This window comes from Leptosomus discolor, chromosome 14 (assembly GCF_034619465.1).
Source record: "Leptosomus discolor isolate bLepDis1 chromosome 14, bLepDis1.hap2, whole genome shotgun sequence".
In the NCBI taxonomy this organism is placed as follows: Eukaryota; Metazoa; Chordata; class Aves; order Leptosomiformes; family Leptosomidae; genus Leptosomus; species Leptosomus discolor.
In genome coordinates this window covers 8,180,251-8,317,607 of record NC_141404.1, presented here as the reverse complement: position 1 = coordinate 8,317,607, position 137,357 = coordinate 8,180,251, and the positions used below count along the sequence as shown (strand labels likewise).

The following is a 137,357-nucleotide window of genomic DNA, read 5'->3' as shown; positions in this document are numbered from 1 at the left end:
CTGTGGTAAATCTACCTCTCAGTGATGTTATGACAATTAGGAATTAGATTAATGGTTAATACCCAATTTTGCACCCTTTATAAGGCCAGGCCTATTTTAAGCTGCCTGCAAGGCTCCATGGTACACCTTGAAATACATGCTGACCAAGAGGTGCAGTATAGTAAAAGTTTGCTCTGAAGCTGTCTAGGGAAGGGAATACAGTGTGGAGTGTTTTAACCTTCGTACTCTACCGTGCTTTTAGCTAGTTTAATCCTTTAAACTGCTTGGGAGAAAGAAAATTGTTAAGTATTACTTCAAAATTAGTTCAGTTGAGAAACAAATCCTTGACCTCTTGGAATGCCTTATGCAGCTGTGGATGTGTAGGAAACACTGATAGGAACAGTTTACCTGGCTTTGTATTTTAGTGTCCTGAAATACAAATTACTAAAATACTAAGTACTCTGTATTTTAGTGGCTGTTTTGGCAGGGCTTCAGTATAACAATGGTCTAAGTGCTCTGTGTTCAGATCCAGTCACCACAGAATTTTCATAACGTGAAGTTTGGGAGGACTAGATATTTTCAGATGTGTAAAGTTTGGTTTTGTATACCTCTATATGCATTTTGATTTTTTTTTTTAAAAGTATGTTTTAAAATGACAGGAATATGTTAATTGCTTTTTTCCAGCATTATTTAGCCCTTAACCAGAATGATTTCCACACCGATCAAAAGGGAATGATTAAGTTATAATGTTATTTAAAGTTGCCAATGTATTGTTGAGATAACTTCTGATACGGCACTCAGGTTCAGAGGTAGTCAGAACTGTTCTTCGGTATGAAGTAGGGAACGGAATTGTTCATGGACTTTTCCCAAAACATGATTTAAGAGGCAAAGCCAAGTAGTTCTTAATACAGGCTTACAGTATATACTGTAAAGGGTTTAAGGAAGCAGTGCACTACTCCAGATATTTAAAAATATAACCTAATAGCCTTTGTGTACAAATTATTGCTTAGAAATTCCATAATTCCAACATTAAACTCCTTGATACAGCTAGATTTAAAGTATCTCATCTGTCTTCTACAATTCTCACCATAGTAAGAATGAAACTTATGGTCTGCAAAGAATGTGTGGGCTTATCTGCCTTGCGTGGTGAAAAATCTGCCAGACCTGGAGTTCAGCCTTAATTTTGAATCATCTGATTTAAAATACAGTCCGAGGTTAAATAAAATTTTATACTCCAGAATGTTACAATTTGGTTGTGCATTTTGTTTCTTATAATTCTGGAAAATCAGATGTTTATCTTGCACATCAGGGATTTCCTTTGCTTGATGGAAATCTAAGATTTTTATTCTTTAGCCAGACTTAAAGAAAATCTTGTGTAGGAAGTGAAAGTTTACTCCTTTGCCCAAAAGGATTCATTGCTAATGAATTGCTGCCAAAGGAGCATTTTTTCCAAAACGAGCTGGGATGTGTATGATATTAAGCAAGGTAATAATGTCCTTTTTTAGCTGTACAATGAAGAGAAAGAAATATTTAATTTGACTCACCCTACTTTTTTATTTTTACTGCATTTTAATTTCAGTAATCCAGTAGGCTGGATTGCAATAATACAAATGGTCTTTTTTGGAAAAATTTATAGTTAAAAAATCTGATCAACTATTAGCAATATTTAAATATCTGCCTAGCAGTCAGTGGCACAATGAAGACGAATCAGTAATTCCAACATGTTACATTACAATGAGGGGATCTGTTAAAAATCATTCATTAAACTATATGTAATTTCTTGCACTAGCTACTTAAGCACGGTTTCCATTTTAGCAGTACATGTATCTATTTTCAATGGTTTATTATGAGGACTGGTTATATTTTAATTACTTCTCTAGTAGAATACCTTGGTTATTTGAATAACGGAAGGCATTGTCTCAATTCGGCTACTAAAGTTATTTAAAAGATCAAATTTTCCCCACCTAAGGAAGTTTGTTTAAAAATGAGGATCTGTAGTGAGAAGCCAACAGAGCAAGAAGAGTGTCTGGTTTCAATGGGAACACCTGTACTCTCCCAAATCCCCAAGCTGCAGATATGTTGTGTGTATAACTGTGTTTATGGAAACTGCCATTGTCATGGAAATGAGCAGATTAAACACTCTTTCATATCCTTGTTGATGCACTAATGAAAGCCATTTAAGCCTCATTATTTTTATCAGTATTTTTAGCAGATTTTTATGTAGTACTCAATCTGTTTCATGAGGAGGCTGGTTAGTAGAACAACTTTTTTTTGATGATTAAGCACTATGCTAAAATATCAGCATTGTCAGGTGTTAGTGACATGGCTATTTTTGTTGGAGTTGGTGAAAGGTGGAATCCAAGTATATTAGCCTTACAAGAAATAGCCTTAAATAAGAGTGGAGCGTACAAAATTACTTCAGCTTTAAGTCATACAGAAATATCCTTGTATGTTAATGGGTTTGGTACAAGACTGGAAAAAATCTAGAGGAGAGTCAAACGTCATATAAACTTATTGAAAATAAGTATTTGTAATACCAGCAGCCTGTTTTTCAGAAACTTGAATATGACTTACAGTTAGTTTTGTTTATGAAATTGTTCGAACTTGCACAGATGTAGGTGTAACTTAAATGATAAATGGTACTGATGTGTGTGTATATATAATGTTTAATTCTATTTGTAAATGAGAAACTATGTAACAAAATCATAGGTATGAGGTTTTCCTATTGTAATTTAATACAGGTATGAGGTTTATGGCAATATATCATAGTTAATGAAATTTCAGGTCAAAATGTCTTTAAATTGTGTACATTTTTAAATTGTAATTTCTACTGTATATTGATTATCATGCATAGTGTGATTCAAGAAACTGCTTGTAATTTAAAAATATTTAATATTAAAAATAAAATACAGTTATATATTTATAATCTTTTTGTCTGTTTGTTCATTCTTAAACAGATGCCAGCAATGTATCAGGTCCAGAGTATAGTTCTACTGTAAGATATATTTGTTAGTGTCCAGAGCTTGACAGAGTACCAAAAGCTCCAAGCTACACTCCGAGCAGACGAGTCCACACCGAATAGTGTAGTCACCTTTTAATTTCTTCTAATATCACCCTTGTGCGAGCTTTAGGTAACGTGTATATGCAGTCAGTAGAGAAGCAATACTTGAAATATGAACAGTGTAATTCTGAAAACTGAACATTGCTTTTAATCCTAGACCTAAGCATCTGTAGGAAGAATGGAGATTTCAGAACAATGTTAAAGAAAAGTTAATGGTATGTTTTCTCAGTATTCATTGAATTTATTTCTAGAAGATGATTTTCTTGGGTTTTCTTTAATCTAAGTGCATGTGCTGAATGGACCTAAGATCTCCAGGTAGATGTAGTACTTGTGTGTATTGGTAGCTTCTCTCACATGACATGGAGACTGTTTCAGCCCGGGCACTCCAGGAGGCAGGAGGAGAGTGCTGATTTTTCCTCTTAACCTGTTAACCGTTGAGGTTGTGCTGACACATTGCCGCAATGTCGGCAGTCAGTGGAGGCTGTTGTGGAAGCCCCCATGTTGTCTCACGGCTGAGTCCTGGCAACTGTTGAGACCTGGCAATGAGAAACCACTATCAAGATGACTTAACTTCATTAGGTAAAATATAACTAGTGGGCTGAAATTTGCCCAAGACAGTGGTCATTACCAAGAACAGATGTTAAAGATCCCACGGCACTAAACTGGCCGTCTTACATAGATGCCGTTATCAAAGAATTGGAGCACTTGCAATCTCTATCATCAGCCGCCGCCTTGCAAGGGATGGAAGTGCTTTGTCCGTGGGCCTCGCTCACACAGTGGTATGATAACTTGCACAGCTCTCGGCAGAACAGGGTTGAGGCAGACTTTGTCCTCCTCCACCAGAGGACACCCCAACCGCTGAAGTACTCGGCTGACCTCTCCTGCAGTGACACGGATCTGCCCGGCCTGGCGTCCACCGGCCTGCAGGCAGCGCCCCCATATGCACACCCCCCCAGCGCTGGCTGAGCGCGCTGCCTCCCCGCTGTCCTTCGATTGTCACCGAGAGCCCTGTGCCCCTCCAGAGCCCGGGAGCCTTGTGCCGGCTGTTGTCCCCCTCCGCGGGGGTAGGGAGGGCAGCGGCAAACAGCTGGGGGGCGTGTGCTGCCCCACGACTCCTTCGCCTGACCCGCTGCGTCGCCGCCATCCGCGCCCGCGGCGTTGCGGGCTGCCCCTTCCCCGCGGAGCGGGGTTCTGAGCCGCCGCGGAGCCGCGTCCCGCCCGCCCCCCTGCTAAAGCCACGTGTCGCGGCGGGAGCGGGGCCGCCCTCTGCCCGGCGGCGCTCGGGGCCGTCCCGCCGCGCCGGCTGGGCTCCGCCTGCCCGGGGGCCTCCCGGCGGCTCTCCGCGGCGTGCGGCAGGGCTGGTTCCCACACGGGCTCCTCCCGACGGACTCCTGCCGCTCCTGGCGTCGCACGGGTGTCTGCCATGTCACCCCTCGGGCCCTAGGCACCTTCTCCGCAGCTGGTGGCAGCGGTAAGTCCCAGAGGAGGGATGCCAGCCCTGCCGGACGGGTGCAGAGGGTGCAAAACTTGTTGGTGTTTGGCTGCTCTCTTTGGTTTCTCTTGGCCAGTCCAGTCTGTTGCTTTTGATCCCCTCCATCTCCTGTTTCTCCTTGCACAGCCATGCCATCTCCCTGGGGGTCCCAGCAGCCCAGCGGTGGCTCCATGAGGTACTTTCTTAGGGTTGCAGCAGTCTGAAAGCAAACCTTGGTCACCCAAGCAGCCTTTTATCCTGTCATGCCATTTCTTTTCCCCCAGCCTGCAGTTTTAAAGACTACTTTGCTCCTATAGTTTGCTGAAGCTTCCTTTCTCTTGGATTCTCTTCCAGCTTTCTCTGCTGGCTGCCTCCACAAACCTCCTCTTCACCATGTCCCTCAGGCTGTTTTCCTTTCAAACAGCAGCTGCTCATTTCTCCGCTCTCCCCAACAGTGCTTTTTGTGCTGGAGGGGGGAAGTTGACTGGTCTCCTTTGTGCCCCCCTTTACTTTTCTGTCCTGCAGTTGTGCCTTTTCTGCCAAGTGCGTTAGACGTGAGTCCAGAACAAACCCAGTGCTTGGCTTTGGTGCTGTTTTCTCACTTAAGATACCCGTGTATCTCTAGCATTTCTTCTAGGCTCCCACAACACAGGCTGTTCCGTGCTGTTTTTCTCTGAGCATTCGTCACCTGGGTGCTACCCCAACCAAACTGTTTTTTTCTGAGTTTCTGTCCTTTCTGGCAAAGTTGTCAGGAAATGTCCAGGGTGCCCTTGCAGGCAGAGAACTGAGTCACTGTGAATGCTGAGCAGCTGAAGAAGTCTCTAAAGAAGTGTGAGAGAAAGTGATAGCACACCCAGGAACTGCTCACCACCTGCTCCAGCTAAGTTGATGTCCTATACTGGGGCAGTCAGGCACCTGTGGCTACTATTTTATGGGGGGGGTGGTGGTGGTTTTTTGTTTGTTTGTTTTATTGGCTCACCAACTCTCTAACTGCTCCTGCATAATAGCATTAGTATGAAAAAATATTTTAAGACCAAACCTTTCTATGATACATGAACTGGAAGAAAGGGGAAGGAAATATTTTGGAAATAGAGTCTCTGTAACATTGATCGTTGGTGTTAGTGCAGGGTTGCTGTGAGGCTGCTGTTTTCAGGTGCAGTGTTGGTACAGAATCTGGGCTGAGGGAGAGGAAAACTTTCAGTGTTGTCATGTGCCTTGCTAACATGCGAGGAAGGAACATTGCCGAGTCTTTTCGGGTAACCTGGAGAATATATACTGCTCTGCTGCTGTTGAACTGGGGTAGAAACTGCAATTAAGCCACACCAGTATTTGACTGTTGTTGGAAGAGGGAGGTGCATGTGTGTGGGTGTGTGTGCGTGCGTGGTGGGGACTAGCCCAGGATGCAGAAATGCCGTGGGTGAAAACGTTGCTGGCTAGGAGTTTCTGCGATTACTATAGGAGTTAGTGTGTCATGTTTCCCTCTAGTGGACTGCTCATAAATACAGTGGAAACCTGTTCCTCCAAAAACCAACTACTGGCAATTCAAGGAGAAATTACTTTCTGGGGGTTCGGTCTCATACACCACACATAAGCCCGCATACGTACACTGAGGCGGTGTATGGCTTTATCATGGTAACTAGAGCTGGGAGAAGACAGAAGCAGGTGAGATCAAAAACCAGAGGCAATGTGTTCTCAACCCTAATCGACCATTGTTCTCTGGCTGTTTTTTGAGCTGTGGTTCACTTTTCCTATGGGAAGACTGGATCAACATTGGAGAATTTTCTCTTAGGTGCAGTGAGAGAAATCTCTCCAGTTTGAGGCCTCCTTGTAAGAAAGTGGAGAGATGTTTGGTTTTCACTTGGCTTCCCATACGTGAGGACATCAGTAGGTGATTCACTGCAGCTCAGTGGTTCCGTTCACTTGGCCTCTGCTCCCTCTGTGGCCTCTTCCTTCCAGCTGAAGGAGGATCTGTTGCTCTCTAAAAGAGGACTTTCTCCTGTGTTCATCCGCACAGGTCATCTTGGCTAATAACATTCACAACTTCTAAACCAAACATCACTCAATTGAGAGCCAATGATGGTTTTCCAGTAGTGAACGAGTAAACAAACCTGCATCAGATCGTGCATTCTGCATGGACCTGTGCAACAGTTAAAGATATTGGTGTCATGTTTTTACAGCACATTGATGTTTAATACCAGTCCATCTGCCAAAACATGAAGACTAAAACCAAAGGAAAGAAGAAAAGGCATGTTGTGGACAACGAAGCATTTTCTGAGGAGTCGGCAATGAGAAGAAAAGAACTGGTGAAATGTTTGCGACACAAGGAGAGGAGGAATGGGGGAAACAAGGAGAGCAGCAAGATCACTACAGGCAGAGCCAAGCATCCTTGGAGCAGTAAGGACAGGCATTTGAGGAGACTGGAGAGCAACGAGCGGGAGAGGCAGAGAATGCACAAGCTCAACAATGCGTTCCAGGCTCTGCGGGAGGTGATCCCTCATGTGAGAGCTGAGAATAAACTTTCCAAAATAGAGACTCTCACACTGGCCAAAAATTACATTAAATCTTTGACCTCCATTATACTCAACGTGTCCAATGGACACTTTCCAGCAGCAGAAGGGATGGGGGGAGCCTGGGGCTCCAAACTGTATGAGCATTATCGACAGCAACATGGGGACGATGGTCATGAGGAACATCTACAAAAATACTCCACATAGGTTCATAGCTTCAGCCAAAGCACCTACAGGTAGCTACTACCGTTGTTCTTTTCCTTCTGACATGACAATACGTGTCAGTACATAGAGGTTTTAAGAGATTATTGTTGCCTCCAGCTATCCTCTATTCTTTCTTAAAAACAACAAGTAACACTCCTGGCTGTAGCTTATATGGCACACTAAAAAATTACCTTAAATTATAAGAATTTTTCAGAGCTTAATGGATATATTTGTGTGGTGTGTCAGGGTCTGGAAACCTATCCTGTAACACTGTAGTTGACTTGAAAGTAAAGATTTAGTAACTTCTGAAAATCACCCTTCCTGGAAGGGTTGTGAGTGGAGCATTTAAGTTCACTAGAGTTTGTTGAGATCTTGGCTGTAGTGCTGTTCACCAGCCTTTCAGTGACCCTGTTCTACGTACCCTGCTACAGAGGAAATGAAAATCAATGACAACACTTGACTGACTTGATGAGTGAAGTGGCACGTATGGGTAATTGGCAACCAGATCTGAGTTTTTGACTGTTCTGGATCTGCGCTCATAATTTTGAACCTTGCAAAGCATAAAAACTTTTAAAGTACTTGTTAATGTGAACATCTGCAAAGCTTGCTTAGATTGTAAGCTCTCTAGAGTAAGGACATTTTCTGGTCTGTCTTTCCAGAGCATCCAGCCTCATGGAGTTTTCCTTTAATGGGTCTTTGGGTGCCACTGTAATATAAATAATAAATAAGGGACAAATGACTTATTTTTGACAAAACTATGATAAATATGGTTTAGTATAATGGTAAGTTAGACAATGATCTATCCAATTACAAATTATTTGCTAATGAAACCTGTAATGTGATCAGGGTTCTTTCTGGGTTAGTGCTAGATTCTGGTATTGTAAAACAATAAATGAAGCAGGAACTCTTCACAAATGAATATGAGCTTTTTTTTTTTCCATTTCCTATCTTACTGTAAAAACTGTTATGTCACTGAGGAACTCTCATTTCCTCTCGTGTTCTCATACCTGAAGAACAAGCTGAGGTGCCCTCAGCTGGAACTGTGCTGCCTATGGAGCCCCTGTGTCACAGCTCTTCCTAGCCATGTCCCCAAAGTCCTGTGCTGGCAGGATGGCTGTTGCCCTGCGGTGTGGGTAGCACAGGTAGAATCTGGCATCTCCCACGCCGGTGGTATTGATAACAGTATGTGGCATGGTCCTTCTCCCTGCAAGGTAGAGCCATCCAAGGAGGGACGGTGGCTGAGGAAGGGTTTACTGCATCCGTCCCAGAAGGATTGTGCCGGACTGCGGTTTGTAACACGCTGTATGTTTTGCTCCAGCAGGGCTGATAGCGTGGTGGTTGCATTGGGACTGAAAGGTAAGGCTGGCAAGGGATGTGAATTGATTTTTCTCTACCACAGCAATGATGTAGAACACCACAATGTTTTGTATGTGTGGTTGCCTTACCCAAGAGAGAAATTAATTTGGATCCTGCCTCGACTTGGGATTTTCTTAGTTTCCAAACTGTTTTCACAGTAAAATAGTTGTGATTAGCCCTCTGAGTGCTGAAGTGTTAATGAAAGTATTACTGAGGCTCTTACAGATTTGATTTGCCGTAACACTGCTGTGTCTTGCTTCATTCAACAGCTGCTGTTTATTGGTAAAACCCTTGGGGGGGGGGGGGTGTTGTCCAATTGTAATGGGAGAAATCAGTAACACCCGGGCATTTCCTTTCAGTTGCTCTACTTCGTGTCGCTTCGGGTAAGAGTATGTCGGGTGTCACTTGGTGATTTCTCGCCGTACAGGTCAGTGCAAACAGGACCTGACGGGCTGTTGGTGACAAGGCCCTGACCTGCACACGGAATGGGGGGAGGTGCATCGCGGCGGGCCACGCTGTGCCTCCGGCGGTACCTGGCCGTAACCCCCTGAGGCTGGCTGGCGGCAGTCACGGACACGAAGGCTGGGAGTCCCTCCCCTCCCGCGCGGCTCCGGGCCGTTGGCGCCGCCAGCGTCTCCCCAGAAGAGGCGGGCGGCGGCGTTCGCCGGCGGAGTGGGAGACCCGCGGTGGAGAGGAGGTATCCGGGAAGGGGCGCGGCGGGGCGGGGGAGCGCCGCCGGGAGCCGTGGGCGTTTTGGTGCGAGGGAGCGGGCGGCGGCGCTGAGAGGCCGCGGCCGTGAGGCGTTTTGCCGGGCTCGCCCTCTTGCGAGAGCAGCCGGGTCTCCTGAGGGGGCGCGGGGAGGCCGGCAGACGGCTGGGCTGGCGGGGCGCCGGGCCGGCGTCCGAGGAGCGGGGCACAGACCCACGGGGCGCTCGGGCCGGGACATGACGGCAGGCACCGGAGAGGCCCAGCAGCTCTGCTGAGGGCAGCTTGGAGGCTGTGTGAGGGCGCTGCAGGGCGGGGAGCCGGGCACCGTGTCGCAGCAGGGGCTTCTGCCCCAGGGGAAGGACGCTGCTGCCTAGGTGTGGGCCGCAGGGAGGGCCTGGGGCCTCTGCCCTGGACTGCAGCAGTGGTGGCCTCAAATACCGGTGTCAGCTGGTTGTTGTGGAGCTTCCATCCTTGGAGATGTTCAGAGATTGACTGGACGTGGCTTGGAGCAACCTAATTGTATTAGCCGTACATGGGACTGGGCTAGGTGGCTTCCTGAGGTCCCTTCCAGCCTAAATTCTGTGCGTCATACGGTACATGATGGCTGAGCACGGGGAGATTATGGTAATTTTTTGTAAGATTCTTTAAAGGTCCTTAGTCTGCTAAACCAGTGCATTATAAGGGCGATCTGAGAGTTTCCAGATACTAAATGTCATCCCTGAAATGTTTTTGTGGGATAACAGAGGAAGGACACCAATGAATTGGAAAAACAGTATTTTAACAGTGCTATTGATGAAGAATTGCACAACACTTTTAAGAATCAGTTATACTGATATTACTGCTATAATTACAGAGTTTAAATGCTTGTGACGGTGTATTTCTGACATGACTTCCTACAAACAGAGGCATTACTTCAAATATTAAGACCAAAATGGCATGTAGTATCTAGAACAGTAAGTAGCAGAGGAGGCACATGAAGGTTACTCCTTTGAACACAGCCAGCCCCACTGAATAGTCAGGCACAGGACCACGAAATGGTCCTTTCTTGAACATGTCAAAAGGGATTTTCTAAGAAGCAGTTTTTTTCTGATAAATTACTTTTATTTTTCAAAATTGTTTCAATTTAAAGTATTTTTTCCTTATTTTAACTACCCATAACAATGACATTATACTTTTAAATTAAATAATTATCTAAATAATAGTTTCAGAAGGCAAATATTTAGTACTCAACTTATAATTTATCTTTTGTTCACTTAAACCCAGCTTTTTACAGTAAAGTAAGTGAAACTTGGCAATGCAGGGAAAAACAGAAAGGTACATTATAAAGCTTATTGTATGAAATCAGTCTGATTGTTGGATATGTAAACACTGACTATTAAAAGAAAAAATATTTTTGATACAACACAGAGAAAATACAATCCTAGTAATTCTCTAAAAATACATGTGATAAAGTTATTTATTTGGACAAGATACTGTGCAAGTTATGCAAAACCTATTATGCTAATTAATGCAAACATGTTATTTATGGTACTTCCACAATGTATGTATAAACCAGAAATCTATAATCACACACTGGAAAGATCAACTGGGTTTTTTTTTTTAAAACAGTAAAGCATCCTGAATCTTGATTCACATCTGGACTTGGAAACAGTGCTTTCCTTGGCATTAATAAACCAAATATATTCTTTAAATACGTGCAAACATAAATTTTACTTCTACAGATACAGTACTGAGACCACATCACACTGCTCATCATATAAAAATAACTCAATATACAGTCACACAAAGAGAGGAAAAACGATTGTAAACTGCTGCCAGGGAAAAACATGGTGCCTTCCTGAAGCTATTGGGAGAGAAGGCTTTTCCAGCACTTCCCAAGGACTGGATTTCCAAGGGTAGTTTCACATCACAGTCAAATTATGGTAAGACAGGAAAAAAAGCTTTTTCTGAGAATAAAAAGTGGTTTCATGTTGGAAGAAGGGATGAATCACTCAAAGAACAGAGCTTCATTCTAAACCCACATTAGTCTATGCTGGTAAACTCCACGGATACCAGTGAAGTCATTTTGCATTCCTACCACTGTGAAGTCAGAACCTTATTTAAGACCTCCTCGTGTCTTTTACACTTTGAAAGCATAATTTGCAGTGATCTGGAACACAGCCTCACTCCTCAAGTGTCCGGTGCCTTCCAGCCTCATTAGGTAGGCACCTGTATACCTCAGTTACCACGGATCCAGTCAAGATGGAGACAGAACATGATCTACCACCATTTGGACTGACAATTTAAAATGAGACTTTGTCACTCTTGGTCAGACTGAATGGGACGGTGCTCTCTACGCAGTCTTGCTGAAACCAGTGGTTCCACTTTGTGATTAAGGTATTACTCCCTGAACAAAGATAGCAAAAATTGGCCCTTTCTGGTAACTGCACCCAAGCTGAATTGCACAGAATTTAATTTTACTGATGGGAGCAAGACTAGCATAACCGAAATACATGCTTGTATTAGCAGGACTCGCATGAGCAAAGTTATGTGCACGTATAAACACTTGTACAATCAGGCCCAGATATGCTTGCAGTGCAAATCACTGGAGGAATTAATTTTAACTGAGCTAACATCTTCATCTCTGCTCAAATATGAATCTGAACAGTGTGTGAAGTATGTGAATACAAGAGAAATGTAGGGAAGGGAACTGTACTAGTCAAAAAAAAGAAGTAAATGCAGTGATCTTCTGCAAAGATATTCACATTTGTATGGTGTGTAGCAGCTATGGCAAAGGGTCAGAAATATATTGTGACTAAAAAGCTTGCCTGCTTTGACAAAACTATTAGCTCTATCAAGTCACATTTTACTCATGATGTAGTAGAAGAAATCAGTATTTAAAATACCCCATTGCAAATTCCAGTTCAGTAAACTGTATTAGTAGCCCAAAAAGGTCACGTTTTTCTCTTCAGGCAATAGACATTTAGTTTCTTTTTAAATTATACTGACTACCACTTGTTTGCAACATGTAGATGGCAACAACTTAACAATTAACAGCATTTCTGTCCAATTCTTGACTTTCACTGACCATCAGAGGGGTTTTAGAGTGTTCTGTTTTCCCTTTACTCTCCTCATCTTCTAAATCCTTTGATACTGCAGGGTTTTCCTCAGAAGTGTCATGTGTAGCAACCCTAGATGCTTCTGTTGCATTTCCTCTGACTGTGATGTGCTCCCATCCACCCTGTAAAAGATTGATAAAGAAATACAAAAGGAGAAACATCACCCTGCAAGTACCATATCTGATATGATGCTTTATGTACACTACTAGTTTTATACTATTTTTTCCTAAGGAGAATAATCCTGCTCTGGGCTGAATCAAAAAAAAGGCTTTTTGTAAAACAAAACACAGCAGAATGCAACATGCCTCCCTCTGAGGGAGGTACATCGGTAGTAAACTTGAGCATTATTTTTACTACAGGGAACAGAGTTAGTAGGGTCAGGAATTCATAACAGAGCCACTGCAGGTTTCCCACCAACTTAAAAGGGGCCCAAACCTTGAAACAGCCTTTCTCAAAACATCGAGGGTAATACAGGAACAATCATGTGCAGACTTGGAAGGAATACATTTTTTAAAAAGGTACTTTACTGATTTTTCCACTATAACTTTCTACTGAAAATGAATACTTTGCAAATGCAAATAAATGACTTCCAGCCATAATTGCATAACCTATTATCTTAACTTAAAAAAGGAACCTAAAACTTAAAAACAAAGGTCAGTTTCCTGCAGGTGTATGCAAGCTTTAGAAAGCTTGCCAGCTGGAGCGGGACGCACTCTCCTTTCTAAGCGTGCCCATGGGTATTTTGGACTTACCACTTTCAGGCAGTACTACACCCCCAGCACTTACCCCAATACCATAATCCCATGAGAGGCCTTTAGGTTCCATTGGTCGCACACCAGTCCGATGGCAGACGGTCCCACAGCTCAAACTATGACTTCCTTGCACTTTGTCAGCTATCACCCAGACCTCAGGAAAGCAAAGAGAGGCAATAAAATGTGCTCTTCATGCTGCTCTTCCCAGACAGGAAAACTTAAGTCTGTTTGACCACTTTCAGCAATTAGTCTTGATCTTGAATAGGCCAAAACTGTGCTAATTTAGTCAGAGACGCACCCAAATAAACAACTCGATAACAGTGTTGGAATTGAAACATTGCCAGATAGTAAGACTTGGCAGGAAAGAGATTTAACTATATAAAATAGCCTCATTAAAAAAACAAACAAACAAACAAAAAAACCCCAAAAAAACCCAAAACATTAAGGAGGTTTTTACACAAAGGGCTGGCTGTAGCACTACCTCATTGGCATGATTTTTGTCTTGCTATCAGGATTCCAGCATTTAGACAATCACCTTGTGGAATAAATAAAAATAATTCTGAAGAACATTTAATTACAAAAATATGTTAAGCATAGTTTTTAATAAACTAATGAGACACAATGAAGCTCAATACACACCTGGTCCAGGGGTCCTACAGATATTTTACGGATATTATTTGAAACATGATCCCAAGTAGATCCTTGAGGGTAGCTTGGTGTGATACCTTGCCGGTACCAAAGATTGCCTGTAAGATAAATAGTCCCGGTTACAGCTCAGGATGTCTGCTTTGTGTAAAGTGCTAGTAAACAACATAACCGACCAGCAGGTACATTCTGTGTTCGGTGGAAATGCATTATGGTTTTGACTAATGTGCTGCACTGAAGGACAATGAAGTTCCTACTTTCGAATTCTGTATTACTACAGTTATTCTTTAGATCTTTTCTGGAAACTAACAAACAACTTCGTTTTGTAAAGTTTCTTGGGGAAAAATGTTCATATAAAGAACTGTGCACTAGAGAAGTAAACCAAATGAGATTAAGATCTCTGAAGGAGACTGGTGTTAAAGGCTTGTTTCTTTTACAGAAGCATGCTTCATTATTTAACTTTGCAACAGGAAGGCATTCTTCTGCAGTTGTGCATGTTCTGGGGTTTCAGACAAATCCTTCCATGCAATTGTCTTCTTTGAGACTTGTCTATCTCTTTCCCCCACCCCAATCGAGATGCTGGATTGCTGCTATCTAGGGCACTATCATATTGTAACAAAACCCAGGTCTTCAAAACCACTAATTGAGCAGGCTGCCTACTCCATCTCTTTGAGTAAGAAGTACTGCTCCTCTTGGAGCAACAGTAACCTGTCCAGAGAAGCTCTGGCTTAGCCTCTCCTTTTTAAGTCAATCTGATGTATACCAATTTATTTTTTGTAACACTGATAAATAATTTTAACAAATCCTTACCGTTTTTATCCAACACAAACACAGACGTTCGTCCTACCGAGACTTGTTTTAGCTTTTGTTTTTGAGGTGAAGGAATATGGTACCAACAGTCACCTAAAAGTCAGAAATACTTGAGTAAAACATTGAGAAAACATGATTATGTATGAGCAGTCTTGGAAATGTCTGCACTTGAAATACATAGCTGTGCAAGAAAGCTGTGAATGACATTACACAATGTATTTTTACTAGCTTGTTTTTAGAAGCAAATCACACAAGTGAAGAGCAAATTAACTGCTATAATTAACATAAGTCTTACTCATACGCACTGTTTTGCACAGCTATTGGAAAGGACTCTGCTGAACAGATTTGTCTTTTTCAGACATGGCACTGTAGTCAAGCTTACACGATGTATAAGATGAAGTCTGCACTAAAAAAGTACAAGTACTTACCTGCAGGTTTCTTTGGAGACACTGAGCCCCGATAGAAGGCAGAACCATCTCTAGCAATAGCCCACACTTGGTAAAATGCTCCAATTGAGATGGAAATGAAAGGCTGATCTGTTCCCACGTGCAGCCAGGATGTTCCCTAACAAATCATGGGAGATGAATTGTGAAGCAATGGTTTAAAAACTCCACAACAAACTAGCATTGTTTAATACCAAATGGGAGAAACCCTAGATAGCAAAAAAGGTTCTGAAGAATGATTCTTACGTAACTTTACAACTAAACAGAAACAAGGTCCCTGATCCTCAAAGATGTTTGGATATATAATTCTTTGGAAATTGCTATGTTGGACTATAACAGTGCCTCTTCTGTTGACATCACTGGAATTCAGGCACCTGTATGTCTCTGAATAGCTGTGCTAGAGCCTTGGTTTTTTTTCCTTTTTTAATAATCCCTTGGGTTTGATTACACAGAACAATAGCCTCACAAAAATCAACTGATACGGGGCTTCAGATTCCAGACAGTATTCCAGGCTGTTGCAGTGTCTTACAGATCTGTGCTATTGTAACTGATACTGAAGTATATTGTTAGATTGTTTTTCCCCTGTTGTAAACATGGCTTAAAAATCAGTGCATATCAACCCTAATTTGATGTTTCAGCATGTGGCTATTAGTAGGAAATAAGTATTCCTACTGAAGTTACTGGGACTCTTTGTTCCTTTCTGCATACTTTACTGGACATTCATTCATTATTTCTGTTCTGGTCCATAAAAAAATCAAATCTGTAGGTTAGCCCAGGCCCACCTGTCTTAAGTCAGTCATTTCTAGGCCCAGACGAGTCAATGGACAAACTCCCACTGATATTAACAGGCATTAGACTGGGACTGTACTTTAGAGAAATTCTATCCCTCAGCAGTTCATTTAAATGGGATACACACATCATCTTTTTTTATAATTATTTATTTATAATACTATTTTTTTTATTGAAAAATAAAACAAAAAAGAAAAAGATGAACTAAGCTATCAGTGCAGAGAGTGCAAGTAAAGTGCTTCACAAGATGTACAGGGGCTGAGAGAGGCTCCTGCAAGTGACGTGGCACAAGCTAAGGTAGATTATGCAAGAGAAGTGCTACTGTAAGAAATGTGGGCAGCAAACTGTGTTAGTTGATGGACAAGGACTTTCAAATCTGGGACATAAAAGGGAAGAAAATAACAAGGTGCTTTGAGAGAGGGCACTGCATGATTGTGTGTATGCACCTGCATAATTACATTAAATACATCAATAAGGCAGTAAAAATAAACAGGGAGCCTTACAGCTGGGTTTTGCTGTGTCACTCCAAGCCTGCAGAGCACGTCTCCTTTGTCACTGATTGCCCACAGTGCTACTGCTTCTTCGTCATCTGCATCTGAACTGGGAATTATGGAGATGTCCCACAGGGTAACAGGAGGCACTTCCAGCCATGGCCCGTTGGTGACTATCTTACATTTTCTGAAGCAAAAAAACCCCAAGCCCGTCAGAAGTATGTACTTTCTATAACTGAGTTTGTTTCCCAGTCCATTGTGGACTTCAGTGCAAACAAGCCTGCAGTTTTTTTCATTAAGCCAGTACAGTAAGTGTTAGTATTTTTAATTTGAAAGGGGTTTACAATAATCAATCATCTTTTGTATCAGGTTTTGAATTTCAACAGATTACTGAGTTCTCAAAGTGTCTGCTTTTTAAAAGAAGTTACTTTATAAAACCAAGGGCACCCAAGAAGTCTGCAGCTTGTGCTACACTGCTCCCTAGCTCTCTAAAACTCATTGGGCAACAGCTGGATAATGAGTATTTCACTCCAAGGTAAGAATCCCATCTCAGGGAGAACTTCACACCTCGTTCATTCCTTCCTCTGTCTTGCTTAAGGGAATCATTTTAAGTAGCTTTTTGGTGGAGCCTGTTAGAAAGTTATGGAGCACCCTGAGGTAGGCAGAGATAAGGCAGCTCTAAATTAAAGAGCTGGAGGTAGATCATTCTGGGAATTTGTCTATTTTTTTTCTGTGGAAACTGCAAGGAAGTAGTGCTATCTGTTAGGGAAACTATGTTAGATTCTGTCATCAGAATAGCTTCATACACAGCTATTTCTGTGTATGAAGAACATCCTAAAAAACTCAGGACATTCCTCCTTTCTCCAGTTCTGAAAAACTGGATCCAGCCCTGAGCTGTTCCCTCTTTGTTTTCAATTTTCAACTGATAGTTAAAACCAGAGGAAATGTTTAGGCTTGAGGGTATTTCTCAAGTTGCTTCTTTGATTTCAAGTCCTGATTTTGATTGATTTGATGTTGTTTGTTTTGTTGCACATCCTGGAACAACAGTTTGATGCTTCAGGACGTTACTTCAAAGATTTTTGTAGAAGTGCCAAAACACTAGCCTTGTAGTCTCAATAACAAACAGAACAATGTGTAACTGTAAATTCACAGCAATTTATTAGCATAGCTGTTAGATACTCTAGTACAGAAAGCATAGAAAAGCTGGAAAAACAGTGAAGGCACAGACTGTCCCTGATCAACAGAACAGAGTAGCATATAGTGGCAGTTTGCCGTTTTCCAGGTGCCACCTGGATATAGTATACTGTGACTTAAATGGGGTTGGGACTATCTGTAGCCTAGTATGCAGCATGTAGAATTCATATGTTAAAACTGTTAATGTAACAGACATATTACCAATTGTTACAAGTCACCTAGCATGGGCTAACATACCTAGACTCTACTATTCCTTAACCATTTACCGTAAGGAAAATCAGATACAGATAATAACTAGCTGACTGTTACCTACGGATCCCACAAAATCCAAGCCTGTAAAGGCTTAAAATTAAAGCCATAACGCTAAAGATCATCAGCTTCTCTACTGGAGATTGGTTATTTCTGCAGGTTTCTTCACTATTGCTTTTGTTGATTGGGTGATGAGACTCTTCCCCTCATAACTAAAGGAGACTTTAAGGGAACAGTTAGCATCCCAGTTAAAAACATTTATTTGTATCTTGGTTCCTCACCTTGCCCAGCGCCTCCGTCGGACAAAGTCCTTCATTGTCTTGTGACCATGGTAGGACCTACCAAAACAGATTTAAATAGGTGTTCATGAGGATGTCGGAGCATTTCCAACATCAGTGCCAGCCTGACAGCACTGTCTATGTATCTGCCCACCAGACATGCCTGCTGACTTTACATGCTTGAAACCATAGTTTGCTAAGCTCACCTTGCTGCCCTACCTCCCTGGCAAATTTCAGTGTTAGTATCGCCATACAAAGGGAGAAACCAAGGCACGCTTGTCCCTGTTAAAGCACAGTTAATGTGCAAAATAGCAAACAAGACGAAATGAAGACTTAAGTATGGCATTTGCCTGCTGGGATTTTAGGTAGAAGAAGGTATCTCCTTACGCTGGAAAGTCTGCTGCATACTGCCAGCCTTCCCGATCAGTTCCGCCTGAAGTATTAAAATCAATATACCAGTCGGATACCTGTTGTCAAAAGGAGACAATAACAAGCACAATCAACACCTAATGTGTAATTAAAATAACCTCTTCCGCTATTTCCTTTCCACCTTTTGGAGAGCAATGAATTGGCAGAAGCCTTCTAACACTTGCAATATAAATTCATAGAGGTTCCCAAGTCTTTTTAACTCAGTTTAAGAGGAAAGGACTGGAATAGAAGCCTGAGTCCCACTAAACAAAAAATCTCACTCAATGCTTAACATTCTTCTCACTATAGAAGATTATTGGTATTGTATAAATGGGGAAACTAAGGTTAAATATTGTGATAAATCCAGGAAGAAAATCTGGGTCATTCGAGCCCAAGTCTTGTATTCTACTTGCTAAGCCTTGCCTTCTTAGTAAACAGACTTTGAAGAGAAAATTTACCCAAGACCACTGCGGAGAAGGAGGCTTGGTATTTATTTTTGTACATTCCTGCAGGCCAGATGCATCGCTCCACATATATCTGTCCGTGGGCAGACCTCTGTGGTGAAACAGTGTGTAAGGAATGCAAGGTCATTTACCACAGCAAATTTAAGAAGCAAGGGAAGAAAAGCCTATTTGTAGCACTTCCTACTTTCTTACACAAATCGGTCTGTCATTAATATCTGTATTTAGAAATACCATGTGAGTGATGAGGATAGCGGGAATCTGTACAATTGCTTCCAGTTACACCAAACTTGAGGACCATGTAAACTTTTCTCTATAGAGTGACATTCCTCACTATTTAAAACTGGAAGACGAATCCTGAGTTTCTCTGGCATAGACACCCACATATGTGAGTGCTTGTTCAACACTTCTCTTTAAATACACTATTCAAGGACCCAATGTATTTAGCACAGTATCTATATGAATATATAGATCCTAGTAAGAACTTTGCTGTATGGCCTTAATAATGAAAGATGTTGCAAGCAGGCACGTTTTGTGCACTCACAAAGCACAAATCTGTAATGTTTTGCTACAAATGCGTTTTGAATGGATAATTACAAATCTAGAAAACTGAGAAATGCTGCTTCTTCCATCTCAGGTTAACAATAAATAAATGTTGGAGGAGACTGAAGATAGAATAACTGTAGTAACTATTCTGAAAAGCTACAACAAACCCCTTGTTTCATTTGACAGTAGTAAAAAATTACAGCAAATAGATACAATAAATTGAGTAAATAACCTGCTGCTATAGCCAGTGACTGGGTTCCACCGTTGGTTCTCATAGATGTAAACACATTTCACATCTGACTGCGTATAGATGTTATCAGCACTACTGGCCAGTCCTGTGAGAAATAAATGATTTGGATTATAGTAAAGCTAAACCTTAAAGACACTACATTTTAAATGCCAGCCACAGTAATATGGCTGATCATCCTATTTCTCACTCCTAAGCTGAAAATATAAAACTGCAATACTCGTTCCTTCCTGATGTGTGGCCTGTTCACTGTATAACCCTAGATGGTAGTCGGGCTAAAGGAAGGGCAGCTGAAATAGCTTGAACAGCTGACCCAGTCAGGAAGGGAAGTAAGTAAGGTGCACACCCCAGTACACGAACTGTCCATACCTTGAATGAAGCCACCTCCATAGCCACCAGTATAAACCCAAGCTGTGTGATCATATCCTATGCCCCACACTATGCCTTGGTTATTGCACTCTATCAGTCGCAGGTGACCTCCAACTTGACGCCAAAACCTGCCAGAAAAAGGACAACATTTTACATTTACACCACATCCACCAGGAATTTACGCTTGCCGCTCCTACAACTCAACAGTCTTAAGGACATGCAATTCTATATGCTTGTTTGTTCAACCTCTGTGCAATCTGTAAGTGAAGGCAGTTGCCAGTTGAAAACATTTCCCTCTGAACAACTACTGAAAAGTTAGCTGGGAGGAACTGGTCTGCCTCCACTTGGAATTTTCAGGCTTTGAAGTATTTTACTTTCCTTTTATTTTTTCGCTTGTGTTTTTTATATATATTCTTTTAAACACTAGTTAGGATGATCTTGCTAGAATCTTTATGTCTTAGTGACCATCAACTGCCTCAGCTTTAACTTCATCCTCTTTTTTTTTTTAAAGACAATTCCGCCTTTATCTAACAAAACAAATTATTTATATATCTGCTATGGAGCTTAGTAAAAACAAGGGCTTTCATTCTTCCTGTATTCCTAATCTATGCAGGATAATCGTTTTCTGGGGCTTTAACACAGCCAGTTGGCCATGGTACTTTTCTGGGGAAGAATGAGGCAAATAGAGATTTCGGAGGAGTATTTTAGTTATCAGAATGGCAGGAGATCATCTAGGTCACAGATCCCCCAAACTAAGATGCAGCTTTGTGATTTGCCAGATGCTGAAGGTGCTCTACCCTGAAGGAAAAGGACTAAAGGATCTCTCGGCTATTATTCAAAGACACTTTGTGCAAGTAACTTGGAGCTGGGGGTATTTTTTAAATTGAAGATTGGCCTTTGACCCACCAGTTCTGAGGCTGGTATTTTTTTTGCTTGAAGAGTCTGTAGTACTATACTGTCACACTTGTAACAGAAACTGTAAAGGAGCTGCCCCTGGACTGTAGTGACTATGGAGAACTGAGAATTTCAGATTTCCTGACTCAGATAAAACTGAAAGCTCAAATTACATTAGAATTACAGTGATTAGGTTTACTTTTAGTCTAGGCCACTCTTAACTTAAATAATTACGGCATTAAAGATGCAATCACAAAAAAATGGGATCTCAATGAGAAAGACTTTTGAAATCACATGAATAGCTCCCGCATCTAAGAATTAAAATATGATTTGGTGAACTCCTTCAGATGTACTTATGAATATGAAGGCAGCCATTAACCTTGTCATCGACAGACATCTGCAGTGCACTATACACTCCAACAGCCCATCAAAGCCACTGATTTGACAGGGAAGACAGTCTTTGCTGGATGGCATCCCATGCACAAAGAACAGCTTCTGAAACCTCTTACATTTGATCACACGGCATCAGGTGTGGTCCAGCCTCCAGTTCAGGACTTGGCTCACTAACGAAGATGTCTCCTTTGCAAGTAACTGACCAAATGGCATGGTGAGAAGGAGGGCCTTGAATCCGTCTGCTTTCACAACAGGACATGTTCAGCAAAGACAGCTACAAAACAAGAAGCAGAGAACCAAAAGCTTCTGTTTAAGTGAGAACAAAAATTCCCATAGATCCTTCAGTATTACAAAACAAAGTTTTACCTTTGCAGGTTCTTGCAAATCAGCAAGGTGAATAAGCAGCTTTTTCTCAAAGGCACTGGAATTTGGTGTTTTGGGAATTATTAACACATCACCGGAACCAATGTGGGTTGCAGTATCTGATCATTATGAAATATCTTTCAGGTTTTCCATTGCTTCAGTGCCTGCCTGCCTATACCTAAGACTCCACAACAGTGACAATAGGTAACAGTTTTTCTACCAATGCAGAAGAATAAACTAACTGAATTAAGCTCCTAACTGTAGCCTCATCTATATCCAGAGATAGGAAGGGAAGGAAAAACAATACCGGTTTTGCTGTGGATAGCTGCAGTATCAGAAAGCATGCAAACCCCAGAGGAGATAGGAAGCCTCAGATGCCTCAAACTTTTTAAATACCTAAATTGTGTAAGTAGTCCAGATACTATATATGTAATGCTGAGATTTCAGAGACTAGCTTTTATGTTTTATTTCACATACAGCCAGCTTGAAATGAAAAATTTACAGAATTACCCAGTCATGCATTTCTTGCTCTGTTGTGGCTGCCAGGCGGATTGGCCATCGCTGCTTTGTCCTTTCAGGCGTATACAGTGCAAAGGAGTGTTTGGCTTCATTCAGAACTTCAACTATAATAGTGACTTCATTCAGGAACATGTGGATATACTAAGAAAAGAGAAGAAAAAAAAGGCGTCTAAGACAAACTCAGACATACCTTCCTCAGAGCCAGCATTTTCGCACTTCAGGACAATGAAAGAGGCGTTCCTGCCAAGGATAGCAAAGAATTCTGGGTGCAGAAGGAACCGGGCTCTATTTCCAATCCTGCACTACCTCTGATTCCTATTGCCCATGTGCATTAACCCTATTTATGAAGACCCTGGCCAGCCAAGCTTGGCTCTTTCTTCACAATCAAGAACATTTTGAACTTCCAGAAGAATTCCTAGTTAGTGCAAAGCTGATGGTTTAAGCAATGTGGATGGCTGCTGACTGGGTGTTTCTGACATAGCATTAACAGAGCTACAGCTTAGAAAAGCTTGCAATCTGCTAGTACCCTGGGCTACATTCGAATTGGTTCCCAAAACTTAGAACAATAGCATACCATAATTTGCCTCCCTTTAGAAAACTGTCTTCCCTTCCCTTGGCCAAATGCAAGTCTCTCAAGGGTCTCAAGCTGTACACACCTTTTTCTCCTCATGATACATGTAATAGATGAACAGGATGCTGTCGCGCATTCCATCACTCCCAGTGAACTGCTCAAGTGCAACTCGAACATCCATCCATTTATGAGGCTTCCAATTCCTCCACCATTGCAAAGTTCCAGTTTTAACCCAAACTGACTGCAAGGCAAACACAAATTTACAGGAGTAAGGAAAACGCGTAACTCTCTCCCAAACACTATTTTTTTGTGATCACGAGAAATCTCTGCTGCAGGTTAGTCTGTACCATATCAGTTAATTCTGACAGAGAGTATACCAAAGTGTTCAGGAAGCTGAAGACAAAATGAAAACTGGCAAAACTGGATAGAAAGGCACTGAAACAGCATGTGTACAACAGTATTTTACCTCTGCAAGAATGCAGTAGTGCACAGATACTAATGGGCTCTAGTGCGCTCCAGTTAGAACACAACTTCTGTTTGGACTTTAAAGGCTTTTGATGTAATCTTTTTAAACTTGATTAAACCCCTGGACCCCAAGTGTTTTTAATCAAATAAATTCCAGATGTCATCTGGCAATTTGCAATGAAGGGACCAAACATGTGAATGAATCTAAAAAGAGCCAAGGAGTCATAACAAAGGGAACACCAAACAAAAGTGATGCTATTTAAGTGCTGCTATTGACTTTTGCATCATTGTTTTATTTATGCAAGGTACCTTAATCCCTTAATGGTTGCAGAGGGGGAAAGTTCACCTACTTGAGTCACTGTTTCAATTAAGAAGCATCATCTTGTGGTGGAGTAATTCATACAATGTTCCACTGCTGCAAACGTTTCTCTGTGGATTTGAAGTTTCAGTGTACTAAATAATGCTGACCGATGCTTTGTCTGCTCCTATACAAAACTATCAGCTAATGTTTTTAAAGATTGCTGCTCCATGTTTGACAAGCTGCTAGTTTCCCACAGGGAGCTCAGGCAGTGATAACCCAGAAAATAAGGACAAGAACATAAAGCTTGACAGTAAGTTCAGATCAGTACATCAGAAACGTATTATTGATGCCCAGTGTCGATAGATGTGTTTAGTAGACAAGAGATAAGCGTCCTCACTGCTTACCTGCTCAATAGCCTGTTCGTAGTGCCTAAAATTCTCCAGTTCCCGCTTTGTCCTTTCACTGAGCTGCTGAAAAATCTGCTTTCGCCATGCTGCTGTCTGTGCTGGAGTGATAGACAGAGACAGAGATTGCACACAGGATGACAAACCTAGAACAGAACCAAACCCAATAAAATCCAGTGAGCTTTGAATACAGTTCTGTGAAAGGTAAAACACGGTGCTGCTTTGAACACTGGACTGCACCAACCCAGTCTAATATAATTTTTCTAATTATTATACTTTGGAATCAATGTATTACAGCCAAACTTTGTAAATGATGCATAGAAATGGGATCACTAGATTAAATAGAACCTTTCAAGGCCATAACCTTGTAAAATTGGGAGTTTTGTCACTGAACTGCAAGATAATTAGGTAATACAATGCATTAAGAGTTACACTGCTATTAAATACTGGGATGCAACAGTTCATGGTTTATTTTCAAAATATGGTTATATTCCACTGTCTTTCAAGAATCTAAATTCTAACACCATCCAGTTATCAGATGGGCTACCACTTACAATGCCTCTGAGTGATTTCTGCATCTTACTCTTGTCTCAGTAGGAATGTACGAGCGAAGCAGTTACTGCATCTCTCAAGAGAGTCCTTTTCACCGCTCTCAGTTACTATTCAGTGATATTATGGGTTTTACCTGAAGTTGCAGTTTCATTGCAATTAAAAATGAGGTGCAGATTCAGCACAGATTACTTTACAAAATTCTTACAGAAACTTAGAGAAAATATCACCTTTTTATATTTATATATCTCAATCTCAAAGTGCTGTCCAGCTAAATACATGCAGCACTATCCTCAGACATGGAGTGCATTAACAAACTGCAATATGAGTAAATGGGTTATCACAAGTTTTGCACCACGGCTTTGTTCAAAAAAGACCCAAACCAACATTTTTCTTAAAAAGCATTGGGAATTAGGGTCTGTTGCGGTGCCTGGATAGTACCTGACGGAACAGTGAACCATTTCAATGGGCTGTGCAAATCTACAAGACAGCCTCCCCCAGACACCCAAGCCCACAGTGGGTGCTCATCGGCTCCGTACTGTTCTTCAGCTCCCACTGAGAACATGCCAAGGGAAGACAGGCTGGATGTTTCTGCAAAGGTGCTGACGGAGAGGACTGGATGCTTTTGGGCCTCCTTCAAGTCAATGTTTGTCCACTGCAGTTCTGCAGAAGGACTTGGGTTTGTAGGAGACTTCTGCATTTCAACATTAGCATTCTCATTATCAGTTGAAGCAACAGCAGCTCCTCCTTGATCAGGGTCCAGAGGATCCACAGTCAAATTTGCACATAGCTCTGCTGTCTGGTTGCCTGTGCCGTTACCAGCGCTGCCGGCTGCAGCTCCCATCGGGGGAGTGTTGGCAAGGTTCATGGGTACACTGGGAAGCTCTGTATCAGAGGAAGTATCTGCATCACCCTGAATGATCGCGTTCGTTTGGTTCTGAATATCATCAGTAAAGAAACAGCCAGCACTGAAAGAGAAATAGATAATTAATTAACTGTCATTCAAAGTATTATAAATTAGCACAGGCTTCAGACCACAGACATACAGAAATCAACCTCGTGTTTCAGCTTTAGGAGAGAAACAGCAGACTTCTTTTCTGAAGGTCAAACGCTACTATCAAGGGAAAAGAGTCTAACACAAATCTGGCAGACCAGTCTAGTAAATCTGAAACAAGGGAAGATGTATTTCATTGATCTTTTCAAACATCAGTGCTGTTGGCTGTTTGCAACTCTCAGGAAAACACTGAAGCAACATCTCATTTTTCTGGATATGAAGTAATGAATAAGATTTTTTAAAGCCTATCGTTAACCTTATGATTTTTGTCTTAGCTAGAGGAGACTTCTACTCAGAGCACACTCTGACTCAACAAAGTAGCTTCTGCAGTACTCCCAGCTTCATTGGCATGTCTTGCACAGCCAAGAGGCCAGCAGTCAGCGGGGAGTTACTGATTTGATCTCTCTAGGAAAGAAACGTACAGTGACACTCAGGAGAAGGATAATTCCTAAGCAGAGCTGACACTCTCACAGTATTTCACAGGTAACATTTTCCCTTATTAGAGACTAGTTCCAGACAGTGATAGCAAAGCCAGAGACACACACTTTACTGCAAGCATGCAATGAATTCCAAAGCGGGACCTTCAGTTTCTACTCTGAGTGCAAAAACTGCTGCTTATTGTTAATTTTAATGGCAAAAAAAAGGCAAATGCTTTTTTGGCATACATAATGATTAGAGGTGCCTTCCCCGCTCGTCCCTGTCTGCACCATTTGAACATAAAGAAGTATCTCCTACCACTGAAACTCTTGGTGTACAAAGTCTCAAGCAAGTATTTCACTAAGTACCTGAGCAGACTTGTTGAGCTCCCAGACTGAGATCTGTCACTCTCTCGGCCAGATACAATTGCCTTCCAAGTCTTCCCACTGAGCTCACTTGGTGTGACACCTTGACGAAAATAAATGGCTCTGTCATCGCAGCCGATTCCCCAGACCTAGGGAAGGAAGGCTTGGTGAAGGAAATGGCATGGAATGCAGGTAGATACCAGCTACAAAAAAGGTGCAGTGGTGGAAAATTCAGCATAGAAATGTGCTGGACACAGGATTTTCCTTTTGTGTTCTTCCTTAATGCTGATACTGTAGTGCAGTATAAAATTCTGTACCATCAAGAGAAAACTGTTTTCACGTGAACGTGCCATATGAGAGACATGCTGACTGTATCTTCTGGTGAAGAATTCGGTGACAGATTCCTTCCTAGCAGTTCAAGGACATGGACCTCTTGTTCAGCTATCCATACTGGCCCTGCTGACAGTCCTTGCCACATGTGAGTACTGCCTGTACAAAGGGGAACATAAATATCCTCATAATTGGTATGCAGCTGTCTTACCTGGTTATTTAACCCTACAGTTACCATCATCATTTCTCCAACCATTTCAATCCAGCTTGTCCCACAAGGATTATGTGAGTTCACTCCTCTTCTGAACCACACCTACAACAGCAACAGCAAAAAGTCTACATTTTGCTCCTCCTGCATCAGCAGGCAGACAGGTGGAATAATCATTTCCTTAGTGGATTAGACTTAATCTCTTATACTGACTTGCTGCATTGCCTTAAGAAGTCACTTACCTCCTTGGTTCTTTATCAGGTAAAGATAAAATAATTCTCTTAATGGTACCCAGACTGTGTGTCCTTGTGACCAACTACATCCAGAACAGCCCACAAGGAGACTTTTTTTTTATGACTTTCTGTGACAGAGTTAGTTTCTCTGCCATTGGAAAAATACTTTGTATTACATGTCAACTGTAGGCTATTTTTGGTCACTCTGAATGGGCTTCTGAATAGCATTCCTATGAGCAGGGCTGATGGAAGGAACTGTCAGAGAGATCTTTTCAGTGGTACAGCTCTTTAAATTCTCTCCCCTTGGATTAATTTTTACCAATCTGAATCAGATAAAAACCCCCATAGATTAAAATACTCCCCATGCCGCTTTTGATGGAATGTTCAGACCATGTGGAAACAAGACTGAGCAGCTAGGAATCCCTTCAGTTTCAATGCTTAATATCCCTTAGAAGTAGGCACCTTACTACATCCCCACCAACATCCCCACCCACCTACCACATCTGTCTGACTTGGGTTTAGAAAATTCCTTCCAAGAGAAAAGCTGAAAGTCTTCCTTAACTTAAATGCAACTACGCATATCACAAACCACAGAACATTCCTGTAACAGCAAGGGGAACTAGAATTCCCCAAACCATGGGGATAGCGAGTCCGAATCACCAATGTTTCCTATGAAAGTTACATGCCTGTTTGAGTAAAGCAGATAGAAAAAGAGAAGAAAAAAACAGAAGCAGAGCATAACAGCTCTTACTTTTCTATCCTTTGTAACACACCACACCACATCAACACCCACAGAGATGTGCATAATCCCATTTTCAGAGCTTGGAGACTCCACAATACTCCAGGAAATTCCTGCAAGAAACAAAACCAGAAGGCACTGTAGGTTAGTTTCTTATTCCACACTATAGAAATCAAAGGAGTTTCCAGCTAAATTTAACAAACATTACCTTGAGGGTTATTCCTATCAATGCCTTCTCTCACAATAGCTTGCCCTTCCCAAAGAGTTGCCCAAAGGAGGTCATATGGTCCACAGCTGATCTGTACAACTTCACCAGGAGTGGTGACTAAGGACCACACCGAACCTTCTGGACTGTGATGGCAGACGTTTTCTCTGTACCATACCTAGACAAGTTTAAAAAAAACCCCAAACAAATAAAACTTAGAAAAACAGCACCAGAACAATGAAACCACTAAGACAAGCATGAAGACAAGGAACAGTGTTCCTTTAACAACAGGATTTTTTTTTATGCAGAGTATGCACTCTGACCTTTAAAGTTTTTTTTTTTAATTTTTTTGATGTTGATTATGCAGTTGAAGACTATTTCCTTATGTGCTAAGGGAGGAGGCTTTTCCACAGACTAGCTTTTATCATGGAAGCAAATCTGGACTGGGTACAGTAACCTATTGCTACAAGTTCTGTGTACATTTCAACATCTAAAAAACGCTTCACTGTATTTCAGGGCGTGTTATGTAAACCAAGAATGAACAAATATGTAACACAAAAATGTTACTGTTAGATGACAGCCCGACCTCACTTTCAGTGAACAGAGCTTGCCACAATACGGGTAAAAAATTCCATTCTCTGTGCGGCCTTCAGTGACATCCAGTCCATTTGCTAGTCTTGGTGCTACTGCCTGTGCACTTTTTTTATAGATCACAGTCAAAACAGGAAGGTCAAACATAGAAAGTATCCTGCAGTAGTCGTACGAGTGCTCCAAAACATGACTGCGGAGTGCTAAAATCCTCATTTTCAGAAACACGTTTCCTCTGGGGACTTTTACTCAGGAAATGAAAGCATCTTACAGGGTCAGTCAAGTAAGCCTGTAGAGCAGGATGCTTGTCACTTATTACTGGGAAGTAAGAGGCATAGGGAATTTTATTTTAAACAAGTTAACCAAGATTGCTTGCCTCTCCAGGCAGTGCCAATTGTGACTGAAACCTCAGGCTATCTGTTAAAAGTACTGCATTCTTCCCTCTGAGACCACAAGTTAGAAATTGTCTAGAGACAAAGAATGTCAGATACATGCTGTAAGTATGAAGGAGGGAAAGTAAGAATCAAACCCTTACAGCATGGAGCAAAAGAGGAGAGACCTCACGGCAGCCCTAAAACAAAACAAACAAACAAAACCAAAAACACACCAAAAAAATAAAAAAGGAAGATGTAGTTTTCAATAGAAAATAAATTGAAAACACTCCAGAGCTGGATCCCACATTGCCAAGCCAGGACGTTACCATCTTCTCATCAGTAAGTCTCAGAAAACCATTCTGTAAACTCTTTCATGAATCATTCCTGACTCTCCACCGCAGAGACACAGCACAACGCTTTGCAAGAATCTCCATCAGGTTTTAAGGCTCCCTCTCTTTGCTACCACTGCCATAGTCTGCATTCTGGGCATTTTTCAAGATGTAAGACACTACTCAGCCCAAGTTTTTAAGAGTCACCTGTTTACAGAGCTTTAAGGCTTCCATAAAATTGCAACCCTAGGAGATACTAAGTCTTTCCATTTACAACACAAGTTGTCACATAATGCAGTCCAAAGCAGCTTTTAGATCTCTTTCCAGACGCACCAACAGCGTATTGCCTTACCAACACAGGACAGTAACAAACCTGCCTTGCTTTAAAAGTGTTTAACTCCTTTTTAGTAGGAATTTGTTACAAAACTTAGGGAACATGTACATACCCTTCCTTGTAAAGAAACCGCCCACACTGATAAACGGCCAAGAGGCTCATCGGTGATTTCCCATCCTCCAACAGAGATGTCATTGAAAGGGTCTGGCAATTGATCTGGATCATCGTGTGATACGATCTGAAGCAAAGAGAAGAAAGACTGAGACGAGGAGACACTGCAACAGATAAGTGATCTGGCCGGTGGCCTAACTTGTTTCCTGCAGGTTGGTTTATGTATCACCTACAAAGAGGCTGAGCATGGAGACTCTTCCTCTTATTCAAAGCTGCTATAGCAGAGAGGGGAAACGCTGCCGAAACAGCACGACGTCTCTGTTTCATCCCCTAACTAAAGGAAAATTTTACTCACAGATATTCTTTGAACTGGAAAGCTGGCACATCACAAATTACAATTTTTATGCATTCTTAGAATGGAACAACAATCTTTAAAGAACAGTTATTCATAGGACAAAGGACATAGCTGGCAATTGATGCTAGACAGGTGCCACCTCGAAAGAGAATGCTTTGTCAAACAACCAAAGGAAGTTAAAAAGTTGGTTTGAAATTTGCAGAGGAGCTGAGCATCTATCTCCAACTGCATTGTCATGAGATCTGGCACCATATTACCACAGGCTTCTATGAAAAATCCCTGCCTTCCATTTATGTTTGTAAGAAGTTGGAAGTAAAGAAATCCAAGTCCAGCCTACAAAGCAGTGATAAAAAAATAATTTCCCTGCACTTACAACTGACTGTTTCAGAAAATCAGTTTGTTTAACATTTAAAAGATAGCCAGAACCTTCGCCCAAACATCCCGTGATTTGTATCTCCTGTATCTGATCCACCTCCTGCGTCTGACACAAGAATTCCATTTCTTATCCTTTGTGTAGGTGCTGGGGAAGTCTATGGCGTAAGTCCAGCCCTGCAAACAGAGGTTTTCTTGTATGAAAATCAGGACCAAGAGAAAGCTTGAAATCGTAAGTCAGAGCGATTCCTACAAATACAGTACGAGTTACTGTGCGTGTCTCAACAGCCCTGATTAACAGATCAGCTAATTCCATGCATGATTTATGAATCATGTCCAAATTCCTCTGCATGATATATACAGAGCAAACAAGACACAGTAAAGCATTTTACTTTCCTCATAATAAGGAGCTTAAATAATAATGGCATTGTTGCCAGTATTTTGTGGCCTGATCAAAGAAAAAAGATTCTATAGAAGCTCCTATAGACTTCAAAAGCCTTCGAACAAGATCCTTCCTTGTGTTGTATTATAGTTGAGCTATTTCCCAGAAAGAAGTAGCTATGGGAAGTTATGTGCCTTTTATTTTTACAGACCTTTTACACTTCTATAAAAGTGCCTTTTATTCTACGGACTACGGATTCCCAGAATAGATCTCTTTTTTGGTATTGTTCACCTACCCCTTTCTCTGTTGGTTCCCCTCCAATATTTTCATCCACATACCAGTCAGACTCCCACTCCCAGTGTGGTGAAGGCAGTGTGAAACTATCAAGCTGCTGATGTTTTAGCCCGCTCACATCACTCCACTGCCAGCGGTCACTGGGCAGTAATTTCTCACAAAAGCCACCAACTGGATTCCAGCGCTGCCAGAAATAAAATATTTTATTTGAAATCACATCACATCATTGGTCATCTACAGGGAGCCATAAATAACACATTTCTTATTTTCCGCAGTAGAAGAGGAATGAACTCCTGGGGTTAATGAGAAAGTCTTCCTGCCCTAAGTCCCTACCTAACACAGTCTTTGGAGGAAGCTTTTTTAAGTATCAGAGAAGGGCTGACTGGTCCCAACCAAATCATTTTCAGCTACATAAATAGGAACATCTGATGATATATTTTGGTACTAACAGTGCTTTTTTCTTTCGTGATGTATGGCACCGTGGCACTGCAGCACTAGGACAATGCTATACAGATGGCCTTGGGATCTGCTCCCCATGAGAAAGATGATTAGTATCTTGCCTGCACTAGAAAACCAGCAGAGCTTCTGTGCCAGAAACTATGTCACGATAACTGTATCAGTAAATCTTCCTGGTATCTTACGTTATACCAAGAGGGGTTTTCTCCAAATCTGGCTTTCATCAGTTACCGAACAAGTAACTTGCTAGGGTTTTCACCAGTGCAGCTGTGACTTCTTTTTTTTCCCCACACTCTTACCTACTATAGAAATACTGGCAAAATTTGTCATGTAATACAGTCTTACACTTTAGGGCATGTGGAAAATGAGTGGTTCAAAATCCTTCTATAATTTCTATGCAAAATATTTTTTAATTTTATTAGGAATCTGGCTAAATTGCTTTCTACATTATCTGTAAACTACTTGAGTTTAATTTTTTTGTTGTTAGCTCTTGCAGAGTTATTTCCTTTTGTGCTTTCTAGTATTTTGCTTTCCATTTTTTTCATAGCCTAGAAGAAACAAAACAAAAGTTTAAAAATAAATAAAATTTAAAATTTTGCATTTTTAAAGAACATGTTTACTTAACAAAAGGAACATTCTTAAATGGCTGGAACATTGTATCAATGTTAAATAATGTATAAAATAGTTGTATTTTTACCCATACAGAGAAGTTAATGTCTATTTTCAACTTACATTTATCCCATTGCCTGTTATAAATCAGAGAAATATGCTCAAGAAAATCCTTCCATTTTCTCTCTCAAATAACTTTTGGTTAACTTAAAAACAAAATAGATAAATTCCCTTTAAAATACTATCTTAAAGACACTCTTTTGAAGTATGTAGGAAGGACATTTATGCAAAAAAGCTGGAAACACTGTACTTCAATGGAGAGTTATGCCTTTCTAGAGGAAATTGCATTTTCTGAAGAATAATATATTTCTGATAATGTCTCTTTGTTGCCTGGAAATTACACTGGACATTTTCTTAAGGGGACTGCGCATTTGTCACTTAGGAAAGGAAAACATCAGGTGAAAAGGGCGAATGTTCCAATCCGACATGGCTTGCGTAACGCAGGCCATAGTACACCCTGGCGTTGCTTTTGGTAAGAGCAGGGAAATATAATCCTCCTTTGAGAATTAAAATATGAAAAGAATAACCTGCTATTTGGCACATATGTACTCTTCAGAAACATCAGGTAAAAAATGAAAAAAATAAAACCAAACAATCTTCCTGTGAGACAAACATGCAGAGAGAGCGGCTGTACGGATTTGGTGTCGTTCCTTTCTGACGAACACGTGGCAGTGTGACAGAGCTACCCGGAACATGTCATACCTGATTCTCATAGGTTTCTTCCTGGTATCTAATAGGAACGTCACCCGAGAACACGTAGGTGTATACTTGATGGTCACAGGCTATTCCCCAGCAGCACTGTTTGACAGCAGAGACCCGTTTGAACTCCAGCTGTGTGTCCTTACAGAGCTCCCAGTACTGGCCAACAGTAGGCAGAGTGTAAACCCGCCCAAAAATGTCAACAGCCCACAAAAGGGAACTGGGCATGGCCATGTCTGAAAGGCAAAAAGGAGGTATTAATGGAAATTACAGTTTTTAAAAATGGATCTTAAAGCTACTGTAGATCAGTCCTGCTCTGAGCTATCATCAGTCAAATTAAATAAAGACCTCAAGAACGATCCTTTAAAGAGAGCCCACGCAAAGCTGGCAGCTAGATCTCTTGCAGTCAGAGCCATGCAGTTACACCTCTTAGATGACTCTGAAAAGCCACGTGAGAGACCTTGCTACCAGCACACTGCTGTCCATCCCACAAGAATCCTCACAACATTAACAGGACAGCTTTGGCAGGCTGAGGACAGAAGTCAACACTGAACTGAGATGAAGTAGCACAGACCATTTTACAGCAGAAGACTTCACTCTCAAGAGCTGGTAATGCTGGTGGTGCTACACACACCACTCATCTTGGTTCCACAAAGCCACGGTATCTTACGTTACCTCCTTCTCAGCCTCCTCTCAGTGTATGCCAACATAGCTACACAGGTACAAAGGAAAAGATGTGAAAGGGAGCTTCTTTGCAAGCACACATCTAGTTTTAATCCATGAACATACTCCCTACTGCTGTCAGGAAACCGCTTTCCAAAGCATTCTGGTATTTTGGAATCTGATCTTTATTTAATATACATAGGTGTCGGACTTAACGTTAAGTATACATAGAGTGTGGTTTGACAGCAGAGAGACCTGGTTGAGTTCCATTCCACTTTTATCACTTAATAACCTGCTGTTTTCTGGGCACTCCAGCCCTACTCTTCACCAAGGTGCGGCATTTTATGTGAGGCAGGCGTACACCAGCCCTCTTAGAAGTCAAGGAAGGCCAGTGTATTTCTGTCACTTGGCTTTCTGAGTGCCATTAAACTGAACAAATTTCGGTTGTTCTGTATGTCTGGCAGTCAGAACTACTGATGAGTATTCTGAACTTTGCCTCCAGTGCTATCAACTATGTGGGCGACCAGGAGGGGAAAGGTAGAAAAGAAGATTCAGATCCAACACGATGAAAGAAAAGAGGAATCCTTGCTCGGAGTCAGCGTGGAACACTGCTTCTTCGTTGTCAAACAGCAGCTGTGCTTTCAACACAGCAGCCTAAGGAGACCTGTGGTGGTACAGAGGGACTGACTACCTCGTACGGTGTATCTGAACGGTGGAGGTGAAACTGCAGAGAATCTGGAAACAGCTAGGCTGGTGTTGAGGAACAGCACAGTAAACGCGCATGTGGTCCCAGGCAGGAAGTTTCAGAATTCTTTGATTCCTAAAACTGCTGCTGCTAAGTACCTAAAATCCTGGATCCACCAGGTGGGTAACAGGTAACAGGGAGAAGAAAATTTATAGCAGCAGAGAATGAGCGAGACTGGGGAAGGCCATGAGCAAAATTCTCCTATCAGTTGTGGCAGTGTATGATAATCCTCGAGGTTCAACTTTTTTTTGTTGTTGTTGTCAGTATGAAGGCATCTATTACTGCCTTTGTCTGCTCTTGGACCAGCCATTTATCCTCTTTATATCCTGCCTTTCTGCATTGGTAGAAGTAAGATAGTAAAGATGGACATAATATGGAAAAAATGGATGGGACAAAGTGAAGATGAGGCGAAAATTATAATGTGTGTACTACTGGGAAAACAAAGGCCATGAAAATAAGCCTTTCAGTATTAGCACTTACAATTCTGCAAAACAATCTTTATAACAGAGGAAAATATTATGCATTTAATCTTAAGCAACCAGAATGCCAGCGAGTCTGGAGTAAAGGAAGCATTACGGACAATGCAATGAGGATATCTACCTAGCCAGATAACAAAGAACAGTGATGCCTGGGTGTGTTAAAGGTAGGCAAATATACAAATGAAAGCCTGTACCTGGAATGACGGTCCAAGCAAGCAGAAAAGGACCTGGAACAGTTCAGGAAAAGGTACTGAAAGTTCCAAAGATTAGGAAAAATACAGATGGGACAGGATTAAAATAATCCAGGCAGATACAACTGAATTAAAATACTCAAGGCAGGGGAGTTTCTGCATATTCTTTCTTCTGAACTTTTGAGATACAGATTTGTTTGGAAAATCATGGGAAAATCCCAAATGCATTTAGGATTATAAACTACTACACATAAAAGACTTCAATGTAGGCCCCTCTGCAGCACTGGCTGTGTAGAAGATGAAGACTGATGTTGCTTGATTTTGAGGGAGGCTCAGCACTTGTGGCTCACGTGCCTTTCAGTGAATGCAGAAATTGCCTAGAATTCTCAGGGGGCTGGAAAAATCAGATCCACACCTGCTAAATTCTCCCTCATCCCTCAGCTCAGCCAGGTACTTTCTGACAGAACTAAAATTACTCAAATGAAGTTGATATATTGTTAATTAAAATTTCTGGCTGCCTGACCTAACACCCATTGCTGCAGAACTCAAGAAAATATCCCAACTTTTTGCGTTATATTATAAAAGTAATGAAGCTCCCCAGGAGAGAGGGAACGTGTCCGTCTTCAGACCGCGGCGGTGGCAGGACCGGGCGGCGGTGCCCGCGGGGGTGAACCACCGCCGGGCTTCGGGCGCACAGGCAGCCCCCGCCGTTCCGCACGAGCGCACCGGCCGGCTTATCCTCCGCTCGCTCAAAGCCCTGCAGGTGCGGCTTCACACCCACGGGGATCTCAAAGCGCCTTACGAACTTAACCAAACGCAACCACCACCCGGGAGCAGGCCGAGGCGCAGACAGCGGGGGGCGCCCGCTGCTTCCTCAGGCGGGCATTAAGGCCAGATCGGCTTAAGCGCCCGGGGGAGCTGGGGGCTGCTGGCCGGCGGGGCCGCCCCGAGGCCGCCATGGCGACCAGGGCACCCGCTCCCTCCGCCCTGCTACCCCGCAGCTGCGGGCAGAGGACGGGAGCGGGTCTCCGGTGGTGGCGGTGCAAACCCGCTGCCCGAAAACGCTCCGCGGCACCCCGCACGCCTTCCCAGAGGGGGCTGCGCAGAGGCGCCAGCACTTCCCCACGGCCCCGCTCACTGCCCCCTCCTGCACTGGAGCCGCCGGGAAGGGCGGTAGGGGGCAGCGACACGGCGGGGGCTGCGCCAGGCCCGGCGGCGGCCCGATCTCCAGCCGCGCTGCGGTGCGCGGCCCGGCCCGCCCCGCTCCCAGCGGCGGGACGGCTGACAGCGAGCGGCTAAGCCCGAGCCCGGCCCCCCGGGGCTCACCCCTCACCTGCCTCCCGCCGGCCGCGCCTCTCCTCGCCGCCCGGCGCCGCTCCCGGCGGAAGGACCCGCCCCGCCGCGCCCCGCCAGGGCCGCCCCGCAGCGGCGCGGAGGCAGCGGCCGGAGGAGAGCGCCGCGCTTCCACTGGCTGCGCCGCCGCGCGGCGGATCCAAGCGCTGCCGCCATTGGGCGGGGAGGCGCCGCGGCGGAAGCGTTACGGCGGGGAGGGGCGGGGAGCGGGGCCGCCGATGCCGGGGAGCGGCTGCGAGAGCGGCGGGGCCGGTCCGGGCTCCGCGAGGTGCGGGCAGCGCCGCGCCGCTTGGGCCCTCCGCTGGGGGAGGCGCCGGCTTGTGCGGCGAATTCCAGGGAAAGGGGCGCTGGCGTACAGCGCCCACCTCTCCGGTCGGCCCGCTGCGGGGAGCGGGCAGGCGTCGCAGTCAGAGTTGGGGAAAACAGCGCTTGACTGAAATTACATTTACTGTTGATGTATGAATAAAGTCTTCCGGAGGTATAAGGAAGGAGACGGCCTTTGGTGTCACAACTTGTGGCAGTGTAGTAGCAGTGTAGTAGCAGTCCTCCCCAGAAGGACAGCGCCTGAATGCTGCGTAACATGTATTGCGGGTCACCACCGAGACTTGCCCTGCTGTGAAATGATAACGTCCCTTTGAAGGTGCTTGCTTATAAATCTCAGGTTTTGCCGTCGCACTCCATTCGGAAGCGGGTGAGAAAATCTAATGAGGTAGGCCAGAACTTCCATTCCTCTCTATGCAAATAACCAAACACGAAAGAGACCTGCAAACAAAAAGTACCTCAGGTCTTTGTGTACCTCAAAGGTGCAGTAGAGGAGGGTGGAAAAGCCCTCATCTTTCATTTCAGGCCTTTTTCAAAGGGAACTGGAGGATCCGTTGTGACTCTAGCCTGAGGAGTTTCTAGTTGCTGGCTGAAGAGAATACGTCTGCCTTGCTCCTGTTCTGCAGCCTATAGGTTCAGATGGTTTTGGTGTGCAGAAGGCTGTGGTTCAGAGGGTTGATGAACACATTAAATTCTCCTGCGTGATGCCTGTGTGAGGCAAAACCATCCTGTCTGGGTCATTTCCTTCTGAGCCCCAAGGACACTTGACTCACACTGCTGTGGTTTGGTCCCTTGCACAGATTGGGGCCTACCTTGACACAGAATTTTTGCTCCCTAGTAGTGTTTTGATGATTTGATCATTGTAGTAAAACATCTTTATAAAGACCAAGTACTGTTTGGATCCTAGGAAATTAGTTTTGCAGGATCTGTAGCCATTGTGACTCTGATACATTTGACAGTTATTCAATCCAGTTGCCATTTTAAGCAGGTGGAAACAAGATTTCTGTTGTTTTCCATGGGAACTGGATTGCAGAAGAATTTAAAGAGCATTTTCTGGGATTTTCTCACACTTTGGATTTGAATCACAGTCCTGTAATGCTACAGAATGGCAGCATGAATGATTGGTTATGCAAGGAGTTTGCTTGATAAAAGTCATTTACAACCAGTACAGATTTCTCATGCTCATTTTAAGGAGAACCTTAGATTTGAAACCACATGAACGTTCTCCGTAACACTGGCAGCACGTAACATTTTTGTGGGCTGTGCCCAGCTAACGAGTACGCCGGCTCTGCTACGTCTGTAATTTGGTGTAAAAGTTAGGAATGAATTGATGCCTTATGGAAACTCCTGCTTGCTCTGGGTGTCCGATGTGGAGCCCTGCTGTGTTCAGTTGCTGTTGTTGCAATTCTGTAAGGAGCTAACAAGAGAAAGGTTTTGCAAAACCAAACAGCTAGATGCAAAACGATTTTCATTTCGCCATGAATTTGAACAGTGGATTTGCTGTATAATCCTGGGGCACTGGGTTACTGTGAACCTCAGTTCCTGTCTGTGGCCTGTGAAGGCTGCACCCGGGTCTCCCCTGAATGGGCCTCTGAAGCCTTGCAAGAGAGAGAAAACATCCGGATGTCCTTTCCCACTTCTGTCCTTCAGTCTTGTGGTTACTGTGTGACTCAGGAGGAAGGAGTTATCTGCAGTGAACCAGGGCTCATTCGGTCAAGGTTGCCAGCCCTTGTCGGCCGTGGAGGTTTCCCTCAGTTTTGCCCACAATTGTAGCTGTCTAAACACTACCTGCGGTGCACCATGGCAAAGCCACGGCTGGTGTTGAAAATGCAGCTAGGGGAGGTCTGCCCTTGTGACTGGGACGTGGCCCTGACCTAGGCGAGGCTTGAGCACTCCAAAATGAACTTTTTATAAATCTCTTGTTATTATGAAAGACTTTGCTCTGTTCAAAGCATAGTCAAGATATTGTAAACCCTATTTCGCTGTTTTGTGGCCATTGTCCCAACGCAGACAGAGGTGGTTCGTACGGGTAGCCTCCCTACTGACAGCTCTTCCACGTTTTCCCAAATCTCACTTCTTTAAAAGGGGGATTTTTCCTTGTCACTTGACATTCATTTTAGGGAAGTATCTTTCTTTAGGGAAGTATCTTCTTCTTTAGGGAATGAGGAAGTACTGTGTTGCATATGTGCTTTAAGGTTTTTCTTTCAAAAACCTCATGTAATATTTATACCGCTACAGTTACAGTAAGCAAAAGCTTTCCTCAGAGTAGGAGCCGTCTTTAAATGTCACTGCAAACCGTGAGCGAGCCGCTTCCAGATGAGTCAGGCACTGCAAACCGGAGGGAGGAGACGGAAAGCAAGAGGGCAGGGATCCTCTCACCATCATATGATGCTGGCATTGGCCTGGATTTCAGGTCGTGTAGGCTGCATCCCTGTCTGTTTCAAGAATTTGTTCGATTTTGAGGCAAATTGTTTAGTCTTCTCCTTTTCCATGTTTCCTCACACCCCCCTTCTGTGAAATGGGGCTCGGGCATGGAGTCACTCAGTGTTTGCCATGGCGCCAGGGGCTGTGTTGGCAGCTGTAGGGAAGGACCAACCTGTGCCTATTTCAGAAACAACAGAATTGGTGAATCGGACAGCTTGAGGGATGAAGATGTGGAGGGAAAAGGCCAGAGTTTTAACTGTGATAAAAGACATTTAAGATCCGTTCAGCATCCGGCCTGAGCTGTCCAGCCATCGGGAGCTTGGATTTCAGAAGCAGCTGAGCCCAGTGAAAGTGCTGTTGGACTCGTTCCTTTCGTTTGCTGCACAGAAGGCAGCACCCCCTTTGCTTTCTTCTTCTTCTTCCCTTTCGTGTTTTTTTAACTCCAGTATTTCTCCAAACCATGTGAGTTTTCTTCTGCTTTTTCCTCAGCCTCTTTTCAAAAACTTTCCCTCTTTTCACAGCATTCCCATTCCGTGCCACCACCCCTCTTGTTTTTTTCCTTTTAACAGTCAAGCTCAGCTCTTCCCAGTGGGGCTGTAAGAGTGTGCAGAAGTCACTGCAGAACACAGCACTATTCCTGCTGATTTCTGCCTTGTCCTCAGACTGGGGGCTCCATGTAAACGCACCCACCCAAGGCACACGGAGCATGTACGCACACACACACGGACACACACTGACACTCCCGCAGTCTTCCCATCTTCCCAGAGCTCAGCTGAAGTCATTCGGCTACTAGGTGATTCAGAGCTGCTCTTGGCGTTATCACCCGTGCAGAACTGACAACCTCCCGCATCCCTCTTTCTGCTAACGCCCTCGGGGGCGTCCCGGGCAGGGCAGACGCTCGAGCTGCCACTGGCTGAGACCCCGGCTGGGAGCCAGCCGGTGACCAGCCCCGTCCCCGTCCTGTTCAGGCCGCCGGTTCCCAGCATTGCATTTCCAGGGCTCGCATGTCGGGAGAGGCGCGCCTGAGGGAATGCGATGCTACAAGGGGTCTCAGCGAGCGCGCTGAAAACCCATCCCCGGCTTCATCCACCATCACCCTGCAGGCCCGGTGCCTCGAGGCGGCCGCAGCAGCCCGCCCCGCCGGCGGCTGCTCTCGCTACCCAGGCAGCGCGGGGGCACCGCACCCCCGCCGCGAGGGCAGCGCGCTCAACGCCCCGCTGCGGCCGCAAGACCGGGGGCAGAGCGGGGAAGGGACGGCGGCTGCCGCGCTCCGTGCGCCGAGCTGCCCCGGCGGGCGGCGGCGCGGCCCCTTTAATGCCGAGGGTTCCCTGCGCCTCTCGGCGAGTCACCCCGCGCCGCTGGGGAGCGGCGTCACGTGGGGCGCAGTCTTGTGACCGGCCGCGAGCGCAGCAGCCGGGGCCGCCCGCGCGGTGCGGGGCGCTTCGGGGAGGGGCCGCCCGCGCGCCAGGGGCCGCTCAGGCGCTCCCGCCCCCGCCCGTCCCTCGCGCCCGGCCCCGAATGCGCGGGGCGCCGCTGGCGGGGCGCTCGCGCCGCCGCTGAGCTCCGGCGCCCCCGGGCGGGGCGGAGGGGCGGCGCCCGCCAAGTTGGGCGCTGAGGCGAGGGCGCCGCTTCCTCTCCGCCCTCCCGGCGCTCGCCGCGCCGCTCTCCTCGGCCCCGCGGGCAGGCGCCGCCGCCCCCCGGCATGGACAACAAGCCCCTGCTGCAGGAGCGGCCGCCCGCCTACAGCCCCGCCGCCCAGGGTGCGGGCTACGACTACGGGCAGAGCAACTACGGCGCCATCCCCGCCCCGCAGCCCGGCTTCCAGCCGCCCCCGCCCTACCCCTACCCGGGCGCCGCGGCCGCCGCAGGTGGGTCTGAGGCGGCGGGGGAGGGAGGGAGGGAGGGCCGGCCGCCAACTCGGCGCGGGGGTGGGGGGAGCGAGGGGCGCCCGGCGCGTGGAGGAGAGTTGGAGACGCGCTCCCCCCTTCCCTGGGACGGCGGGGCGGCTCTGGGGAGGCTTCCCCCCCCCCCCGCCATGGTGGCTGGACGCGGGCGGCGTTGGTGGTGCCCCTGGGGGCCGCAGGCCCTGGAGAAGGGCCGTGGCCTGCGCCGCAGCGGGGCTGCCCGGCAGAAGCGGGGGAAGCTCTGGGGCCTCTCGCGTGGGTCTTCCCTGTCGGGGTGAAGCGGTTGGACCGCTTAAAGCCAACGCCGGGAGGAGGGTGCGTAGGGGATCCAGGTGTTTAAAAGCGCCACCTCCCTTTCCCCTCCTCCCCTAGGTGCCTTTGAGGTTTTGCGTCGTGTTCGTGTTCGCCCACCCCAAAACACCGAGTTTGTATGCGTCCCTCAGATGCGTGGGTTTTCTGCTCCAAAACAGGGGTAAAGAGTCACAGCTGGGCTAGCAGTAAAACAGACCTCCAAACTTGGAGTTGTTTGCATGCGCTTCAGTGTACTCTGGTTAATGTTTGTCTTTTCTGATACACTTCAGTAGTCTTGGAGAGACTTAAGCAGGTGAGTAGACGCGGTACTTTTGTTAACTGAATTAATACTAACCTCCATCAAAGAAAGAAGTAGCCTCTCAGGAAAGGCTATGTAGAGTTAAGAGAATGCTTAAAAAGTTAGAAAAAAGTAGAGAGCAGACACAGATCCCAGTGATCAAGTATCAGGTCGTATCTTGAGGTCATAGATTGATTTCCTGCTAATAACTTGGGGCATATTTTCCTACAATACAAATATTACTGATTATTTTCAGCTTGATTTTAAGTAGTGAGGTTGGTGGACTTCACAGATGCGTAACTTGATTCAAGAAAATCTGAGAACTGTGCCTTGGGAGAGAAGCTTGAAATGGATTATACCTGGCGAAGTGTACCTTGACTGTATGATTACACTGCATACCTCTAACCACCCCTTTAAAAAGCAGGGTTTTTTTTTTTAAAAAAATAATGTTAATGCAGTAGTTAAAGGCTTGTGTTTTCTAACTACAGTTGTTAAAATGACGCGTTCACTAGCTAACAACATGGGTTTTCTGAAAGTGGTTTTTTGTCTGTATACTTGCATCTTATCGCTCCTACCTCTCTCTCCAGTTATAAACTTAGTATGTGGAAGTGAAGCTGAAAACCAGAGGAAGATTTGTTCCGTTCCAAATAGTTTGTCCACTGGAGTAGGACATATCTGATGCACAGCATACAGAGTGAAAACTGTGATCATTTGTTTAAACTGTTTTCCCCTGGTGCTCAAACAGCATTGAAACAAGTTCTCAAAGTTAATTATTAGCTCAGTGTCCTTTTAGATGGTTAAATTGTGCTAGATAGTTGCGTTTATGAAGTGGCTTTGCTATTAGATGTGCCGAGTAGTGTGTTCCAACTCTGATTCTGATAGAGTTTCTTAAAGTGCTCAATCAAGACTACATTTCTATTTATTTTCCCCTTGTTCTATTCCCATACATTTTAATTATTATTGTTCTTTGTGCCTTACATGTGGTGATGGAGGTTTTTTTTTCTTATTTTAGGGTATGCTGTTCCTCCACCGACATCACAGCCAAACTATTCAAGCACATACACCATTATTCAGCAGCCTGCTACCACCACTTCTGTAGTAGTAGTTGGTGGCTGTCCTGCCTGCAGGTAAAATAGTGCTCTAGTTGAGAAATAAACTCAGTCTTGGTGTTTAATTTTTAAATTACAGGTATCCATGTAGTTCCTTGGTTTTCAATAGTTTCTCTTTATGTGTGTATATTAGAATTGAATTCATTGAAAAAACACTAAAATTCGGTAGTGGAGTGCTTTAATTTTTGTAGTGTGAGCTTGTCCTAACGGGCTCGTGACAACTGCTATAGTTAATGTAATAGACTTTGTATATAAATGCGAATCTGTTCTTTATGAATGAGGAAGGTCTGTAAGTGGTATTTTTTATGAAAAGGCACCTCAGTAACATGTAAAGGGTGAGTTCAGTTTTTGGGGGGAGAGGATGACAGGAAGTCCTTTCTGATGTGTTTATGCCTGGTGATAGTAAGTAGCATGATTTTATTGTTAAACTTTCTGACTGACTTTGACCATAGTCACTTCTGGTTATCTGGCAGTCCTGTGGAAGGGCTTCCACTGCTGTGATGTGTCCCCTCATTCCCAACATCTGTTAAAACCAGGCAGTATTGGTTGAAAACATCAGCATCTTAAGGCTTTAAAAGATCTCTTTACTTTAAAAGTCCTTTTACTGCAGAGGAACAGTGAGAATAGATTTGATTCAAAGTGTTTATCTGATGAAGCGGTGAAAACCAGAAAAAAAGTGGTCAGCGTTTAGCTGGAGTTGCAACAAAAGAACAACTTCCCCCTCAGCGATCAACAGCCATAGAAAAAGGGAAGGAGGCACCCTGTTAGTGCTGCAAGTCAGCTGTAGTCTCTTTGCACTTCTCAATTCTTCTCATCCCAGGGTATTAACTAAGGGGTGAGGGCAGCCAGATTGCTGCTGGTGCAGCTCAGATGCTGGTGTGTCTGGTCAGCTCCGACTCAAATGTTAAAATGTATGTACCTTTGTGGTGTCTTGTGAGGAGGCACTTAATGTTCTGCAAGTCTGAGCCCTTGCTTATCCATTTCAAAACGTCTAGGAAACAGACTTGCTAGAACAGCGGAGATGATACCCGGTGTCAGTGTGGTGGATGTGATGGAGATTGTCACAGAGGCAGGGGCTGTCCCCCAGATGCCTTTTGGTTTTTGTAGAATTGGGGGTTGTCTGAGAGTCAGTACTTGCCTTCAGAGGTGGATTCAAATAAGAAGTATCTTGTGGTGCTACATAAAAACAGGTGCCTGCTGAAATGCCACTAGTTAAGGTTGAAAAGCCTGTACCAGGTAGAGCTATTGATCTAGAAGATGTATGTTTTAAACAGCAAGGGAAAGTTAACTGCTGAGCTGTTCAGAGGATGTGGGTAGATCCTGCCACCCAAGTAATTACATTAGAATGCTTATGCTTTAGCTCAGCCAGAAGAGAGGAAATATATTATGTGTTGCTTGGTGAAGGGCAGGCAGTGTATTTATACAGGTCTTCTGGTCCTAAACCAAATAAATCTTAAAACATTTTACTATGAAAGCGATGTTTGCAATACCTTAAGGTTGGTAGGCTCTTGCTGCTATTCTTAGGGTTTTTTTTTCCTGGAAGTTATCCTGGGATGCTCTAGGAGACACGTTTGAAACAATTATTTGCAAGTATGATATCCAACTTTAGCCAGATTTGGGAGAATGAGCTGTCTTTTGTAAGGTGTTTTTAAGTGACCTCAGTTGAATAATTTTTTCAAGTCATCAGACTGGCTCTGCTGGAGAGACCCAGTGCTCTATACGTTGGACTCTTTCCTAAAGCAAAATACCCTCCACAAAAACTTTGTTTACTCTTAGATCCTCAGGTTTTGGTTTAGGCTGTGAAGAAAAAAGATAAAAAGTTGCAAGGAGAACTATGGCACACTGCTAACTGTGAGACATAATACAGCACTGCTTAAATGTAGGACTCTTCTTGGCACTTCTGAAATCCTCTTGATCGGGGAATCCCAAGGACTGTACCTAGCAATGGTGTGCCATACTCCTCTTTGCAGTATCACTATGTTTCTTCCTAATTGTCTTTAGAGGAAACATCATAGTGTCATGATAGGAGGGAAAAATCTCAGATTGCTTGTCTTTTGACTTAATTAAGGAACTGATAGTCTGGTACTTCAAGAGAAAGGACAAGGGGGCTGTGTGGGAAGCATAATATTAGAAATATTCCCGGAACCTGAAGAGTCAGGGTTCATGCTCTGGAAGGTTATGCTGGCTGCTGCTTTGCCTGGAGAAAGAGCTCATAATCCTCTTTGACTTCTCAAGACCTTAAACATAGTTCTAGTCTACTTCCTTGGCCTGGAAACCTATTTTATAAAAAATGTAACAGGCAGCCAAGACATTGAACAGAAAAGTTGTTGAAAGGGCATTGATAAACATAAAAAGCTATTAATGGTACTTAAAAAACTTTGTTATTAAACTGCCAACTTGGTTGTCCTGCTACTCTTCTGATTTGATGCTGTGCATGACGGTTGGAGAGGTCCATCTGCTTTAGGTCATGAGGAAAGAGCCTTGCTTATGGCTGTGGAGTAACGTAACAGGGTGGCTAAAGCCCATCAAGGGGATTTCTACCGTCAGAAAGACAAACCAGTCTTTTGCACTGTGGCATATATGAATGTTGCTAACTGGAAACAAAACCATTTCCTTCGTAGAACCATGTGATGTTGAGGAGAAATATGCAGAATTGATCTGTTTGGGTGGGAGTGTTTTGTTGCAGTCCCAAATGATCTTGGGATTGATCAGCTAGCTACAGTACAGTTGGTCTTCAGGCTTGATTTCTGGTATGAAGTCATAAAAAGTACGAAGTATCTCCAGAGGTAGCCACTCTACAAGCAGGTAGTATGCCTGCGGTCGCTACGTAACTGCAGGTTGTTGTTTTTTTTTTTTCTGTCTCTGAAGCATTGTTGCATCTGAGGGATGACTCCTGTCTTGCACGCTGTACCTCTTGCTTAGAGTTATCCATTAGCCAGATCATCCTCATTCCTTGTTGGTCAGTGTTGCTTTCTAATTACAGACTTCAGTACTAATGTGTGTTCCATCCTTCCTTGCTTTATTACAATGTCTTGGGTGGTTGTAGTCATGTTGTCTTAGTGAGAGTTCTTCTCCCAATCCTGGTGTACAGAGAATTAAACTGAGTTGCAGAATATTGTCAGCTTTATTGCTTGTAGTTGCTGTCTAAGAATCGGCCAAGTCCTGCTTTTAAACTATTTTATATTCCCAAGTACAGATTGAGTCATTACAGCCACTAACTTTAGAGATTCAGCCATGTAATTACCTTTTTAGCTTGGAGAATGCAGTCTGGCTGCTTCTCTTTGTGGTCACTTTCATTTTCTTTTTCTCTGTCTTGCCTTGCTGGGTAGAACAAACTGCGAAGGAGTGTTTGCTTTCCTATTACTTAACAGAAGAAAGATCCCTTTACAAATTGTGAAACCATTCTCCTGATCTGATGTTTGCAAAAGCTGGTTCTCTCAAAATCTGGGGCAGAGCCCGTGATGGGCACTGTTGGGTTTTTATTTTCCTGTTTAATGAGTGTTCAGTTGTTTGGAAGAAAGAGTGAGAGAAAGGACATAACGCTGCAGCATTGTGGCAGCTTTCTCTTTTCACAATTAGAACATCTGCTTGAAAAGTATTATAGTGAGTCCCAAATTATAACACTGAAACTTCTTCCAGGACTGGAAGATGAGACAAGCTTGATTAAAACTGTGTTTATTCTCAGATCTCTTACAGCCTTCTCCCTGCCACTGTTTTTGTTTGTGGGGTGTGTGCGTGTTTGGGGGTGGGTGGGTTCTTGTGTTTGTTTTGGGTTTTTTTTTTCACTTGACGAAGTAGTAAGTTCTCAGGTTTTGGTTGAAATTTATTTTCTTCAATTAAGTGCGTGTCTGCTGAGAGAATAGACTCCGGGAAAATTGCACTTAGGACTTGATCATTCTTCAAAATTTCAGTTTTCTGGTTTTACTTCAGTTATTTCAGTCACATGCTGTGTATGGTTTGATAGAAGGCCATTCAGGTCTTCTATAGTTACTCACAGCAACTATATTTAAACTTTATGAAAATATTCTTAATATAATTTCATAATATGTACTGGTTAAATATGCAAGGAATTAAAAAAAGACCTAGTTATTAGAGAGCATGTCTGATATTATAAGGAAAACCTGCAGATTTTTGGTTTCTAACAGCAGGCTGACGTGCTAGAAATCCTTTTGAATCTTGTGACTGAAGCCAGCTTTGAAATCCCTTTTCAAGAGTGCTCTAGAGAGGAATAGCTGTAATAGCGCAGCAGCTCCTGACTCTGTTTTTTGTCACAGAGGTGGTCAGCCTGTGTGGGAGCCAGTGTAGCTCCCTTATGCTACGCTGTGCAGCTTTTTGTAAACGTGTGCTGTTCGGGCAGGCTGGGGCGTTCGTCCCGGCTGTGCTGTAATTTGGTGGCTGGAGCAGTTAGGGCATGAAATTCAGCAGTGACTCGTGCACGTGACTGCAAAGAAGAAAGCCTTGATACAGCAGACTTGAGCAGATGCTGTGAGTCTGCCATTTGGAATTACTGACTGGGATAGCTGTAACTTTTTTTTCCCCAGCCCAACAGCAGAGGCATGCAGCTGCTTAGCAGGAAGCCTGTGCTGAAGCCCAGAAGAGGGGAGGTGGTCAGCCTGTTAAAAGGGTCCTGAGTGAGAACAGCACAGCTCTTGCTGCTTCTGATTTTACTTCTGATTTTGTTCTACTGGTCTGAACTGATTTGTGGACAAAAATCAAAAGACATTTTTCTGATAAATGAGACTTTATGCAATTAAGATACAGCAGGAATGTATTCCCTAGTGGGACTATATAAAAATGATAATCTGGTCCCTAATGCCCAGTCTGTCACTGGGCCTGAGCCGATAGCATTTTTTGTTCTCTTTAATCAGTGTCACCATTTGTCTTGGTGTGTGTATTCTAATAATTAGGATTTCTTTATAGCAATGAGTTGTTCTGGGTGAGAGGAGGAAACTGGTCTCATTTGTTGGTAACCAGAGGTGGTACTGATTTGTCTGTGTATATAGATGAGTGAGGAGAAAACACACCAGGTCTCAGTGTAGTTCATCGTGGCTGGATGTCCACCATCTATGGAGAATTTTAGCTGGCATGCTTAGCCTTATTTGTGAGGCTGGGCTGTTGGTGTGAAGCCATGAAGCTTGTCTCTTAATTAGTGTGTTCTCAGAACTGGAATTAAAGCAGTGGTGCGACTGTGTTAGAAAAGGCTGGCGATTCGTAGGCACTTCAGGAAAGACAACAGCTAGATCCAGGCTGTTCCCATTGCCAGAATGTCTCTGGCTCTGCAGCCAGCCCTCTGATAGGAACTGGGGCCTAAAGCACAAGGAAGTTTAGATAAATCTGCAAATACTGTGGTGACTTACTTGAAGGTGAGTTTTAAGAATAATTGTATTTACATATATGTACAGCTTGTGCTGAGGAGGGCAAGCCAATGGCTATGTATAGATTCAGGCTCCTTTCTGTGAATGCAGATCAATAACTATTCAATATGCCTTCAAGCTGAGGATAGAGGAGCTGCCACCTCTCTCCGTGGAAATTAAAATTGTAAACATCCTACACTTACTCAGTAGTTGCACATACAATTGTCAATTCTTTTTCTTCTGCTGCTTGCAGGTGACATTTAAACACGCTTAACCTAGCTGCTGTTGTTCATTAGTTAGGACAGACGTAAACAAAAGCCATCTGTTTTTTTTTCATGTTCAAAATTGAAGTTTTGGTGCACAGCTTCCGAAGTCTGTGCTTGTCCCTGGTTTCCATTGAAATCTAAAGTTAAAGACTCAACCAACCTCAGTGGCAGGAGAGATGGGACACTGATTTGAAAATTCCACTTGCTTGATCAGTGAGGGAGTATCTGTGTAGAAGACAGCTGGAGACACCCTTCAGTGAAGGGCAGTTTCTTTTCAGGTCTTGCAGAGCTTGTCTACAACCAAACTGTCTCTGATCACCTGGGGTGACCCTTTGACTTTATTTGTAAGGGATGAGAAACACCAATAAGCACACATTTAAATGTGGTGATGTAGCCTTAAGTATAAAAATGCACATGTTAAATTGTACTGATGCTGTGCTTGTATATATCTCACTATTGGCCCTCTTATCTGGAGCATTTGACTTAAGATATTAATGTTTTAATACTTATTTTCAAGAAGTCTTTTAAGACTTCATTTCATTTTAAGACAAATTTTCAAGTAATTTGTTTTTCAATACTTGTCAGTGGGAATAATTGACCTTACTTTATGGAGTTGGCAGTTGCAGTTATAGCTTAAATCCAAGATGCTGCTTGCAGTATAAATAAACTATTCCACTTTATTTTTAGATTGGGAGTGGTGCAGTTTTAATCAGCTTTTATGTGGTTTACGCTGTAGAACAAAATTTGTGTTTGGTTACATTACTGAATCTACAGTTTGAATATGAGTCTCTAATTACTCTGCAGCTCAGGTAAGATACACAAGCAAAAACTAAAATATTAATTCTCCATTATAAATTTTTTTCTCCTTCTAAATATAGTAATTGGCTAAGCAGTGATTGGATAAGTGTTCATCTAAAATTAAGTGATGACACAAACCAACAGAAGCCAAAAAGTGTTTTTGTACTTGGTGCTGTAGTAGTAATGGCACTGCTCTAGATGTGATAGAACTGGCTCTGAAGTAACAGGTATGTGGTGGAGGTCTGTAAGCTGTCCAAAGGAGTGTCACTTGGTCTGCAGCCTGACTGTCCTGTCCCTGGTCTTCCCCTGTGGCTGACCCAGCAGTGCTTCCTGTGGCTTCACCTGTCCCTGCTGGTCCTTTTCCCTGGGTCTGGTGTTGCATATGGACAATGATTTTGTTTTTTTTTTTTTTAATTTGGAATTTTGCATTACCATAAAACACTTACTGAATAATTCTGTTTAGGGGAAGAGAACTTAAATTCTATTTAAAGTGCCAGGGACATCTGCTGACCGATAGACTTGGACCTTGCAAGCTGATTAAGAGGGTTGATTGTAGGGGTTAGACAGCAGTCATCTCTGCTTGGGCTTGCAGCTGCTTGAGGCTGACCAGAAGTACCCTGATTGATCCCTCTCTCATGTTTAATTAGTGTGTGTATTCTTTAAGGTCAGATCAAAATTAGGCTGCTTATACTCTTAACTAAACACACGGGCTTACTTGTCACAAAGGTAGACTCCAGGGCAGGAACCGAATATGGAATTATTAAGAGACAAGGAGATTTGAAAACACTAATGAAGCATGAAGTTAATGTCTGCAGGAGGGAATGCTTGGTGTGTGTGAATGAAAAAGATGGCAGTGGTGCAGTGACGAAACAAGGCAGGACGTACAGTCGCCAACAGTAATGTTGGTTTTGGTGTTGTTGAAGTGCCTGGAAAAGGGACTTTGTGTTTCTTGGATGGATCTGCAGTACTGAACTCTGCTTAAATCTGTAATTGCTCAGAAACCTCTATATTGTGTCTGAGCCTCTCGGTTCATAGAGTATGTTACTGGGTTAACTTGTGGAGCAAAGGAAAGGAGAGGCCTCACCTCCTGAGCTTCTGCTGTTGGTTTTTATTTGGTCTCAGGGTGCTCAGTATTTCATGCATTTCAACAAGTACAAATTGCCATATTCAGCTTTTGCATCCAGGCTTGCCAGTTCTGGCTGACTGCTAGGGTCCTCTCTAGCACCCTACCTGTAACCGGGCTGGCTGGCTGAACAGCTTTGAATCGCTTTGCTTGCAGTCCTGTCAGCAGATTCTTCCCAGGAGATGGCACTTCTGGCAGCACATCTTTTCCCTGGCGAATGAATTTGATGGTATGAGAGCCTTGTTTACTGACTCCATTCATTAACTGCAGTCGAATTTTGAGGGTCACTTGCAATGTAATTTTACATGTTTAGTGTCCAGATATGCCCTAGATAAGAGGTGGTACAGCAGAGAAATCAGGCTAAAGCTTCCCGTTAGCCTTAAGCTGTGCTATGTAACCCTCCCTCATGTGCAACGATATGCTCGGGTAGGACAGCTAGTTGGAAATCTCTGAAAACAAGGGTTAATTCAAGGCTCTCCAACTCTGCTTTAAAAGTCAGTCTAATGAAAGCATCTCTGCTTGGGTTGGTGTGCTCTGAACTTGACCTAGCAAGCAGGTTTGGATGTTTCCTGACACAGACTAGTGGTATAACAACTGGTTTAGGATTAGGACTTGAAAGTTGGGTAGCAAGGGTAAGTTGATGGAAACTACATTTTCTTTACTATTTTTCTTTCCTTTGACTCTCTCATTAATCCATGTCTTTTTTTGTTTGTTTGGTTGGTTTTTTTTGTTTGTTTTAAATGAGGACCAAAGCTGTACACAGTGTCTGGATGAAGCATTAAAAATCCAGAGTATATGGGAAAAGTTTACTTCATGATATGTCCCTGGGTCATGTTTACCTTTTTTTTTCTAGTAGTGACAGTGACTGCTGTTCTGTTCATAATTTTTCTGTAACTCTTTCCATGTTTCTTTCCCCAGCAGTACTACCCCCTCTGACTTTTCCCCATCAGTATTTCACTTTGCTGGGGAATGCTCTGTGGCGAGAGTGGAAGGGAAGCAGGCACCGTTCCCCTGGGCTGATGAGAATCCTAGGCTAAAGTTCTTTGTGGTGGAACACCAGACACAGACTAAAAAGAAATATTAACCAGGCTGAGCAAATCTAGTGCCTGTAGCTTCTCTGAGTGCTGTTTGCTGAGGTGATGCAGGGCAGGTGCTGTGAGTCAGTGACTAATGTGCCAAGACAAGGGTGAGTTTCAGCTTTGCAGCAGAAATGGCCTGGCTCCTCCTCGTCTCCTGGCATATAGTGTAATTTGTCAGCACTTTCACTGCAGAGGCAGAAATAGGTTGCACGCCAGGTGGGGGTACATGATGCCTTTCTTGCTGATCCTCATAAACCCACTGGACATACCTACATCACTGAAACGAACTACAGAATGTGTTCCAGCCCTGGGAAAAATGGGAGGATCTGAAGTCATGGAGAGTTTGTCATAAAAGCAGAACACTTCTGCAGAGCTGATCTCTCATTGTTCTTACCTCTGGACACACAGATGTCAGTGTTCAAGAGTAACCTTACATTGTTGTGGCAAAAGAGTGCTTGCACTGAGAGATGGAGCTCTGGTAGCGTACGTGCCTGACTTCTGAGGAACAGAGGGGTGACGTTACACTGAGTTTGTAGGAGCGGCCACAACAAACAGCACGGGCTATAAAAGTCTGAGCTCTGGGACACTTGTGTGCTGAGACTAGAACCCTTATGGTGTCTTGAGCATTAGTCACATCTTTTAACTTGCTGCTTAAAGGAGTGTTATTTGAGGACACAAAATTGTAAAACTACCGCTGGGTTCAACCGTACCCTGACAATACCTTTATACCAAATATAAAGTTGACTTCTATCACAAGAACTCTGTAAAGAGAAATAAAGTAAATTCATCCAAAGGAGGGGACTGATGTTGAAAGCTTAAGCTGAACATCAAGTTGTGTAAGCAGCAGACTATCAAGAACACTCTGAAAAACCTTTGGCTTCTTGCAGTGGTTGAGAGGAAGGGAAATGGTCTTAAGTTTAATCAAGTTGTAATGTTTTAGCCAATTTCAGTAAGGAAATGGTCTTGCTCTGCATCTTCCTTTGCTCTGTTTACATGTGCAGTAGGTTGTCTGTGACTGTTCTGTAGGGAAACAACAACCTGTTGGCCTTGGCACCTTGCTTGTGGCGTGTACTTCAAGGTCACTTAGCTCTGTTTCTGTTGACTTTCACTGTACCGGGGAATCTAAGAGGACACATCTTGTTCAAGTGTTTTGGTAAACTCCAGATTTTTAACTATTTAGTACAGCTGCTCAAATTTCCTAAGTCTGAACACTCAGGCTTTACTGTCTGTCTGCATTTTGGGGGATGTTTAGGTACAGCATTTCAGGAAGAAGTCAAGAGACTAAATTTCTGCTGTCACAGAATGGTGCTGAAACAATTTCTCATGTAGGGTGGTCATTCGGGTCAGTTGGGACTCAGCTGGAGCCAAACGACATCAATAGTAGGTTCTCCTACTATGTCTTCAGGGACATCCGTTTTTGGAAGTAGAAACAGGAATACTGACCCAATGGTGATACGTGTTCGGCCTTTGGACTTCTCTAGCTACCAGAAATAACTGGTGAAATGGCTTATGACAGTAGTGCTGCACCTCTGAGCTGTTCTGGTGACTTAGGAGGTCTGAGTGTGAGTAGTTAGCATAGTCCTCTGTACGCTTACTTAATTAGCACCTTCCATAACAAAGTGCTGACTTCTGAAGTACTCTTTCACTGTAACTGTACAGTTAGAATTTGAGTCCTCTTTATCCTGCTAAATTGGTCAGAGCCCTACATGCCCAGTGCACCTTTCGCATGTTTGTTAATTCCACTGACGTGCGCTCTCTCAAGAAAGATACACCAGCACATCTGAGAGAACCTGTTGGCAGCTGCAGGACCAGGCATTGCCATACTGTGTATTGATTTGAAGTAATAAACTGAAACAAACCTACCTGCATCTCGCTGTCTGCAATGGTTTTAACTTGCTTAGTGAAAACACGAGCTGGTGGTTTTACCAGAAGCCCTTAACCAGCCTTACACACCTCTCTGCCCATTCAAACCTTTCTTTTAGGAAGAAGCTGAGAAAAAGCACCAAATCATCAGATCAAAACATTCAGAAAACAAGGGTTATGTTTTTCTGAAAGAGCTGTAGTGCGCACGTACTGTGGGAGCCTCGCGGTTGACTGAACTGAGAGGGTTCACCCCAGGATAATAGTGGAGACGCAAAGCATATGACACAAGTGTGACTGCTGCCTGTGGTGAAAGACCTAAAAAGCTGAGAAATGGAGTTGTTTGGTGTGCAATACCCAGTAGAACAACACTGGTACACTTAAATGTTTTGCACTGTATCATTCCAGAAGAGTCAGTAAATTATTTTAAAAGCAGGCTGCTTTTTATTTTGATGAGAGTAAACCTCAGTGATCCTAAGGTTTTGTTCTAGAAGACAGAAGAACTAAAGAAGGGCTAGCAAGGACTAAAGTTTGATACTTGCTTACAGTCTGTCCTGAATGTGTGAGCTTTATTCCTGTGGACGTACTTGGCACGGTTAGTTGAGGTGGGAGGCAAGAATAGAGGAGAAGAGCTGTGACTTTCGGATTCCGTAGGACCAGCCATGGCTGCGGAGGTGCAGGCTTTCGTGCTAAAGCTTCCTGAGAGGGCGGGTGCCGTGGTCCTGCTGTGCAGCAGGTGCCACCCTTGCGTGCGCTTCGGTTCACTTGCATTACCGGGTAGTTGGAGCTGACACCAGTGCTCAGAGGTGTGGTGGCTGTGGTTTGTTCCAAGTACCCGTCCTGGGTTGCAGTGATAGAGAAATGGCTGCTGTGTGGAACTAAACAGCTAGTTTGAATGAAACCTTTTAGACTTCTTATCTACAGTCTGATCACCTGCAAATTTCCTGTTTTTCTTCAGGTGGTATGATCCAAAACCTGCTGCTGCAAGCTATGAAAATAAGAGCCTTTTAAGGGGGTGGGGCAGGGAGGGGAACCAACCCAAAAGCTTTTTGTGTTCTATCTCGCTATATAAAATGGTGTGGTTTTGAGCGACTGCCTGATCACAAAGTGGTGACTTGGGGGCAAATGTGGTGGGTGTCCTTGACTAAGTCTGTTTTCCATTTTTACAGGGTTGGCGTGTTGGAGGACACCTTCACCTGTCTCGGTGTTTTGTGTGCCATTGTATTCTTTCCAATCGGGATTCTGTTCTGTCTTGCACTGAGGCAGAGAAGATGCCCTAATTGTGGGGCAGCTTTTGGCTAAGGGGATGAATGTGGAGGTGCTTATGGAAGCTACAACTGTTAGCATACTCTTTCTAATGTAAATGTCATGTACAATCATTTTATTTGCTTCAGACCTGTTTTGTAAAGTGTGAAGAAATTTAGTCTCTTGCATGTAATTTAAACTTAATCTTTTATGAGCATGTGCATTGCGAAACATGAAAACCCAACTTGTTTTCCATGTTTAGTGGCACTTGTTGAAAACTAAATAAAACTGCTTTTCCTTTTGCAATCTTCAATTTGTGGCTGGATTATTAAGTATGTGACAAATGTGCCTGTTACCACGTAGTATGAAAGTGGATTTAGTAATCCTAGCTACAAAGAAGGGTATTTGCCAGAATCCGTATGATAAAAAAGACATGGCTTAGGGCTGTACTTGTTTAAGCACATCGGGTGTTCCCGAGGAAAGTGTTGCAAGTGTTGTGTGGGCTACCACTATGCTAATGGCCACGGTCGAGTAATAACAAACTGAAGAGCTCTGTTTTAATTACAAAGGTTTTGCTTATAGGGACACACGTGATGTCCAGGGGCTGCAGTGGCAGTGTCCCACCTGCTATAGCAGAAGCTTCCTAACACTGTGGAACTGATAGTAGCATATCTGACTGCAGTAGGGGGCTCTTCTCTAGAGAGGCTGCTGCACCACCATGTGTGAGCTGCCCTGAGTGAAGATTTTTGCATTTCAGATGATTTAATTCTGATACTGAATTAGTGGAAGTTTATACAGGCTAGGCTGACTTGCTCCTAACATGCTTGAGAAAAGTGGCTCAGGTGTAAGTTAGTTACACTTCTGAAAAGTCTATGTTTCAAAATGAGATAATGGGTATTTATGCAAGGTTCCATAGCAAGGGCTGTGTCCTCAGCCCTGAACGTCAAAGGCAGGGTGAGGGCTCTGCCTCTGCTGCCATCACATGCTCACAGACTATTTTTTGATATTAAGTAACTGAAAGGCACTTCACATGACTTGAATTCCCTGTTTATAGTACTGAGGCAGGCACAACAAAATGAATACCCACAGGAAGCTGTGGGAGGCATGTACTCAGGGAAAGCAGAATGACTTAGAGTGAGGGTTGATCAGGGGCAGCAGTCACAACACAGACTTCATCAGGCAGGTGGGAAATGCCACCAGAACTGTACAGTGACAAAGCACCCAACTCCACTGCTGCAGAGCCTAGAGTCAGTTTCTAACATTCTGGGCTAATCTCTGAGGCAATCATTACTACAGGGAAAAGGCTTTCGGGCAGGCTAGCTCCACTGGATGTAGAAAATCTGTGCCTGAGGTAACAAACTGTACACCTCTCCTCCTGGCTGAGGTGAAAAGCTGTGTTTCACTTAACTCAGATGCTATACTAGGCTCCTTACCCAGGAATTTTCAAACTTAATCTGTTTTTCTTTTGTGGAAGGCAGGAATGGAATAACTTCAAAGGCAGCTTTTTGTATTAGAATTTGAGGGAAAAAAAAATCATGGCACTGGTTTATTACAGCTTTTTATAAGACTCAAGTTTGACAAAGTGTGTTAAAGAAAAAGTTATTGAAGAATGTGTTGACAGTATAACATTAGACTTAAGAGGTTTATGTTAACACTTGAAAATTTGCATCTGAACATTAAGCAAAGCACTACAAGTTGTCTATTCTTAAAGGATAAATATTTATTTATAACCTAGGGTGTCTGTCTTAAACAAAATAACATATAATCACTTTATACAGACAATTCTCTGTTCTGGAATAAGGCAGTTACATTGTTCTGTTTGGAAAAAAAAATCATCTTATTTCATAAGTGGCATATGCAGGCTTATGTTCTAGAACTTAGCATTGCAGTTTCCAAATAACAAATGCCGAAGATTCAGATTTGGGAGCTATTAGTTACACTGGCTTACTACAGTATCCAGACTATCTCCAGTATTTTCACAATTCCCACTACAAAAAAGGTGTACTGTCAAATCAAGCCGAAGTGCTCAAATATTAGCCCAAAGCAGTTACCTCATTAGAAAGTATGTTTTTTTTTAAAAAAAAAAAAAATCAGAAATCCTTTCCAATATGATTCTATTATACAGTAATTACATTTAAATAAATTTTTAGAACAAGTTGTAGATAGTAGTTGTCATTACTGAAAATGGTGTTGTTAAGGAGGAAGTACGTGTGTGTGGACTGTATATTCATTGAATAATTGGTGCTGATCTGTCGTTTGTTACTGTTGGTCTGAGTTTCACAGTTGCAAAAGGATTTTCTCCACTGAAAAGAAATGCATAACGTTACTAGAAGGCTTGCTGCGATAAAACACCAAATTTAAGCCATGCGGTTTCTTCATCCAGGTGGTCTGAAGACTTAAGTTATGGTTTTAGACTCAGTTTAACCTGAATTTTTAAAACAAGCTTATATATGAAGACTCACTTTGCAGTGATAGAAAATTTTGGAAGTTAATGCCCAGTTTAGATCTGGACTTTTTTTTTTTTAAACAGCTTCCAGACTTCAAAGATTTTTGTTTATAACTCTCAAAGACCAAGTTTAAGTCCTGCTCCCTGTCAAACTGCTGGAAAAATGCTTATTTTTCCAGGAAGGGCCTATGCACTATATTGTACCCAATTCCACTCTTGAGAAAAGTGCAACCAATTTTACCCACGAGTTTACGAGTGCCTAGGAAAGGTCAGGGAGTAATTCAGGAAAAAAAATCCTTATTTCCCCTAACAATCAATACAAGAACATAAGCCAATATAAAAATCAACACAACTAAATCAGTGTAAAAGCATTAAAAAACATACCTTAGAAAAGGTGGTTTTATAATGCCATTCATATCAGGTTTCTGTAAAAGAAAAAGAAGATACTTACACAGATTTACAAAAATTTGCTACAGATAATAGAATAATACAGAATCTTGCCATCCTGCTAAGGAGGAGAAACCCTGTCCCTCAAGCAGGCCAAAATATTTAGTTATTTAGAATAATTACTGCATCATTCAGTTTAACTGTGGAGAGGGAGTTGTGGAGGGGAGAATTATCTCAGAACATCTTAATTAGAAAGTTAAGAAAATGGTGTTAGCATTAGTTTGTTGTTTGGTTGGTTTGGTTTTTTTTTTTTTTTGGTGTGGTATCCATCCCCTGCCCCCCCAGTTTAAGACCAGTGGTCACCTGTGTCCAGCTGGGCTTCCCATAGGTGAAAACAGTAAATGAAATGCCACTGCAACAGCAGTCAACCAAAAGTAAAAGGCCAGCCCTACTTGCAGCCCAAACATCACACCCTATCGTTTCTACAGCAGGATTTATAACCTGCAAAGTGCCAAAGCTCGGCTGGGAGCAGATCTTAGAGCGAACAGTCGGTAACTGTAGAGTCATGAAGTTAAAAAAAGGCAGCAGCCAGCAGAATGACATAATATGTAAATATTCAAAGCCTGAAGCGAGGGCAGATTTCTGATCAGTATTATGTAGAGTTTATGCAGCCTACTGTGTTTTACTACCGTTGATTTACAAAGTGCAAGTCTGGCTATCTCCTGTGTCTTTTGGGAGTAGTGGTGGCGAGTAAAAAGGGCAAGAAAACAACTGATGGTGTGTACATGCATAATTTGCATCGTTTGTATGGGAGCAATGCAAAGGGAGGAACAGTTTTGCATATTTACTGCTAATATTTTGTTATAATGAACCTCTTGTCCAAGTACAACCTGAAAAGACTTGTTTTTATTGCCCTAGTTTGCACTGTAGTTCTGGGATGGTGTGTACTTCATTTTTGCAAAGTTCAGCTGACCCAAAAGATGGCAGTGTGGCTCTGTCACAGTGCCACTACAGGATACAGCGTTTCAGCTGTGATAAAATGGAAAGCTGTTGCAAAGTATTACCCTTCGCCAGCCTCTTGTGTTACAGGGAAGTTTGGCAAAGAGTTAAATTCTTTTATTCCCCTCCAACTTTGAGTCATAATCGTACTTAAAAATGACATCAAACTGCAAACTAATTGCATTGCTTCTAATAGGTGTCAGATGACGTTCAATGGGAAAATTTGAATATACATCCTTGCATGCAGCAGCAGGAATATGCAGTCACCTTTTATGCCGAGCTTGACTTGTACCAACCCCTCAGTCTGTACAGCCATTTTGGTTTTAGTGCTTAAAATGTCACTGCTGACCAAGGGCCTGTAAGCCTTTCCTCTGCAGGTACACCAGCTATTGTACCAGTAGTTCCCAGCTACTGTACTCAGAATGCCGTGATGCAGGTGAAGAAGTCTTTATTTATTCAGCAACCAATTCAGCAGGGTTCTTAAGCACATGTTGACTTGAGATTTGAATGGAATTGCTCATGTACATCAGTCATGAATAGGATTAGACCTTAGAAGTAAACTTGATTAGCCCTTAAAAAGGCCTGATTAGCCTTTAGAATTAACTGAATGAATGAATGCCTGAATTACCTGCTGCTTCTTACTGAAGACCAACCCTCATCAAAGCGCTGTCAGCTATTGGCTTTTTTAGTTGATATTGTTCTGCATAGTACTGTCCTACGTAACAAGCATGAACAATTTAACTTGCAAGAACTATTCCTCATCTTTCCTCCTTGAAATCCTGAGCTAGTTTTTCTGTGTATTCTGAAACGAAAGTGCTGCAATGAATCCTTTCCTGCCTCTACACAGGACACTCAGCACGCTGGGTTACATGTATGTGAATGCTGTGGCATGACGTGGAGCCTTACGGTGGTGTGGGGGTTGGCGACTTGCATGGAGACGGGAAACATGAGGATGCTGTCCATCTTTCCAAAAGAATGTCAGTAAATAGTGACTTTGGAGCAATACCCTTGGGTGCAAGTGCAGCAACTCTCGTCTTGGTTCTCTTCCTTATTTTGTACAGTAATGGGTAAGAAGAATCACGGGGTCACAGTAAAGAGGCAGCTGCCATGAGTTACAGGGTGCCTCAACAAGAGTAGTCATTATTTTTATACGCCAGAATTCCTAATTTATTTTTATCTTGCTTTCCCTGTGGAAATTGAGAATCTCAAAAAAGATGTATTTGTTTTCTACTCCTGCGAGGCTGCAAGCCCGTTCTGCCTCCCAAGAGGCTACACTGTTCCCATCAGAATGCTGTCCTAGCCTGTCACCTAGATGATCCGCCGTTCCTCTTGGTTTTTCTGCTCAACCAGAGTGTTAGCCCATGAGCCTTCCGTGGGCTCCCCAGCCCCTGAGCTAATGCCACAGAACAAAACCAAAGCCAACCTGTATGGCGACTGCCCTTGAGAACCAACTGGGGACAGTTAGCCACACCAAAGACAGCAGCACAGTACAGTGATGCTGAGACAACCTAATGGATTCAGTAATCTTTAAGCTCTACAGTAAGTCACCTTTCACCTGTCACAGGGCAAAGAACTCCCTGTACCGCTTGCTTGCCAGCTTCCACAGCCTGATACTTCGTTTAACTGCTGAGAACATAATTACCTTTGAAGGACACGTTGATCCCCTGCAGGGTCTCACCAGGTAGCCATAGAGTGAACAGAGGTATAACCCTGACCTTCTGTAATTGTTAAGGCTCATTGCTTTTTTATCCAAAAATGAAAACCACAAATGTGTCAAATATAGATGCTTGTCTTCATAGTCATTTTAGTTCCCAGATACTTGATTTGACAGTGGCTGAACACTAAAATTTAGATCTTAGTTCTTGATATTAATTTCATGCATTGGAAAAGCTTTATTCCTCGTAGAACAATATTGTCCTAGAAACTTGACATCACTGCACAAGTAGTGTACTGCCTACACAACAAGGTTCATTCCCGATAAATAAAACAACACTAACTTTTATGGGGTTGCATAAAGCATTCCTGAATAGAGAGTTTAAGCTGTTTTAAATCCCCTGTCCCCCTATAGCTCTAAAATCACCTAAGATGATGGATTTGTACTATCTGTGAGAATTTCTTCTCATGTTTAACAGATTCCATTCCTGAGCAGTTTGCTATGCAGAGTAAGTCTCCTAGAACTCTCAGTCATATCCCTGAGCAATTCTCCCTTCCTATAACTACGGATGGATTGAAGTGGCACAGAACAGTGACACTCCTGAAGACCCCTGCATCAAGGGGCTGCTGAAGTCAAGGCCGAATAGCCAAGACAGAATATTCCAGGGCCTCATTTAAGAGCTCAGCTAAGCAGGTCATGAAAAGTAAGCACGGCAGAACACGTGGGTCCGTGGTATTGATTACTTACCGGACCTGCAGTTTCTGGTCTGTCGGTTGGTGTTTTAACAGCGGTACCTTTGGAAGGCTCCAGTCTTCTATCTGTTTGCAAAGACCCCAGATAGTCTGGTGGTGGGAGGACAACATCACCTTTTTCCACAAGGTTTACAGAACTAATACTTCGGATTGGTGCAGGGCTGCAAGACAGGACCCAACAAATAACGTTTTCAGTTCCTATAATCCTTTGCTCTCACTAATCTTTAGCCCCAGGAAAGCAGAGAAGTACATGAGCTGAAAGTTAATAAAGGTGTACGAGCAGTCAAGTGGTACCTGTACTGACAGTACAGGTCAGTGGGACTCTAAAGTTGGGGAGAAGACAGTTCTTGGGTCTGTGTGTAACCATTCAAACATGTTAACGTAACCAAGATGTACTACAGACTGTTAGAAAGTATTTACTGTACATGTTACTGAGTAACAACGAACATGAGCAGAAAAATAGCATTTTTAATAGTCCCACCCAAAATAGTCCCACCCAAAATGTTACCTTGGCACTGGGACAAATGCTTTTTCTTCTGCTGGTTCTTCCAGTGGTCTAGTATACGATGATGGAAACCATCCTCTCCTGTAATGGGAAAATTTTTCAATTTCATATTATATAAAATTGGAAAGATTGTTCAAAAGACAACAGTGGACAAAACAGTTGACTCAATGAATTGAGATTTAACTTTTAAAGACCTGATTTCTGATGATACCAAATTAGCATACAAAATCTCCCTAAAGTAAGTGCAGTGATTCACCTTACTCTAAGTCCCTGGTCAATGACAGCCAGCAAAACAAGGTGGAAAACATTTACTAATACCTAACTAAAATCTGATGAGACATGGTTTTTTCCTTCATGTTCAAATCCGGTAATATATCGGTTATCTTACACTTTAGTTGTGTCATGTTCCCCGTAAAGCCAGCCATCCTTTTCCTCAGCTACAAGCAGTGTGATGATATCCCCCTGTGCAAAGCTAAGCAACGTCTTGTTACTTCCAGCAGTATGTGGGAAGATTGTCTTTACTTTTTGTCTTTTTATTATATTTAGTCCTGTGGCAACAGAAGTTGAACGCGATAAACTAGCATCATCTGAATTCTCTGTTGAAAAGAGAAAAAACAAAGCCAAAAGAAGGAAAATTAGTCACACACTAATAAAATGAAATACAATTAGTAGTCAGGAGTCTGACGGGGAGGAAAAAAGTAGTTAAAGGAAAACTCAAGTGCAAATCAAGTTCTGAGACGTTGTACTGCTTTGGTTTCCATTTAGACACCTCTCAATTACCTGCCAACGTTTCTCATCACCACAAAGTTCTTCATAGCACATGCATTTATATACAACCCCCCCATCACTGTAATAAATTTGAACCAACCAACAACAACAGAAGTTACGTAAGTTTTAACGTGCTACTTCTTTCCTCTTTTGGCATGAAAAATGCTAAATGTTCACCATTGTAAGAGAGCTTTCAAAATTTTCCATTTAAAAAAACGTAACTGCGTATCAAGTCCAAGACTTCATTCTCAAATGTGCCTGGCACTCAGCCTCAACTGAGCTGATGAGAGCTGCAGATACTTGGCACTTGGCAGACACCAGGTGTTTACCAGGAGACAACTTAAAGGAGGTCTCAAAACTGTACGCTGTCTGACCAGTGCAGTGTACTGTAAATGCATTTTTAAGGAAGAAAGGCTGGAATTGGTATTATCACATTGAAGAGTTCTGTATTTCTTATGTTGTGATCTAGGTTTAGTTCTTTCCCTTCCTTCCCTATAGCAGAGAAAGAAAATAAAAAATTTTCGAAATTTAGAAAATAAATCTTAATGGGATTTTACATTTCAGGAAAGAAATGTTAGATGGCTAATTTTGTCCTGTGTGCATTCCTCCTTAATGGCTACAGCCCTTAAAGGACACCAAAGTGAGACTGTAATAGTAGTTTACGTTTATTTGTGTGCACTGAAATAATCTCTCGGACGCGCCTTGTTGGGAATTCCAGAAGGTGTTCTTCTGTAGGAGCGGCAGCAATGTCAGCCAGCAAGCTGCGCTCATCTGGGACGTGCAAAAAGTGATTAAAATAGAATCTACCTATCGTGACCTGCATTTTACTGCAAACTATTCCTTTCTTAATTCCTCCTGTTCAGTAACTCACATAAATACTTTGTAAAGACCATTTTCTACTCCTCTGTGTGTCCTGGAATCCACAGCATCACAGCAGTCAAGAAATCCTAAGATGATTTCAAACACTCTAGAATGTCATTTACACTTACGTAGTCTGCAACCAAGTGACACTCACCTGCCGAATTACTTAGTTTTTCGGAAGATGCCTTCGGAACTGTTGCAGGATTGTTAAATATATCGACCAGTGGACTAGTGTATGCCCTGCCTGTAGGAGCAGGAGGCACCTTCGATGCATTTTCATGATGAGGATAAAAATCCTTTCCAATCTAGTGTCACAGAAACAACAGTATCACAATACTGAGGAGACAGCGACAACTTATTTGCAACATCAAATTCTAGAAAGCAATGCTTAAATATTCCCCAATGATACCTATCTGGACCCCTCAGAAGTCCTCATGTTCCTATGAAATTGCTGATAGAATAGTCTGTAAGAGGCTTCTGTCCCTTGATAAACCTTTGTTAGTGGGAATGCTGCAATAGTGGTTTTTTCCCACAAATAGCAGTTACACCTAGATAATCTCCCCATTTTATTTTATTTTATTTTTTTTAGAAGTTTACTAATATAATTTAGAAATTCAGCAACTACTGGTGACACAACATCCAGGCAGGTCGAGTTTAGGATTTAACCCATACTCTAATAAACTAGTAAGAATTACAGAAGGAAGGAAGAAAATAGTATAGGCACATCACAGATTCGATTCCCAAACGCTTCGGTAAAAAAGCAGCTAGTGAAGCCACTCCACCCCCATTTAAGAGAGAACTTTTAGCCATCAAAGATCAACATACCGTGGTATTTCTCTCTATCATTGGTGAAGGCTGCGGAGTTCCTGATACTGGAGTGGAACCAGGTGTCTTTATTTCATCTATCATCATCCTGACTTTTTCAGGCACTTTGGTGGCATCGCTACAGATTTCCTGCCACCCCGGCAGCTTGGATTTCAGGAAGTCTGCACACTGCAGCCAAGTTTAAAAGGTACTTGTCAAAGATACACCTTTTTCATAAAATTACACAGACCTACTTGTTATTTTTCATTATATATCAAAATGATAACGCCAGCAAAACTGAAGCCTTTTCAAAGATTTTTCTAAGTAGTATCTCTCTGAAACAAATAATACATTGTAGAAAGAGACTGTCCTTTTTCAAGGTCAGATACTGCAAATACCCGATCAGTCCATACATATTTCTTTTCTTAATATATGATTTTTAAAAAGTCACAGTAACTCTTCATTGTTGCTGAATACATTTAAGAGAACACTGGCTTGTAAACATTTTTCATGAACTGAACACCACACTTGCCTGGCACTACAGCATTCCCGAGTGCCCTCCGAGCTATTTATGGCAGCCTGATCTCCTACCTGCTGAGGCCGCAGGAGTTCCAGTTCTGTTTACACTCATGCCACTGACCTGAATGTGATAGAAGTGCATGTGCTGGGTAAAGCTGCAGTGCTTGTCAACCAGAAAACAGAACCTTCTTTTTTCTTCAAGGAGAGCCTCTCTGCAGCCTTCTGCAATAAATCGCTGAATATCACTCTGTCGAGAGCTCACCGTTTCCAAATACTAAGGGGGGGAAAAAATTTTTTTTTTTTTAAAAAAAAGATCACATAGTATCTCCAAGTTTTACTTGATCCTACATCCAATTACTGAAGCAAACTCCAAAAGCCTTAGAAAAAGTTTTTGGAAAGGCGGGTGGGGTAGGGTGGCTCTGCTTCCAAGTCCTTCTTTTCTCATGCACACACCAAACTTCCCTAATCTCATCAGGTAAATGTGTATCCTTGTTACAGGCAATCAATAATCCATTGGGGGGGAAGTGAAGAAACAAGACAAGACAAGAAACAGTCTTTTAGCCTTAAATAAAATGGTGCCGTAAATAAGAATATGACATTAAAGCAGCAACTGTGCTAAGCAATTTTAAGGCCACAGATGTCCTAATTAGACTAATTACCTTCATCTGCTCCATAGCAGTTACATTTACTCTCACAAAGCTATGATGAAGCTCTACTTCATTTTGGAGAGGGGAAAAGGAGTTACTAAAAAGACTAAACTGTATTTGTCTGAGGTTATGAGGATTCATGGCTAAACGGTGATTAGATGCTAATCCTCAAATTCTCAGTCCAATACATTAAAAAAACGACTGTTATGAATGCAGGTTAGAAAATAAGTAGTAACACACAGGAGCTAGTGCTATTTACGTTTACTGTACTGTGTTATAAACAAAGCTTTCTTTGAAAAGAAAATTAAAATAGAAAAATATGGAGGAAAAAAATATAAGCTAGCATGAAAAAAAAGTATTGTGCAAGTAGAAAATACCATGGGTATTTTTTGAGATACAGGACAACCAGAATACGACTGACGATTAAAATAGTTTCTCTTCTTTGCCTTGCCATTTCTTATTTTGCCTCAAGATGGCAATGCTGTTTTAAGATCAGTAGGAAAGGTAGTAAGTGATAACAGAAGTTGCCATTTGCCTACTTAGGGAGATCAATTTATAGCAAACTACAACTTAATTTGCATAGCATTGCTGACTCCCTGCGTAAACCTCTGCATGAACATGTAGTTACAGAGGTACTTCAAAAAAAATAATAATCAAGGAGTGGTCAAGGGATGAAACCTAGAAGCTGAAGCAGAAGTCTGAGTATGTACAGCAGAGCAGTCCAGAGCCTAATTTCAACTGGAATATGTACTGTAGGAGTGCCTTCAATACAAACCAACTTTGAGGAACCAAAAATGCATGTTCTTTGAGATTGTAGAGTTTAGCTGTTGCCAGACAACTTTCAGAGGAGTTATGTGTATTAACTAACCATTGCCTATACAAAAATTGGGGTAAGCTTCAGAACTCAAGTTTTAAAACAGGCTCAGATGTGACCTGTCAGCTTAACATTCCGTTGACCAGTTCCTACACAAAGAAGGAAACAAATGAGACAATACACTGACCTCCATTTCTTTATGCTCATACTTCATTACATTTCGTGCTCCTTGGCTTTTCCTTCTGATTTTTTTCAGCTCAGCCTGAGACTTCTCTAAAGAATCTAATTTGCTTCTGTGTTCAGTTTGGTACCTCTTTAAAGTTGCCTGCAAATCAAAGCATGTGAAACATCTCATAATGCACTCAGCCACGTAACCGGTAAGGGACTAAAAAGTATTACCATCACCTACGAGATACCGCTAATACGCATCAAAGGAGTCTGACAATTGCCCTCCTCTGCTTTGGTTTGAGAATGCCGTGAGGTCATGCACTGGCACCCTTTTGAACTCAAAACAGGCATGAAAATTTTTGCCATGCTTCTGTACCTAAAGCTCAGTTCTAATGTGTTGATTAATTAACTGTCAGGAAACAATTTCTGAAAAATTCTTTGACCAGCAATAGATAAGTAAAATACGACTTTTAGAATTGAATGTACTTACAGTCATATATTTTACATCCAGGTCTGTTTTCTTCTCCAGTTCAGATATAATTTCTTTGTGGAATTTTTTGAACTTTAAAAACAAATGAATGGTTATTAAAAATTGGTAAAAATTAACTTATAATTTCAGAAGGAAAACAGATTTAAAAAAGAAATTGTTTAACTTACACTCTCCTCTAGACTGTCATTAAGTTTCTTGTGTGTTCTTGAAATTTCTACGAGAACTTGGCCTGTTGATAAACATACAGCCATATTTATTTCTTTGATAGGGATCTGAAGTTAGTTAAAGAGCAGTAAGAAAATATATTTAACTCATATTTATTAACTAGAATATATTTAAGAGAGATAGGAAATTTCTTGCTGTTGCCCATCACAGCAGTTTAAATAAATAACTAGACTGGCCACAGACAAACCAAGCAGCTCATAAGTGATAGAAGAATAATTAATCACACATTATTCTGCAAGAGGAACATGGAGCGCCAGACAAAATAAATACTTCCTTCTCTCCAGAATAGCTCATGTTGATTTAGTAACAGCCTCTTTTCTTGCCAAGTCAGAGAACAGCACACAAGAACTAGAGATAGTTGCTACTATCCAGATAGCCACTATCCATTTTTCAGTCTTAAAATTAAACTTTAATGTTTATTAACTACCTGCTCCTTCAGAATTAACAAAGTAACCTTCCACACCCATTCACAGCACACCTGCTAAAACAGATCTGATACATATGCAATTAACTTCCCACGCTGTTTTATCAGCAATTGCAGCCTGACTGGACGGCACTGACAGCCCAGCAGCAGATTTCTCGGCATCTCTCAACAGATCCCAAGTACGCCTGTCCTGCTCCTCTGTCTTCCCGCACAGTTACACAGCTTACTTTTAACAGTGAGCAGTTAAAAGCTGAAGTGTTTCATTTTGCTTTAGGAGGATGTAGAGGAAAAATACCTCAATCGTGTGGGTGTGGTTCTATGTAAACTGTGCCTGCTGCGGTCCTGCCCTGTACGTGGGCAGCCACATCATCCTGCTCTGGATACAGATGGCCACATCATCCTCGCTCCCTTCTTTGTGCTGGCACTGACGCACTGACACACTGAGTCTGTGCCAGGCTTGTCTGGGAGATTGCAACATACTGCTGAGCAGAGTCGTTGGAGGTGTCCTCAAGTGCCCGGTTTGACTTCACCCAACTCAGGCCTGTAGACAGTTACCAGGTCCCAACCGGGAGCCATCACAAAAAACTGGCCGTGCCGGGGCCACGATGCGATTCCCAAAGCGTGTCAGGTCTGAAAGCCTTGACTAGAGATGGGTTTTACTGTCATTCTACTTCCAGAGCAAGGACAGCAGGCTCAGTTCCACAGCTGGTTCGCTGGCATGCCTCCTCCAGCAATCATCTCCTGAACCAACCAGGCAGCTCCCGCACTGGGAAGTACTGGCCACCTGGGTGCTGCAGCACCGAACCCGCCACAGCGCTGCCCTAACGCGCAGGCCGGCCTTGCACAGCTACACGCAGTTCTGTAACTCTGGTGACGTATCGCTGAACTGCACGGGACTGCTCCGGGTGTCCCCTCCTGTTATCTTAGTGACCCTCAGTTTCCTTTTTTTCAAAGGGAAAACAAACAAAAAAAGGATGCATTAACTGTTCAACATGCTGCTTTGCAAGTCTTGTTTACCATCTGTATTCTTTGAAAGCTCCTCCTGAGTTAGTAGGAAAGACTTATCATCCTATAATGCTTCAGACCCTTTAGATGCACACAAAAGCTCCCAAAAAGGTGCAGATAGTGAAAAAAAAAGGCTAAATAAAATGAATGACAGAGCTTTTCATGAGATCCTCATCTTCTCCTTTCTTAACATCTCCCCAGACATCAAACTTGTCTCCCCATAGTGCATGTTAGTGATTTGGTAACCTTCCCATATACACAGATGCATTCCCATAGTGCCTGGGTATGTATTACCTACTTTTCTCCCTTCTTATCTGTCATTCTCAAGTTACATCATCTCAAAAGTTTACTTTCTTTGAAATGAGAATCATCTCTTTGGCCTGTGAAGCAATATGACACAGCAGATCTTTAACTAAATGTAAAATGTGGGTCTGCACCTGTAAAAGGTGGTTCAGAAGAAAAACATGAGTCTCCTGACTTTTCAGGAATCCCTCTTCATGCCCCAATCCCCACCTCTATGTCTCTGTGCTCAACAGGCTACAGGAGACTTGGAAGAAGGAATCAGAATACAATGAGAACAGTCAGCCCCCTGATTAGCAAGAAAAAGGAATTTGCACTCAGGATGGTAGATGGGAGACAGCGGGGTGCTATATTTATTATCTCTCTATATAAATATATAATACTGTTTTTCCAAGTCCTGCCGTACAGCCTACGGACTGCTGTGCTTTTTTGTTCGTATTTAAAACTGCTGGTGACTACAGAAATAGATACTATGAGAAGTGAAAGGTGCTATAGTAATTAGTTGCTCATATGCAATAGAAAAGTAAATACAGTGTAGTTACACAAACACTTGAAGTAAGGGACATGAGTAAGCCACCTTGTTATTTTAAGGCTGTAGAAGTGAATGCACTTTAGTCCACAGTGTTTCTGTTTCACCAAACTCAACTGAAAAGATACATTTTGGACTGTAACGGGCTTTTAAAATTAGAAAGTTTTGCAAGCACTTATCTGCAACTTAAAAAGGAAAATAATGTTACGAGAAATCAGGAAAAAGAAAATCAAGAAATACAAATAAAATTACAAAGTCCGTTCGGTTTTAAGGACTGGAAAGCTATTTGGGCAGTTATAGAAATTCAGGGTGAGGGTTCAAACGGCCCTCAAAATAACTGCCCTGATAGATTTTTGTTTTTTGAAATGAACTTATTCTCCCTCTTTGTAAAAAGTACGTTCTGAGGATCTGCTGCCAAACAGCAGCTTAGCTAACACTTGGCAACGTGAACGCGGCCAGCCCCAGTGTTCCCAGCACTGACAGACATCCAACAATGTCGGGTATTGACTCAGCTCTTGCATCGCTCTTTCACACTCCCTTCCTCTGGCCGGCCCTGCCACCACAGTGTAAACGCTCCATAAAACAACCCATTCACCTGGTGCGTCAAGAATGGAAAACCTGACGCTCGGAGGTTGTTATTTTTGTCTCGCACAGCACTTGAACTGACTGCAGCCTTCAAGTCTTTGGGCTGTGAGTGCTTGGTTAGAAACAGGGGTTTTTCATCTTCATTACAAAGCATACTGCCAAACCATGTCCTGAAGTGAAGTAAAACTACGCTTTCTTCTAAATGGTTTGTGCTGGACTATTTCAAGAGTTTGTTTTAGAGTGTTCTAGAACACTTCAATAGTATTTTTAGGTATCAGTGACTGTATCTCTAAATGCATTTTCTTTTTCTCTCAACCAAAGACTCCCTGTATGCTGCGCTTCAGGCAAAACCCATTTTATGCTGGAATCTCCTTACTGCCACTGGTAATCCACAGGCACTGTGTGTACTGGCTCACCCATTTAATTTCCTCTTTCATGTTTTGAATCAACATTTTGAAAAGAACCCATAGGAAGCACACCCTGACCTATTAGGATTTGAATTATCATTTAAATTCTAGGTTAGTTTCTGCACTTTGAATAAATAGAGAACAGTTTTACAGTCAACACATACCATGTATTTTTATTGCTGGTATAAGATAATGGGTTAGCCACATTTTGATGGCCCTCTCAAACAAGATTTATACAAAGAGACAAGTTTTTGTAGAAGACATTCAGGAAAGGCAAAACAACCCCTAGCTTACATGTAACTGTGTCCAAGTGGAATGGAAATTGAACAACTTGAGTATAATATTTTGATTACAACAGTGAATTATAGAATAGCTCTAATAAAGACAATGGGTTACTCTGGATTAATAACAGCATAGCCTAAGGCCAGGCTCTCATGTTCAGTAATTATTCATCTTGTAAAAAGGTACAGAAAACTGCTTAAGGTGAAGACAAACATGTATTTCTCACATCAACTAAAAATATTTTGCTATATATTAAAGCTGCTCACGATCAGGTTTTATATATGAGAGCTCGTAATACACAACAACCAAATATTGACCTTGCCATCCTTTAATGGCAAACCCCAAACCTATCAAACAAAAACGTGGCCAGAGTGCATGATAACAGACCACTTAAGTCCAATTTGTGGCAGACATCCTGTAAACTTGAACCAGTTTCAGGCAACATATTATGCAATGATTTAATAAACCAAAGCCATCGGTCTTGATGATACACATAACTATTAAAATACTTGCCTTTCAAAGATACTTTTTTCTACTCTCCATTCCTCCACACCCTGAACTTGAAATCTTTGTGACTAGAAGGCTAGTGGTACATTAAATATTCCCATATTTTTTTTTAGAAAACAAAAACGTAGTTGTTAATGTTTATAGATACTTGTTCTGTTTTGTTGCTGTTAGCTTAGGAATGCACTACAGTGAAGATAAGAAACAATCTCTTTCAGAAGGGATTTTGAGGGAACATCTCAAATACCTCAAATAACATAAAAATGAAACAAACATTTCTCACATGTGGTTCTTGAAACCGTGCTGCCTAATACAGCTATAATCTGAAACATGACCATGAACAGTAACGCCAAGGTCCACGGTAAATTTACTGTAGTTTCAAAAGGTTCAATGCACAGGTAGAAAGATCTTATAACCTGAAACTTCAGGAATTTGTGGAATACTTTTAGGCTTAACCAAGGCTGTTGGTTGTTTCTCTATTTTCTGTTAAGAAAATAAGACTAAAATTCCATTAATGCTGTTGGTTTTGTTACCAAAAAAAAAAAAAGAGATCACTAAGGCAAAACGTGTAACAGTTATTTCTCCATACACAGCATCCCATGAGCAAAAAGACAGCCTTAAAAGACTGTCTTCACAGCAGATGAAAAACAAGGAAAGCAATTTAACAGAAATACTCATTGTAAGGCCAGAATACAGAATTTCTGCAGCAGTTACACTTCAACCTCACTGTTTGCACTGGGTGATTGTACTGGTTATTTATCTTTTTAGCTTATCTTGACTGTTCTTATGAAGGGAATACTAGAAGAATTAGTTCAAGTTAGAAACAAAAATGGAACTCAATTAATAGAGTTCTATCATAGAAACAAATATTAACAGCTACCAACAAAATCACTTAAAATACTAAATAGCTGTATTTGAATCAATACAAGTATTAATTGCATCACCTTACTTGAAGTATACTTCAATTCTGTTTTACTTAGAATAGGTTGCTCTTGAAAAATTTCAAGTCTATTAATAGAGAGACTTTCTCAGATGTCTGGGAAGGGATAAAGTGCTTAATTATATCACTCATTTATCTCCTGTTACCCTATTTTGCATTCAGGGCAGGTCTAGCAACTTCACGTCCTAGAGATGAAACCACATAATTATTTACATTAAACAAGAGAATGAAAGGCCGAGTCAGAGCTACACATGGAGACACCACAGTTCCAGGGCATTATGAGATGCCACTTCTGTCAAGATGCTCTCTTTCTTCCCGGTTGCCCTTTGCCCAGAAGAAAGGCATTTATGACAAGAGAAAGTTAGAAACGAAGTCCTTTGAAGCCAGTAGCCCCTGAAAATTAGTAAAATAGAAAGTTTCAAGAGAATACAGTATAATAAATAAAGATAATTGAACAAAACATCTGTTAAGCCTCAAATGCGTTAAATTTATCATTCTGTCATAGGAAGGATTTATTGCAGAAGGATTTAATTGTGCAACAGATCCTTTAAAGGAGGCAAAAAGCCTTAATGGAATTTAATTTGAAAGAATAAAATCATAAAGAAGGACAAAGTTAACGTAAAACTTCCTAAGCTCCAACTGTACTTTGCTTCTCATACAGTTTGTCCAGAATGCTTTAAACCAGCCCTCCCCAGTCTGTAGAATTAATACCAATATGCACATAAATCAATAGGACGAGGACAAGTCTGCCTTTCCTTACTGCATGAACGAGCATGAAATAGGAAGCAAGGAGTAAATCTCTGTAGTTCATTTTATAAAATGGCATTGACACACGACCATTCAGTGCCATTTTATGAAGGTGACTGCAGAATGTGAAGGGGATGAATACAAAAAATAAAACCTATAATAAAGGGGAGAGATTTCAGAATATAATAAAGGATTTTGAGTCCACTATACATGCTAAATGTATTGCCCTGAAGCAGCATCTCCAAATAGATACTTATGTTTTGCTAGAACAGCAAATAAATAAAATCTGTAAATAAAACAAAAATAGGAGCAAAGAGAACTTCACATTCTAAATGACATTCTTACATGAATTTTTATTTTAAAATATGCAGAGTTCTCACTAAGGCTGTGAACAACAGATGTGTTTGTGATAGAACAAGCAAATAAGTTCGTTTAAAACAGATTAAACGTGGCTTAAAGGAAATGAAAAAACCCTCCACAACACAATGGCTTAAATCTGTGTATTCATGTACTAGTCCAGTAAAATAAAATCCCAAAGTGATGCTGCTTTTGAACCATGAGGAATGAAACTGAACATTATGATATTATCAGATATGTAAAAACTAAAGTATTATACAGTTAAAGATATAAAAATGTAGTCCTGTTAACAGCATCTGTTGTCAAAGTTGTTTATGTTAGGCTCCCACACAAAATGAACTGCAGCAATTAATTTAACATACAGATAAATATGCTCATGCTTTCAGCTCCCCTTTAACTATGTAAGCATTTTATATGAAGTTGCTTTCAAAGCATCATTTCTCATCTAAAGTTAGCTCACAATATTTCAAGTAATTATCTGAAACTGATTTAATACTCTGAGTTAAGAAGTTGCAATTTCTCCATAGCTCAGTTTTATCACTATTTTTTCCACAAGTTCTATTACTTCTAAATATTTAAAATCTTTTTAGATATGTTACAGTCTCATTGACACAGAGGAGATAAACAGTCTTCCAGAGTTTGTAAGACCCTGGAAAATGCCCAAGTCTAAGTATATTGCCAGCATGTCCAGACAAAACCAGTAAGCAACAAATAGGATTGTACAAGACACTGTTGCTAATTTAGTGAGTTGGGCACCTATGGTGTTAGGTGGTGATGAGCTCCTAGTGCTCTACTTCCCCCTTCTCATAGGGCTTCACTGCCTGTGCTCCTCACATAGCTCTAGTGAAAAAACATTCTAGCCCATGCACAGTTTCATGTACATTCGACCACAGTCAAAACTTCATCTGCTTGAAGTTAAAAATCAGGTGGGTGGGTGGGTGTGTAAAAAAAAAAACAAACAAGTATTATGGCCTCTGTTTTTATCCAGTCAAACAATTTCTTTCCAGCTACATCATAGCCAACATACCCTAGCAGGAGTCCACAACTGCTTTAATCAGCAGAGACTACTTTCTAGGTACAATACACTTTCTTCTATTGGAAGAAAAGGACCTTTTACCATTTTACTTTTACAGCAAATGCTAAGTTCTATGGCTCCCAAAATATTTGCTTTATTTTGCTATGTACCTATTCATATGTACATCTATAGCATGTACACACCAACACCTGTCTGTAGCTCACTGACAGACTGTTCCCTCTGCACCAGAGCGAAATAGAATCGGGGAAAAAACCAGAAAATAAAGGTGGCTAGTAGCAGGCTGCCACTGCTATTTTCTCTTGGTAATCCTCACTCCTAGCAAGATCTTGGAGCCAGCCAGGAGCACACAGCTGATCAGACAAATTGCACTGGTGGTGACATCTCAACTGGGGCCACCATCTTCTCAAGGACCTCCGCCTTCCAGTCACAGGCTTATTATGTTGTGGAACTGGCTGGAGAAATGCATCCAGGACCAGTTATAAGGTGATGGCTGGGATTTTACCCCAAATGAATTTATACCTCTAAAGGGAAAAATGAAAAGCCTAACCACCAGTTCCCAGCAGCTCAGCTGTGTATTATTTGGAATAAAGTTTGCTAGAACACATACTTGGCAATACTCTCTTTAACACTTCCCCTGTCATTAGACTATACATTGCTCTCAGCATGAGGAATATAATCAAAGAATCCTGCTATTCAAAAATCCTTTTCCCATTTCATAATTAGACAAACAGTGAAGGGACAGAGCACACTTCACTTCTACTGCAGTAGCCTAGCACCTCTTATTTCTGATAGCATTTTCTTTTGCTGTTTAGGATCAAAATTATGTTGTAAACTCTCCCTTGTCCTAAAGCTTTGCTGATGATCACATGAAAGAAAACAGTGTAAAAGTGCATAATGAAGTACTTTCCCAATACATAAGACAATTAAAATTTCTTGAATTAAAGTTTGATTTTTCTTTAGAACTTTGGAATATTCAGTATGAAAACATATAAAGAACTCCTCAGCTCTTTGTAGCTCAAAAAGTCTACAACTGTTTATAGAAAAAGCCGTATTTGGTTAAACCCAGGGATCAACTTGCTTTTTAAATATACTTTACTTAGACTAAAATTAATGCCAAATTCTTTCAGCTTGACACAAGTGATTTTAAAAAGTACTACAAAACTCATGCCATGCACTACATGCCATAAAGTGGACAATGAACTGTTCATAAATTAGCTATTCCCACAAAAGACTTTACAAGAGTGAACACTTCAGGGATCAGCATGACGATTACAATTTCCAGCTACTCTGAGTTTGTTCTTGGTGTAAGCTCCTATTTTACAATTCTAAACAGAACAAAAATATTAACTTACATTATATTTTAAAGAATGTGACTTCATTACAGTTTTAGCAAAGTTCAGTCTGCTAGTCTAATTCCCCTTTCTCTCCCAAGCTGTTTTGATCTCTTAGTCAAAAAAATTCAGATTAGAATTTTTGTAGACCTACTATATCATTGAACCAGCTGTTAATTAACATGAAATAGTAATCTTGTTTCAGATGATTGGTAAGCACAGTAACTAAATTTTAATGTTAAAAAAAAGGAAAGGAAGACCATATGCCACATAAATAATGCATGAAAACTGGCAAACTTGTTTTTCTACCTGTTACTCCATTACTAATATAGACATGAAGACTGCTGCAAGCATTTATTTTTTTTACCCAAACATATAAAATCATGATATATTAAGGTGTATATGTCAGAGACTGATCTTTCATAGGGCCTTGAAAGCCTTACATACAATAGCTTTTCATACTTGAGCTGCAGTGGCGTTAAACAAGTGACTTGTAATCCTTACACAAGTCCGGTCAAAGAAAGTAAGTTACAATACAGCCACAAGCCTGAACTTGCCTGTATGAAGCCCTGCTGGTTTTAGGCAGATTAATTAGGGAAAATCATACAACAGAGCTAATCTCTGTTCTGCAGCAGGGCTGGAACAAACAAATCACGCTAAGGAGCAAAACCTGAAGTTCTTTAGGGGTTTCCAGTCCTACAGAGGATAAATATTTAAGTTATCATAAGTGTTACATGAAAGCCAGCAAAATGCAAGGAATCACTGCAATTTTTATTACAGCACTTTGGAACTGCCACTGAGTTCCACACTCTTAGCAATAGCCAAAAAAAATATCCACACCCAAACTGAGCTGAAAGTTTTGATAGAAGTCTTTTTCTCAGAAGTTCAAGACAACTGGGTTTGGTGTCGTGTCCCCCCCTGCGTCAACCCCATGCCAAAACATTAATGACCTCTACAACTGATACTGGATTTTTTTTTTGTTTAGAAGAAATTCATCAGGAAGAGCTGACTGTACATACAAAATATAGTTAGACCTTCAGTTAAAGGATTTACAAGCTAGTTACATCTATGATGACATTTTCTTCACAATGTCATCCTTTACTTTCCATTTTCCATCTATTTCTCTCACTAAGAAGATAACCAAGTACATTTTCTCTACACAGGCTCTCAGGCGTATTTTTTGCCAACAGACACACCTGGGGGTGGCAGTGAAGAAAAAGGATGATTGCTAAGCACCAGCTGAGAGCGAGCAGCCTCCTGCCTGCTGTCCTGGCCCCAGCACCTTGCAATCGTGCTATGTTTGGGTAAGTTCAAAATGCTGCCGGGGAACACAGACCCACTGTGCACACAGGATGCCAGTTCTCACACTTCCAAGTTACTCTTTTCTAGACAGACACTATCCACAATGTAGAAAACATTGCATGTACGCACAGGTGAAGTTCAGGGCATCCTTTCCAGGGTTTCCCCTGCGAGATGAAAGATGTCTTTGCTACAGATGAGACTCATGTGAAATTTAACTGTTCCGGTATAGTCAGAAAATCTGTAAGATGCCCTTCATGGTGTTTTTGCTGTTTTGTCAGGCCTTTGAGGCATAGCATGAAGATATCAAGTAAGTACACACTCACTGGAGGTGTTTTGAATATCTGATTTTTCCCTCAAGGGTGTGTGGTCACATGTGTCATTACGGATGTCCTGTGCTAAGCTCCAGAGTCATCGTACACAAGTAGGTGCACTTACAGTAGCGGGTGCAGAGACACATGCACTGGTGGCACAGCTCTAACAGAAGGAACAGTACTGCCACTGCTACCTATGAACTGTTAAGGTAACCACCCTGAGAAATTCGGGGCTATATACTGCAAGAGTGTTACACCCACATCTTATCATTGACTAAAATCAGGAGAACCAGCTTCAGTGTGCAGGTTGCTGTAAAGGCGAGGGTGGAGGAATAAAATACTGAAAATGACTGAGAAATAGGACCAAATATATAAAATTTAATCTGGAGAAAACCTGGAAAAATATCACTAAAGTCCTATGAATATCTGTCAATCTTGTCTTCCCCTGGTGCTATTACAATTTTTCCCAAACAGCCTTGTGTATTTTCATACTCTATTCCTCCCGTCAGCCATCTCTAGAACCAGAAAATTTGCACCTTATCTGGAAGTCTTCATAACAAGTTACAACAACATGATTGTGTACACAACAAACTGTTTTTGGGGGTAGCTCTGTAAGAATGAGATGCAATATCCATTTTTAAGCATTTACATTCTTTATGTTTGTACCCACCTGTTGTTCACTCCATTTCTTGGTAAGATAACTTCTGTTTTGTATTTTAGCAGGGAAAGATTATAGGACTTAAAACCACCAACCACCAAAAGATCTTAAGCTAATGACTGTTCAGCTTCATTGTATGATGCCACCTGATCACTCACTGTCCAGGACATGTTTTGCAGCAACCATCTTCACTGATTATTTATTGCTTTGTGATTTTTTGTTTGTTAATTATGGTTCTGGATATCAACATGGTAACAGGTTTCTCTTGCCTTTCTTTTTGGTTTATTAATAGCACAGTGCCAAGTATCCTCCACTGTTCAGGAACACTGACTTGCAGCAGCTTTTCCCAGGCCATTGGCAAGGTAGATGCTTATGAATATCTGAATAGTTAAATTGATTTATAAATTGGTGAATATATACAGCTCCTAATAGCTCTGCAATAGATGGTCATGCAAATTATTAGATGTGGAAACACATGACTACTCTGTATTTCCTTTTCAAGATAGCTCTCTGTGTCCCTTCCTTTTATAAGAAAAGAATGGCTTCTTCCAATGCAATTTCATTATAAATATAGAAGAGTGTTTTATTAATGCTCCATAGGAAAAGCTGGCCTGATATAGTAGCTACTTAAACTGCAGCCTCTAAGCTAGTTTCCCAGAAGTTTCCACCAGATGAGGTGCTAAGGGGGTTCTGTAGTTGCTGGCACACTGCACTTGCCTTTCTCTCCAACATAACCTATTCCAAAAGTAGGACGTTTGTACTACAGAAGAGACAACACTGATGCAGTAAGTATGATGGGACAAGATGACAGATCGCTTCTGAGTTCAAACTGGTGAAGGGAAGGGTGCTAGGTGTCATCTTTCTAAGACAAGTGAAACAGGATTCCAGCTGAAAGGGTCGAGTTATACGGTAAAGTAAGCCAACTGCACTGCATCCCCCCCGTCCCCTTTAAAAAAAAAAAAACCCACACATAAAATTTGAGGTGCAACTAGCTCCATTCATCCTAAGTGATGGAATTTTCTGTTTCTGCTTGGCTTTCTCAATAGTGACAGTGACACTTAAACACTGTATCATAGAAGCAGCGAGAGAGCTATAGCTTTGAAAAGTACCCACTCAAGTGGCAATTTAGCTTATTAATCAGGAAGGAAATAGACAGTTTTGAATGACAATACTTGCAAGAGTTTTTAAAAGATGGTATTGCATTACAGTCTGATTAGAAATTTTTCAGCAAGGAGATATGTTCTTTTTAGCAAAATAAGAATTTTCCAATTCGGTTCCAAAATTTTTTCTAGATGAGTTGGCCACTTAAAGCTCACAGTTTCAGATACAGAATCTGTTATTTCTGCAAACAGAAATGAGGAGAGACAAAAGTCACAGGGTTTCTCTTAATCGCAAGTGTAAAATGAAGTGGTTACTGCTAAAAAAAAAAATCAGATGAACTCTATAGATTGAACTTCACACTACTAATTACATTAGTATTAAACTTACTTTGTTATCAAATTGTTAATTGTTAGTTTGCTTTACAAAAAAAGCTAGAAAACAGTTACCAAAGGATCTCTGATCCTGTTAGATGCTACTCAAGAGCTCTAACTTACTGGCTGACTCATACAGATTCACAGGAAGCACTGGCTGTTGGGTACATCGCAGGCCGATGCATGAATCATGAGCTTACTCTTAACTGACTGATGGTTTATCAGCCTTGACTCTCAAGCTGATAGGCAGCTACCCAGTAACTGCAGACAACTGGCCAACTGCAGAGAAGTACCAGGGCTCTCGGAAAAGGAAACGTACATATAAAGCATGCTGGCCCCCAGTTATCCATATCCCAGTATGACTGCAATTACTGTATTACTGACATGTATTTGACAAAACTGTGGATACCTTTAGAGTTAGACCACTTTATGAGCAAACCTGCAATTCGTATGTTAAAAGACTGTCTTTTAGACCCGAAGAACAGTCCTTGTTTATGCATGAGAGGAATATCAAGTTCAGGGCTCATCCTGTCAGACAAGAATCCCACTTAGTATGCACACCATTAGAAGTTTGGGGTTTTTTTTCACCCCACCTCTGCCCATCTTGTGACTACCACAATACAGAGCAGTCTTTTATCCAATACTCGCTTCTATAGATCACCTGTAGTGGTTCTTAACCAGAAAATTTATTCTGAAAAGAACCCAAGTTTTTCCAAATCCTTGCATTTCAGACTGTAGATCAGTATAATCTTTTATATACCTGTTTCCAAATAAAATTTAACAGAATAAGACTATGAAGAAAAAATCTATAACAGAGTAATCTTTAAATAAGTTATCAGTCTTGCTTTGATTAGGGAAGAGATTTTTGTCTCCGTGGATTTTCCTTTTAACATGCTGAACTTCTGCAATTTAGTTCTATGCAATGTAATGTTTTTCTTACAATTTGTTTTTTTATATTTTGACAAGCAATGACTAGTTTACACTTATTAGTCCTTGAGCAATAAGCTCTAGGTACAGACCCATAATATAGCTGTGGGTGACTGCTATAGATACAGTTGCCACACAACAAATTGGGACTTTACACCCACGATATATAAGTGAGTCGCAGCTACAATAACTGGCAGGTGCTAAAGAGGACAGTTGGGAAGATAGAAGAAGTAGTATTCAATGAGCGGGCGGAAAATAACTTTCTAATGCCTTGAGCAAGTGAAGGCTACAAAGACAGCCTATGTTACTAGAAGAGAGTTTATTAAAATTATAAGCACTAAAAATCTGTAAGTCAAAGCCTCATAAACCCGTATTTTGGGCAAGACAAAAAAAGATCAGCAACACATCATGGAAGTTACTATTTTAACGCTGTATCGGTGGTATATTATCTACATGAAATTATTTTTAATTGAAACCCAAAATTTTATTGTGCTGATGTGGTATGCTGAAATTTGAATAGTATGAAATCTTAACATTTCAAAATGTGCAGTTTCTTCTTTCCTATCTTTTCCTCCTCGTGGGACTTCCAAAAGGTGCCTAGGAAAAAAATAGGCAAATTCCATACTGCAGAGTAACTTGAACCACATAAATGCAGGTTATGTTCCTAAATGCTCATAGCCAAGTCTGAGGGACTACAAGCTCAGAAATGAAGGGAAATAAAAAATTAGAAAGAATGTTTACCTAAATCAACTTATCCCTTATTCACAAGGATCGTACTGTGAATGCAGTATATTATTCTACTTCCTCAACTTATTTTAATACAGAATAGCTTAATATGAATAATTCAGAGATCTTCAACCAGGCTTGAAAGATACAGATACTTAGTACAAAAGCTCTGAATCAGCTGGAATATCCAGACTTGCATTTCATTCTCTTGTTTCCCTCTTCTGCTTCAATCTCATTTGATAGAAAAAACTAATTTCTGGCATTTTTACTTGATTTTTTTTGCCCCGCTACTTCTCTGCCTGCTATGCATTTTACCCTCTACTTCAAAAATTTTCTTCCCTATTTCTTTTCCGTTTCTGTTTCTACCCTGCTGTGGGGTTGGAATCCATTTTACTCTCTCATTACAGGAAAACCATGTTCTGCATTTCCTTATGAGAAGGAAGGATTGACTGTGTTTTTGATATGAATCTTTACATCACACTTGGCAGTGAGTATCCTCTAGGTTAGCCAGCAGGTTTGTGTTTGAACTGTAAAATGACTCAGTGCAATATTCCAGTAAAGATTCTCCATAAATTCTAAAGAATAGAATTTATCTACCTGAGCCTTGTAAGAAGTTTAATGCAACACAACTGACTTTAGGATAATACATTCTTTTTCATCTGCCACTACTAAAGGTAAATTGCTACAGGAAAGACCCGAAACTTTGGTTCCTGTCTCATTCCCCTGTTCATTATTCAGAAAATTGATTTTAATATGAGCTATATCTGCAAAAGTTACAGCTTGATATGCTAACTATCAGAGAAAGGGGGAAAGGGGGGAATCTTGTTCTAACATTTTCTTTTAAAGCCAAAACCACCTAGTAGCTGGTGGGTGAAACACAAAGCTAATGCAGAAGGCAAGTACATCTAAGATGAGTCAAAGATAATTAATTGGCAGATATGCTTTCTCTTCATTTCTGCTGTAGATGATACAAGTAGGTAGAAAACCAGCACCATGGATTTCTGACTACTATGAAGTCTTGCCATCCATAAGCCAATTGTCCTGCCTGTGGTTAAACTGGTAAGCCATGGAGGGGAGGCGCTTGCTTGTTTTTAAACAGATTAGTTTCAAGCATTATTTTAAGTATTTACTTCAGATGTTTGAATGTTTTATTACTCAAATGAAAGCATTTACATTTTCTGGTTGTCCAAAGACCTAAACACTGGAAATCCAGACCACAGTACTTCAATTTGTGCTCAAATATTAAAGCTTTCCAAGCCACTTTAGAACTTGGTCATTGCTGGTTTATCTAATACATTGTTGAGAGCCAGGATAATGTCTTAAGTATTAAAAAAATATAATGATCTCCTACTGACATCTGTGGGGATATTGCTATTGATTTCAGTTAATACAGGATACAAGAAGAGGACTTACAATAGAATTTTCAACAAGGGAAAAGTAAAACGTGAGAGATATTCCAGATAACACACACACACACAATTATGGAAATTGTTCCTCTCTGCTTCTTTGCCAGTCACCTTTAGACTGTTGCTCTTCTAAAACAAGCCAATGTGTCAGCTCACTTGATGCTCAAAGAGAATATATTCCAGAAAAGCAGTTCACAGGCATATCACAAAACTTATCTGATGACTACTGACCTATTTTTAGCAAAGATAATAGAAGTGTTATGCAGAATAGAGCTGTTAGTGGTCAATAACATGACTTTTGGCAAGTCTAAAGGAACTCACAGAAGAGAATTCCACAGTGGGCTGTGCCTATGGTAATTCCACTGGGATTAGAGAGTCCACAAACAAGAAAATCTCAGCAAAGTTTGATCTAGTCTTTACACATCTGCTACTGCTCAGCATGCATCTTTGTATTTTTAAAATACTAAAAGGTGCAGTAAATTAATTTTTTTCCTTTTAAAACAAAAATACTTTAAAGATACATCTGGGGTGTATCATATTTCTTTGCTAAGTAGTTCAATATTGCAGCCCACCTTCAGAACTATTACCCCTTTTTCAAGAAAATGCAAACGACCTGTCACAGACTCCTAACCACATTATCCTGCCTTCTCCAATGTACATTGACTTTCCTTATCTCCAAATTAAGTATTCTATCAGAAAGCATCCTGGAAGAAATCCAGAGCTGCTGTTTTCCTTAAGAAGAGATTTTTCTGCAGTAACAGTTTAAGAGAAGATGAACAGAAAGCAGTGTTACAGGCCTGACCCAGAAGGCCACGTTTTCTTAATACAGTATATCTAGAGAAAGGTTTATAATTGCAGAAAAGAATTCATAGTTAAACAACAACACACTGTCAATCACAACTCTGTATTGTCCCCAATAACTGGAAATTCTGAAAATAACTGGACAAACAGCTATTTTCAGAATCCAGCTCAAGACTACTAATGATATTTTCAACCAATCAACAGATTACTTCCATGCATTTGACCAACTGTTTGATTGCAAAAACTGTAATTATGCATATAAGACTCTGCATGGTTATGACTTTTAACTTTCTCATTCTTTTGTTCTATAGTTTGAAACCAGCAGCTCTGCTTTCTGTAAACAACCTGCAAAGCAAATACAGAAAGTGACTACATTAGGACTGTTTGCTTTGTACTGTTTGCTGTTCTGCCTCTCCCAACTTTCAACACAGCACGTTAACGCTCACACAAAAGTAGTTTCAGAACAAATCAAAAATGTATGCAAGCACACAGAAACCAGTGGCCACCATTCAAGAAGAGTCCTTCTCCTCAATTCTGTTTCAGCAGAATCATTAAAAACACATTTACTAAAACCATCCTTTTCAATCAGCTGAGTTAACATACTATTGTTCATGATTGAAAGTGTCCTACGTTGCCCATAACCAAAAGTTCAGAGACAAGACGCTTAAGTTTTTTTTTTTTTCAAAAAGCAAATTAAGGCTTTAAACAAATGTTTCCTCTTTTCCAGTTGTTCTCTACTTCACATTAGTTCTGTGAACTGCCAGCAGGAAAACAAAGTTTGTATTTTGAATTTTTTTTTTTTTTTTAAAAAAAAGATATTTCACTTACCTAATTCTTTAGAAACTGGAGAATCAGCTGAAATATCCCCAATCTTTGCAAGGCTATCATAATACGCTCTTCCAGCCACCACCATAGCTTGGGGGCAGGGAGGAGGAAAAAAAAAAAAAAAGGTGTTAAAAAAAAATCAAGTACTTTCCATTTTCATTAATCTATGATTCCATGAAATCTTGTAATCCAGGGCACATTGTAAGAGAGTTGTATATGGCAATAAGGAAATCCTGCCGTCAGAGAAAGTGACACAAGTCCCTGTGCTACCTGCCAATTTGTGAAACTAGGTGACAAAGACAGATCACCAGAATATAGTAATGAAGTTTCAGCCTGTTATTTAGTTCCAACTTTCATGCCTATCCAGGAGCAATCAGCATCCAGCAAGTGGTGGGTTTAGCCATGAAGCCATTGGTCAGGACATAAAATTCCTTGGTACAGAAAAAACTGTTGGAAATAAGCAAAATGCAATCCCAAACTCAACAAAAATGCCAAGCTCGCTACCCTGTATTGACCAGCCAGACCACTGATCTGAGAAATGGCTGCTGGCCGTGAGACAATGGACCTACAGTTGCAATGAGGAGACATGGAACTGTTTTAAAACAGACATTACTGTTTAAGTTAACTGAAAGAGTAACTTGCTTCAAAAAAAGCTATGATGAGGTACAGTTCACCAGGTGCAGTATATTTAAAAGAAATGTGAAAGGTTTCTTGGACAGACAAGGAAAATCAGCATTGATGTATACAATTTCTGCACAGCATTAAATTTTGACACTCTAGGAAAGTGCCTACTTTTATCTTTGTCACTGAACACAGGATGGCAGAGAAATCTGTATTCCAAGTACTTTAAGCAATAAAAACCTCAGGCAACAGGTGCATAGACAATTTAAGAAAAAACCTGAGGGTTTAACATTCCCAACCAAAAAGACAGACCCCAGTTAACACTTGGATGGTCATCTTTTTTTTTTTCCCCCCACAAGAGCTCCCTCTCTTTCATTGTTTATAGTTCAACTCCAGTTTTACAGGAGCAAATAAACTCTTAATATATATAACTGAGGTTTCAGTTATTCTCAGTTAATCATTTCCTGGTTATAGCTGATTTAAACAGCAAAGCAAGTTTTGCTAGAATAAACACGGAAACACAAGATGCAAACTGCAGGGAGGCCAGTAGTGAGAAAGTTTTACGTATATATAGATCTACAGTGGTTGCCTTGCATCTTCACAGTACCCAGAACTGATCTTCACACCCCAATGAAAAGAAATAACAAGGACAAACTGGCAAGGTTTTATTGTAAAAGGCAGTGAAAAATACTACTATATTTTTTTTAGTACATTTTTAACCTAAAGTGGAAGCCAAGCAGACCCTCACTGTTGACTTTAGAATACTTTTTTCCGAGAAGAATATAATTGGTAATTGCTAATTACAGTATTTTAGGTCTGTATGTTATAGTTTTTACTAGCAAAGGTGACCTCTCTGGTTACTGAACAGTATATTCACTGAGAAGCCTGAAACTCTTCCAAACGAAACAAAGATCCTTTTTGAGGCTCTGTTGCATTGGACAAATAATTTCTGTCAAAGCTGCATCTCATAGGTGCTCTATATTCAAACTTTCTGAAGAGAAGAATTATACTGGTGCTATTGATGGAGCAGTACGCCACCCATATGTGAAGATTTGATGCCATTCCAACTCTTCCTATCTATTATTTTCTCAAGGTAGCCCCCAGTCAGCCTTTTATCCTAATACAGGCACTAAAAAAAAAAAGTGTGATTTCTCCTGTGCTAACCACACTAAATCAAGAACTCCACTTGTACAGTCTCTTCACCAGTACTATGGCTAGTAAACTACTTCTTGCAGAAAAGAGGTGTTGACCTTTTATCCTTAAAATGTATGAAAATACATTATAAACCTATTAGAAGTTCTGGTAAGTTTTACATTCTCTGTCAGCCTACTCTGACTTGTTTGGAAAGCTGCAAAGTATTTGTTTAGCAACAGAGCATTTACTCCTTGTTACAGATCTATTTATACCACTCAGAACTTATTTAGAAAAGATGAACAATTTATGAGAGTCCAAAGATGCTTTAATGGAGTTTCTCAACAGTTGTTACAACACTGTAAACACCTATTCATTTGAAATTAAGCATTCATGCTAGATACGCTTTGTCAGCCAGTCTTAAAAAGAAAACTTGCTAGAACACAATACCGATCAGCCTCTCCTGTGCTGCTGTGCAGTTACATTGTGAATTACTGGTGACAAATTCAAGTAAGTGAAGAGGCAAAGTGTAATGGATCAACAGTAAAGTATGTAAAAAAGCAGAACACTCAGAAACCGGTATAAAAATCTTTCAGCCAAACATGAAAACACTTGCTATTACTTCTGGTACTACCTATAATCCCTAAGGTTATGTACTAGGTAACCACAGTGTTAATCCATCAGGTTAGGCATTACTCCAAATAAGTCAACGTTTCCCTATTTTCATCTCTAGCACACTTTGGCTTTATCTTTTTCTCCAGCCTGGTCTAAAATTTGCATGAAGAGAGATTCCAGTGTCTATTTGGCTATGCACTACTGCAGCATCACATTTCTCAGAGTACTAGATTACATGTAGGGGAAAGACATGCCACAGGCTCGAATCATGCAAAATTAGAGAGATTTTACATTGCTTTAATAAGGTGTCAAGCAGCTCAACAGGTCTGCTTAGGTGAAATGGAGCAAGCTTTGGGCATCTAGAGCCCAGTCCTGGAAACCCATTCTTAGATCGTTTCTGTCAATAATGGAAGTAAACAACAACATTATTAAAAGTCTGAGAGACTGGGTCCTTAGATTCACTTTTATTCATTCTGATTTTTGACTCCTTTAAAAAGATAACATCAGGTTTAGTATGGACAAGAGAAAAATGAATCCACAACTCTTTATTCATTCAAGTTGTTCTGTTCACAGGGTTATTTAGGTAGTGATGTGTATAGGTGAGCAGGAACAGATCTAGGAAGGTGAAATATTTTTAGAAGCTATTTCCAGAGGGGAAAAAAAAAGAATATCTAGTTTACATAACTTTTCTTCCATTTATATTATTATAATAATGTGGGTTATTTACACTTTATATTCAGTTTATTTTGCAGTAGCTCTGTGCCTAAGTGTTTGGGATGCAACTTCTGCAAGACAGTAAAAAAAAAAAAAAGGCAGAGAAGGTACATATGCTTGGGTGTTTGTGATTTTTTGTGTTCGTCCGTGTCCCCCCCTTATTAAAACACATCCAAAGTTCAACTTGGAAATTAAGCTTATACACAACCCTCATATCCCATATGTATATTTAAATGAGAATGAAACATTATTTCTAAAGTTAGCACCTAGAAGACTTACCATTGACAGCTTTTTCATAATTCTTTCCCAGATTTATTAAATTCCTCAGTCCTGGATTGAACTGTTCCATAACATTCTAGTGAACAGAAAACAAAATTTCTGTTAGAACCAAGGCAATTTAACAGTGGGTGAAAGTATTTCTCAGTGGCACTTCGGTCTAGTTTTATGTTTCTTATGTACAGCATACATCTGAAGTCTAAGAATGGATAAAAATAGAAGACTTGGGAGGAAGAGGAGAGCAAAAGATGGAAGTGAGAAGAAGCTGAGCATTTAACATCAGCAAACAGGAAAAAAGGTAAATATTTCAGTAAGGGTAAAAAGGAATCTGGCTGTTTACAACACAAAAGGACATCATGTGATCAAAGTTTGCACAGATGCTTCTTTTATGGTAGGTGATGGTGAAGTAAGAATGAGAGAAAAACCTTTATCCAGCAATTGTTTTATAAAGTCAGACAATAACAAGAACTTTCTGACAATGGTTCAAGATTTGAGTTTTTTGCCTCCCTGCCCCATGCTGAAAAAAAAAAATGCTGGGAAAAGTCAAAAAAAGAAAAGAAATTCACCAGCTATCTGATTAGGGGAAGACTAAGCACTTTACTAATCTTTTCTAAGTTACATAAAGCATTTAGGGAAATTAGTTGAGATTTTTTTTGTTGTTATGGTTCTTTGGTTTGTAAATGCTGCATTTTATTGTGTGAAGCCATAGTTCTTTCAGAAACAAAATTAAAATGACAACCTTATTTAAATAGATGTAGAAAAAAAAAAAATCTACAGCAGCTGCTTTGGCCATTAAATACAATTATTGGCTGAAACAACCAGAATCTGAAATCCAGCAGCTCCAAGCATGACTAGTCTCATACCTAGCAAATTCTATGAACTAATGAAGTGGTAGAAATTGTGACTGGCAGTTTCATAGTGCAAGAAAATAGCTAGACCATTAAACAGAAAAGTTTCAATTCTTTACAAAGAGTAGAAAATAAGTTAAGCCATGAAGCGTGAACCCAAATTTGAATTTGCCCAAAGCTGGGGGGTGAAAAAAGACAGAAAGAGCTTTCGCCCACTCCAAAAAGCAAAATCACCCACAAATTGAGTTGTCCCTACTCATAGGAAAGCGTCAGTTTCCCTCTTTCTGGTCAAAGACAATAACTCTCCCCCCCAAATCAATATTCCAAAGTTACTTTTATCTTGCTACAAGCAGTGAAAAAAGCTGACATGCTGATATAAATGCAGTAGTTGTTCACTCCTCAGAATCATGCCCTTTAAGCGGTCTTGAACACATGTAACATAAATAGCATTATTCCAAAATCCTGGATGTTGCAATTAACTTTTGAACAATGCTAAGTAAGTCTGAAAGAGCCTCTGAGCTTCGCTTTTTTGGTGGTTTTTTGGTTTCTTCAGGTAGAATCACTGTCTGAATTAAAGCCAGCATGTTTGTTCAACAAAAAACCCTCTTTGTATGTATGTAAATAACTACCTCTGAACAAGTATTCTAGAATTTAACATATATGCCTGGTCATTTAATAGTCAAGTAACCACAATGTTCTTTCTTTTCTCTCTTCCATACAAAATACAATTTCATATAACACCAGCTGCTAAGTCTCAGGAACAATTTGGTAATGAGTATTTTTTTCCCCTTTTAAAAATAAATCTAATACAAGCCCTATATTTCCATAGAGCAGAACCTTAAAAGTTTTTGCAGATTTTAGACCTTCTTTTTCCAGAATCTTCCTGACAAAACTATAGCTGTGACGTTACTCTAAAATTTTATTGTCATGAAAGGAAGATCAGGAGATAGCGAAGACATTCTGTTATCGTTTTTATGACACAACTCCCATCTTTCTGGATACTGTTCACACAGCAGAACTTTAAAGTTCAAGGAACTCAAAACAGACACTTGCTGTTTACAAGAAATACAAGACACAAGACAAGTGAAATAGTATCAAGCTTTTGTCTGTTATACTACTAACAGAATGAAAATATTTATACTTAGTACATACATGGACCCAGAAAGAACAGGAATACCATCACATTTGTCTTATCTTCAGGCAAGGTCATTCAGGCAGAACTTTCTTATATTTTTTCAAATATAGTGCTATACCTGAACTCTAGACAATTTAAAGTGAAGAAAATAATTAATTCCAGATTTCACCAATAATACTTTAACAAGCATGTTGAGTAAAAACCATAGGTATTTTTAAAAAAAAAAGAAAAAGTCTATAAAACTGTTAGGTTCTGATACTGGTATAGCATATGTGACATCAAAAGCAGACACGGAACAATAACTAGCCCCACCACCTTTATTTGTACAAATTAAATGCAACTGGGATTGGTTTCTGGTCTATCATTAAACTCTCACCCACCCAAACATGACCACTGCAAGCAAACTACCTATTGTCCCTGAGCCCTTAATTTGTGTTAATTCGCAAACCACATCCAGAAATCAGTTGGGAAAGTGTGTTTGGTTGGGCCAACAATGCCAAGGGCTATTCTAACAAATTAACAGTATGAATATTCAAGCTCTAGTGTCTGGGAACATCCCTTCTCCCACTCCAACTCTTTAATTTACTACTGTAAACGTTGCTGTGGTGCCTCTGTTGCCCTCCCCATGGCTGAGGCAGTGCGACTGTGAGGCTTTTGTTCCAAGGGGGAAGCTGTCTCTTCCAGTTCCAACTTTTTCCCATCTCTTCCCAGCAGTGTACTAAAGATGACGTCTGTTGGCATATATGGAGTCAGCAATTGACAAAGGGGTGGGGGAAGGCATGAATTAGGGGATTGTGTTAGGATATAGAGTCCTGTATTCCAAGGACATTGGGGGGGGGAAGAAAGGTGTACATGACGTAGCAACTGTGTGTATCCATGGCAGGTAAGAATCCCAGTGCCACCTTGAATTGTCAACCTATACTGAAAATAATTTTCTTGAAAGACAGATCCTGTCCCTTCTTACCCTGCTCCTCACAACAAGAACTTACAGAGTAAACTCCTTACTGCCACCTATACAAAAATTATAATGGTAACATGATAATTATTGGTCTTGAAATATCAATTTTTGGAATGACAGTCTTCAAGATTCAGGGGGTAAGATTCCAGTTCTCTTGACATCTTCTAATTCAGATTTCAAACAGAGAACAGTGATTACCCCTGTGTCATGAGCTATTTTCATTTAAGAGGAAGTGAACAAAACCCAACAAAAATGCCCTCAACATCTCCCCTCTCTGAAGCCAGACCCCATAGATCTTTATTTTCACTAGCTGACTTGAGATGTATGGGGTATTCATGTACAGCAGATACAGATCACGCTGTGGAAACACAACAGGTCCCCAAAACACAGAGAACTCTGAGGAAGAGCTCCAGTACATCACACCTGCTCAACATATATGTAAAACCGCTGGGAAAGATGAAGAAACAATTTACAGCTCAGTGCCTTCAGCAGCTGGAAGGCATACAGCCAAGGGATCTTTTCTCCATTAGACCAAGCAGTCGCCTCTGGACGTTTTTCAGTCTTTGTGCTGCCACAGTGGTTGATTGTTAGCAGAAGCATCTGTACCAGTCTCTAGACGCGAACGCCCGACAAGCAGCAAAAACCTTCGCAATGGAAATTCCCCTTTGGAATCTGCTTGGTTTAACACAGGGTATGGTTAGCTCCTCCTCACAGCACTGCGCAAGGCTCACTTACTTCCCTACTAGGGAGTTGTGTTTGATAGAAAGACTTGGTTCCCACCTTGGGGTCTCCAAGATGATCTAATGAAATAGTTCTTAAGATTATTTTCCTTTCTTCAACATTAGAAAGAAGCATAATATGTTTTTTTTTCTTTCTATTGAAGACTAGCTTCTCAAAGCAAATAAAAACCTGGCTGTTCTAGTGCTCTCTTCATACAGTTAACCACTGTTGCCGTCTTTGAAATACTGTCCAGGAAAAAAATATCTACAGCACTTTTTCAAAAAGGGAAACTGTCACTGGCAACTCCCTCTTCAGGATAAGGTATAAACTTGATACTGCCAAGCCATTTGAGATCAGTTAAAATGATTGTAATATTTTGTTCAGCTTCAGAAGTTACAGGGGAAAAGAGCCACTCAAATCAATCTGTATAGCTATTTTTTTCCTTACAATATCTTACAGTTTTAAAGCTTCTCTTACTTGCAGTCTAAGGAAAAGGTCATGAAAATGAGTGAGACTGAACACCCGTGCAAAATTGCAAGTCATGCATTAAAGACAGACCTCAAAACTTCTGGCAAAGCAAAGACAGAGGAACAAAGAAGAACTTCTGATCAAGAGAACCACTAATTTAAAATTGTTTAAAAGTCTCAGAAAATACCACAATCTCGTTATCTGCCATGCTGTACAAAGACATGGGAATAAAACTTTTGTCTTAATCCAAAAAGACATCACAAAGTAAGAAAAAACCTGGGAGAGACAAAGTGGTTCACAACACATCATCTGCCTGTACAGCAAGGGACACAAACTAATTGTCGATCTAGTGTCCTATATTCTAGTAACACACTACCTTGCATGAACGGAATAATTAACTAGAAGAGAAGAGGAGGCACATGATCAGATCCTACAGCTTTCTATTATTTAGGATGAATGGAAATAAAGGGAAGGTACTTTCAAAACAGGCAACTGGAAACATCTTTTTATGCAGAGAGTTTTAGAATTGGCAAGTGACCTTCCAAGAAAAAGCATAACAGAAACCTACTGTGGTCATTCAAGTCATTAAATCCCCACATAACCCGGTATGAGTTGCTATGTGCCTTTCACCACATGAAACCAACGTGAGTTAACCAGCCTGGCAGCAAGGAGCTGACTGAAGAGGAACAAGCCTTGTATTTCCACTTGTGGTGCACAGGTATTATATCTTCCGCAGTTCCTGATACTCATATAAACAACGTTAATCTTCAAAACAAATGACAGCCATTGTGAAAGTGCCTTCCTGTAAATGCTCAGCTTTGCTTTTTACTTTAAGACACACCTCACAGAACAATAGCTCAGCAGGTATGAATACAACTAAACAATGCATAGACTCCCAGTAGTTTCAAGTTTACATCCTGCAGGCACTGTCACAAGAGTGGATAACAATGTATTTGGGTAGAAAGTTACAGAACTAGTGCAGAAAAGTAGACCTTGATGTCTAACATTACTCATATTACCATCACTGTAGCTATTCATAGCTAACCTTTGTATAGCTACTAATAATTTAGCTTAAATTGATATTCCTCAACTTGGAAGACAGTAAAATTAAGTTTTTAGAAAAAGTGTTTTTAGTGTTGCTACACGCTGTCTGAGAACCCACTTGGGAAGACTCAAAAAGCCATCTAGAAAGCAGATCACACTGTGCTCTACTGTACTTCGTACATTATTGCATTTCATCTCCTTTAGCTCTAGAAATCTAAAATACAGTTTTCAGAAGGGTGTGATTGAGCCCTCAACACATCTCACGTTAAGCTATCTCTGTTGTAAGTTTGCTTAATGTTGTTTTAAAACAGGTTTAACAGAATGGAAAAAATAAATAAGGATGCCAGTGTTTATTCAAAAAGACTAATTCTTACAACTAACTATTAGTCAGCTTGATGGAACATTTCTTGTTTAAAATAAACATTAATACATCATCCATCAGTGTGTTTCAAATACAAACTTTTTCACGTTATAAACACACGACCCAGGATAGACTCTTAAGTAGGCATAACTCTAAGTACAGTCAAAAGAGATAATTCACACTAAGACAGAACTGGACTTTATACACACACGAAGTGCCAAAGGCTCCTCTTCCCCCAGGTTAGATTTATATTTCAGTGATGCAAAACAACAGCCTTACTGCAGCATGTGCTAGGACTATAGGTGAATTTTAATTTTGGTAAATAAGACTGGTAGTTTACTCCAATTGCAAGGCTTTTTAAAAAAAAAACAGAAACATGGAATTCAGGGCTTTAAACAGATATATTTCCATGATAAAACAATATAGCCTACCAAAATAATTCTACAAGACCCTGTAGAATAACACATGCCCCCTCAGAAGAACACAGCACTCCACTGAACAAAGGGGGTTTTTTTGTTTTAATTACACTTTGGTTGATAATCAGAATTTCTGTGTAAGGTTTACTTGAATACAGAGAAATAGATATTAAAAGTCCAAGATTACCAACGCCAATGAATTACAGCTATCACAGTATTATCAAGAGCTCCGGAAACCTCAAACCACAGGAGCAATACGCGAGCTGCCTGCCCAGCCCTTAGACCACGCAGACAGGATGACAGGTCTGTAACTCCCCACTTTTCCTGTTTTGTCCCCTTTCCTCCGCATTGTGTGCATCAGAGCTGGATGCCAAATCGTTTTCCCCCCATATACAGCAGACAAAATGGAACTGTATGAGCTGCGGTGACACACCGGCATGTTAACAACTTTCCCGGGGTTACTGATTGACACAGTCGGTGTGCAAGGGGGTCACACGATGTCCCCTCACAGCATGCCACATCACTGCAGGGCGTTATAAGGGCAGGGCAGTGTCATACCAACGAACCTCTCAGCAGTTGCTTGGCAAAAGGAAGGCTGTGGCCCTCTTTAGTCATAGGCTCCCACACCCTTGGGCTTCATTTTGCACGTGCCATTCCTATCATGCATTAAAGTGATTCTTCAGGTATTACATAAAGAGTAAATGTCAGCCTTGATTTTTGTGTGCACACATGCACGTATTTGTGGATTATGCTGTTTATTTAGTCAGGTTAGCTAAAAAATGTTGAGGTATTCACTTTCCGATGTTGTTGCCAATAAAAAGCATGAATAAGATAAAAACACAAGGGCACTACTTAGCCACCTGATGACTTCTGTATGTCTTGAAGCTTTGTATAACACAGGTTACCATGTACTTAATAAATCCAATGGATTAGCACTGCAAGAAGTTTAAAAAAAAAAGGAAAACAGACTAACAAGGCATTCAATTTCATTTTCTATTGTTTTCCCAGGTCACGCAAAAGCTGGTTTTTTTGAGAAGTCAAAAGCCAGTGTTTGGTCCTGCAGCCCAAAGATGCCAACACTACGCTACACTGAAGTGGTTTCCCCACACCAAACCTTTCTTCTTCTTCATAGGAGAAACACAAACACTGCTCCTGACTTTATGAATACCAGCATGGTGTTTCAAGAGCTGTGTTGCCAGGATGGCACACAGCAAGAACAGAAGTCACAGGAACATTATCAAAGGAGAGCATGCTCACTGAGCAGACTAAAGCACAGCACAAAGAGGCGTTCATTTGTTTGAGATGAGGGAGCTGTGATTACAGTCACAGCAAATGCTGAATACACAGGCTACTACTCTCTGCCCTTAAGAAGTAAAGAACTAATTTCAAAATTTTAACGTTGATGTAGAAATAACTATTTAAAGTAGACCCAGAATCCATTCTGTACCTGAAGCAGCCTTTACATCTTATCTGGATAAAATTTCAATTTTTACCGAGGGCAGGGCAGGAGGGTTTCCAGGCCTGTGAGTACTAGCTATGTGATGGAACATACCAGATCTCTGAAAAATACCCACACAGGAGACACTTCATCACACTGTCAACGTTAACTTTGTATTCCTGTGTTTTTGCTGATCGTTTCAGTCTTAAGTATCCCTTTGAATTAGTTTTAAAAACAAAACAGTAAGCTTTCCCAGTAAATAAGTACTGAACAACAGAGAAGATTTTATTTAGATGTCTATCATTCCTTTAAAGCCTATTTTAAACACACACAAGAGATTTTCTTCCCTCTCCTCTGTAAAACTTTTAGCTACATTCTGGAAGTCAATAGACAGGGTAAAACACTCCTTTGTCAGCACAGCCCTGAACAGCCAGCTTCCCAGGTTTCTCTTCTGCGAGCCTGTATTTACAGGCTGCTCTTCTGAGAAAAAAAGAATTTATGTTTGCTTATGGCCTTGCCATGAACGTAACTGATATCAGAAAGCACCAGACCGTTTAAGATGACCTGCACCGATTCTAGAGGACAAAATTTATAGCCAAGTCATCTCATTTTTTCAGTAGCTTTGCATTAATTTGGTATCCAAGTCCAAAGAAAGTGAACAGCAAATACAACATGACACCCTATAATTGGGCTACTTGAAGGAGTAATGTTGACTTAAGTGTGTTGGAAACAACAAAACTAACAGGAAAGTATGCCAGAAAATGTTTTTAGAGACCTTTAAATGATAACATCTTCAGAAATATGGAAAACATTTGATAGTAAACCAGTAAGATTTAGTAAACAGTAAACGAGAACAATCCCCCAGAAAGCTTTCCTTTGGGCTCAAAGCTGCAAATGCATTGCAGCTGTGTTCATTTGCATGATTAAATATATTTGCAAATTTAAGTGGTTTCTCTAGTATAACACACTGTACAGAATGAAGATTATGGATCCAACGCTGCCATTGCTACTCAACCAAAAGTACAATTCTTGAGGGAATTTTGCCTAATTAGAATTGGTGTGTTTTGGAAGGGCAGCGTTTATAGAGAGAAAAAGTTTAACACAAGTGTCTAGTGCCCATACGCAAAGTATTTTTAATTCTACAAATAGTGGGGCATTTTCTAAAGTTTAAAAGCCTACGGACATAAGTTGGACAACCCTCACCAGTCGGTGCTTTGAGGCAGTGCTAGGGTGTACCATCATAAATCTGATTACCAGCTCTGGATGTGGGCAAGCAACTTAATTCAGCATTAAGCCATTTTTAGGCTCTGGCCTGTACGAAGAAACGGTTCAACCAGAGGACCACAAGCACCAATATGTCCAAACCACCTCATCATCAAAACACGCCAAGGGAATTACGGCTCGCTGGAGCACTGAGCCTGCTAGAGAGGGAGAAACCAGTCTGGAAGCCCGCCTTGTCCCGGAGCTGTCGCTCCCAGCTGTAAAGCGGCCCAACCCGTGCGGCCGGGGCCGCGGCCGTGCCCGCCCGGGGGCTGCGGAGAAGCCCCGCCGCCGCCGCAGCGCTCCGGCGCGGGAAGGAGGCAGCGGGGCGCAGCGCGCCCCCGCCGCGCCACGACGAGGGGAGCCGGGCCTCCCCGCCGCCTCCACCCCGGGTTATTTACAAGCCAGCACCGAGCAGTCTTTGACACGCTGGGACGGGCCAGATCGCTCACAAGGGAGGGAAAAAAAAAAAAAAAAAAAAAAAAAAAAAAAAAAAAAAAGAGTTCGCTCCCTTTCTGCGTGAGGAGCCTAGGCTGCCCTGAGCCCTCCCGCCAGCCTCGCCTGTGGGGAGGCGGCCAACGGCCCCCGCCTCAGCCGCCTCCGGTGCCGGCCAGCGGGGGCAAAGGTGGCCGCCGGTTCCTTAGGCGAGGCGGCGGCGGGCAGTCCCCTCCGCGGCCCGTACTCACTTTGTAAGTGCTCTCCGTCAGCTTGTTCACCTCCTCGGGGTCCCGAGACATGGTGCCGTCGGGGAGGCGGCCGGCGGGAAGAGCTTCGTCCTCCGGAGAGCGCCTCGGCCCCTGCCCAGCGCCGCCACAGCACACTCAGCTTCTCCCTCCGCCGTTAAGAAACTGTCAAAAACTTGTGGAACCAGCCGGGCAGCGCCGCCGGGGCGGGACCTGCGGGGCCGCGGCTGCCTGACGCGGCAGGACTGGCCCGGCTGGGCGGGGCGGCGGGATGGGATCGCCTCGCCTCGCCTCACCTCTGCTCGCCTCAGCGGGGAGGGCCGCCGCCTCTACCTCAGCTGCCGCCGCTGCCTGCTCCCTCCGCGGCGCCTCCCTCGCCTCCCTCTCCGGGAGCCCCTACCGCGCCTCTCCTCTGCGGCCTCGGGGCTCCGGTGGCCGTGGCCCCACAGAGTTCCCCGGTGCCGAAGCGCACAACCCGGGCCGCGTAGAGGCCTTCTGAGGAGGCAGCTCTGCTGCGTGTGCCCAGCGAAGTCGGAGGTAAACTCTTCCTCCCAGCTATTAAGTGAGGGTACTGTGAGAATAAATTAATTAGGCTTGTCAGAATTAATTAGTGTAGCCCTAGCGGTGCGAGCGAGGCTGGGTATGGTCCCCTTCCTCCCTTCCACAGGAGCCCCACATGAGGGAGAGGCGTGGGGGTTTCCTCAGGGCCTCAGGCGAGGACAAAAATGTCTTTCTCCTGAATCCTGCTCCAGTGCACCACCTGAGCGTTGCGCTACACGCTTAAGGTTTCTGTTCCTTTTAAATACACCGATAAAACTGTCCCCAGTCACCTTTCCTCTGTGAAATGACTCATGAGGCCTTCGTGGGTGGGTGGGATCAGGAAGGCTGGGGTGAGCTATAAATTTTTGTGGACCATAAATTATCCAGAGATTGTGAAATTTAAAGTATGCTAGTTGGAATATTTTTCTGATAATGTAATACCAGCACTATCTTGAAGGACTTCGTGGGAATTTCATAATCTTGGGTATTTAGAACTCGGACGTAGTGCTCGGTATTGAGTACATGAGGCGTGATCAACATCCTTGCGTACTGGAGATCCTTTGCTTGGTCGCTGTCTCTCCCTCTGTTTCCCCCACTTTATTGCAGCAATAAAATCATGGCAGGCATGCAACAAAAACTAGACTTGGAACAGAACCCTATATGTTGGACTCTGGTGTGGGAGGAGGTTGTTATCAGGTTTCGAGAGCTGTAAAAATTCAAGCACATGGAGGTGTTTATACTTTTAGAACTACAATTTGCTTTCTGGGAAAAAAGTGGTCACAGAGCGTTACCTTGAATACAGCTAATATGCTGGGCAGAGAGGAGGTTTTATGAGGCTTCATACTCCCAGACTTATGGTATTCACGATATTAATTACCTTTCCGTAATAAACCAATTTATAATGTTATCCTATAGGTACAGTGAATTATTTTGGGCCCAAGTCTACAATTTATGTTCACACTAAGCAGTGTTTGCTCATACAAACAGCCCTCTTGAATGTGATGTGGCTGCTTGCCTGAGCATGGGATGAAGAATTGCACTGTTTATTCCGAAGTCTTTTGTCTGAAGAGTTTTTTTCAGCTGTGGAAATAGACTCTTCCTGGGTACTCCTGCTTTTCTGTGACTATGTGCCAGTGCATGAAAAGGATGATCCTCCCTAACAGGCTGGCATTCAAATTTGAAGGAGCAGGTACTCAAAGGAAGACATAGAAAAAGACCTTACTTTCTTGACTCCTGCTAAAGGATCATGTGGTATAGCAGGGAGAGTGTTATTCCGGTTAGGGGCAAAGCATTTGTCTTATTTATGTTACGGAGCTCTGGGAACTCACCTAGGATTCAGTGTGTTTGTTTCCAGTGGGCACGCCAAGTTCAGTTGTAGTAAATGGCAATGCAGGTATTAATGAAATACACGTATTCGAAAGAAACAATATGGGTAATGAATGTAGGCAGAATTGTTTAAAAAGGTTACAATACTTACATATTGTGGGGATGCTCAACATTTCAAAATATACATTTCTAAAGGTCTTTTTACTTTGTAAGCAGATGTAAGTATTTTAAAGGTCTACTGAACTTCATATTCTCTTGTGTTCTTGACCTTTGGTATTAGTTTCTGCAGTCTTCATGTAGGCACAATCTTTAGAGTTTTTATATCCTCTCTTCTAAGTTTTTAAAGCTGTAGACTATTAAAAAAGAGGAAAATAAAGATTGAAATTAACAATACAATTGTGAAGTAGTGGAGAAAAAAAAAATGAACGTAAGAAAAAGCAGTTTTTTAAAGAATACATAAGTGGGAAATGAAACCAGCAAGGAAGAATCCTTAATTTGGGGTAATGATTGCTTCTATTAATTCATCTGTGTACAAATTAAAATAAAAATGACCATGAACAGGTGACAGAATTAGCATAGGAAAACATGTTAACAGATGGAAAATAGCAGGTCTGACCTCTCTGTTAAAGAATTAACAATGCTTTCTTCAGGTTTCTGAAATGAGCAGTAGAAGTAACAATTTGCAGAACTATTACAAGATTAGGTTGTGTGTTTATTGAGGAAAAAAGCAACAACCTGTTTTATTGGTGAAATTAGATGCTAAATTAAAAACAATAGTGTGGAAAATAAATTTCATATCTTTATTCATGTTTTTTTTTGTCACCATAGTTTTGTATTGTTTTTCCCAAATCTTGAGAATCTTACAAGTGGATGCTGCATTTGGAAGCATTTTCTGTATTTTCTTTCTGTTGCGGTGTTAGAAATATTTTATATATCAATCACAATAATTAGTAGTATTACTCTGTTCTAGTTTAGTGTTGCATTTTACTTTGTGACTGAAAAACTTGAAACTTGACAGGCAAATCCAATACTTAATTTACAAGTAGCCACTGGACCTTTGCTATAAATCGTAGATTTTCAAATTCAGTCAGAAAAAAAAGTATTCTTGAGCTTGTAATACAAATGCAAATATTTTCTTTTCTTAATAGGGGATTTTTGATCTTACATTGTTAAGATTAGTGTTATGTTACGGACTTGGCTGGAATTGATGTGTGCAAACAATGTGAATTTAGAACGGTTGAATGAGATCTCATTTTTGCAAGTTACTTAATGATGCTCTTACCTTTAAACGTGTGTGCAGTAGTCTTCTAGTAACAACCAAAGTGTTTTTTCTGATCAGGGCAGAATATTTAATAGTTTGCGAGACTGAAATCTTAATGAATACATCTTTATGCTCTGTTGCCTACATACTACTGCAAGCATTTATAATAAACCTACTAAGGTGAGATAATATTTTTATTTAGAAGTTTCTGTTTTATCGTGTTCATCAATGGCGCTGAAGTTTGGGTGCAGCAGTGTTTGAGTACTCAGGGTTGTGCATTTTGGAATCGTTTCTTAGAGTGCTTGCTAACATTGCGCTGGGGAGGAGTTCAGAGCAGGAATCTAGCTGTGATCACTACTCATATATGCTCTGTGAACTGATTTGAGCTGAAATTAATCTGATTGATTACTTTTCTTGACACTTTATTTTAACATACATTGTTTTGGTGGCCAGAAAAGATGAGGAAGGAAGGATTCTTACTTTGGTGGTGAACCCATCCTGTGGTATATTTATATCTGTTGACTCTGTCTTTGTACTGCATCTCAAGCAATGACTATCTCAAGAATAATTCAGGTTAGAGGGCACCTGGCAGGTTAGTAGCTTACCTGGTCCAGTCCTCTGTCAGAGTAGGGCTCATTTCAGCTTTATATTGCTCAGGGCTTCATCCGGTTGAATTCTGAAAGTCTCCAGGAAGCAAAAGTTGAGGAGCAGAACCAAAACAGTTCTGTTTGAAACAGCCGGTAACTCAGCAAGTAAAGGAAATCCTCTGCAGTGTTATAGGGGACAGTATGTGTTACGTTTTATGGGAAGGTATCCTCTGAGGTGTGTTATCCACCCAGCTGAGTTGCCTATCCTTAACAGACATCCTCTCTGTTGTAACTAGGGCTTTGATATTAGACTGTAGCATGTTGCCCACTGAGAAAACAAGACTTCTCTCCTTCCTCACTGTCATTCTGCCTCACGTTACGCTTTCCTGAAGTCAAACAGAAATATTTGTAGGCCTGTAATTATGCATAATCTCCAACAGAACCCTTTGATACTGGCTGTTTAAAGGAGTCAGCTTGGACTTCAGATCTGGTCCTTGCAGTGGTTAAGATGCTTCTGGCCTTTCGCAGGTGCATGGCTAACGGAGCAGCCAGGGGCTGAGGCTGTCTGACTCTGAACCTTCCTGCATGTGTTTCTGTGGAGCACGTGCTCTGGGCCTGAATCCGGCTGTTGAGTCCGTGTTGGCCAAAGGCAGAACTGTGTACATTTGCTAGCAAAACTGGGGGACTAACTTAGAATAACTGCTTCTATTTATTCCATACAGAAGGCCAGTTCTTCGTAGCATTTAAGCTTTGGAAAAGGAGTAGCAACAATAAAATTTTCTGCATGCATTTTCAGCTTTATAGAATTGAAATTGTAATGAGAAAATTTATAGTTGATGTGTCTTTTGGAAAAGTACATACTCAGAAATATTCCTTTGAGTAAATATATGTATTTCTTTAAAATCAGTAATATTTTGATGTATGATTGTTTTCTGTAAGTGTCCTATTTGCATGTCAGTGGCATATTCAAATATTCTTTGGAAACAACGTAAGCATGCTGTAATAACCTGTTACTGTCAGCTCATCATTAGATCTTTAACGTATGTTTTAAATAGCTTAATGTGACTGTAACTAATTACATAAATTGTGGCCAAGCAGCAATCACATATGCATGATATAGCCAGCTGTGGCCTATTCCATTCCCTGTGGTCATTAGCAGATGTTTAACTCAATTAAGGAAAAAAAAATGTACACAGTGTGTTATTTAGTGACATCAAACAACATTCAGAGTCAGAATAAAATTTTTTCTGGTGACTCTACCAGCTCGTTTTTCTGATTGATACATATTTTTTGTCCTCTGTTGACACTTACAAGGAGTTTTTCAAGCATTTTAATCCCCTTCAAGCTGACAATACAAAAGCACACTAAAACTCACACAAAGTGTTGTTTGAAAGAAGTATATACAACTTTTGAAGGCTTACTGGACCTTTTGGTCTGATTCAGCTCTGGTTAGTTAAATGGATTTACTCCATCTTTAAACTGATGTAAGCAAGCATAAAATGATTTTGTTCCCTGCTGGTCATTGTCCTGAGCTGGTTTCAAAGCAAATGAGCTGTAACTGAGACCCACAGGTCAGTTCAATGAGATACTGAACTCTCTGATCAAGGAAGACACTTAATCAAATACTTAATTTAAACATGTAATTAATTCACTGTACTCTTTAGGTGAGGGGAATAAAGGAAGTGCAAAATGCTCTTTATGAACTCTTCTTTCTCTGGACTAAAAATAGAATGATGGTTTTGTCTTGGAGATGAATGCTTTGGATGCTTGTATTTTGTATTTCAGTTGTCTCATGTTGCAAATTATTTTGGCAATAAGATGAATTCTAGTCTGATTTCTGCATTGTGATTTATTTTGCAAGACTGCAAAGAGCATATGGTATAGAAGAACGTGGGGTTTTAGGTTTTTTTTGAAATTGCCCAGGTTTTAGACAAAATTTAGAGTTCAAGGGAGTCTAATAGGCAGTACTGTTAGCAATGCTAATCTTTTTGATCTGCTAATTGAAATACTTAATTCAAAACTGTTATACCCACACGTTTTGTGACTGCTCATTGCTTGCTGAAAGTAGCTATGCTTGCTTTAATTTGTGCGCTGTGTCCACTAGATGGCAAGCAAGCTATGCATGATGAGCAAAATAAACTTGCATAATCCTTACATTCAAGGCTTTCTCACAGTGCTTTATAATGTGACAAGATAGATATTAGTGGTAAGCAAATGGAACAGCCTTTATATTGCTCATACACAGCCTTGGAATTTTTCTCAGGAGTGGAGTGCTGTTAGGGTGTTCACATTATCAAAATCGAAATATGCCTTGGGATCTGTAACTTTATTTTGGAAGTTAGCACTAGTAGCAAGCCAACATCCTGGTGAAAATCTTGTTACAAACTTCTAATCCATTTAGGTTCCAGGGTTTTATGAAGTTTACTCATGCCAAAACCACAGTATTTTAAATAACTACATGTTTGTTATTCTCCCTTTTGTAATTTGTCAACTGGGGATTAACTAACAACAGGTGTACTCCGTTCCAAATGGATAAACTGGTTTGGCCTGAGGTTGGGCGTAGAGTACTGCAGCTAGGCATAGCATCTGCACGTTGCTGATCTGAGGGATATCAGTACATTGCGTGTTACAACCAGAGTAAGAATTATCAATGCTTGTTATGGGGTAGAACATAAAAGACCTCAACTGGAATGTGATGCTGTTGCTGGACTGGGAACTAAACATGCATCAGGTGTAAAGCAGCATCTTTGTGAGTGTTTTCACAGAGAAGCAACACAAACATAAAATTTGATGCTCTCCTTACCTCTTCCTTCTCACAGCTAGGAAAAGATAGAACAAGTACATAATACGGGTGATTTGATTGTACTTTAAAAATGGCAAGAATCCTAGAGCTACATTTCCATATTGAAAAGAAAGTTGTAGCTCAATAACCCCTCTCTTTTGTGCAGCCTTACTGTAATGGGGAATTACTAGAAAAAGGGAAGATTGTATTAATAATAAACAATTCAAAGAAAATACCATTACATTCTTCCTGTGACATCATTTAGTTGTGAACTTTTTTTATAAGTTGTACTGATACCAAAAAAGTAATCCATTTTTATTTTTTGGTCATAAAAATAGGATGATTCCAAACCATACATGGATATTTTTGGATTGAACCATACTGAAGTTTCTTTGTATGGACTGCTTATGAGCCTGCCTCCTCCTTTTATGTTCAGTCACTGTTCCAGGAAGCTGCCAAAGGAGAATGTAACGCTGCTGTGCCTGCCCACTCCTTGTTTCTAGACACCCGCGGGCTAGTGGCAATGCTAGCAGTGCTTTCTAGAAAATATATGGGCAGTGATGGGTGATGCTCAACAATACAGTTCTTGGGAGGAATCTGTGCAGCCTATGATGGGTATTTATAATCATGCCTGTCACAAGCATGTGTGCAGCCTGGTGGTGTGCACTGAGTGTGTCTCCATAGCAGATCCAAAGCAGGTGCTGACAGTTGCTGTCTCCACTTGAGGTCTTGCATCTCGCTTGCAAGCTGCCTGAGAAGGGAGATGGTTGGAGGCAGTGGGCTGCTCTGCAAAGATGGGAAGATGATGATTAGATCAGACTGGCAAAGGCAGTCTTGGAGATTTTGATGGAGAGGATGATTAATCTGGTTGTCTGAAAGGTGGTAGCTCCAGGTTCAAACTACCTCACTGCCAGTCACATTGAGATTGGGAAAGCAGCATGTTTAGGGAAGGTAGAGTGATTATGAGTGGCTTTTCAGCTCCTGATTAACTGTCTTCACTGAAGTCAGTACAGTTCCTATGGATTTGCTGAAAGAGTTTGGCTTGATGTTCTTCATTTCTGCTCAGCTTTCTCATTTGAAAATAAAAAATGTGGGCTATATCCCAAGGAGTGATTCCTAGCCTCAAGGCAAAGTGGTGTGGGATGGCTCAAATCCACCTGGTTCTTGGTGGGTTTGCTCTAGGGCTTACTGACTGCATCCATGCTGGCCACCACTTGGTTTGTGTCACTGCTGGGCTGTAAACCCTTAACCATTACTTTGTTTTATGTTTTTCAGTTCAAAGTGTCTGAACTAATCGAGGGCTGTGTTGTAGCTTGCCTGAGCAGCATTTGCGTGGAATGATGGTGCAGGTACATGGTGCGTGCCCTGGGGCTTGACACGAGGGGTGGGAGAGTCTGACGGCTGGTTGAGCTCCACAGCATTACAACAGAGTGCTGAGCAGAGGCAACTAAATCCAATGTGGTTGTACACGTTTGGCCTTTAAGGTGGGCCCTTACAATGAGCTTTTCTCAGGGTGCAGCTCAAATTTCATTTTAAAGGTAGGGTAGCAGCAAAAGACACCCTGTATGCAAAGTAACACGTGTCATGTCGATGAGCAAGGGGACTGGAATCTAGGAGTGAACTGAGGAGCTTGTTTGTCATCACCTGACACAGGAGGAGAAGAAAGCACTTGGCTTCTGATAACTGTGCCACTGAGTTTCAGTAGGGTTCTAAGGCATAATTCTTCCGTAATATCAAGCCAGTGAATTATTAGAGTTGTATATAACTTATTGGGTAAGAATTGTTTGGGTTGTGATACAATATAGACATTGCAGCTGCTCAGTTGTACAGTTTCTGAAGAATAAACATTTTACTAATACTTTTGTCCTTTTCACATAAGGACTATAGTTTCAGTTTCAGGGATTCCTGGGGATCTTTTAGAACTAACTGTCCTGGAACCAGAGAGCCTTGTGTCTAGATGCAGGAGGTACATAGACTTGCTTCTATGCTGCATGTTACTGCTGCTCCACCCTAGAATTCTCTGAATCGAATATCAAGATTCTCATTAACTTCATGTGTTTCTAAATAGATAGTATGTTAAAATTTGAAGCTCTTTTTAATCTTAATTTCTTTTTTTGTGATACTGCTTGTCCAAACTGGGAAAGAAGGCGTGTAGTAAATCTTTTGACCAATCTTGTCTATGGGATTCAGGTCTTTCTGTTAAATTTAGGACAAAATTTTGCTTGAACTATAATCAATGGGAGTTTTCAGTTTATTTCAGTGAAGTCCAGCATTCATTTTTATTCTCCTGATTTGTGTTAAACATCAAGTAATGTGAACTTTTAAGAGAGAAAACAGTTTCTCAGAAACTTAGACTGATAGGGTTTGTGAAGCATAATTTGATACTGCTTCCTCCTTCTTTGACTCTTAAAATATCAGGAGATAGCTGTTGTTACATGCCACAATAAAAATGAGCATTTTTATTGCCTGCTCTTCATCAATCAGTTGGTTGTGTTGTGTATGGAGATGGAATTTTTTTCTAAAACTGTTTATCATTAGTATCAAGGAATATACATACTTTGCAGCTAAAGCCTTATATAAAGTTTTATCTCTCTGCCCACATTGTTACTATTGTAATACTGCTTAGCAACTAAATCAAAAGAACAACAACAACAAAACACTCAAACTCTCTCTTTACAATAGGGAGAAGGGCCTAAGCTGCAAAATTCAGGTATCAGATCTGAAATTTCTAGAAGTTCAGGGATCTGACATTGGTTTTATACTTATATGTATGAAGAGTTGTCAGAGTGACCTGGTTCTGGTTTTGAGTGTTCTGCATATAGCATTTACGGACCAAGACACAAGGATGAAATGAAAGTATTACCATACATAGTAAAGAATTAAAAAAAGACAATTATGATTGTCCCCTTTTTTGGAATACCCAGAGATGATGTACTGTTTTACTGGGAGTTTATTCCAGATCAGTATACAAAGTCCCCTTCCTCCCCCAGTTGACAGAACAGATGGCTCATCTATCTCCTATAATTTCTGAATCCTTCAAAATCCACAGTGTGAGGAACTGGGGATAGCTCTTTATTTGAAGAAGTCCTGTACCTCCAGTCCATTTTAATTTGCCACTTCATGGCTAACGCTTCAAGTAACACTTCAAGTATTAACCTGTTTCTGTGATTTTTCTGGAAATTTCTAAGGGATGAGACAGTGTGCAGAATTATTACCACTGATGAAAATATCAATACGAGTAGTACTTCTTCAGCACTGCAGGGGAAATGTACAGGGAGAGTACCCACAACCTCTTTTCCCCAAACTTTACTATATAAGCCCATAGCTTTCAGCAGCAGAACTACTTCAGGGTGAGAGCTGTGTTCCAGGAGAGCGTGACAGGTTTAGATCTGTCTATAGCCTGTGGATGGGTCTTTAGGCAAAAAAGGATATTGCAAATTATAGAGGTGAGGTAAGAGCTGTAACAGTGCAACAAAGACAACATTAAAAGGACTGCCAAGGGGAGGGCTGAAATCTGGGTTTATTGTGGTTTGCTATATATTCATAATGGAATAATGCTTATAGAAAGAATAAAAGCATCCTTGACAGCCAAGGACCGAAATCCTGACTCATGGAAAACAAAAAGGTGTAAGATAGGCAGCATTGTAGCAAAACACCTTCATTAGTAGCAACAATGAAACTAATTACTGGAATAACTGCAGGCAAGGAGAGAAAAAAAGGATAGTTAATTTCTTTTGATTTTCTTTCATTGTGGGGAATTTTCCAAGACTTAAGAGAACTATGGCGACTACCTAGCATCACATCAGGTATGATGTCAAAATGACCAAGTCAAATGGTCTGTGTATTTGGGAACACACATTGCTTAGATTGATGGATAACTTTTTAGAGAAATGAACATTTTGTTATGGTGATTCACCAGCTAGCAGCTGGATATTTTTCCCGAAATACTGAGCTTGCTGAGTGCAGCCAACAGTTTGTGCTGTTTGGGTAATGTTAATGGGCTAATGTAAAAGTGTGTAATATTTTGCTAGCTCTTAGTCTCTAGACAAAGGGCCAAAATCACATCTCTTCCTCAGCAGCAGCACAAGGGAGTTGAAAAGGCAGACAAAGTGGCTACGTTTGAATTCCACTTGCATAGGAAGAATCCCTTGATAACAGACAGCTGCCATAGCAGCGTAATGTAAACTTTCCTCCAGTGTCCGATCTCTTGAAATTCCTGAGCAAAACAGGAGTTGGAAATTTGTTTCTGCTTCTGAGTTGCTGCTTGCTGAGAGTCTTGGCTCTCAGCACAGTCCACCAAGAAAGTGGGTAGCAGCATATGAATTAAGGCAACCCTGTAGCTGGAATTCTGTTTGATGTTATTGCTGGTCTGACTCAGGCTGTGGTCTAGATTTTACCACAGCTGCTGTGGAATTTGAGGTCTGAAGATGGAGCTCCTTGGCTGCCACCTAGCCTGCAGTGTCAGATGCAGCTGGGATCAGGTACGCTTCAAATTCTGAGCTCCTTTTTCTTTGCCAGTTTTGAGTCACTCCCTTATTCTATTTCTTAAATTTTCAGTTTCTCCTGGCGCACCTACAGGTACTATTTACCGATATAATACAATGAAAATATTGTATAAAATAAGCCAGATACACACAAACTGACAGAAGTCCTGTCCCCCCTTTTCAGACCTCTAACATTATGTTCTCTTTCTCCTTGTCTTTCCTGCTCATTTTATGGCTCTTTCCATCTCAATTTCTCTCTGCAGTTGTTGATTACGGATGTAGTATTTCCCATATCAAATTCAGAGCTATAAAAATAGGCCACAGTGCAGAAAATATTTTAGAGAGGGGCTGTTTTAGTTGAGTTAGTAAGGTTATGTGTTGGAGAATAGTGACACATTAATTTATTTATCTGCAGGGAATTGTTAGTGAAGTTTCTTGTTTATGCCCTCTCACTCTTTCTAATGATTCATTCTCCCCTGTTTCCTGAAATTGTAGTGACTTTGTAGAAATATGATGCGACCTAAGTAGCTCAAATTCATTAGAACATAATTATCATGAAGCAAGAGGGCTAGCAGACACATTTTAAGTGAGAAGGTAACTGAGATAGGTAGCTCTTTATGAAAGTGTGAAAATTTGAGTTACATTTTTATTAAGTTAAAGCAACTAGGTCTCCAGCATGATTCGTGTACCTTCTGTACATACAGTGATGTGAAATAATCTGGAAGCAACATCCTTCCCACTACTTCCTCCTGCTTTTATTGATTTAAGTGAGGCTCTTGGGTATCTGATCCTATCCTGATGCCTGAAGATTTATTCATATAACTCCCCATGCATCAGCATGATATTATACCACTTGTTCTCTGGAGAAAATAATTAAGTGAATTACTAACGCATAAAATGCTCAAGTTAAAATGCTTAAATATTCCATTTGATGCAGTTATATATAGCTTAATGTAATGTAATAAGTGCAGGATCCCCCTAGTCAGAATGCCTTGTGCAGTATCCTCTTATTGGCTTTCATCTCCATTAAATGGAGTACTAATTAACAGTTGATTCCAATTTTGTCAAGGTTACTGTGGTGTTTTATTCTTAAACAAGACCAGAAGGTGAAAAAGGACTAATCTGTATATAAATTAAAAGTAATCATCAGAGGTCAGTGCGATAGTGTTACTACTGTATATAAATGCAGACTTTTGGATTGCAGTTATAAATACTGAGCTGCCACACAGGGTTTCTAAAAAAATGAGAGAGGAACTTAATCTTTTGGCTGACTTGTAGCAAAGTTGCTTCTCAGGAAGGCAAGTTAGTTCAGCTTAAGTACAATTACTGCAAAGAAAATGAGAATAACAACCAAATACAGGAAGTGATGAAGCAGGTAAGAGGATTCAGTCTATTGTTGAAGGAACTAACATGAAAATGCGATTCTGGAAGAGCTGCCTGTAACACTTGGAACTAGTGGATATAGATGAACTTCCCAGTATCAGAGCCAAGAGAGCCAAATAACTGCCAATTGTGTATAAGCTACTGATAGCTGGAACAGTTAATTCTTCTTCTGAGTGCTTTTTTTTTTTTTTTTGTTAGAAAGGCTGATTAATTGAAATCAAACTTTTACATAAGAGATGTTTAATTTTTGAAAAAAAAAAGGCAGGTTTTTTTTTAGTCCTGAAGTTGCTTAGGTGTCATTTATTACAGTGAAACAAAATCTTTTTACGTTTGAATTTCTTCATATTGTCTAAAACAAGATAAAAATCTCAAATATTTTGAAACATCTTCTGTTACAGCAAAAATTTGTTGCTGGATACAGTTCTGTTCGGCTGGGAACAGAACTATCAGTTCCTGATTATTTTTTTTTCTTAGTTTTTGCCTTTTTGTCTTGTTTCACTATGGAAACAGGCATTTTAGCCCCCAAAGTCTGTAATGACAATATAGCTGAAATTCTCCTTTTTATTGCAAAACATACGTGTGCATTTGTGTATTCTGTTTATATTCAAATAAGACAACACAAAATCCACTTCAAGGACCACATCCTAATATTTGTCCATCTTCATGATTCCTGCTAAATCGCTTTCTCTCTGTACTTAGACATTTCTGTAACGACTGTACTGCACTGGAAGTTGAACGCTGACTGTGTGTGAGAGAGGGACCTGAAGAGGAGGAGAAAAAAATTTTCCAGCAGCGTGGTGTACGTGTAGATTTCATGGTGCAAGTGCCTGCTTCTGTCACAGCATTCATTCATCACTAACAGTTTGATTCAGTTTTTGCTAATTTCCTGAGCTGAAGCAGTATTTAAGTGCAAAACTCATCTTTTAGTGTTAGCTTTTCTTTGGGGCCTTTCAACATATACTGGCTCTGTTTGTGCTTGCTGGGAAGGAGCAAAGATCCTCAGAGCTTGCTCATCTATTGGCAGCATTGCCTTCCTATGGTGATCACAAAGCCCTGTGTACTTTATAAGTAAAATGTATTGAAGCTAACGGTGTTGGCATTTACTCCAACATCGTACATTTTTATGCTTTGGCTCAGAGAGGAAAATGAAAAATAGATTAAGCTATAGTATGTTGTTGATTCACACTTCCTCTTTACCTAGTCTCCATATAACAGAGATTTTAAACAGATTCTATGCTACGACAGTTTCACAGCTCAAATCAATTTAGCAGATCTGCACAAAGTGTGAGAAACTAATTTTTGTTCATCTTTTAAGTAGCTTTTGCATCATTCCGTCTGTCCCCCTCTAACACTTTTCTCACCTTGATGCAAATGATGGCTTTAGGTCAGAGAAACCTAATGCTAATTAACATCTCTGGTCACAGAGACATGTGCAAATGCAAGAAGAAAATTGATATGCCAGTGTTGATCTGAAGTGTAGAAAGTAGTGATGCATTACTAAGGTATCTTTCATCTGAATAAAAAGGAGGAGCTTTAATTTTATCTAGAAATGAAAAGGATAGACCTTCTGGCATCTGGAATTGCAGTTTAAAAGTAGTATGCAACTTGGATATTTGTGTAAAATATGAATTATTATTTGTGTAAGATAAGAGATATGCTAATATTTTTGAACTATAGATGGGAAACCTTGAAAAATATTGCAATATAACAAAAAAAATTGTGAAAATGTATATACATTATTTCCTGTTGTTTGCCAAAGCTGACAATTCGTTGTTTGTTTAACTAGGAGGTCCTTAATCTCTGAACCCACTTACTTTTTTGCAATGCTTACCTCTGTGTTGTCTGTACACGTAGTGAAGTCCATTTTGCACGGAGTCAGGTCTAAAGTCAGAGGCAGATGGTTCTGCTTTGGGAAAGATAGGCGTAAGATACGGCTCCCAGTCATGGTCACCTGGAGCCTTTCTTGAGGATGCTGTTTTGTCTTACAGTTTTTTCCAGGATATGGAATTTGTCTGCTGTACTCTCTCTATCAGTGGCCCTGATGTACACGTTCCCAGTGTTGTGACAGGAAAGGCAGGAGGGGCCCAGGCCTACACCTGGTTAGAAGATCACACTCACTGTAACCTGCTTACATCTCTTGTTCTTATTTTTTCAGTCTCTTTATGATAAAACATAAATATTTGTGTAAGTATGAACACATGTGTATGTATTGACATGATGTAGATTAAAACGCATAGGTGGCATCTGAGGGTGAGATAGCATCTTCTAAAGTGCAGGAAAATAACGTCATCAAAATCTACTGTGTGCTTTATTTTCAGAAGATGCTGTATTGAGATGGTCTGATCCCACCTGAGTCTCCATGCTGTTCGCTTTCCCGTTGGTTTGCTCAAAGTGCCTTCCTGCTCAGAGCTTTACCTGGGCTCTGCATTGCTTTTCAGCAGTGACTAGGCACTGGAACTTAGGTGTCACTTAATCTACCTGAATGTACTTACTATAATAATATACTACCTTTTGTTTCTTTGGGAACTGCTGCTGCTTTTTCCTGCACTTTCTCATCAACGTATTAAACCTCTTTGTGTGCTTTGTGCAGCTGTTGTATGAATAGTCTTCTAGGTGGTGTAAATTCAGGAGAGTTTGGTTTGGGGAAAAGTTTGCAAAATGAAGCTGTAAATTGTTGGGAAGCGTTTAAACTAAGAACAGTGTTGCAAATTTCCCGTGGAGATTTAAGTCTGATTAACTTACAGAACTGAAATATATTTTTCAATTTATATTCAAATAATGTTCATTGTTAGTTTCTTTATTACGGGTTTTTAACAACTCGCAAGGGGAACATTTCTCTACAGATATCTGTCTTCTTTACAATAAGCCCAAGCATTGCCATTGACCTTGAGTATTTTCAACAGGAGAGCAGGAGAGGCAAAAAAGTGCAGTTTACCAGCCGTCTTTTAGTGTGCCAAACGTCACAACTTTGAGGAACTCTAGTCTTCAAATTATGTGAAGTTTAGATATGACATTTATTTTGAATGTGTTATAAAATGACAGTTAATGCATTTCAGTTATTCAGTAATATAATGTCAGAGCCAAAAACGATTCTAAGCTGAGTAAATTTAGCTATAGTGTAGGCTCTTCTGTCTAAAATTGTGATCTGAAAACTTTCCAAGGCCTCAACTTAAGGACACATGAAGTTGCAGTTCTTTTGGTCAGAAGTGTGCCGCTATGCATGAAAAATATTTGAGATTCGTTATTAGTGAACATAAGGATGGGATGAACTAGGTCATAACACTGTAGTGATTTATGAAGTCAGCTGTGAGTGGAGAGCCTTCAAATCTAGATCTTATTACTAGAGCAAATACAGTTTCTATATTTTGTCTAGTTGCTTAATGCTTATCTAGTAATTATTTTACATGAAGCACAGAAACAGTTGATACTCTAATTGAGTATAATAATTTTCTTGTGAGAGGTGTCAACTATAGCTTTGCATTACTTCACCCTAAGGCAGGACTTGAACCTGCCTCTGTTGTATGTTGTGTACGAGCTGTGAAACTGAAGGTGGAATGAGCACAGTGTTTCCAGCTTTTTTTGGGGGAGAAAAAAGGTAGCGCTTTTTTCTAATCTTTTTTGAAAGAAAACCAGCAGGATTTAGGTGATGGCAGTTCTTTGAAAGTATGGGAGAAGTACCCAATATCTATAACCTCTATACTCGTTTTTCATTAACACCATGTAATGTCACGTTCCCATTGTAAGTACGGTGGCAGCTGCAGTGTTCTGCAGCCCCTTATTTAGACAGAGATTGCGCCTATCCTTATGGATCCCCATGTTTTAATTCTAGACTACTGCTTCTAGTGTTGACTTTAGGTGTCTCTGGGCTTAGCATGTTGCTGTTCTGCATGCTATTCTCAGGGGTCTAATTTTCTCTCTATTTTTTATATAGGACATAGGTCACTTCTGAAAGCTACCTGTGCTTAGGTTTATGTTCCTGAGTCCTTTATTGCATCCTTTCTCCTTTATTGTAGCCTGTTTTGTAGAACAGCACCCTTTTCTATTTTCTACTTACTCAATCTTAGAATAATGAGTATAGTGTCTGCCATATTGGTTGTTCTGAGGATTCCTTTCTCTAACAGGCTTTTATAGTGTTTAAAGCCAAGTAAATGTGTTTTTCAGTGCTGACCAGCCTGTCTAGGCACCTGTCCTGTGTTATGGAAGAATCTTATCTGTACGGCAGGCACACTTTTCTAGGAAGATAGTGTTTTGCCTTTTCATATTTATTTGCAGTTTCGTTCAAAAGTTTTAAAAAACCAGTGTGATCCGTTACGGAGTATTGGATTTATTTGACAATAGTTTTGTGTTTCAGTTCACGGCAATGTGTTGCTACATCAACAGAGATCTTTTGAGGCAGGTAATACAGCTGTTCTTTGGGCCAAAACTGTTATAACTGCTGGTGAGAGTACACTGTAATTCATTAAAAGTCTATATATTAGGTAAGAAATTGTCCTCTCTCACTGGAATTCATAGGACAACTTTGTTCCTGATCCATTTATCTGTATCAATTCAGAAACACTGAATTAATCAGTTATTACTGACGGAAATGGTAAAGTGATTCTTTACACTCCTGTAGTATCTCTTAACTACAAATGCAGATGTTTGCAATCAAAACGTTTTTTAGGCTTCTCAAGGCCTTTGTGAAGACAGGAAATTTAAAGCTTATTATAAGCAACTTACCCAACTCCTACAAAGTTTACTGCAAAGTCAAGAACAAGAAAAGGAACTTGTAAGTTCTTGATCTTTTATAATTTGTTCTGTTTATGTGGGATCATCTCTGTTAAAACCTTCAGTTACGTAATTGAAAAAAATCCTTTTGTAGAGATTAGAAGAAGCTGTGTATATTTTGGATTGCTATCCTTCTGTGTTAGCACATTTTTTTTTCCTTTATTAACCTGCAATACCTTTGGCTTTCATCAAGCCACCTAATGTCTAGCAGAATAAAATAGCATTTTGCATATGGTGTTACCTACAGTTTGTCTCTGAATTGCTAGTATTTTTCCTTCTCAAGCAGGTAATCTTTAAGTTTTTTTTTTTTCCAGATAAGTATAAAATATTTATTGCCTCAATATTCTGCAAATGGATAAAAAGCTCTGTAGCAGCACTACTCTGTTCATTAAAGTGTTAACCAATAACCACAGTGGTAACTATACCAGTGATATGCTTTTAGGGCTTTTTTACGTAATGTTGACAGAGGTTGCATTCTAGCTAAGGCATGTTTGTAATTTATAAGATAACTTTAAGATAGGTTAATTAAAAATGGCAGTAGAAGGCAGTTTGTTCTCACCTTAATAGTGCAATTTTAGAGTAACTCCACAGGTTTCAGTTGTTTCAAAAAAGGGCCCAACAGGCTTATTTAATTTTGGGTCTGTTTCAAGAGTAGTCCATTGGGCTGAGCTCAGTCATAATATGAAGACTGTTTGCTCATCAAGTATATCAAGTATGAAAGAAGCATGTTAAAAAGAATAAAGATATTCTTCAAGATGTTGTAGAAATGTTAGTTGGCATTTGATTCATATGGTTTGACCCAGGAGGATAGTACTTACTCTGCTGGGAGTGAAATTGAGAAAAGAGAAAGGAGGGAAAAAGTGAAGAAATTAGGCTTCAAATCTATATTGGGATAAATTTCTAGTGGAAGTTCTGGTGGAAATCTCACAGGACTTTTCAGAGTAACAGTTATAGCAAGACTATAACTTCCTATTACCAATTGTGTCTGTGTCAGAGATTCACAGGTACTCAGGTTTGTAGCCATCCTTTTAAAAGATAACAATTTGTCTTAGAAGAATATGAAGAATTGCTGTTCAGAGCCAGGAAAACAGTTGAGAAGATCATAAAAGATAACAAAAATCTGTTATATATGCATTTATGAGTGATACCATATAAAGTAATTCAAAGAACAAATCCGCATAGCTTATATAAAGTTAAATAATGTCTTTTCAACTGCTACAAATTCTTGAAGGATTTAATGAAACATAGAATAAAAGAGAACCGAGAGCTATAATATATTTAGACATTTGAAAAGTTTTTGCTAAAGTAACTGATACAAAATTATTAAGGAAAATTGGAGCAACTAAGGCAGGGGGAAAGTTTTGCCAGTCAAGCAAAATATATGGAGAGGTAGAAAAGATAAAGAGCAAGATCTCTGCCTGGGAAGGACTAGAAGGAAATCAAACATTGGGGTTATTCAGGGCTTTGTACACCAACTGATATATTACTATGTTATCTGCCTAGAGTCACAGTGAAAAGCGGGATGTCAATACATGGTAATGTCATAAATTTATTTAAATTAGGAAATATTAGAAAAGATTACTAAGAGCTCCAGGAGAATGTAATAGAACTTGGTAATGAGATGTCAGATTAAATTTAATTTAGATGAGTGCATGGGAATTAAAATATAAATCACTTCAGCGTGTGCAGTTCTAAATTAGTCCTTAAGAAAAGTGCGTGATATTATATTTGATTCTCTGAGAAACAATGTTTTGATTATGTAAGTAAAGATTATAGTAAAAAGTGCAATAAATGCATAGATATTTTAAAATTATATGGGCTGTATTCTTGCATTTCTTGATTATTGATCATCGATTATAGTGGTTCTATAAAGCATTCCAGGTGCATGAGGTCATGCCAGATTCAAGTGGCTTGGACAAACACAGAAGTCCCATTCACAATGGACAGCTTGGCAAGCTGGTATCTGGCTTGTAGATTTCAAGTAAAGGTTCAGATGTTAATGTAAATTTTTGGTCTTTTTTCCCCCAAAAAGAAAAAAAATTAAAATCCCAACTATACTGAGGACATGGATTTCCCAAAGCTCATTGCTCTGACACCAGACCTGTGAAATTACGGGAGATCACTCCTTTCAGACATGGACTCAGTTCTTGGCTCCTGGGCGGACAGAGGGACATTAGACCTTTTAGTCTGTAGAATTTCGAAGCTGAACAGAAAATGTGTTCCCTCACTGGTAACAGCTTTAATGCACAGATTGTCATAAACTTTGAACCAGAAAAATAGGTCTGTTCTGAAAATGATATTTATGGTTTTCAATTATGCTAGCTAATTACAATAATAGGCTGTTTCACAGCTCCCCAAATCAGCAAAATTTAGATCCAGATGAGGGATGTTGCAATCAGAGGCTGTGGGCAGGGTGGTGAGCAGCCAGGGGGTTTTATCCTCCTCAGTCTACTGATGCTGGGCCACGATTCAGAATGGGCCCCGAAGGAAAGCATGAACAGAAGCAGTTGATTCTGCAGTCTTTTTATTTGGGGGTTATGTGGGCAGGGAATTCACTGGTCAGGAAGCACAAATAATCCAGGGGTCTAGGAGTGCAACCAACATCTTTCCCTTCCTAGCTGAGTTTTGGTATGAAGGGGACTCCTGCTGTATTTCGCTTCTGCAGAGATGCAGGGAGAGTGGCAGCATCTTTACGTATCGTTTCTGAATTGTAATTAGCTGGGAATAGGCACTGAAATGCTTCTCAACCTATCTGAGGTTTGGTGTTCAAAACGTGGGTGTTGATTGAATTTAGGTGCTTATATTTTTTTAAGTATTGCTGGAGAACAGATTTCTGAGTGGTATTGGATTTACTGAGCTTGGAGAGGCTATTTCTGTAAAGATGTGCAAGTTCCAGAATGTCAAGCTGCCTGAGCAGGGTATAGCCTTACAAGTACATGGTAATACTGTAAGCATCATTTTTCACTTTCCATAATGAAAAGATGGCTGAATTCATATCTCTGAATGCTTAAAAATAACAGCTCTAAACTGAAACCAAGACTGGGAAATTTCAGCCCACCTGATGAAAATCAGTATTTTTCAGCCTTGTTTAACTCTGCTGCTTTCCTGAAACCAGTGGAAACTCTGCTGCAGGTGGTAAGCACAGGGTATCACCTGCAAGATTCAGAGTTGTGTGTTATAATGAAAATTCTCATGTAATCTGTGTATTGTGGCTGCTATCAAGTGTCTGCAGTAAGATCACTTACAACTAAGTAGTTGCAGATTTGACCCTAAGTCTTCTCTAAGTTCTCTGCTAGTGTATAGTGTCGCTCCTCTGGAGAGCAAAGGCAAATCTGATGTAAAATCTTGTCTGTGGAATGATCTTATCTTAAAAAAAATATAAAGAGATTTAGATGGTATTTAGCCTTGTATTTACTCATTTGTGATGCCTGTTGCTGCTTGCTCCATTAGATATTTATATAATGAGGAAAGTGTTTTCAGGTGAACCAAAACACAAATTTGACTGGACTATAATGTCCGTCAGATTTCACATTTTGGTGTTGCATATACACATGCATAGGCATTATATACATGGTTATTTGTCATTTGGCTCTTTCCAGCTTTTAAAAATATCCTTAAACAGGAACAAAAGTTGTAGAATTGGAAAATTCCCACAGCCAAACATAAATAATGAAATTATACAATCTTGTTGTTTTAAAAAAACAAACAAAAACCCTCACAGTTGCTTATGTGTTCCCTTTGATTTTGTGTTTGCATTGGTAGGACATAGATCTCTTCTAGGGTTTTCCCTACCTATTGCTTATTTGTATGAAAATAATTCATGGTAAACCTAAAAAGTGCAAAACCTGGAAATTTTATATTATTGTCCATGTTTTGTTACAGTCTTTCATACTTAATATATTTAATCCACTAATATCAAACACAGTCTATAGAAATAAAGCAGAGCTGATACCACAGTGACAACAGGGAAAGAAAAAGCCATGATAAAGGAAGTTAGAAGATCATTACTTTGGGAATTAATGTTATTAAGCCTACAGTAAATCACACAGTAGAAAAATCAATTTTTGGTTGTCTTCAGGTCTTTGAAGATATTTCTCTGCAAAAAACCCTCTGTATATTATGCTGCCAATTAAATAATTTCAAAAAATATTTTCTTTTGGTAAAACCTTCAAATCCAAAACAACAGGGAAAGAAGAGGTTTCCAATTTGTAAGTAGAGTGGAAAGAATCTATGCTGCTGACCTAATTCATCAATAGATAACATAAGGGAGCAGAGATAATTAATAGAAACAACAACAGTACTTTTAAACATTATCTTGCAAAAGCAATAGCTCCAAAAGGGAGGAACAGATTTTGGTGTTTCTACAGTGAAAGAAATAGTGACCCTTTAAAAAAATACTCATGCAAAATCATACATTCGGAAAGAAATCTCTAAACGTTTATAGAAATTTGGCTGAGAAAAAATTACAGTCTTATGTTTGCAAAATCTAGGACAGGAGGTATAACTTTTTTCTGGCATTAACTGCCAGCTCAGTTTTTCCATCTGATGCAATATTGTTGGGTAATGCCTAGTGCTTATGCTGGCAGTGTTTGTCATCAACACACTAATGCAAGGTCCAAGTATAGAACTGCCAGTCTAAGGCATTCTGAAGCAAGATAGACCTCCCAAAATCATAATATTGGCTTAAAATAAAACATTTTAAAATTGCTTGGGGTTATTCCATTTTTAGTTTTTAAAACTGAATTTCACAAGAGAGATTGGTAACAATGGGACTGCATGCTGAATTTAAGTTTTGAAAAGGCTAAACATTTTCGTAGAATCATAGAATGGAAGGGACCTCAAGGATCATCTGGTCCAGCCTTTCTTGGCAAAAGCACAGTCTAGACAAGATGGCCCAGCACCCTGTCCAGCTGAATCTTAAAAGTGTCCAATGTTGGGGAATCCACCACTTCCCTGGCAAGATTATTCCAATGGCCGATTGTTCTCATTGTGAAAAATTTTCCTCTTGTGTCCAGTTGGAATCTCCCCAGGAGCAACTTGTGCCCATCACCCCTTATCTTTTCCATGTGACTGCTTGTAAAAAGGGAGTCTCCATCTTCTTTGTAGCCACCCTTTAAATACTGGAACATGGTGATAAGGTCTCCCCTAAGCCTTCTTTTCTCAAGTCTGAACAAACCCACTTCTCTCAGCCTTTCCTCATGTGGCAGGCTTCCCAGTCCTTTGATCATCCTGGTGGCCCTTCTCTGGACCCTCTCCAGCCGGTTCACATAGTTTTGTAAGGCGAGGACCAAAACTGAACACAGTATTCCTGGTGTGGCCTGACAAGCACTGAGTAAAGTGGGATAATGACTTCTTTATCTCTGCTGGTGATGCCCTTGTTGATGCAACTCATCATTGGCCTAGTTTACTTCAGAAGTTGCACAGTTTGGATTTAAATCCAGGGAAAAGGTTTTTCAGAATCAGTATCATGTTGAGGCTCATCTGTAGACATGACATTACATACTCTGAAGTCTTAAGAGTATATAGGCTGGGGAGGTATATATAGATGAAGTGATAAATGTAGTATGGAGTATGTCACAATTTTTGTAGAAACTTTTAATGAATTTTATCTGTTGGCATTTTATTTAGTACATGTGATTTTTGTACATTTTAAGCAACAGAATGTGTTTCATCTTGACATAAGAAATTAATTAAACTGAAGAGGGAAACAATCCCAGTTAGATGATGATGGATTTAAAAAGGAAGGCCAAAACACAGTTCTGAACAAATGTTGGGATATTCACTATATGTTCATGTAATTCTGTTGCCACAGTGTATTCCAAAACTCCTAATCCTTTAAGCAAGGATATTAGCACTTTGATAATGTGACCCTTGTATGTGATAATGCAGCCTTGTCTATACATCGATTTGCTGCCTACTGAAGAAGTTACAGTCCGCTTGTTGTGTTTGTTGATTCTGACATAATTGACATTTTCTCCATTGCTTTATCAATCTCTGCCTGCTGTGTCAAAGTGTTGGAGAGGACTTCTGCTCTCTCCAACTCCTCAGCAGTCTTCGTGTCATCCTTGCAGTTAGTATTCATGTGAAATACTCCCATTCAGTATCCATTTATACTTGGGGTCCAGTGAGATTGCTGACCTTGTCAAATGCTTATTACCTGTTAACATGAAAAATTCTGTATTTTAGAGAGAGGACATTGATTACTTGAGTTCTGTGTTAATAATAACTATTCTCAAATCATCATGGATAAAGGATGTCCCTTTTTTTTTTTTTTTTTTTTTTTTCCATTGCTGGCAAGAGAAGTATGCTTAGTCACTGCAGTTAATTTTGGGTATAGTTCCAGAGCCTTATAATGAATAAGTTCAGTCTCTATTTTTGGTTGTCTCTGGATATTTGAAAAAATTTGGAACAGTTTCAAAAGTAAGGTTTTGATGCCATCTTAAATCATATTGATTGCCTTTTCACATAATTTTGATGGAATTATTTGCTTTTGTACTTTGTTTCACCAGTACAGCTAGATTTGTCATTCACTCCCAAATAATACATGACCAGCTTGCTTTGCAACACAGAGGATTAATACAGGCTGCTTGCTGTTAAATGTTTTAATACTATCTGGGAGAAAAAGGTTTCCTCTATCTGTTTTCAGAAGCATTAAAATGTTTTACAATTTCAGTCCTTATACGTTGTCTTCGATAACTCTGTTGCAAAGCAATAAATCCTTTCTATCTTTAATTGAAATCCTTGCTATCACTCTTTAGGGTGGTTTGCATTTTGCAGCCATTTGCACACGTTCAGTAGGAAATGTATATTCTTGTATTTTCTACAGTCTTTGTTCTTCAACATTGTGAATCTTATGGCCCACGAATGTTTTCCATGTTGTGTGGTCCTTGTTTATGCCCTTTTTATTTGCTGCATAGAGCTTATGTTGCATCCTTTTTATCTTTAGACTCTGTGGAAATAGTTTTTGTGCCTGTTCAAATCATGAGGGTCAAATCAGTCTTATACTCAGTGCCTCTCCTTGCTAACTCTAGTGTCTAGTTCTAGCTCTGTGCTCTTCAGCATTACTACTGAAGGCTACAGCCCTGTGTTAATTTCTGTTCTGGCTGTGCTAACCCACCTTCTCGCCTCTCGCTCCCTGGTGGTAGGGTACGATGTTCAGGTGGTATATCCGATCAGGGAGTAGACTCAGCTCATTAGTCATAATCTGTCACGTGGGTGTGTTTTACTGCTGCAGATATTTGTGTCAGCTTGAAAGGAGATTAGAAGCGCAGGGATGGAATGATACTTGGGACTGGGAGTTGCTGCCTCTTTCCATCAGCATTGCAGTTTGAAGTCATCAATGGATTTGTAAGGCTGGCCAGGGAGAAGGAGGTGTTCTCCAGGGAGGCTGCAGAGGTAGCCAGAGCCTGGCAGAGTGCTTGTGCCAGTGGTTGCATGCTCATTTTTCCAACGCGCTGCTTCCACGCTGTCAGTCCTCCACATGCACAGTCTCTGGCTGTAGGTCAAGGAGTTGCATCTTTGCAGATTCAGACAGATTCGGAGCTTTTCTGTATGGAGATATTACCAGTTCAATGTGTCTAGGAGAAATATGTGGTTTTCCTTGAGTTTTTGAGGAGAATCTTGTGAGGGATTTTTTAGATTTAAGAATTGTTCAACATTTGTACCGAAAAAGTTTTTGTCAATGACAACAGTTATCTGAAGCATTAGGCTTAAGAAGTTTCTCTATATTTGTTTTGTTTTGTTTTTTGATGAAGATAGGGCTGCTGTACTAAGATACGGCATATGCACGATATCCTGCTATGGAGCCATTATAGCAGTACAATGCAGGCAGGGAAGGAATTTCTTTCCCTTTACAATCTCTTTCAGTTTGTTTTTTTTTTTAGGTAGCACAGAAATGTAGCTCTATTCATAACCAAAACAGTGTGTTGTACCAACATTGTCTATATAGTAATTGTAATTTTGGATGTTGTATAAAAACACGAGCAATAACTTTGCTATTCGCATGCTGCTTATTTGCAAATTTCTTTTCCCGTTAAAAAAAAACATCCAAAAAGCCCTGCTAGAATGTTGTAAGAAAGAAAGTATAGTAAAGTAGCCAGTAGCTGGGATGGATATGACTGCACTGAGAAAAAGATGACATGTTCATTTGGGAATTAACCTGTTTATATTGCTGTTAAGTCACTGAACATGTCCATGGTAAAATATAGACTTATATTTACAGAACTCTGAACAGTGTCTAACTGAGTTTCAGACTTATGTAGTTAATAAAAGAGCCAATTCTCTTCAGACAGCCTTGTATTCTTATTAAATGTGTGAGTTTCATTTTAGGCAGCAGGTTTCTACATGCAGGAGGCCTCAGGCTAAAGCAAAAAGAAAAGGGAACTTGTATATGTTTGTACGTGTAGTGCAGAAAGGAAAATTTCTGTTTCTGCTGCCAGGGCTTCAGCTAACTTTGTTGCAAAGTGCTTTTTTTCCCCTTTAAGAAGGGCAGGTGAGAAATACAACTTAAGGAGAACATAATTTTATTTCTGGTGCTCTCAAGTAGCTAATGTACGTTTAATTGGAAAAAGCCTCGAAGGGGGGAAAGCAACTGCTGTTTCTTAATAAAAAACATTCTATGTCCTGCATAAGGAGCAATAGAAGACCACCTGAGAATTTTCACTAGAATTAATGGGAATAGTTGTAGAAATGATACTTACTGTAAGGAATGAAACAACAAGGTCTGAATTAATAAAGCCTGACAGTAGTACTATGGAGTAAGTGCAGAAACTTCTCGTTTCTTTCACAGCTTGAAAACTAAGGCAAAGAGAAGTCATACAACTTGAATATGGCATAGTTTTTGTGTTAGAGCAGGAAAGTGAATCCAAGTTATTAATTCTTGACAATGTCTTCCATCCCACTTAAAAAAAAGGGTTTTTTTTTAATGCTTAGAGGCAGTAAAATCATTGACATATTTGTGATAAAAGTGCATGAAGACAACATGGTCTTATTTTAAGAGCAGAACTGAATCAAATGAAATGACACAATAAAAACTGCATTTTAAGTAGGATGCTCTTCTCAACAGTACCAGAGTACTTGTAAAACTTACTGAAATCAGATTTTTTTCATTACTTGGTTCAGATAGTGTATCACTGACAAGATATTCTCATAAATGAATGACTGCTGTGGGCTTTGCCATTCAACTTAATTGCTTCCATTTCCAGGCAAAGTGGCTCTCCTGAATTCTGCAGTGTTTTCTTTTGCCTAGTGGAAGGCTAATAATGCTCCCTCATGGAGGCAGTCCCGTATCGCAGAAGGTAGGAGGGCATGTGGAAATGGATGTTTTAAAACTGCTCAGCTTTCCTGCTGATGGCTGGTAGAAGCAGCAGGGAATTTCACATCAAGTAAGTAGGAAATACATATGTATGGCACTTCTGTCTAAGGCTGAATACTTCTAGGTGCCCCACACAACAGCAATTCTTGAAGCAGCTGCTACTGTGAATAAACACATGTGAGAGTATTTATCTAGAATGCAAAGCTTAAAAAGTATTTTGGAACCGTATCACTGACATATGGTACAGCAGTTTAAATGAGACAAGCAGAATCTTTGTTCTGATACAGACTTTACAGATAACAGTAGCAGAAGAAGTAAAACTCATGAAAGGTGCAGAGCCTTATGGAGTGATTTACAGAGAAACTGGATGTGACAACGCTAGTCTAAAAAAAAAATAACAGCCCACAAGTTAAAACAGTGGCACAGCTTTTCCTTAAAGTGTAATGATGAAGACAAACAGACGAATGTAGGAGGAATAAAATAAATCAGATGTTAACACCCTCTTTGAAAGCACTTTTAAAAGAGAATAAAATTACTTTTTAGTGCTTTTTAGAAATGCTTTAAACTTTTTATCCTTTTAAAGAAGAAATTAAAGTATCTCTTGATTCTATACATATTAAAAATGAAGTGTTGCCCAATTCTGTGAGTGCTTTCACATCGTAAAAAGCGTTATGTCAAAATGACAACTGTTAGTTGTGAGAACAGATATCCTTCAACCCTATTTTTAACAAGTGCAATAAGATGACTTAACTGCCATCAGCTATCACGACTTTGGCCTCCAGTCCAAATCCATTTCATGCAAAATTCTGGGGAGGAGATGGGCTTCATGCTGGGAAGAGAAAATTAAGAAATTTGGGTCGGAGAATGTTCCAAGTTTGGTGGTTCTGTGCCAAAACCAGGCTGTAACTTTCTGCCTAGACTTTACAAATCAACAGCAGCATCTATAATTGGACCTCCAAGCAGAAAAGAGCACAGCATAAATAGACCCGATGTAAGATGCTCAATAACGTCAGGTCACCTAAGCAAATGATCCCATAATCTCTTCCAAATCCTAATGGGATGTTTCTGACCTTGTCTCCTCCCTATTTCTACAAAAACTAGTATTCTTTTTGGTTCTGATCATGAGTTACAAACCTGATTTCCTACATCTTAAGCAATTGCAGCAGGCTTGATGTTTTTTTAGGTCTGTCTTTCCATGGAGATACTCTATGCAGTATTCAAAACTATAATCATGGAACTGAAATTAGTGATCTAGACTCCAGTTCTGAAGAAACGTAGCACAAATGAAGTAACTAGAGTGGCTCAAAGCATAGTCAAGACTTCCCCAAGTTCAGAATGGGTTTATTGGTAAGGTCTTGTTTACTTCAGGTGTGATGAGAGTACATTTTTAGTTTTAAAATAAAAAAAAATGTTGCATTGTATTTTTTGAAACAAACCACTGAAAATTAAGTATTGGACAGTAATCTTCTTTTTCATTCTATCTCCTAATCTCATGGGTTGATAATTACTTTGCAACAACTGCTAAATCATTAAGGAGTGGAATATTTTTACTTGCCTATGCTGATAAAAGGGGAAATATTTTTATTTTCAGATTTTAAGCATCTCAGCAGATACCTGTTTGCTTTAAACAATTCTGTTGCTACAGCCTACTGGGTGCGTAAAGAACTTGAGCAGCTTTAAATTACTTTTCTATCTTCATGTGTTGGGGTTTTTTTGGGTAAAGTCTCCTGTAATGTCTCTCTTTTCAGTTTGTTTTCAGTGTGATGTAAGACACCTTACAGAATCGTTTTGCAACTTTGAGTATTTTAAAGAGTATTCCTTCCTGCATCCATTTGTTTCTCAGTATAATTAAAAGAGGGGAGAAATACCAGTATTAAGAATAAATGCCTTTTAAATGATAATGTAGACTTCATTTTGAAAGGATGTGGCTGAACAAGTTAGTATTTAGGCATAAATGACCAAAATTGGATTTTTATCATCAGAAACACTGAAAGTAGAACATCATAGACCAGACTGAACAATGAGGGAGGTTTGGAAAAGGAAAGATTAATTTGTTTGTCTCTGCACTGTGGAGATGGCAGTGGGTATTACATAGGATAAGCCTCACATGCTCAGCTCTGCTAGTAAGGAAACTCCAGGGGAACCCTAGCTTGGTTTCCTGGCCAGAGGTTACACACGTACGAGCAGAACTGCTATGCAGTCATCCCCCAGCCGGTTCTTATCCATCATTCCCCTCTCTGAGTTTAGCCTATTTAGAGACTGCGTGAAAAACCTGGCAGTACATTGCTCTCAATCTCCAATATTTGTATACGCTATTTAAACATCCATATTTATAAATCGTGTTCTGCACTTTGTACTTTCTGGTTGTTTTTTTTTTTTTTTCTGCAATTTGCCATTTTAATGTAGATTTTCAAAACTATGAGTATATTCTGGTAATTTTAGCAAACTTTATTGCTTACTAGTTAAAATGATGTATATTCGATCATTGCATGGTGGATGAGGTAAAATAGAATGCCCTTGTGGTTGTGTATATGTTCTAAATATTTATGTAGATGTTTTACTTGATAACTGCTGTTCTGCTTTAGCTATTTAATGAGGTTTTATTGCTTATTTTGCAATCAAATATGGAGACCCAGGTGTATCGGGAGCACTGAGGTATGTTGCGTGTGATTTCACAGAACCCTGTCAGTGTTCCTTAATCATTAAGTATCATAAATTGTGGTCATATGTCTTTTAAAATAACACACATGATTATAGGTCAGAAATGCATTAAGAAACTTAAACATAAGTTAAGCGCATGAAAACATTGCATAGAAGATCTTGCAGACTTTTCCATTGTGAACGCTCGCTTTTAGTGGAAGGCAAGGATAGTTCTTACAGTGGTTGCTGTCTGTGGATTTGAAAAGGGCTTTACAAAGGATTGTTGTACATATTTGCAGATGAGAAGACTGAGACAGTGAGAAAAGAAGCAATTTATCCAAGGTCACCTGGAAAGCTAATGATACGGCTGGAAGGAAAACCAATGAATTCAGAGGTCTGGGCCAGTTCTCTATTCAAGTATTGTACTGCTTCCTTTGCATCCAACTGTTCCTAGTTTCCTAAAGAAAACAAACATCTCCGCTATAGTTTCCAACCAGAATGTGGTAATTCTGAGAATATGAATTTCTAGTTTATTGTTTGCTTCTAGCAACATTATACTGTTAACCACATTGAGCCTAATCTTTTTTACTAGTTGATACCACTGTAATTCCAATGTTGATTTTTTTGAAATTAATTGAGTTATTGTATATTTTTACCCATACAGATGAAGTTAGTTTAGCCCAAATTTTCTACATTAGATTTCCTAATGTTCTGTCTTTAAAGAGAGATGCCTCCTGCTGCAATGTATCTTGCAATCTGTTTAGATAAATAGAAATTGCACCACAAAATTAGAGGAAAGGCCTTAACTTTACATTAAGTAAAGTTCTTATTCAGATTTAAGTTATTAAAAAAGGAAAGAAAAGGAAGAAAAGGAAAAATGAAATTATTTTGTTATAATTCTTGAAAAAAAATGTTCCCTCTTTTTCTGTGCATGGAATCCTGTGCCTTGGTAAATTCCTAGAACTGCTATTATAAATCTTAACTTCACCAGGTCTGTTTCCTCAACACAATGATGTTCTTGCTATGACATTAACAAAAACTGCATTTATATTTTAAACTTTCTGATGGAAACATTGCTGGTTAGAGTTGGTTTAATAATTTTCATCTATCTAGTGGAGCTGGTAACTTCTTTTAGCTAGCCTCTCCGTCCCAGGCCTACTGAGACTATTTAGGGATGTCACTCTGAGACTCGTGAATAGTGTGTATTAATGAGCTTGCAGATGACTTTACTAGGAATAAGGTAAGGTTGTCCCTCTGTTACTGATCACTCAGCTGTTGTAAGCAGTGTTAGGAAGCCACAAAGATCTGCAGACTTTGAAGCAGGATTTAATATGACTAATCGTGATCCCACTGGATTTGACTGACATTTTGGTAGTGGCTTCAGTGCAGCAGAAATAAGCCTTTAAGAATCAAACATCTTCTGTATTAAAAGGATACTCTTCATATTACTACAGCAAGCCCAACAATGAGGAATGGCTGGTTTGTGCACTAAAAAAGAGATCATGTGAAAAGCAAGGTAACAACCCAGTGTTTCAGCATATACACAAGGATTTGCTGGATTGAATAGACACAAACAGATCTAATTCTGAGGCTAACTTGTGCATACTTGACTTTACAGGTCAATAATACCTTTCAAGACAGACTATGTGTACGTTACCTGAAATTTAATAAGTGCCTTTCTTTGGCTGCTTAGAAGGGTTTTTTTTTTGTGAGACAATGCAATAATATACACAGAAGTTTCTGGACTTGTTAAAATGTTAACTTGTTAAAATTTGCAAATTTTTATATTGTGTACACTTTGAAAATATTAATGCTAAGTTTTTCTGTGAAAACATCACAACATGATGTTTTTTCACATCCAGATATGACCTTTACTTTCTTTGAAAAACAGGCTTCCAACGTCAGGACTGTGATGTGGTGTGTCCTGCTTATTAACGGAGGAGATCTTAGTCTGTTTTCTCTTCTGAAATCCAAATATTTGTACATAAATTTCAATCCATAAAAGTAGTGTAAGAACAGCTTTGGTTCCAAGATCACAGTTAGTTACATGTGTTCAGACTCTTAGTTTTTTCATCATAACTTTATTGGTATCTTATTCCTTGTAATTCCTGGCTAAAATCAATCATACCATATCATTTCATGCGGCCTCTTTAGAGGTGCTGTTTGTTCTGTCTCAAAGTTTCCTTTTTCATGTTACAGTACCATATATTATCCTGAGATCTGTTTTCTTCATCAAATTGCTTTTTTAGCATTCTGGTACAATAAATGGCAATAAAATGAGGTGAGTTTTCTAAGTTATATAAGAAAATTGTGTCATTGATGTTTTTTATTGAAAAAAATACTTTTTTAAAGCTTTTTTTAGGCATTTTGTCAATGTGCAGTGTATAGAAGCTAAGAATATGTGATTCAGGAGAAAATGTGTTGATACCCATTTTGGAAAAGAAGTCCAGTTGTATTCATATGGAGCCTGAGCTGAGGCCCAGGGGAGCAAACAGAACACTATTCATTACCTGCTAGAGAAAATCTGTAGTTGATGTAAATTTTCGTAACTCATTTGACCTTGTTGAAGCTACGCTGATTTACAGGAGCCGAATATTTTTTGCACAGTGGTGGTATTTTCTTTGTTTACTTAAAAACCAGCAGTGCTTAGTATTGGATAAAATAGCAAAATAATGTTCCCTGACCTGTATCCCTGTCCTCGGTGAAGTTCTGGATTTACGTTAATCGAACTAGCATCAGAATCTGGTTCAATGTATGCAAAATACTGAGAGGCATATCTATCTTGTTTTTTTTCTTACTGCTTTGAGCCATTTAGTTGGATCAAAGCTAGTGGAAAGCTGAGCTAACCAGATGCTTGGGGATCTCCCTGTGGAAGACTCTCCTGGGGAGACATAGAACTAGAACAGGGGGTTACTTGATTGGAGAGGTACTGAAAAGCATTTGGCTAGAATCTTGTTGGGCACAGGTGATTCTAAACTGCTAGAATGACCTGGGGGGCTGGCATAATGTAGAGCATCCCGAAAGCTGTCCTTTCTTGCACTGGGTCTGAGATGGCTGGGATTAACGGATAGAGGAGGGAACGTGCCCCCTCTTCTCCTACCTATATGGGGTGCATCTCAGCTTCAATGAAAAATTCAGTCTGTGAATTATATTTTTTGCTTGAGAAACCAGAGTTTTATATTTTCATTTTGAGGAGTACTGTTTTGCATGCAAACCTTCTCAAGCATCAAGATGAGAGTATTCTCGAAGGTGTGTTACTGCTGCTTCAAGTACACGGTTTTGCAATTCATTAAACTCCGCTCTCTTGCATGAAAATGTTAGTTCATATAAAAAACTGTAATGTACACTTATAAAATGGCATGTATAACCATGTTGCAGTACATCTCCATTAATTACATTTCATTTACTATGCAATTTGCAAATTTAACAAGTGTTAGAGAACAAAGAATGTCCTTCTAGTGCTATTGAAAGAAACCTGGAATGTTTCAAATTATGAATATTGCTGTTTGATTATAATATTCCTACAGCTACTTCTGATACCAATAAATATTTTTTTAGGAGTTCTTTGAATTTTTTTCTAATGGTTAAACTGGCTTACCCATTAAATCTCTTAAGTCACAGTACGAATTTATTCTATAATGACCCAAAAGTCTTGACTGTATCTACCTGAGACACCACCTTGTTTTCCAGGCGACAAGTGGTCACCACATGCGATTGGATGGCAGCTAACTTCTCAGTCAGAAGCCCATCGCAGCTAAATTAATGATGTATGTCATATTGTGGGATGGTATAGGAAAATATATCAAACACAAATTTGACATGTTTACAAAAATTTCTTCTCATACCATTTGCATTGTTAAAAATTGTGCCTAAATTTAGATGCAATCAGCCTGTACTTCTGTTATTTATATGGGTGTAAATTGGCACAGATGTGTCGGCCCTGCTCTACGTATGATGAACAGAAGAAGAAAGAATTGGAGGTTTTGCAATTTGAGTAAATGTAATTTATAAAAGTTACATAAAAATGTAATCCCTTCAGCTGCTGCAAATATTTAGAAATCTTGGTCAAGCATCTTACTTAGTGGTGGATGATCACCCTTAGAATAAGGATTAATGTACATGTCAATATTTATTCATATGGGTTTTTCATTTTTAGTTTCAGCACATATCCATAGTCACTCTCAGTCAAAACATCTGTCTTAATATTAAATGAGAGTGCTTCTGGTTGTTAAAAAAACAATGTTATGAAATGTGAGGATAGAATAATTATCCCTCTAACAGCATTGAGAAATTCCTTGCATGGAGAAAGACAGATTTACACTTGCTTTGTCTTATGTGGGTGTAAGAGATAATGGGAGTATAAATCTCCGTAGGATAATAAAATGTGTAATTTAGAATCTCTTCATGAGATTAATGCCATACAGTTTTTCTTTTCTTTTTTTTTTTAGTTCACAAGATAAGTATTTTGATGGGTTACAGTTTCCTTATCAATCAAAATAATCAACTGAACATAATCTAATTACAGGATTTTTGAATTTAAAAAAAATTCTTAGGGTTATTGTTTTTAGGAATGAAATTGTTCCATAATAATTTAAGTGTAGACTCTTAAAACTCAATTTTTATTGAATTGCCAGGGAGTTTTTATTAGGTATATTTTATGATGCTGTTTTTAGTTTAGGAATCAATGCTTTCTAGAAATATGGTACATTATGATAATGAAGAAGTGGAAATACAAGAAGAAAAAGTAATATTTAAAGAAGGAATGTTTTCTAGTATCAATTTTAGCACTGGTTACCAACATGCAATAAAAATACAGTAATTTTGTGAGATGCTTTGTATTATTAAGCCTATTGCCAGATGTTCATACTTCGAAAAATAAAAGCTATTGTGTTACTGAACTCTGTTCAGAGGGACTGAACATCAGAAGCCTCTCAAAGGCCTTTGTTACTGCTTTGCAAGAAATGTTGGAAGGCAGCATAATTAAGGGGTGGTTACTAGGCTAAAACAGAGGTCACTAGCCCTGGCTCTCCTGAGTGGTTTGGCATTTCACCTCATTTTCTGTGTTTTCGTTTCTAAGTGAAAATAAGGGTATCTGTACAAAGCTGCTTGAAGATCCCAATTGATCCTGGCAAAAATATAAGTGCAACAGGATGCTGTCCTATGATTTTGTTCCTAGGAGTTAGTGTTCAACATACTTGTTCTAATAAAACCTCGTCCTGTTCTTATTTATCTACTTCGAAATACTGCTTCTCGTTGCCTGAGAATACCCTCAGACAAGTGTTCTTGTGATCATTCTTTTTAAACTTTGGAGTGCTTATTGTCTAATTTTTTTTAATGCTTTGCAATTGGATTGGATCCATTTTCTTTTTTACAGATAGAAAATAGTTTCTCTTTGAGGTTAAACTTCCACATGCAATCTGTAGTTATACCTGCCATGGAATTTAGATTTTATTTCTGAGTCGAATCATTTCCTTTGTCAGGAAACCATTTAAGAATCTCCTCCTATATGCTTTTTACATGTCTTTTATATGTTCATTTAAACTGCTCAAATGAAAGAAATGCTTCAGTATTTTCTGGAATTTGATGGGATTTAAACATTTGTTATTGATAGCAGCGTGAAGTGTGCTGTGGTACTTTTCTTAAAATTTACTGTAAGCTCAGAATTTAAGTAATTTATTTTTAGAAATTAGTGGAAGTATTTCTTAAATATCCTTCAGCAGAAGTGGGTGTGTGAAATATGCTGCAAAACTTCAGAGATTCCAGCTGTTGGGAAGTACATTTTGCTCTGTCCAAGAAACCATTATTCAATTGTTACTCCTGTTTCCAAGCCTTACAGAGTATACAGAGCCTTACTGACAGTATCCTCTCCCATCCACTCTACCTTGCACTATCCTTGTTCATTACGTGACAGCGATAATGCCACTGTTTTAGAAATCAGTTCTTAACAAAATTAACTGTTATAATCTGGTTACAGAGAAAAGAAAGGAATTGAACAGTCTGTTTTTCCACTTAACGAAGACACTCTCATAACCTTCGGCAGTGCTCCTAAGTGAACAGTTTTGTGTTCTGTCATGGTTTGCCTTTGATCCTGAGAAACATATGAAAGGAAAAAAAAAAGGATGAGGTGGAATTGGGTAGAAGTGATGTGCCTGAATAAATGTTTTGAAAATACCTGGCACATTGTGTATGCTGCATTAGCACAAAGACAAATGTTTACCCCTCATATGTGATCTTATGTTATATATAATTTCTGGCAAAGCTCAGTTAATAGAATTAGAAAAAGTGGAGATGCCATTGGAGGCAAACAAATCCCTTTAGACTTTTCACAGAATGGAAGATGACAATACTCTGATCTGCTTTTTAAACATTACTGCTGTACATTGTATCCTGTGTCCAGAAAAAAGAACAGGCTTGCTTTGCATCATTGTTCCAAATATCTACTGTAATATGAAATATTACCAGAAAGATGCTTCCAAGCCACAATCTTCAGGGTTTGAAAGTGCTTTTTTTCCCTAATTCTTCAATCCATCTCTGTTTTACAATTGCAAATCGCAGAGCTTGGTCTTTTAATCTGTGTTACTTTCTATTTATGCCATAAATGTGTGAGAAAATAGCTTTACATCCTTTATTCAATCTGATGCAAATTCTGCAACATTTTTTTCTATGGTAATGTTAAAATTGAGTAATAGTAATAGTTATACTTAGCTTTTATGTTGTACTTTATGGGGTAAAAAAAACCTGATAAAGTGTGTAAAAAAAAAAAAAAAAAAAAAATTAAAAAAAAAAATTAGGAAAGGTTTAATGAATAGCATTGTTTTTCCTTACTTCTGTCTCTCATTGTGATAATTAAAAAGGTTTTTATTTCTGTGCTGTGAGAAGCCACACTGCATCAAGGCAAGAGAGTGTTTACAAAGAAGTGATATATGAGCTCTGTGTAGCCATAAAATACAGTGAAGTAAGCTGACATTGACTTGGCTTCTGTAAGTTTCTGTTATTACAGGTTTGTAATTTTACTTGGAAAATTGTGTAAGTTTATATATACATTTATATAAATGCTAGTGATATTGTTAATAATTGTGTCCAGAATCAGCATAGTACATCATTGATCAAACCCATTGCAGCTTTATTTTAATCAAATGTGAGAAATTTGACAAGTCCATAGCTGTCTGCTATAGATTTTTTCCTGATATGCTCCAGGTATCAAAGTTAGAACTGCAAAAACATTAAAGGACGAACTCCAATTTACAAATCTGTCAATAATGGCAGCAGCAGTGTTATGATTGATGGAATATATTCTAAGATACGTCAGCACAAATTATTTCTGTAGCAGTTGTTACTTACAGATTTTACAAGTAGTAACATTTAGAATCATGACCATCTAATATGCTTCTCTGCAAAAACCACAGAACAAAAATTTCAGCTATTGGTTCAGCTTGTGAATTGGTAGCTTGTATTCAGATACTTACTGTTGACAATTTTTTAGGTCCTTTTAAGAGACAGGGATTACAGTGTTTAATTTTGACATTGCAAGCCTTATATTTGTCTGTTTAGAAGAACCTTTGTGTCCAGTTTATGAAGCAAAGTGTATTGTTGTGTTCACTCTTTTCCATTCTATCCATCCTTACTCCTTGCAGACATTACCAGCTTTAGCTCTGCGTTTGTAGTAAAAGAATACATTATGTAATGGGCTAAGAATCAGTCCCCTAGGTAGCTTTTCAGCCTAAATAATTGATAATTACTTATTAAGAAATGTAGTGTCAAGAAAGTATTTTCCAATTTGATATTGCCATAAAACTTCTGTGTATTCCTGCCTCTCAGAACCAGAAACCTGTGTGGTATTGTGTTCAAAGCTTAAAACATGTTCGGAAATATGTTGTTAACAGTTTCTGTCATTTGTTAGTGGGAGTATTTGATCTGACAAGACTTATCTTCCCCCAAAACCTGTTAGGTATAAAATATAATTAATCCTTTAAGAGTAAGTAATAATCTTTCATCAGATACTGCATGATTTTCCTGGAAATCAATATTGAGGGGGATGACTCAGAGCAGTAGAAATCACACTATTTACTCTTTTGAAATATTGACAAAACAATGAAATTCTTTTAGTCCTATGGATTTTTCCAAGATAGATTTATTCTAAGGGAAGTATATCTGTTTTCTGAAATTGAATGAACAGGAAAAAAAAATGTATCTTGAGACGTGTCTAAGATGCTATCAGTCTCCTGATGGCGTTCTGCAAGAGTAGAGAGAATTGAATTGGATTTGGCATTAGTGAGTTTGACAAGGAAAGGATTATTGGTGGGGGTTTGCGGATAGTGCTCTAGTACTTGGAACTTATTGCTCCTTTGGAGGTGCCATAACAATCTTGTGACTTTTTTGAAATGCAGCAAAGCATACCTGTTCAACTGGGCTCCCAGAGCAATGTGAGCTGTTTCTTTTCCTTTTGAATAGATTTGAATATTAATAATTAATAGATTTTTAATATTAATGGTGGAGGTTTATGTTGCCATGACACTGGCTTTCCTCCAGTCCTCAGCCAGCTCTCTTGTCCTCTATGACCTTTCAAAGATGATGGAGAGTGGCTTAGCAATAATATCTGCCACCTCCCTCTGCACCTGTGGGTGCATCCCATCGGGGCCCATAGATTTGTGGTTGTCCAGTTTGCCTAAATGATCTCTAACCTGATCTTCCGCGACCAAGGGAAAGTCTTCCTTTCACCAGACCTCCTCTCTTACCTCCAGGGTCTGGGATACCTGAGGGCCAGCCTTAGCAGTAAAGACTGAAGCAAAGGCGGCATTCAGTAACTCTGCCTTCTCTGTGTTCTTTGTCACCAGGGCACCCAACTCATTCAGCAGCAGGCCCACATTTTCCCTAGTCTTCCTTTTGCTACTGATGTACTTAAAGAAGCCCTTCTTGTTGTCCTTGACATCCCCTGCCAGATTTAATTCCAAGCGGGCCTTAGCCTTCCTCGTTGTATCCCTGCATACTCTGACAATGTTCCTATATTCCTCCCAAGTGGCCAGTCCCTTTTCCCACATGCTGTAAACTTCATTCTTCCAGTTGAGTTTTTCCAGAAGCTCCTTGCTCATCCATAGGATCATAGAATCCATGCTGGTCCCCTGCCTCCTTTTTCAATTAACTGGCCTGAACATTTTTTATCTGACGTGCATCACATCTGTTTAGGCTAGCTTTTCTGCTATAGTGAATGAAAACCTCTGTTTGTATATACATAGGAGTAGTGTTTGAGGAATGAAGTCCATGTGCCTAGAGAGGGGCATGATTGGTGCACCAAGTGAGACCATGCCGAGTACCAGTTGGCCTGGTCAGTTCTGAGGCATGGTGCTACACGCAGATTTGCTATGCTAGAAGCAGACGGAAGATGTAAACTTGTCTGTCACAGTCGCAGTTCTTTGCTACCTCACTGTTTTCTGCAGAGCAAACCAATCTACACTGGACCTATTCGGTATTACAGGTTGTAGCTTGTCTTGCTAATGGTGTGCTGCTGATGGGATCGAGGTCCACCAACTCTCTTCCCCTGGGCTATTTCCTCCTTGCTGCATCAGTGAGGGAGTGATGACTGTGGAAGGAGCTCCCTGTTCCTGCACCTTGAGCCCTTTTAGATAGACAGTGTGAGCTGCAGACACCTGCTGATAGCCTATTATATTTGGAGGCAGTCTTTTTCATCCACTGCTCATGCAATAGAGGGGTAATTGTTTCTGAGCACTAATGAAGTCAAACACAGAGTATTCTCTCTTTATAACAAGTCTTTCCATTTTTTTCCCCCCTAAGGAAGTATTTCAGTTACATCTTTAAGTTAGTCCCTGATGCGCAGTGTAGATTTTGCTTTCCAGCTAAGTATAATTTGGTATTTTGCCAGGAGCATAGATATCTGTAAAGTACAGGCTCTGACTTTTTTAAGAGATGCTTTGGGATTGTGTTTATCAGATTCGGTGAAGCAATACCTTATCAAGTGGGTGTTTTTCCCTGCCTGAAGGTTGACAATTTTTTTCTGTAGTACATCAAAACTAGAACATGACAGGGCAATTACTTTTTTTTAATGTAATCGTTAGTAATCAATAAACAGATACTTTCTCATACCCACTCAGCATACTATTCTGTATATGCATTTTGGATTTTTGCTGTCATGTTAGAAGCTTCAACACCATTAGTAGGATCTCTTCACTAGTGTCTGTTGACAGGAATTTGATCATATAGTGCTAGCTGAAGCTAGGACTGAGTATTGGCTCTGGCAATGTTATTAGTTGTGAGACAGTTGCTTTGTTCCTCCAGCTGATACTAACTGGCACATCGTTTGGCTATGCGCAATAGAGAGCGAGTGGTAAAAAAATAGTTTTAGATTTGTGTTCAATAATTTATATGAATAATAGTATTCCATTTGCTCTTCAACTTTAATCTGTGAATCCCGCATCCTTTCTGCACAGCAGAGCAGTTGCTGTACAGGAAAGGAGGAGGCTGTCTGCTCTCCAGAACAGTCACAGCCTGGGAGCTTTTCCTGGGATGGTGGGAGATGCGGTTTGCAGCCTTTCAAGCTAATGAGGAAACTGAATCTAGGTCTCCGACTACTTGGAAGAGTTTTCTGATCTCCAGGCTGTTGTTAAATCCACCTATCAACTTAAGTACCTGTACCTTAGAAGAAAACTTACAACTGTGTTACTCTGGCCACAGGATGTCTTGAACATACCCTGAGATTAGACCCCTCAGCAAACCAGATTTTTGAACTGCTCAGAGGAGATAATTTGAGCTATGCACAGAGGAGAAGCTCTAAGTTTTCAGGGAGCTTTAAGGTCAAAAGTAAAGTGCCTGGGAAGCAGAGGCTCATCCCTAGTTGGGAGGCAATGGTGGCAAGGTGGTTTTGGTTGTAGTTTGGAATGTATATGCAGAAATTGTTCCAAATAGTGTAAACTTCTTTTATAGAAGTTGGGGTATTCTAGTGCTGTCTTAAGGGTCACAGAGAATTTGTGGTTTTACAGTGTGAAATAAGGTGACAACTAACTAGTTTAGATGACAAGTGCTTTTCAGCAACCATTATCTCCACTGAGAGATAATTGAATGGTTCTCAACAGTTTGTTGAAACATTATTTTCTGTGCATCTGAGTACATCCATAGTTGGAGTGCATGTATTTTATTGCTGTGTCTGATAAAAGTGTAACGTAATAGAAATGATGCAGGCAGATTTTAAAACAACTGTGTGGTTTTCTGCAAGTTTGGTAACTTTTTATACTGTTGACTTAGACAGAATGGTGCGCTGAACAGTGACTTGCCATCTGTCCACAGCCAAAAACCCCTGACAGGTTTTGGTGTGAAAAGTCCATGCTCTGTGTGTTGGATCAGCAGTTAAATGGATAAAAGTAAAAGACTTTATGGTGGCTTCTCTTTTGTAGAATGCTATACATTATTCATGACACCAAACTGCCTTGGCAAGCTTAAATGTATTTCTAGCATTCAACCTCAGATATATATCCAAATTCAAATCCAGAAATTATAGTGTGATAGTTTGATCCAAGCATATCTTAATAAGCTTCTCACGTCTCTGTCAGTCACTAGAGAAGAAGGGTGTGAATGGCTAGCCTGAATATTACTAGATTTGAAGTTTATTGGAGAGGAAAAAAAATTGTCTTTGGCCATTGCCTTGCTAATTCAGCTTCATTCCAAATGGTAAACATGTTGGTAGATGTGAATGAAAAGCTTCCAGAGTACAAATAATAAAAGCTTCTTCCAGCTATGCAGAGCGCTTTATGTTTTTGAAACGATGCCAGTAATTTGGGGGCGGGGGGGTGTTTGCTTTTAAATGGATTACGTTGTTACATGGTACTACACTTCCTGCTAGACTCTGTGAAGGTCTTTACCTGTGTTCATAACTGTTGATTTTATATAATTACTAGCATGAAACATCGTATACTGCAAATTAAACACAAACAAATGAAATGAATATTCAGGGAATTCTTAGCAACTTGTAGTATTTTGTATGAGTTCAGTGCAGATGTTTAGGAGTTTCTCAGTTCTTGACAAGTAATGGATGATTTTGTTCAAAATGTCTAAATTAAGAATATATTTATGTGTTTTCTTACTAGGATAATGTTTGTGAATTTGTCTTACCTGAGCTATAATT

General features: G+C 40.4%; 4 protein-coding genes across 4 annotated transcripts; 2 read left to right on the top strand and 2 right to left on the bottom strand.

The window, feature by feature from the left end:
- Positions 1-6,724: 6,724 nt before the first annotated feature.
- On the top strand, positions 6,725-7,225 carry BHLHA15 (basic helix-loop-helix family member a15). Its single transcript, XM_009947093.2, has one exon. The coding sequence runs from the start codon at positions 6,725-6,727 to the stop codon at positions 7,223-7,225; it is 501 nt and encodes a 166-aa protein (XP_009945395.2).
- A 4,916-nt stretch (positions 7,226-12,141) lies between these two features.
- On the bottom strand, positions 12,142-33,288 carry TECPR1 (tectonin beta-propeller repeat containing 1). The gene is made up of 24 exons (XM_009952085.2): positions 33,043-33,288; positions 31,217-31,399; positions 30,594-30,716; positions 29,814-29,939; positions 28,080-28,254; positions 27,884-27,984; positions 26,903-27,004; positions 26,365-26,510; positions 24,967-25,493; positions 23,977-24,122; positions 22,892-23,047; positions 22,227-22,376; positions 21,470-21,627; positions 20,067-20,194; positions 19,683-19,785; positions 18,902-18,998; positions 18,423-18,502; positions 18,039-18,095; positions 16,327-16,501; positions 15,020-15,155; positions 14,592-14,684; positions 13,776-13,882; positions 13,171-13,290; positions 12,142-12,506 (listed from the first exon to the last, which is right to left on the bottom strand). Exons 1-24 carry the CDS (start codon positions 33,271-33,273, stop codon positions 12,309-12,311), a joined length of 3,618 nt encoding a protein of 1,205 aa, XP_009950387.1. The 5' UTR covers positions 33,274-33,288; the 3' UTR covers positions 12,142-12,308.
- A 7,629-nt stretch (positions 33,289-40,917) lies between these two features.
- BRI3 (brain protein I3) lies at positions 40,918-54,855 on the top strand. Its single transcript, XM_086473000.1, has 3 exons — positions 40,918-41,083; positions 42,721-42,835; positions 54,467-54,855. The coding sequence occupies exons 1-3, from the start codon at positions 40,918-40,920 to the stop codon at positions 54,597-54,599; spliced, it is 414 nt and encodes a 137-aa protein (XP_086329126.1). The 3' UTR covers positions 54,600-54,855.
- Positions 54,856-56,769: 1,914 nt separating this feature from the next.
- Positions 56,770-96,198, bottom strand: BAIAP2L1 (BAR/IMD domain containing adaptor protein 2 like 1). Its single transcript, XM_086473198.1, has 14 exons — positions 96,148-96,198; positions 86,817-86,892; positions 83,460-83,546; positions 66,524-66,585; positions 66,357-66,428; positions 65,886-66,023; positions 64,359-64,511; positions 63,740-63,907; positions 63,069-63,219; positions 61,674-61,881; positions 61,289-61,366; positions 60,776-60,941; positions 57,373-57,413; positions 56,770-56,845 (listed from the first exon to the last, which is right to left on the bottom strand). Exons 1-14 carry the CDS (start codon positions 96,196-96,198, stop codon positions 56,770-56,772), a joined length of 1,527 nt encoding a protein of 508 aa, XP_086329324.1.
- Positions 96,199-137,357: the final 41,159 nt, after the last annotated feature.

What these genes read in the sequence shown, in the direction of transcription:
- BRI3 (XM_086473000.1), top strand. Translation starts at nt 40,918, where the DNA reads ATGGACAACAAGCCCCTGCTGCAGGAGCGGCCGCCCGCCTACAGCCCC. An exon ending in GGGCGCCGCGGCCGCCGCAG is followed by an intron (nt 41,084 to 42,720) that starts GTGGGTCTGAGG and finishes TTCTTATTTTAG; the next exon opens with GGTATGCTGTTCCTCCACCG. An exon ending in GGTGGCTGTCCTGCCTGCAG is followed by an intron (nt 42,836 to 54,466) that starts GTAAAATAGTGC and finishes CCATTTTTACAG; the next exon opens with GGTTGGCGTGTTGGAGGACA.
- BHLHA15 (XM_009947093.2), top strand. Translation starts at nt 6,725, where the DNA reads ATGAAGACTAAAACCAAAGGAAAGAAGAAAAGGCATGTTGTGGACAAC.
- BAIAP2L1 (XM_086473198.1), bottom strand. Translation starts at nt 96,198, where the DNA reads ATGTCTCGGGACCCCGAGGAGGTGAACAAGCTGACGGAGAGCACTTAC. An exon ending in TCCAGTTTCTAAAGAATTAG is followed by an intron (nt 66,586 to 83,459) that starts GTAAGTGAAATA and finishes GTTTATCAACAG; the next exon opens with GCCAAGTTCTCGTAGAAATT. An exon ending in ATAAAACCACCTTTTCTAAG is followed by an intron (nt 56,846 to 57,372) that starts GTATGTTTTTTA and finishes ATTTCTTTTCAG; the next exon opens with TGGAGAAAATCCTTTTGCAA.
- TECPR1 (XM_009952085.2), bottom strand. Translation starts at nt 33,273, where the DNA reads ATGGCCATGCCCAGTTCCCTTTTGTGGGCTGTTGACATTTTTGGGCGG. An exon ending in TGACACAGCAAAACCCAGCT is followed by an intron (nt 15,156 to 16,326) that starts GTAAGGCTCCCT and finishes ATGATTTGTTAG; the next exon opens with GGAACATCCTGGCTGCACGT. An exon ending in GTCTCCAAAGAAACCTGCAG is followed by an intron (nt 14,685 to 15,019) that starts GTAAGTACTTGT and finishes TCTGACTTTTAG; the next exon opens with GTGACTGTTGGTACCATATT.